The sequence below is a fragment of the Pelobates fuscus genome, chromosome 10 (genome assembly GCF_036172605.1).
Source record: "Pelobates fuscus isolate aPelFus1 chromosome 10, aPelFus1.pri, whole genome shotgun sequence".
In the NCBI taxonomy this organism is placed as follows: domain Eukaryota; kingdom Metazoa; phylum Chordata; class Amphibia; order Anura; family Pelobatidae; genus Pelobates; species Pelobates fuscus.
Window position 1 is genome coordinate 142,237,429 of NC_086326.1, and position 144,179 is coordinate 142,381,607.

Consider the following 144,179-nt stretch of genomic DNA (forward strand, 5'->3'; position numbering starts at 1 on the left):
TCTGCGTTTGTCTACTGTCAAATGATACTAGTGCTACTGTAAGGCATTTGTTGAAACCCAATGGCAGTATTTAACTGGAGAGACAGGCAGGTGCAGTTAAATATTTAGGGCCCATTCTACTAGAATCCTGCGATATGGTTTCTAGGTGCTCAGGGGGGAGTCAGGGGGGAGTCAGTGGACACTGATCTAACGTGGTGATGATGTTTGATATTTTTTCTTTAACTTTTTTTTTCACAATTTAGGGTTTTCACTGTATGGTCGAGTTCATAGTTTCCCCTAGGAGCACGGGACTTTTCCTTCTTTTCTAAATTTTGATTCAATAAGTAATTTTTCTTAGCATAATCTTTTCTGTTGTTGACTGTTTGTTTTGTTATTTCACAGAGTGCATAGTCCTTTCTTTTAAAGTTTGTGAATAATGACCCGTTACAGATGAAGAAATTACTGTATATGTAGATTTGCCTTCCACTAACTGTGACACGGCTTTAATCGCACAGTAGTGGTTACCACATTCGCCTTTACTTGTTAGAATTAAACAAACATCACACAACACAATAAAAGCAAGACGACAGGCCAGAACAAAGTGGAGGCTAATAGAGCAGTGATCCTTCTATAGCAGTGATTGGATTACTCCCACTATACTCAGCCAGCCAATGGTGGCCATACAGGTGTAAGTACTATTCAGGATGTGAACAAGATGTCAATCAATGGCACCATGTTTGTGTGATGTACATTAGGACATCAAACACATACTGGGTGGTTATTATTCTATCCATCTGTTGGCAATCATGCATCATGTCTACAAACATTTCAAATGGATATCAGGGGGTGTGATTAGGGGTGGAGCTGTCCTGAATAAGTTTATGTGACTTACTAATAACAATTTATGCAACTAACATGTAATTTATAACATGAACACTGTTTCTTCTTTACACAGACTGATTTCTAAACACAATTATTGCATTAAAGACACATTACTGGGAGTATTATTATGTTGTGGAGCTCTGATATACACTCAGACACACCAAGATAGAAAATAATGATATAGGGGCGGGGCCTGACAGCCAAGATGGCCGGTCGCACACTCTAAGAGACCCTGCAGCTACGGACAAAAGTGTGCTGCTACTGAGCGACCCAACAGTGTTAGCGACAAACGGTGACCGGAACCGAACACAGGACAACATGAGCAATAAACTGGTACCTGTCCGGCACTGGAGCGCCATGGAAAAACCTGCACCGTCCATGCGGCCTAAACCAGAGCGGGATCTGAGGTCCGGGGAGGCGGACGATCTCCCAGCCTGGGACGCGCTCACAAGCGAGAGCACACTACAGCCCTGCTGCTCCCCCCCCCCTCTGGACCGGCGGCAGGGCCAGATTAAGAGCCCAGAGGGCCTGGAGCTGACAATTATGATGGGCCTAATTACAGAATCTTATTGACCAAAAACACTAAAACAGTCATACCTCCCAAGCGTCATGTATCTGATGGAGATGGTGTTGGAGGGAAACTCAAAGGATGCAGCTATACGAAAACACATACTCTATGCTAATCTCTCTCTAATTTATGCTTTCATCTTTCAAGTAAATCCATAACCCCTAACAGCAGTGTCCAGTGAAGCAGGAAGTCAAAGGGAAGGGTAAAAGGGTGTGCCACTGACGCAAATCACATGACCAGACCTGCTAAAAGGGGGTGAACATGCCCAAAAAGGGGGCATGTCTGTCCAAAGAATTGGAAGGCCAGCCTGGCATGAATGCTGTCCAACTAAGGGCATACTATGCAGGCAGCACCCAGAGCTTGACATAAGTGCATCAAATTATGCGCCTTCTCCACACTTTCTAAGGCAGGGGTAGGCAACCTTTTAGCAGCACTGTGCCGAAATATGATTGTGATGTCCTGTAGCATGTCGGTCCTATTTCTTTAAATTGAGGTGTGCATGTTGCCATATTCTGCTTGTGTTATTTATACTGCAGTTGGTTTGTATCGTTGTATTTGTGCGTATATGAGCTATTGTATTGTATATTTTAATAGTTTGTGGTATGTATAACACCTATGAATGTGGGCTGTGTATGGGGGCTGCTTGTGGAATTGTGTGTGGATGGATATGTCACATTGTGTATTTGGTAGTGCATGTGTGGGGCTGTTTGGGAAATTGCATGTGAGAGGCTGCATGTGGGGTTGTGTGCATGTATGTGGATTGTTGGTGGTGTTGTGTTTGTGCGGACTGTGTGTGTGTTTGCATTATTTGTATGAGGGGAGGGTTATTCTCAAGCCCTGTGTGTATCTAGCAGTGTGGGAGGCTTCCCTGGGTTTTAGTGGGGACCAGGCTGTCCAGGTACAGCTCAAGGACAGAAGCTGCAACAGCAGCTGTGGGCTGCCCTACTCCAGTGTGGATTCCCATTCACAAGTGCTGTGAGGAAGTGATCTGAGATCACTTCCTCTACGTGCTGCAATGCATAAATGGAGGATTGTCCTTCACCACTGTGACGAGAGCAATCACATTGCACACAATCGCCACATTGTATTGGAGAAGCCTGGTTGCCCACCTGCTGCCTTTGGACTATGGACCAGACTTTAAATTACTTATTTTCCCTGCAGAAAGGCTTATTCGTGCCTTTCTGCCGGGGTGTTCGGTAGATTTTTTCTGCCGAACAAACTGCCGAAGGAGCGACCACCTGGGAGCTGGAGTGTGCCGCCAATTTACATCCCTGAAGCTGCGGTTAACCGCAGCTTAATTGACGAATGCAGGGTGGTCTTTGTTCGTTTACCGAACACGTGGCGGCGGCCATTTTAAAAGTTCCGAGCGGCCAGCGGTGTTCAGCGCTTACACCATGGATCTAAAAACGGACACTTAGTTGCACTAACACCGCTGAGCCGTCCGCCTCCTGGTTCTTCTTCGTGCAGTTTAAACCGAACACATGTTCATTCGGTACTTGTGTTATGTGAATGTGTTAACCCAGATAGCTATGCCATGGAGCCTATTCGTGTAATTAAAGACTTTGGCTCCATGGCAATTGAACTGTGTGAATAGGATCTGAGCGCTATTCGGTAGTTTTGTGCGCTCAGATCCCAGCTATCTGGACATATGTGAAATGTTTTATGTATAAAAGGTGAATTTATGTATTTTAAGGTGTTTTACTGTCTTTGTGTCCCCACGTGTATAATGGAGTCTTGCCTCTGTCCTGGGAGATAATTGGATTACTTCTCAATTATCCCCAGGATAGAGAGAGGGAATTAGGATGCATTGTGGGGATGTTTTACCTCTGTGTGTCTGAAATGTGATACAAGTCTGTCTGTGATACAGTCTTCCATCTGGTCCCCTAGGGGAGTGTCCACCAGGTGGGAGACCTGCATAAATACTGGGCAGGTAGCCCTAAATAAACCAGACCACTGATTGACCCTCAACACGGAGCTCTGTCTCATCTTTGGGGGGATTTACTGTATGCTGTTAGAGACTGATTGCCAGGAGTGTAAGCCGCTTGGGAGCTTTTCCTGTTCGTCTGCTAGCAGCTATTCGTGAGGTTCCAGTTCGGGAGTTTGGAGTGCTACCTTATTCCCTTGTATGCTGTTCGGGAGTTTGGTGCATTCCCTTGTATCCAGTTCGGGAGTTTGGTGTTCTGCAGTAGCTGTGCCTGTATCTCTGGAAGGGGAAGATCTCCTAAACGGCGGTTTAACACCTTTATGCCTGGGGGTGCCGTTACAACCACCTTTTTGTATTAGCAGATATCTGAAGTTTCACTGGGACTCCTGACAGACCAGAGCCTGTTTGGCTCTTGTTGCCTTGAGTGCCGTGCAAAGGCACCTCGAGTGCCGTGCATGGCACTAGTGCCGTAGGTTGCCTACCCCTGTTCTAAGGACTGACCCCTAGCACTCACATGTTCACTTGTCTCCTTACCTTCTTACTAGCAGGCAGAAGTTCCTGGTATATAGTCTGGGACAGAGTAAAGGTGTATGTAGTGAGTGTAGAAGAAAGGGTACATGCCACAGTCTTAGAGAAACCAAAGTCTGCATTACCTAATTACCTAATTTTATTGTCAGCCAGTCCACACAAGTTTTATTGCCATACATCCCTCTTAAACTTCCAAACTTAAAGGGACACTATAGTCACCAGAACAACTACAGATTATTGTATTTCTTCTGGTAAGTAGAATCATTCCCTTTAGGCTTTTTGCAGTAAACACTGTCTTTTCAGAGAAAATAACTCCACTGGCCACTCCTTGGATGGCTGCTAGAGGTGCTTCCTGGGGCAGTACTGCCTAGTGTGCAGCACTGCCATTCAGTGTCTCCACCCTCTGCATGCAGACACTGAACTTTCCTCATAGAGATGCATTGATTCAATTTATCTTTATGAGGAGATGCTGATTGGCCAGGGCTATGTTTGACTTGTGCTGGCTCTGCCCCTGATCTGCCTAGTTGACAGTCTCAGCCAATCCTACGGGGAAGCATTGCAATTTGCTCAGACCACCACTTCTGATGATGTCAGCAGACAGAGTCAGTTCAGAGGCAGAGCCAGCAGCTGCAGACTACAGAATACAAGTAAGATTTTACTATATTTAGGGAGGCAAGAAGGGGCCAGGGGGGGCTAGATGGTGTTTTTTACATTATAGGGTCAGAAATACATGATTGTGTTCCTGACCCTATAGTGTTCCTTTAAGCAAGAGTATGTGAAGAGTAGTTAGGGTTGCCACCTTTCTTGGAAAAAAAAATACTAGCCTTAATCATTTGTATAATTAATTAGTTATGCGTGACCTCACATGATGTAAATCACAAGGAGTGACATAAGAGAAAATTCTGTAAAATCACCAACAAACTACTCACAGTTTGATTCTGGTGTATAGAGGAATTGCTCCCAGTGTCTCCCTGTCTCCCAGTCTCGCAAGTCACCCAGTGTCTCAGTGTCCCTATGTATCACAGTGTCAATGTCCCCATGTCGCCCAGTACCCTAGTCTCCCAGTGTCTCAGTGTCCCCATTTCTGCCAGTGTCCCCATGTCTCAGTGTGTCACTAGGATACTAGGGGACACAGTGAGACATGGGGACACAGAGACCTCGGTACACTTGGGGCCACAGGGAGACATGGGGGCACATGTGAATACAGACATGGGGACACTGGGAGTCATGTGGACACTGAGACACAAGGGACACAGAGACATGGGGACACAGACACTGGGAGACATGGGGACATTGAAACATTTGGGGAAACTAAGACACTAGGGACACAGAGACATGGGAACACAGACAGTGGGAGACTAGGGGACACTGGGAGACTAGGGGATACTGAGACACTATGGACACTGGCTGGGAGACACACACTTGGGACACTAGGGGACATGGGGACACTTGTGGACATAGACATTGGAGACATGGGGACACTGGAAGACATGGGGACACAGACACTGGGAGACTTGTGGACACTGGGAGACATGGGGACACTGAGGACACTGGCTGGGAGACATGGGGACACTGGGAGACATAGGGACTCTGAGTCAATAGGGACACAGATAACTGGGGACACAGACACTGGGAGACTAGGGGAAACAGAGCCATGGGGACACTGAGCCACTAGGGACACTGGCTGGGGGACATGGGGACACTGTGTCCCTAGTGTCTCCATGTCCCAATGTCTCAGTTTCTCACAATGTCCCTATGTCTCACAGTGCCCCCTAGTGTCTCAGTGTCCCCATGTTTTCCAGTGTCCCCAGGTCTCCCAGTGTCCCCTAGTTTCTCCCTGCAGCCTTTCACACCATCCCTCACTTACCTGAGCTGTAGAGCTGCTGTCTGGACTCACTGTGCTGTGTAGCTGCTCCCACATGGATCAATGAGTAGTAGAGAGAGGCAGGCAGGGATATGCTGTAACTTCCTACCCCTGCCTCTCTCCACACACAGTGACCCCTACTGGCCGGTGCTGGTATTGCAGAGTAATGTCCGTTTATACTGATAAAATTACCTGCATTTATATTGCCGGTATTACTGCAATACCGGCACGGCCAGGCAGCCTCAATACCGTCTGTGCCAGTAAAATACCAGCCAGGTGGCAAACCTAAGAGTAGTGTGTAAAAAAAAAATAAAAAATAAAAAAATCTTTTTTTTTTTTTTTTTTTTTTAAATGGGCCTATTCCATGGGCCTGGGCCTGGAGCTGCAGCTCCATCAGCCCCTATGTTAATCCGGCCCTGACCGGCGGGGGACATCCCGGTCCTCACTGGGGACGAATACCCCCGCATTGCTGACAGCCCAAGCGACAAAACCCATAGCCACTCGGGACTGTCAGGGCCTAGCCAAGATGGCGGCACAGACGCAGCCTGTGACAAGGCGCACACTCACCAAACCACCCAAGAACACACGGGAATTCTACGACTGGCTCTGCACTTACCTCTGCACGAAGCTTAATGCCAGGAGACAGCTCTTCAGGCTGGCTATGAGACAAGTGGCGGCGTGGGTCCTGCGGGGGAATCCCCCTCATGCCTACAGAGCAGCATCCCGACGGAAACAAAGCCGAGGAGCAGCGGGGCGGGACACGGCGCCATGCTCCTCAGACAAAAACACTCACGCTCCCAGGCTTCAGAGCAGGACCCGCCAGCGCACACGACCTGCCTACTACTCAGCGGTCCCAGCAACAGTCAACTGGCAAAGCGAAAACGCGCAAAGAGGAATACACAAAGCCTGCTGAGACACTGTCCATGATGCAGCAGGGTCGTTGACCGGCGGAAGAAACCGGCAAAGAGCCCATCCACAGCCAACCGGGGAGGGAACCCCGAGGGACCCTTTGCCATTACCGACTACAGGAGTCGGCTGACTTTCACTGCCGCATTGGGATTTGGACGGCTGCCACGTCACCACGTCCATGCAGCTATAGAGGACTATATCTCACATCATTATCCAGCTAGTTGAAATTAGCACACTTAGCTATGCAAGCTCACACTCCTGCTTATTATCCTGGGGAAATGTTATGTTAATGTTAAACTCATTATAAGTGTGCCTGTTAGCAATGCTTTGCCATCAGATAACACCTGTATGCCTAGCATGTCTCGTACCATAGACAGTTGAGGAACTCACATATTAACCAGCATAAATGAGGATACACACCTGAGTAGTTTATTGTTTTCACATGCTTGCTTGTTACGCGAGGGAAATGCTTGCGGATTGCTTTCGGGGCACCTCGAACCTCAATGTACCACTTCTATGCACTGCAAAAAAAAAAAAATTTAAAAAAAAAGAAAAGAAAATAATGATATAGAGATTTGGGCTGAACATAGGGACTGTCTTCCAAAATAGGAAAATAGGGACACTTGGCAGGTATGCTGCTCTCTCCATCCTGACAATACAGCTCATACCAGCCATTTATCGGACATATAAACTCATTACCCTGGCTATCTGCTCCCCAGCCCTATCGCTTCTATAAACCTTAATGTACCATCACAACTGTACGGAGAGTAAGTATGTTTTGGACCTGATGTACACCAGGAGCGGCAGGGGATGGTCACAGACCAGCTGAAACGCAAACAGGAAGAGAATGGAACGCATGTGTGTTGGGCTGTGAGATCCACAGCTTGTGGCTCTGTATGGTGCGGACAGTGTGACTTACCTCGGTCAGTGCTGCTAACCTCGGGCTCCTTGATAAAACATGGATATAAATGTCCAATTACATTCATTTATTTGTTTTATTTATTACTGCTATTTATAAAGCGTCAACAGATTCCGCAGAGCTGTACAATTAATGGAGAAACATACAATATATACAGACAAATACAATAGGTAAAGAGAGCCCTGCCCGTAAGCTGATATCTAGCCATTGGAGCTCTTTATACAAAGTGCTTGGCTAGATGGCCCGTGAGCTTACAATCTAAAGGATACCATGGGGATTTGAGACAAGAGGTAGCAGGGGAAGTTTGGAGGCGATGGCTGAAAGAGTTAACAGAGAAGCAGCTATTGGTAAAAGGTAAAGGGAATGAAGAGGTAATTGAGTGAGAATCTCAAGCAGCTGGAGGAGCATGCTATATATTTAGGGGGAGCCTGGGTGGAAAAAAAAATGCAGTCTTCACTGAGTTGAGTGTGAAGTGAGGCCTGAGAGTGGTAGGTGTTTCACTGCAGGATGAAAAATGCAGTCTTCACTGAGTTGAGGTGTTACATAGAAAACTGCAGGCAGTGGACGAACATGACTGTATTGCTCGTGGTGGCTGGCCATATCCCTGACAGAATACACTGGGAGAGGTAGGGGCACTGGGAGAGGTAGTACACACAGGATAGGGGCACTGGGAGAGGTAGTTCACACAGGGCAGGGGTACTGGGAGAGGTAGTACACACTGGGCAGGGGACTGGGAGAGGTAGCACACACAGAGCAGGGGCACTGGGAGAGGTAGTACACACAGGGCAGGGGTACTGGGAGAGGCAGTACACACAGGGCAGGGGTAATGGGAGAGGTAGCACACACAGAGCAGAGTCACTGGGAGAGGTAGTACACACAGGGCAGGGGTAATGGGAGAGGTAGTACACACAGGGCAGGGGTAATGGGAGAGGTAGTACACACAGGGCAGAGTCACTGGGAGAGGTAGTACACACAGGGCAGGGGCAATGGGAGAAGTAGGACACACAGGGCAGGGGTACTGGGAGAAGAAGTACACACAGGATAGGGGCACTGGGAGATGTTGTACACACAGGGTAGGAGTACTGGGAGATGTAGTTCCCACAGGGTAGGGGCGTTGGGAGAGGTGGTACACACAGGGCAGGGGCACTGGGAGAGGTGGTACACACAGGATAGGGGTACTGGCAGAGGTGGTACACACAGGGCAGGGGCATTGGGAGAGGCAGTACACACAGGGCAGGGGTACTGGGAGAAGTAGTACACACAGGATAGGGGCACTGGGAGATGTTGTACACACAGGGTAGGGGTACTGGGAGATGTAGTTCCCACAGGGTAGGGGCGCTGAGAGAGGTGGTACACACAGGGTAGGGGCGCTGGGAGAGGTGGTACACACAGGGCAGGGGCGCTGGGAGAGGTGGTACACACAGGGTAGGGGCGCTGGGAGAGGTGGTACACACAGGGCAGGGGCGCTGGGAGAGGTGGTACACACAGGGTAGGGGCGCTGGGAGAGGTGGTACACACAGGGCAGGGGCGCTGGGAGATGTTGTACACACAGGGTAGGGGTACTGGGAGATGTAGTTCCCACAGGGTAGGGGCGCTGAGAGAGGTGGTACACACAGGGTAGGGGCGCTGGGAGAGGTGGTACACACAGGGTAGGGGCGCTGGGAGAGGTGGTACACACAGGGTAGGGGCGCTGGGAGAGGTGGTACACACAGGGTAGGGGCGCTGGGAGAGGTGGTACACACAGGGCAGGGGCGCTGGGAGAGGTGGTACACACAGGGTAGGGGCGCTGGGAGAGGTAGGTAATGTATGTAAGGGCTCCTCCTTATTAAAGTTATGCATTGCTTTATGTATACTGCTTATATTTATACAGTGTCAGCCATTTAGAACCACAGACCAAGAGAAACATTTGTACTTTCCTGGCAGAGTCTGCAGCTTTCCCTATAATGTTTAGACTGCTTTCTAAGATACAGGTATTTATGTGATAACTTGTGTGATCTTGACATTTTCTTACACACATACGGTCCAGTTAGCAACAATCCATTCTCCTTGACAAGCATGCATCTTGCAATTCTAAGCGTATTTCCTATAACTGAGGGCCATTTGGGTTGTATGACTAAAGTCTTATTCTCAATGAGATTGAAGGTGTTAAGGTGGCCCGACTCATAGTCACTCTCATCACACCGTTTCACTGTATTATGACACAAACAAGAGGTAGTGCTGGCTTGAAATAAGTGACTTCCGTAGTTGATTTAGAGGAATATACACATTTTTATCTATGTTAATACTGAGTTAAAATGTCTCCTGTCTAATTACAGGACTGATGTGGTCACTTTAGTACAAGCCCTTCCAGAAGGACAAGAGCCCATTCCTAGAGCGTCTTATTAACAATATAATGATGATAAAGGGTGAGAATAAGATCCCGGAGAGGATCCTGGATCTCACATTGGAGATCATCTACCACCTGCTGACTGGAGAGGTGAGGGATTCTGGGTAATGTCACCATGGAGATCATCTACCTGCTGACTGGAGAGGTGAGGGATTCTGGGTAATGTCACTACGGAGATCATCTACCTGCTGACTGGAGAGGTGAGGGATTCTGGGTAATGTCACCATGGAGATCATCTACCTGCTGACTGGAGAGGTGAGGAATTCTGGGTAATGTCACCACGGAGATCATCTACCTGCTGACTGGAGAGGTGAGGGATTCTGGGTAATGTCACTATGGAGATCATCTACCTGCTGACTGGAGAGGTGAGGGATTCTGGGTAATGTCATTATGGAGATCATCTAGCTGCTGGCTGGAGAGGTGAGGGATTCTGGGTAATGTCATTATGGAGATCATCTACCTGCTGACTGGAGAGGTGAGGGATTCTGGGTAATGTCATTATGGAGATCATCTACCTGCTGGCTGGAGAGGTGAGGGATTCTGGGTAATGTCATTATGGAGATCATCTACCTGCTGACTGGAGAGGTGAGGGATTCTGGGTAATGTCACCATGGAGATCATCTACCTGCTGACTGGAGAGGTGAGGAATTCTGGGTAATGTCATTATGGAGAGGTGAGGGATTCTGGGTAATGTCACCTTGGAGATCATCTACCTGCTGACTGGAGAGGTGAGGGATTCTGGGTAATGTCATTATGGAGATCATCTACCTGCTGGCTGGAGAGGTGAGGGATTCTGGGTAATGTCAGTCTGGAGATCATCTACCTGCTGACTGGAGAGGTGAGGGATTCTGGGTAATGTCAGTATGGAGATCATCTACCTGCTGACTGGAGAGGTGAGGGATTCTGGGTAATGTCACCATGGAGATCATCTACCTGCTGACTGGAGAGGTGAGGGATTCTGGGTAATGTCATTATGGAGATCATCTGCCTGCTGACTGGAGAGGTGAGGGATTCTGGGTAATGTCATTATGGAGATCATCTACCTGCTGACTGGAGAGGTGAGGGATTCTGGGTAATGTCAGTATGGAGATCATCTACCTGCTGGCTGGAGAGGTGAGGGATTCTGGGTAATGTCACCATGGAGATCATCTACCTGCTGACTGGAGAGGTGAGGGATTCTGGGTAATGTCATTATGGAGATCATCTGCCTGCTGACTGGAGAGGTGAGGGATTCTGGGTAATGTCATTATGGAGATCATCTACCTGCTGACTGGAGAGGTGAGGGATTCTGGGTAATGTCATTATGGAGATCATCTACCTGCTGACTGGAGAGGTGAGAGATTCTGGGTAATGTCACCATGGAGATCATCTACCTGCTGACTGGAGAGGTGAGGGATTCTGGGTAATGTCATTATGGAGATCATCTACCTGCTGGCTGGAGAGGTGAGGGATTCTGGGTAATGTCACTATGGAGATCATCTACCTGCTGGCTGGAGAGGTGAGGGATTCTGGGTAATGTCAGTATGGAGATCATCTACCTGCTGACTGGAGAGGTGAGGGATTCTGGGTAATGTCAGTATGGAGATCATCTACCTGCTGACTGGAGAGGTGAGGGATTCTGGGTAATGTCACTATGGAGATCATCTACCTGCTGGCTGGAGAGGTGAGGGATTCTGGGTAATGTCAGTATGGAGATCATCTACCTGCTGACTGGAGAGGTGAGGGATTCTGGGTAATGTTACCATGGAGATCATCTACCTGCTGACTGGAGAGGTGAGGGATTCTGGGTAATGTTACCATGGAGATCATCTACCTGCTGACTGGAGAGGTGAGGAATTCTGGGTAATGTCATTATGGAGATCGTCTACCTGCTGACTGGAGAGGTGAGGGATTCTGGGTAATGTCATTATGGAGATCATCTACCTGCTGGCTGGAGAGGTGAGGGATTCTGGGTAATGTCACCATGGAGATCATCTACCTGCTGACTGGAGAGGTGAGGGATTCTGGGTAATGTCAGTATGGAGATCATCTACCTGCTGACTGGAGAGGTGAGGGATTCTGGGTAATGTCATTATGGAGATCGTCTACCTGCTGACTGGAGAGGTGAGGGATTCTGGGTAATGTCAGTATGGAGATCATCTGCCTGCTGACTGGAGAGGTGAGGGATTCTGGGTAATGGTACCATGGAGATCATCTACCTGCTGACTGGAGAGGTGAGGGATTCTGGGTAATGTCAGTATGGAGATCATCTACCTGCTGGCTGGAGAGGTGAGGGATTCTGGGTAATGTCATTATGTATTGGATTATCCACTTTTTGCATGCTATTTTAGAAAAATTGTAATTGAAATTTTTTTTACTAATAATCTGTCACAAATTTGTATATCCTTTATAAGAATCTATTTTTATATTGACTGCATTTTTCGCTCTATTTTTTTTTTTATCTGAGTAAAACTCACTGACTCACTGACTGGTATGTTATAGACTCGTTAAAAGACCATTTTCTGCAACAGATTCTTGATAGTTTTTGATGGTAAATATATTTGAATGGATTGCTAAATTTTGATACTTTTTAATCAATGTTCCTTCCCTAGCCACTAGATGGTGCTAAAAACCTAAAGGATAATGTGTTTTATTGTATATTTGAAAGGTTGATAGGTTCCCCTAATTTTTCACCAGTATCCCCTCAACCAAACTTTCTTATTACTAAATACTACGATAATCAGAAAGTGATCCTGGGATAATAGTCACTGCTAGGGGGAGGGGGTAATTAGTCACTGCTGGGTATGAATCAGACAATACTGGGTATGAATCAGACACTGATGAGTAATAATTAGACAATGCTGACTGAGGAAGCTCTTTTGAGAGTGAAACGCGTATTGGCCATTTTTAAAAGGACTTTTTAAGTACTATCTACATACGGTAATTTTTTATTGTTATTGTACACCAATAAATTTTGTTATTTTATCCAAGACATTTTTCTCAAGTCCTTTTTTGGAGCCTCCAGGAATCTTCACAGGGATATTGCCATCCCCACCTAATTTGTCACAATACCTGCACACCTCAGAGCAGTGGCGTACACACGACCCATGGGGCCCTGGTGCGAAAATTGATCCGTGGGCCCCCTCCCGCGCAGACCGCGGTATGTACTCCAGTGCATGCAGATACACATACACTTAAAGGACCACTATAGACACCCAGATCACTTCAGCTCAATGAAGTGGTCTGGGTGCCAGGTCCTTCTAGTTTTAACCCTGCAGCTGAAAACATAGCAGTTTCAGAGAATCTGCTATGTTTCACTGAGGGTTAATCCAGCCTCTAGTGGCTGTCTCACTGACAGCCACTAGAGGCGCTTCCGTGATTCTCACTGTGAAATTCACAGTGAGAAGACGCTGGACGTCCATAGGAAAGCATGCATTAAGTAATGCTTTCCTAAGGGCGGTTTGAATGCGCGCGCGGCTCTTGCTGCGCATGCGGAGCTGAGACGCGGATCAGGGCGGAAGGATCCCCAGCGCCAAGGGAGTCCGGCGCTGGAGAAAGGTAAGTGCTGAAGAGGTTTTAAACACACGCACACACACTCTCACGAACAGACACATACACACTAGCTAACAGACACACACATTTACTGACAGAGACATACTCAGTTACAGACATACATACACACTGACTGACAGACAGACACACATACACACTCACTTACAAAACATACACACTCACTAACAGACACCAAACAGACTCACTAACAGACACACACTAACAGACACACACAAACTAACACTCAGTAACACACAGTCACTGACACACAAACTAACACACACACTGACACTCACTAGTAGACACACTCAATAGCAGACATACACTCAATAACAGACACACACAAACTAACACACACAGTAACACACACACAAAAACTAACACACTCACTGACACTCACTAGCAGACACACACAGTAACACACACACTGACACACAAAAACTAACACACACTCTAACATGAACACACACACGTTTCCTTAAAATTTAATCCCCCAGCCTCCTTACCTTTGGGAGAGCTGAGGGGATTCCCTGGGGTCCAGTGGTGCTGCTGGGCAGCCGGTCACTGGGCGGGCTGGCTGGCGGGCGCGCGAGGGAGCACTCTCTCCTGAGTGCTCCCTGCCCAGCTCCCTCGCGCACCGCGCACTGATGCCGGAGCCGGAATGACGTCATATTCCGGCTCCGGCATCAGTGCGGTGCACAAGGGAGCTGGGCAGAGAGCACTCAGGGCAGAGTGCTCCATCGTGTGCCCGCCAGCCAGCCCTCCCGGTGAAACCAGGGCCAGCCTCGGGGGGCCCTGAGGTGGCCAACTCCTGGGCCCCCCAGGAGAAGAGGCTGGCCACACTGGCGTACATGCCGGGTCGCAGGGCGGCCGGGCCCCCTGGTGGGTAGGGCCCGATTGCAGCCGCGACCCCTGCGATCGCAGTATGTACGCCAGTGCCTGAGAGCCGGGACCAATAGGCTTAGAACTAGGTGAGCACCCCATTTATTATTTCACACTTTCACCCTCCAGTGTTACAGGCTACACATTGGTTTGTTTTTCTCTTATGTTTTGTCCACGAGAAACACTCCATAACGAAGCGGAAGGGTGCTGCTACCATATAAGCACATAAGCCTGATTACGGAGCCAGTACCTATACACAGGCTCCTTTAAATATGAGTGTTCTGTCTGCTATATTATATACTGGATTCCACTTTTAAGTACCATCTGCAAGATTTTGTACCCTTTGTTTTTGTTCTTTTACATGTACTCCACACCAAACTTTTAACCAAGTAACATGTGGTAAGTTTTGGATTTGTTTTAGCGCTCCACTTACAGGTGTAGATTTTCTCACTTACACCGCCTTTAGACATTTCTAATGCTGGGTAATAATCAGACTATACTGGGTAATAATCAGACTATACTGGGTAATAAGCAGATTATACTGGGTAACAATCAGACTATACTGGGTAACAATCAGATTATACTGGGTAACAATCAGATTATACTGGGTAACAATCAGATTATACTGGGTAATAATCAGATTATACTGGGTAACAATCAGACTATACTGGGTAACAATCAGACAATACTGGGTAATAATCAGACAATGCTGGGTAATAATCAGAGTATACTGGGTAATAATCAGAGTATACTGGGTAATAATCAGACAATACTGAGTAATAATCAGACTATACTGCGTAATAATCAGACAATGCTGGGTAATAATCAGATTATACTGGGTAATAATCAAAGTATACTGGGTAATAATTAGACTATACTGGGTAATAATTAGACTATACTGGGTACTAATTAGACAATGCTGGGTAATAATCAAGCACTGATGGGTAATAATCAGACAATGCTGGGTAACAATCAGACTATACTGGGTAACAATCAGACAATACTGGGTAATAATCAGACTATACTGGGTAATAATCAGACTATACTGGGTAATAATCAGACAATGCTGGGTAATAATTAGACTATACTGGGTAATAATCAGACTATACTGGGTAACAATCAGACTATACTGGGTAATAATCAGATTATACTGGGTAACAATCAGATTATACTGGGTAATAATCAGAGTATACTGGGTAATAATCAGACTATACTGGGTAAAAATCAGACTATACTGGGTAATAATCAGACTATACTGGGTAATACTCAGACTATACTGGGTAACAATCAGACAATACTGGGTAATAATCAGACAATACTGGGTAATAATCAGACAATGCTGGGTAATAATCAGAGTATACTGGGTAATAATCAGAGTATACTGGGTAATAATCAGAGTATACTGGGTAATAATCAGACAATACTGAGTAATAATCAGACTATACTGCGTAATAATCAGACAATGCTGGGTAATAATCAGATTATACTGGGTAATAATCAAAGTATACTGGGTAATAATTAGACTATACTGGGTAATAATTAGACTATACTGGGTACTAATTAGACAATGCTGGGTAATAATCAAGCACTGATGGGTAATAATCAGACAATGCTGGGTAACAATCAGACTATACTGGGTAACAATCAGACAATACTGGGTAATAATCAGACTATACTGGGTAATAATCAGACAATACTGGGTAATAATCAGACAATGCTGGGTAATAATTAGACTATACTGGGTAATAATCAGACTATACTGGGTAACAATCAGACTATACTGGGTAATAATCAGATTATACTGGGTAACAATCAGATTATACTGGGTAATAATCAGAGTATACTGGGTAATAATCAGACTATACTGGGTAAAAATCAGACTATACTGGGTAATAATCAGACTATACTGGGTAATACTCAGACTATACTGGGTAATAATCAGACTATACTGAGTAATAATCAGATTATACTGAGTAACAATCAGACTATACTGGGTAACAATCAGATTATACTGGGTAACAATCAGAGTATACTGGGTAAGAATCAGATTATACTGGGTAACAATCAGACTATACCGGGTAATAATCAGACTATACTGGGTAATAATTAGACTATACTGGGTAATAATCAGACTATACTGGGTTATAATTAGACTATACTGGGTAATTATCAGACTATACTCGGTAATAATTAGACTATACTGGGTAATTATCAGACTATACTGGGTAATAATTAGACTATACTGGGTAATAATCAGACTATACTGGGTAATAATCAGACAATGCTGGGTAATAATCAGACAATGCTGGGTAATAATTAGAGTATACTGGGTAATAATCAGACAATGCTGGGTAATAATCAGACAATGCTGGGTAATAATTAGACTATACTGGGTAATAATCAGACAATGCTGGGTAATAATTAGACTATACTGGGTAATAATCAGACAATGCTGGGTAATAATCAGATTATACTGGGTAATAATCAGACAATGCTGGGCAATAATCGGATTATACTGGGTAATAATCAGAGTATACTGGGTAATAATCAGAGAATGCTGGGTAATAATCAGAGAATGCTGGGTAATAATCAGATTATACTGGGTAATAATCAGTCACTGCTGTCAAGCTCTGCCCTTACTGTCCAGACAGATATGCCCTTAAACAAGATGGCGGCCCAGAACTCACTTCTGGTTACAGTCACAGACGATTATCATATCACTATGACGACACAATCACGGCGCACGCGCACACAGTGACGGTGTGCGGCCTTACCGCTCCATAGACAGATCCAGATGGGAAGCCGCTGCCCTGGGTAAGGAGGGAGATAGCAGTACTAACCTCGGCCAGTGGGGGCGGTATATACACTGAGAGCACTGTGACCGCGCAGGAGGCATTCTATCCAGCTCTCTACCAGCCCTGCTCAATGATCACTAACATCCATTGACATCCATTAACATCAATTAACATCCATTGACAGCCATTGACAGCCATTAACATCACTAAACATCAATTAACATCCATTAACATCCATTGACAGCCATTAACATCACTAAACATCAATTAACATCCATTGACATCCATTGACAGCCATTGACAGCCATTGACATCCATTGACAGCCATTGACATCACTAAACATCAATTAACATCCATTAACTTCAATTAACATGGCTGTCTGTCTGTCCTGGGTGACAGTGACCCACTCAGACTATTATACACAGCATCTATAGATTGTAATAACATATTGTTACTGAATATATACACAGTCAGGGCCGGTGCAATGATTTTTGCCGCCCTAGGCAAAAGTAAAGTTTGCCGCCCACCCATATGACCTGCCATGTTAACTAACGCTAGTGCTGCAGTGCCGCCGTGTTTACATTAAAAGGCCTGCAGGGACAGGCTATAGACACCAGAACCACTACATTAAGCTGCAGTGGTTCTGGGGACTAAAGTGTCCCTTTAATGTGAGGTTAATTAGAGATTAGTGCCACGAATGATATACTAGATTGCCTACTTGCAACCAGATGAGGATGATGATGGGCTCTAGCTGCAGTCTGGCACCACTGGTCTGGTGTAAAACAGGATCTCTGGAGGCTGTGTAACTGTGGTCACAAAAATCAATGTTCTGGGAGAACGGGAAGCAGCTCCATTTTTTGGGGGCCCTTTACACAGCTCAGGGTCCACCTTCATGTTCCACCAATGAGTTTGTTTACGGGGTGAAGTGTGTAGGGGATGTCCTGATATGTGTGTAAGGAATGCATTGTGTGAATCTGTGTTTGTATGTGTAAGGGCTGCAAGGTGTGTTTCTGTGTATGTACGGGATGCAGTGTGTGCATCTGTAAGGGGTGCATTGAGTGCGTGTAAGGAATGCATTGTGTGTTTCTGTGTGTGTAAGGGTTGCATGATTGTGTGTGTGTGTGATGGATGTCAATCTCTTTCCCCCCTCCCTCCCTTGTCATTCTCTTTCCCCCCTCCCTCCCTTGTCACTCTCTCCCCCATCCCTCCCTTGTCACTCTCTTTCACCCCCATCCCTCCCTTGTCACTCTCTTTCTCCCCCCTCCCTCCCTTGTCACTCTCTTTCTCCCCCCTCCCTCCCTTGTCACTCTCTTTCTCCCCCCTCCCCACTCTCTTTCTCACCCTCCCTCCCTTGTCACTCTCTTACTCCCCCCTCCCCACTCTCTTTCTCCCCCTCCCTCCCTTGTCACTCTCTTTCTCCCCCTCCCAACTCTCTTTCTCCCCCCTCCCTTCCTTGTCACTCTCTTTCTCCCCCTCCCCAGTCACTCTCTTTCTCCCCCTCCCCACTCTCTTTCTCCCCACTCTACCACTCTCTTTCTCCCCCTCCCCACTCTCTTTCTCCACCCTCCCCATTCTCCACTCTCTTTCTCCCCCTCCCCACTCTCTTTCTCCCCCTCCCCACTCTCTACTCTCTTTCTCCCCCTCCCCACTCTCTTTCTCCCCCCTCCCCACTCTATTTCTCCCTCCCTCCCTCCCCACTCCCCACTCTCTTTCTCCCCCTCCCCACTCTCTTTCTCCCCCCTCCCCACTCTCTTTCTCCCCCTTCCCTACCTCCCCACTCTCTTTCTCCCCCTCCCCATTCTCTTTCTCCCCCCTCCCCCCCTCCCCACTCTCTTTCTCCCCCTCCCCACTCTCTTTCTCCCCCCACCTCTATTGTAGCGTGGCCGAGCTCTGTATGGTCCGCGGGTACAGGGAGCTTTTGTTTCCTGTACCTGGCCGGACTAACAGGAAGTGCACACTCAGTGTGCACTTCCTGTTAGTCCGGCTGGGTACAGGAGACAGATGCTCCCTGTACCCGCGGACCATACAGCGCTCGGCCACGCTACAGTGAGGGAGTGACAGGAGGGAGCGCTGAGCGCTTACCTTCTGTCAGCCCCTCTCCTCATGCTGTGTCCGGGCGGTGCGCCCTGGGCAGTCTGGGCAAAACTGCAGCTGCCTGAGGCTCTCTACAGAGCGCTCGGGCGGCTGCAGCATGAGGGGGGCCGGCGCTCCTGGCGGCACCCCTTCCCAACGGGCGCCCTAGGCGCCTGCCTAGTCCGCCTAACAGGTAGCGCCGGCCCTGTACACAGTATCTATAGAGTGTAATAACATATTGTTACTGATTATATACACAGCATCTATAGAGTGTAATAACTTATTGTTACTGATTATATACACAGCATCTATAGAGTGTAATAACATATTGTTACTGATTATATACACAGTATCTATAGAGTGTAATAACATATTGTTACTGATTATATACACAGTATCTATAGAGTGTAATAACTTCTTGTTACTGATTATATACACAGTATCTATAGAGTGTAATAACATATTGTTACTAATTATATACACAGCATCTATAGAGTGTAATAACTTATTGTTACTGATTATATACACAGCATCTATAGAGTGTAATAACATATTGTTACTGATTATATACACAGTATCTATAGAGTGTAATAACATATTGTTACTGATTATATACACAGTATCTATAGAGTGTAATAACTTCTTGTTACTGATTATATACACAGTATCTATAGAGTGTAATAACATATTGTTACTGATTATATGCACAGCATCTATAGTGTGTAATAACATATTGTTACTGATTATATACACAGCATCTATAGAGTGTAATAACATATTGTTACTGATTATATACACAGTATCTAGAGTGTAATAACTTATTGTTACTGATAATATACACAGTATCTATAGATTGTAATAACGTATTGTTACTGATTATATACACAGTATCTATAGAGTGTAATAACGTATTCTTACTGATTATATACACAGCATCTATAGATTGTAATAACGTATTGTTACTGATTATATACACAGCATCTATAGATTGTAATAACGTATTGTTACTGATTATATACACAGCATCTATAGTGTGTAATAACATATTGTTACTGATTATATACACAGCATCTATAGAGTGTAATAACTTATTGTTACTGATTATATACACAGCATCTATAGATTGTAATAACGTATTGTTACTGATTATATACACAGCATCTATAGATTGTAATAACGTATTGTTACTGATTATATACACAGCATCTATAGTGTGTAATAACATATTGTTACTGATTATATACACATCATCTATAGAGTGTAATAACATATTGTTACTGATTATATACACAGCATCTATAGAGTGTAAATATAAGAAAAGGAAGACGACAGAGTAAGAGCAAACTAACCCTGAAGTCAGAAGGACTTAATGGGCAGCAGACATGGGCATGACCCAGAGCAAAAATACACAGAAAGAAAAAATCCCAAATGTTAGGGTAATTGGAAGGGAGGGCAAGGGTCCAGCTTACAAAAACCACTAGCAAAGGGTGTGCCCATATAGGAGAGTAAATAACTCGAGTCCCATGGCTGAAATGATGAAATAAAAATAAAAATCTTTATTAGGAAAATAATGTACTAAAAACCAATATGGTAACCCATGAAAGTACAAACAAAACTGTGCAAAAAAGGGGGGGTGGTGAGAAAACGTACCACACACACTTGGTCTCGGTCTTTGCTACGGTCCCAAGGGTGTACCCCTCAGGTATAATATACTCTATGTAAAGTATATAGTAAAGGAACCATGCAAATGCCTAGAGACTAGTTATAGCAAAATCAGAGTTAGCGGGGGCTAGTATATGTACAAACAGGAAAGGATGCCCATGTACGTAAATAGGGCTCCTCCTGGTTAGCACAACCAAAGTCACCTATGTAGAAAAATAGGGGGGGGGGGGCAGACCAGAGGTATGAACTGCCCTCCTAATATGGATAAAAATAAAGGTAACACATATATAGTTGTCTGGAAAAAACGGCCAGTAGGTAACTCCTACTGTCAGGTATATATGTATAGGTGAAAATCAGGATAGAAGCGCCTCTTAAATATCCCCCAAGTTAGAGTTCAGGTAGATAAAGGGGCTCTGCTTATGCAAAAAGCAAGAGCAGCTCCTCTCTTATTGGAGTATGGGAGGTAGTTTAGCTAATCTCCTAACTGCATCATGGTATCAAAAAAGCCATATCTAGAGAGAGAGGTACTCAGTTGCAGACTAATATAGGGTAATTCCTAAGACTTACACTGGGAGCTGACAGAGGGAGCTGCACAGACCGCGCGGAGGAGGAGAGAGCTGACAGGAGCTGCAGGACAGGTAAGTTACAGCTCTGCCTGCCCCCTCTCCCCCCCACTGAACTACCAATGACACTGGACCACCAGGGAAGGAGCCCCCCTCCCTGCTATGTATCAAGCAGGGAGGGGGGACGAAAAAAAAAAATAATACAAAGAAAAAAAATAATATAAAAAAAATAATAATTAATAATATATTAAATGCCCACCCCCACCAACACATACACAAACACACACTGCATCACACACACTCACACTTCATCCATATACACACACTGCACTCACACACACACTGCACTCACACACACTGCATTCATACACACACTGCATCACACACACTCACACTTCATTCATATACACACACTGCATTCATACACACACTGCACTCACACACACACTGCACTCACACACACACTGCACTCACACACACACACACTGCATTCATACACACACTGCACTCACACACACTCACACTGCATTCATACACACACTCCACTCACACACACTGCATCACACACACTCACACTTCATTCATATACACACACTGCACTCACCCACACTGCATTCATACACACACTGCACTCACACACACTGCATCACACACACTCACACTTCATTCATATACACACACTGCATTCATACACACACTGCACTCACACACACACTGCACTCACACACACACTGCACTCACACACACACACACTGCATTCATACACACACTGCACTCACACACACTCACACTGCATTCATACACACACTCCACTCACACACACTGCATCACACACACTCACACTTCATTCATATACACACACTGCATTCATACACACACTGCACTCACACACACACACTGCACTCACACACACACTGCACTCACACACACACACACTGCATTCATACACACACTGCACTCACACACACTCACACTGCATTCATACACACACTCCACTCACACACACTGCATCACACACACTCACACTTCATTCATATACACACACTGCACTCACACACACTGCATTCATACACACACTGCACTCACACACACTCACACTTCATTCATATACACACACTGCACTCACACACACTGCATTCATGCACACACTGCATTCATGCACACACTGCACTCATGCACACACTGCACTCATGCACACACTGCACTCATGCACACACTGCATTCACACACACTGCACTCACACACACACTGCACTCACACACACACACACTGCACTCACACACACACTTCATTCATATACACACACTGCACTCACAGACACTGCACTCACAGACACTGCACTCACAGACACTGCACTCACACACACACACACTGCATTCATTATATACACACACTGGAAATAAATATTCAATTAATATATACGCACACACACTGCACTCATACACACACACACACACACTGCACTCATACACGCACTGCACTCATACACGCACTGCATTCATTATATACACACACTGTAAATAAATATTCAATTAATATAATTTTTTTAGGATCTAATTTTATTTAGAAATTTACCAGTAGCTGCTGCATTTCCCACCCTAGTCTTATACTCGAGTCAATAAGTTTTCCCAGTTTTTTGGGGTAAAATTAGGGGCCTCGGCTTATATTCGGGTCGGCTTATACTCGAGTATATACGGTAAGTTAATGTAGAATTTTGCACATAGATACTTATTCTAACAAAAAGAACAATACAAGCACAGAGTACGACAATATAAGACAGATCGGACTACTGGCTAATGGAGATTGAAAAAAAGAATCCTCCTATACTGCTGTATAGGGACACATGAAGGGCTGAAGGGGGGTATAGGGACAAATGAAGAGCTGAAGGGGGGGTATCAGGACACATGAAGGGCTGGGGGGGATAGTGGGACACATGGAGGGCTAATAGAGAGGGCTAATAGGACCCATGGAGGGCTGGGTGCTAATGGGACACATGGGGGGCTCATGGGACACGTGGGGATGCTGCTGAGACACATAGGAGGGCTAATAAGACATACAGGGCTGGGAGGGGAATAATGGGCTGGGAGGGGTATACATGGAGGACTGGGAGAGAGGGCAAATAGGACACATGGAGGGCTGGGGGGCTAATGGAGCACGTGGGGGGGCTACTGAGACACATGGGAGGGCTAATGAGACACATACGAGGCTGGGAGGGAGCTAATGGGACAAATGGGGGGCTAATGAGATGCATGGAGGACCTCGGGGGCTAATTAGACACATGGAACGGCTGGGGGGGTAATGAGACACATCAAGGGGCAGGGGAGTAAAAAGACTCACAGAGAGTCTGTGGAGAAGAAAGACACAGAGGGGTCTGGGGAGAAAGAGACAGAGGGGCTGAGAAAGATGAACAAAAGACACACAGAAGGACTGGGGAAGGGGAGAATGAGACACACACAGGAGCTGTGGAGAAAGAGACACACAGAGGTGCTGGGGAAGTGGAGAATTAAACAAACAGAGGAGCTGTGGGGGAAAGAGACACACAGAGGTGCTGCTGCCAGGGAAAGAGACTAACAGAGGGTTGGGGAAGGGGAGAAAGAGACAAAGGGGCTAGGGCTAAGAGACACATGAAAGGAGCTTGGGGGACAAAGACACAAACAAAGTGCATCTTCACTTGTGTCTCATGCTCTCCCTGTAATTTAGAGTTCACTGGTGAGAGAAAGACGTCGTATTAAAGGGACACTCAGAGAAAAGGCAGTGTCTACATTGCTGCCTAGGCACATCTCTAGTGACAGTCACTCAGACGACCACTAGAGATGCTTCCTAGTCCAGTGCTGCACAGTGTGCACCACCTATGTTGAGCATCTCTACATTCTGCATGGAGGCTGGTCGCTCCCCATAGAGAGATGTATTGATGCAATGCATCTCTATGAGGAGATGCTGATTGGTGCGGTGAAGCACAGCGTTTTGCCACACATATGCAATAGCCTCGCAATGCTTTCCTATGGGAATTGAGATCATGCAGTTGTCAGCCAAAATGAAGAGCACACTCATGTTACTTCAAAATGAGCAAGATAACATAATTTTTTTACTGCTGTGCAAAAGCATACATTCACAATTTACAAAACTTTTCTTAAAGGGACACTCCAGGCACCCATACCACTTCTGCCCATTGGAGTGGTCTGGGTGCCAACTCCCACTACCCTTAACACTGCAAGTGTAATTATTGCAGGTTTTCACCCCTTCAGTACCTGGGGATTGGTGGGTGGGAGGGACCCTCCAGTGCCAGGAAAACAAATCATTTTCCTGGCACTGGAGATTCCCTTTAATACAGAATATCAAGGTAGTTGTACTGAAACATTGATTATATGCAAATGTACATCTGCTTACAACAAATCCGCTCTTTTGTTTATTTTGAAGCCCTGTGAGTGATTTCTTTCACGTTCAAGTGATAGCTTTCAGTTTTAAGTTGTTTTTTTTCCCCACTTCCATATCTGCACGCTATGCTGGCGCAATGCATTATGGGGCTGGTACAGAATTTTTTTCCAGGGCTGCTTTTCATTCACAGTCCGGCCCTGGTTAAGACTGCCCCTATTATCCAAATTCACGGAGGGATGCACACGTCAGAAATGCCATCACCTAAGGTGCAACTCGGCTGGAGAGACCCAAAAGCAGAGTTTCAATATAAAGAAAAGAAAAATGCCTGGGCACTCAAAGAACTATTAGTAAGCAGGATTCACTCAAAGCAACATTTTGGCTCCCTGCTGGAGAGAGCATAGTGTGAGCATCAAACATACAATTATTTATAGGGTAAACAATTAAACATCACTTCATTTGGCAGCAGTCAATAGGGAGTATTCCATATGCAGCCAAAGTGGAATTGCCGTCATCATTAACGGCGTCGCCTTCCTAAACCAAGATGTTTATCTAACGAATGCTCCTACAAGTTATAGAATTCTTCAAGTATGAGACCACGAAAACAGAACCAGGTCTATCGAAGATAGGTGATTCCCGAGTGCGCTGCCCAGGATTTTACCTGTCACGCTCAGCCAAACGCAGCCATAGGAATTGGACTCTACACCCAACTCCATACTGTATCTACACACAGGAGCTAAAGATGCAGTTTCCTTTTCTATATATTTTTTTATATACCTCCTGTGCACATAAAATAATAATATTTTTTTTGCCGTATAGGGAGATATTCCCTGTTTGTTCTCGTTTTTTGCTACATGGAATTCTTGTGCTACAAACATTTTTTACTACAGTGTACAGTACGACCAATGTATGTTACATCAAATATGATCACTGCTTACATTAATTCCTTTTTGAATTACTTTTTCCTGATGGAATGAACTATACACAAAGCAACTAGTGAACTACAAATGAGATTATTTCCCTGCAGGAATTACTTTATACTGGATGAGATTTCCATGGGAATATTCACTTATTATCTTGTGATTCATCTTGCTGTATACAGATTTGTACATATAGGAATGTTGATAGTGTATTTTATTAATATTAGCACTTTAAGCACATATTAAGCACTTGGTAATTTTGTCACTTGTCACTTTAAGATTATATATCTTCACTCTCGTGATATAGAAATTGGAGCTGTATTTAGGTATATGGCAACGTTCTGCTAATAAATCTTATGTTTTCTTCATGTTGAGTGCAGTATGAATTTTTGTATTTTGTATATTCAAGAGAACAGTAAAGCCGCTAGAAACACACGACATATGCAACAGTGTTGTGTCAAAATCGCCAAATAGTCTAAATAAATATTGTATAGACCCCTTTCACTTTACATCACTTCTGGTAGTCAGGTCGAGGCCATGTGATTAGTTTCATCAATATAGTCTCAATCTGACTACCAGAAGTACTTAGTTAAAGCACTTTTGTCAGGGATTTGGGGTATGGCGTGACAAGCTTTGTACACCTGGATTTCAGTAGTTCCTGCCATTCATCTATATAAATCAATCTATATTTATGGAATGTTTTCTAAAAATAATCTACTTGTCCAAGAGACTAAAGCAGTAGCCCAGTTTACTTGCCTGCCATGACTACTCGTCCTGAAACAAAATAATTTCAATTACAAAGATTAGGACTCCTGCCCAGACCTCCCGACATTGACAGGCCTATTCGCTACTCTGACTTTTTACAAGTTAAATTTGAATGAAATATAGAAGTAAATTAGCTCATTTGGAACAATATTATTAGATTGTGTGTCCCCTTTAAAAATGAAAACACTGCAAAACCATTTAAATTGTAATCCCGTTCTGGGACAGTCTCCTCTCAGCAGCCGCCTCCCCCCTGAGATCATCAACCTTGATGACCTTGGTCCAGCCCAGTCATAAAGAAGCATTGGGGATCTACGACGCATGCACAGCAAACAATTGCTAGTCCTATTGTTCCCACAGAATGGCAGTGAATCCACTGTGTCACTGTTGCTAAGGTCTTACCTGCTTCCTCTGACCTTCTCCAGGACAATCCATGCTCTAAAAGCGCGTGCTTGTAATTACGTTCACATTTTTGTCCAAATTCATGTCCGAATGATGCATTCGCTGAACCAATTCTGGGGAGCTTCAATGATGTCACAAATCGGACTGATATGGTTGTACCTCCCACAAGTCATTTGGAACTCTAAAATTATGTTTTGCAATAGGAAACCAGCCATACCTATTTAAACAATCATAGTTGCCCTTGCGTGGTTTTAGAAAGTCCAATAGTGTGTTCTTGCATTCTCTGCTTATTTGGTATTTGACTCTTGGCTTGTTTAATGTTTATCCTGACCTCTGTGTACTCCTTTGACTTGGCTTGTATCCATTTATCATGTTCTCTTCTATCTTAGACCTAATCTATTATTCTGTTCTCCACTACCCTGGCCATTTTAAGGACTGGTACATAGATAGTATCTCCCTTGTTGTGTTCTGGGTTTGTGTTTTGGTTCCTACCCCAATCCTTACAAGCTGGTACTCTATAAAAAAAAATACAAAGAGGCAACCCACACTCGTCCAGATAGTAGACAAGGTGGATCCCCACCACTCTGTAGTTCCATATCCAAAAAAGGGAATCACAATTTAATACTGCAATAAATGGATGGTCTCTCAAAAGTGTTCAAAAAACTTTGTGCCCACAGATAATGTTGCATTCAATTATTTGGCCTTAATTATGCATGCACATGACTAATAGGATTATTCCAATCCTCATAACCCCTACAGCTCAGTGTAGTGGATAAGATGCCAGAAGTACCCTGGCTATAGGGCAAAATGGAACAGAGCGTGCACTTACTTCGGTCCTTGCTGGACTTTGAGGCTCCCTAGTGGTCTGCCGACATGCCTCTGGCTTCTGCAGATGCAGAAACTGAGGCAGTTGCCATGCATTGGCTGAAAGTGTCATCTCACTGCTCTGAGCCAATAACTAAAATTTGCACAGAATGTACTTTAGCAAGCCTGGAATGTGTCTGATGACACCCCAATGATGCTGCCGGAGTTGTAGTTACAGCCAAGGTGTGCGATTCAAAGTGAAACGCTGCACATACAGATGATTCAGGCACCATGACCACTTAAAATCGCTAAAGTGGTCATGGTGCTTGGACTAATGTTTTAAGGCTGTGTAGCCAACATTTGTGTATTTCACCTTGTTATGTGGCCAGTAGGGGAGTGTCCTCTGGCTAATATTTATCAGAAATGGCGTTTTTTACATTCGTTAAGAAAAGGGGCAGCATCTATGTGCCCAAAACCACTATATTAAGATGTAGTGCATTTGTTGCTTAGAGTTTACTACAACATGACAGTATTTTATTAAATTGTATCTTTATAGAATGCATTATTTTGATACATTAATATATATTTCCGTTAGCTGATCAATTAGTATAAAAATATGTATTTTTCTCTTCATCAGATATTTTAAAGGAAGACATTTTATCAAGTCTGAGGAAGTCTGGAAATTATGGAAGAGGATTCAAAAGTAAAAAAAGAAATGTTGAATGACAACTGTATACATGCACCCAGAGAAGAGCTAGGAGTTGAAGGCTCAATTGATCAAGAAAGTCAAACCATCCATAAAGTTCGGGAGATATCAGATAGATGTATTATTAAAAGCACCATGAACAAAACTATAAAGACAAACCACAAAGAAACTCCTTGCACAACAAGATCATTCAAGTGTTTTAAATGTAAAAAAGGCTTTACTTGCAAGTTAAATCTGGTTAAACATCAGATTGCTCATAAACAAAAGGATATTCAAATTGTTTCTGATCGGGGGAATATTTCATTTCCTAAATCCACACTTATCAAACATGAACAAATCTGTGAGTTAAAGAAACCATTTTCATGTTCAGAGTGTGAGAAATGTTATACTACCTATCAAAGTCTTGTTATTCACGAGAGAATTCACAGAGGAGAAAAAACATTTACTTGTTCTCATTGTGGTAAATGTTTTAGTACAAAAGCTAAACGTAACAAACATGAAAGAATACACACAGGAGAAAAGCCTTATTCATGTTCCGTATGTGGAAAATGCTTTACTTCAAAATCACATCTTAATCAACATAGGAGAACTCACACAGGAGAAAAACCACATGCATGTCTAACTTGTGGGAAATGTTTTAGTACAAAGGCAGAACTCCGTCAACATGAGAGAACACACACAGGAGAAAAACCTTTTGCATGTTCGGCATGTGGGAAATGTTTTACCACCAAAGCCCAAGTTAGTGAACATAAGAGAATTCACACAGGGGAGAAGCCATTTGCTTGTTCCAAATGTAGTAAATGCTTTGTCACAAAATCACAGCTTAGCCAACATGAAAGAACTCACACAGGAGAGAAACCATTTGCATGTTCAGAATGTGGGAAATGTTTTACCAGAAAAGCAAATCTCAGTGGACATGAAAGGGTACACAAAGGAGAAAAACCATTTGCTTGTTCTGAATGTGGTAAATGTTTTACCAGAAAAGCAAATCTCAGTGAGCATAAGAGAATTCACAAAGGAGAAAAACCGTTTGCTTGTTATGAATGTGGGAAATGTTTTATCACTAAGTCAGATCTAACTAGGCATGAGAGAATTCATACAGGAGATAAGCCATATGCATGTTCTGACTGTGGGAAATGTTTTACCACAAAATCAGAACAAACCAGACATGAGCGAATTCACACTGGAGAAAAGCCATTTTCATGTGCTGTATGTGGAAAGTGTTTCAAAACAAAGTCAGATCTGAAACGACATAAAGGAATCCACACTGGAGAGAAACCATTCTCATGTTCTGAGTGTGGGAAATGTTTTACAGCAAAATCAAATCTTCTTACTCATGAGAAAATTCACACAAGGTGAAAATCATTAGCATTTTGTAAACAAACGAGGGAAAGTTTGATGCCTTATGGTACTATAAATGGTTTCCCTAAATATTTAACTTTGTTACTCTTAAAGAGAATCATTTTTTAGAAGAATTAATTTACTTATGTATGTTCCAAATGTGGGGATTTGGGTCCTTGAAATCAAGGATACTTAAAATCTAAAGGCTGGATTCTCTTAGCACAGAAAGTGTACTCTGAATAGCAACTTTCCATTAGACTTCGATGAAGGAGCTGCTATTCATTAAGTGGTGTAAACATTCAGTCCTAAATGTATTAATAATAATTTAAAGGAAATCTGTGGGAATAGATAGACTTGATTGTGTTATTAGTATCTCATTTGCTAATATATGTATGTTTACATATCATTTGTTTAAATTCTTATTTTGCATAGGTTTTTGTTTTCCTAACCTTCTCATAAAATTGATTAGTTATGTCAGTGTGTCAATATACACGTTTGATTTTTATTATCAACATTCTTAGTTTATTATTGCCACCAAAGGTTAGATGGGCTAATGAGGAAGTTAACTCCCCCATTAGCTGAGTGACTGGTAAGGCACTGCACTGTAGAATCCAATGGAAAGCACATTTTGTTTGCCAAAGCAATTGAAAATCATCTTAAACTGGAGAATGGTGTCTGCAGGCTCATGTTATAACAAATTGTAGCAGATATGGTTCTTAGAGTGCAATTAAAGGACCACAGTTCAATGAAGTGGTCTGGGTGCCAGGTCCCTCTAGTTTTAACCCTGCAGCTGTAAAGATAGCAGTTTTAGAGAAACTGCTCTGCTTACAATAGGGTTAATCCAGCCTCTAGTGGCTGTCTTACTGACAGCCGCTAGAGGCGCTTCAGCGCTTTTCACTGTGAAAATCACAGTGAGAAGACGCTGACATCAATAGGAAAGCATTGAGAAATGCTTTCCTATCGACTGATTGTATGCGCGCGCGTCGGAAGAGGGAGGAGAGTTCCCCAGTGCTGAGGGAGCCCGGCATTGGAGAAAGGTAAGAGTTTAACCCCTTCAGCCCGGCGGTAGGGGGGCCATAAGAGTGGCGGGGACCCAAAGACCCTATAGTGCCAGGAAAACGAGTTTGTTTTCCTGGCACTAGAGTGGTCCTTTAATAAATTCAGTGTCATCTTTTATTAGTAATGTTCACTAATCCTTTGATTATTACCAAGACTCTGAGCTATTAAATCACAGCAGAACTGAGGGCCAGTATTTTCTACCTCGAACCTCACCGCATTTAAAACAAATCCAGATGTTGAAAAAAGCAGATGTGGTGCCTATATTTAAAATGGTTCAAAAGTTCAATCCAGAAACTATAGCCCTGTAAGCTTAAGATCTGTTGTTGGCAAATTATTTCAAGAGCTGTTAAGGGATCACATTCCAGAATTCATCTTAAACAATAAAATCATTAGCAGGAAACAACATGGTTTTATGAAGAAGTTAGTAGAACTATAATTCAGGGTGGTCCAGCAGATGTGAAGTACTTGGATTTTGCTAAGACATATTATACGGTTTGACTCAAAAGGTTATTATTAAAACTGAATTGCGTTCTTGGATAGAACACGGGCTTAAAGATAAAGTGCAGACAGTTGTAAATGGACATTTTTCAAATTGGACAAAAGTGGTCGGTGTAGTGATCGAGGGTCCTTTCCTGGGAGCACCTCTCTTTAATCTGTTTATAAATAATCTTGTAGTTGGCATTGAAAGTCAATTGTCAGTGTTTGCATGTGACAATAACCTAGGTAAGATAATACACTCTGAACAAGATATAACTTTTTTTATGAAGGGAGTTGGATCAGTTAGGGGACTGGGCAGGCAATTGGCAGATGAGACTCAATAGAAATATATGCAAAGTCACTCATTATGGAATAAGGGACCTACAACCAACTTATACATTAAATACGGTAGAGTTAGGGATAACATTAAATGAAAAGGACTTGAGAACAATTAAAGATAACAATCAGAAGAACAGTATGCAAGGATAGTCTGCCATTGCAAAAGCTACTGGAGTACTTTTATGTATAAAAAGGGATATTAATTCACATCAATGTAATTGTGTCTCTTTATAAACCAATGATAAGACCTTACCATGACTATGTGGTGGGATTTGGGGCACCAGTTTTAAAGGGGGATATTGCAGAGCTAGAAACAAATGCAGGAGCAAGCTACACAATTAGTAAAACGTGAGTTATGAAGAGACTAGAAAAACTGCATTTATTTTCTTTAGAGGAAATTCTCTTCGTAGGAGAAATGACAGCAATAACACAATATTCAAGAATATGATTTATATGTATGGGAACAAGTTGTTGATCCAAAGAGAAATCAGATTGCCAGTATGGGGTCAAGAAGGATTTCTCCTTTTTTTGTGGAATAGTTGGAAATGGCTACAATTGATTTAAAGTTTTTTTTTTGTGTTTTCTTTTCGATCAACAGCTTAAAATGGGTTTCAAGGTTGAACCTGATGGGCTTTCAAACTAGAATACTCTGTAACTATGAATATAGGCAAACCGAAGACGGAAACAGTGCAATTATCAGCAGAATAAGCTCTGATCCTACTTCAAGTATTGACCTTTTAGTAGTGCATAACACAGGTGTCGAAGCGTAGACTAACTGGAGGATCACAGCGGGGTATTTTTCCATTTGCCTGTCTGTAAGCATATAGAATTGCATGTGTTTATAGATTTCCATTCTCCGTGACTTACAGTCTGCAGTCTTGGCGAGTTCTGAAAGATAATTCTTCACCGGTGCTAGTATCTATTGTCAGCCTAAAACATCTGTGATGGTATGATACCATAATTTTAGTGTAAAATTCTTACTTTTTTTTTAATTTTATTTAGAAATTGTGTTTTGGATTGTTTTGTTAGTTGCTATTATTTGTAACTATATTCACATTAGGAGTCCTTTACATTTATTTGCTGTATATCATAACATTCTACATAATTTATCACTGTTACAAATTAAAGTCATTGTGATTTACTTGTGATTTCTATTTCAATACAAATAATTAAAAATGGTAAGTTATTATTAAAGGCGTTCTTATTTGGAAAACTGTTGTACTTTTAAAAATTATTTTATGAGTGTCGCTATGTAAGTAAAATGTAAACAAATTAAAACTGTAATGGCAAACTGTAATGGCAAACTTAAGCAAAGTGAGTTTGGGCTGTGTATGTTCTAATGAACCAATCCCCTCAGAAAGAGTTCAAGTAGACATTAAAAAAGCCCAATAAAGTCCACACTCCTAAGCTATGCCTCTTACTGGAAAGTAGTGTGTTAGATAAATCAGTCTCTGGAGTGGTTGGACACACCAGGGAAATTGGGGTAATGCTAAAAACATAACACTAATCAGACAGCTCGTCATCACACCCAAATGGTTGTATTTTTGATACATTCTGAAAAAAATGTAAATGTATTTTTGTATGCCTCTGTGTGTCAGATCACCAGAGTATCACCGCCCGAGATTCCCTTTCCTTCAGTGTTTATATCTCTCCAGAGTAGCTTTAATTAATGATTATAGCTGTTGTAGTATAGACTCTCCCATGCCCATACATTAGACAATTCTTAATGCTGCGAGTATAACTAGTTTATTGGACCACAGTACACATATATATAGGAGTATTCACAGCAGGGGGTCATCAAAACAGCAATAAAAGTCACTCAATTGTGCAATGTGTCTTGGTGTCTTTGACATAATCAGATTAAGACTTTGTAATTGAATTACCTGCCTGATACCAAGACACATCACACAATAGCTGTTATAATCTAATTACCTTCCCTTCAGTTTTACATTGAAACAATACTCAACAATAACATAGTAAAATAACAATAAATAATAACTTAATAAAATATGTTCAGCAAACAAAGGGGGTCTCTAGGACCAGGCTCACGGTTACAGTAAACATGCTCTGTTGGGGGTGAGGTGAAGGGCTACAACACTGGTACAGTTCCAGGGTGACCGAGTGGTCTGTCACACGCTGAATAGATTCAGCTCCTAGGAATTGTCTTATGTTTCAGTCTGTAATATATATTTACAAGAAATATCTCCTTTTCACATTAATACATATAATGTTTTAATTTCAATACATTTATTACATTCTAGTTCTATCGGAACAAGCAGATTTCCAGATTCTGAGTTTTCTAACAGAAAATTAGTGCAAATAATGTATAATAAAATCTTGCAGATTTAACTGGTTTCTATAGAAATTTAGATTGATTTCTTAAGTATTAAGGCTGTTTGGCCTGTAATTGTGGGAGGGGCTTAAATTAATTCACTCCCCTATATAAGGGACACCCCCTACCTGACTTCATATCGCTTGAGGTCAGCATCAGAATGATTTCCACTTCCGGGTCATCCAGACGCCATTTTACCTGGTTACTCCATGAGGTTTTCTAACCTGAGCTTTGTCAGGAATCCAGCGACAGGCTTTTCCGTCCGACCAGCTTCTCTCTTCAATTTATCGCTGTGGATGGTGTCCAAGTGACTCACAAACCGTAAGTCGACCTACCCGTTACGCCAGGCATCAGTCCCGCGGCAACATGCACGGGTCACATCCTCGCTTTACGGCTGCATTCGTCTAAGTCTGTTCTAGAACCATTGCATGTTCGTGCATATCGTTCATTTAAACTCACTTGTTTATATTTGTCTCTGGCTCATTTCGAGCATTAGCATACTCCCGAACGGGAACACGTTCTGTTTCATTGCCTAACATACTAGGCTTGTTTCATTTTGTTTCCCTGACATACCAGGCTCACGGTTCGTGCAATTTCTACCGAACAGGAACTAGTTGATGCATTTACTATGGTACAAAACACACGTTTCGTGTTTTAAAACCCACGAACAGAACACTGGTTTGTTACAATGACTGTTATTAGGCTATTATGTTCACATATGGTATATTGTCGAACAGGCACTGTTAGTTTCCCTGTCATCATACATCCATTACACTGGGGCATAGCTCACGAACAATTGTTCACATAACCACACTGACCCCTACAGGTCACTTAAAATCTCAGATTAACCTTGCATTTTGGATTAAGGGGAATTTCACCATACAATCAGCATTTCTGACCCCTACTGGTCAAAAACAACAGCTGTCTTCACATGTTATATACAATTTTACAGCCAATATAAAATTACACACAAGATTGTTTTAAACATAACCGTATACCATACATTAAACTCCCGCACGGCCTCAACTTCATGTTAATTCACTATAATTGACAGTTCACATCAAGAACAACAGTGGTTCTACCAACACTGCCACCTACAGGTCTGTCAAATACATTGACAATTTTTATGGGGTTTTACAAACACCAAAACACTGACCCCTATAGGTCAACAGATAAACAAAAATGTTCACATACCAATCAGTATCTAACTACACTGCCACCTACAGGGCACTCGGCAGATCTCAAGTGCACTTACATTTTGCAACACCATGATTCACTGACCCCTACCGGTCAATAAGACACACAGCAATTCACATAGCAAGTAGTATATCAACATCTGGTATAAATACACCCCGCCTCACACTCTGAGGCATACACCCCTCGGGCCATTCGTGAGCTAGCCGCCTCGCATTATATCATAGAGAGGACCTCACCTGTCGCTCCCCTTTCTATTTTCTGGTTACTGTCACAGAGAGGCCTACATCCTGCCACAACGTTCAGCGGCCACAAAATATCCCCTCGCGCCAACGCATAGATAGAGCCTCTCAAGTCACTTGCCAACTAGCAGGGCCTCACCAGTCACCAAAAAACACCTAATAGTTTTGCCTTATGGCTTAGCTAGCAAGCCAGTACAAGACCCCTGGGTACAAATAATAATTGCCATCTTTATTGTTATTTAAGTATGTCTCAAGAAGGTGGCGAAGAATTACCTCTTCCTAGCATCCCGGCTACAAACGATACATAATTTGTAAAATACAGGAGAGCGCACCTTTTAAAAAGTAAATATAAACAAGATACAAGTAGTAAATAATAAAAATTGTGGTATAGACGTTAGCAGCTAGACATAAAGCAAAACTCCTTAATGATCATGCCCTAGTATATAGAATTCAAAAATGTCAGCGCTATATATGGTAGCCTATACAATGAGGCAACCTATAACAATGTGCAAAAAAATCGTCAAACAAAAATCTGTGAGTTTAGTAGTAAATGGATAGAAACACTTAAATCCCACAGTAGTCTAGATTTGTGCACAAAAAATATATAAAAACTTGCTTAAGAGTCCATATAGTCTTATAAGGGAGTCTTGAAGGGGTAATCCTGTGTTGAGATGGGAGATACACTGTAGCTTTTACTTGAGCAAGTTGTGATATTTGTTTCCAATATATCACGAAATACACATTTGTAAAATCAGAGGCTGTGTAGCCGTTTACCGTCCGCTGCTCTCAGTAGTTTCAAAATTCCCGCCCGATCTCAGCGCTGATACGGTGGGTTCTCTCCTGCAGCATGGGAGCGTCAGTGTGTGGACGATTTTAAGCCGGCTATGAACATCAGACCTCTGCACCCGATATCACATCAACGCGTTTCGCCCTCTACACCGGGCTTTGTCAAGATAGTGTATCGGATAAGAACAGCATCTTTAAATACATTTTCTCTTGATCAGCTAGTCAACAACTGCTGATCAATTAATAGTCTAAAACATATTCAAGGTGGAGGATAAACAGTATCCTGTCATTATTTAACAATTTAGAAATGTGAATAACATACACGTACTTCATATTAATTGAAAATATTAAGTCACATCTAAAATCATTGCGGAGGAAACACTATAGTGGAAAAAATTGTGCTAATGTCAAGAGCAATAAAATATATTATAAAACATGAGGTAGAGAATTTAAGTCTTCTAGACATTACTGCACTTATAGTGATTACTGGGCTTCCTTCTTACATAGCATACATAAATAAAATCAAAGGAGGAAAAGCAAACACCTAATAAAGTATCAATTTCGAAAATACTGTTAATGAAGGTGTATTGAATCTAAAAATGGAGTAGTGACATCTAATGCCTATATCGCTATTTCGGAGGTGTACAACTAGTGAAACAATATCTCTGTACCCTAAAGAACAATAATGATCAGGAAAAAGTATATCTATTATAATAAAATTACCTATATGCAAATGAAGGAAACACAACTTTCCGTATAGTGATAAATCGTTATTAATTCTATCCAAAAAAATGAATGAAGGGGTCTTGAAAATGAGAAAGTGGAAACCAGAAATAATTTCTCAGAATATAGTGAATTCCCTTTATGGACAATTATTCAAAAATGACTCGCCTTAAGTTAAAAGATTCCAAGTCTATGTGCCTTATATAGAGGTTGGTTACAAAATATTTACAAGTTCTAGGTCCACATTTAAGCCCAGAGGGGCCAGAGATTTCAAGTTAAAAATCCACAGCATTTCCTGATATATCAATCTCTTGGCCAGTTCTCCCCCTCTCCATGGAACATTGACCCTTTGTATTCCACAGAAAGTAAGACCGCCTGGGTCACCCCCATGGTGTTCCATGAAGTGCCTAGATACAGAATGTTTATCGAATTTCCTCTTTATATTGTATATATGCTCATTGATTCTCGTCTTTAACATTCTCTTAGTTTGTCCTACGTATTGTAGTCCGCACGGGCAACTTAAAAGGTATATCACTTGTTTGGAATGACACGTAATACACTCTTTAATGCTATACGTCTTCTTGGTAACTGAGGACTCAAAGGCAGAAATTCCTCTATACGGGGGACCTGTGGTTTTGCATACATTGCAGATCCCACACTTGAAAAAACCTTTCTCCGTATTCAAAAAATGTGTTATAGGTTTTGTCTGTCTATAACTATGCACCAGCTGATTTCTAATCGTGGGTGCCCCCCTAAAAATAATTGTTGGTTTCTGAGGTAAAAGTGGGGCTAGAATAGGGTCTTTATGTAAAAAGTGCCAGTGCTTATTGATTGTTCTCCTTAGAAGGTGTGCGTGACTACTGTAGTTAAAAATAATGGGACACTTAAAATTCTGTAGATTCTCCTTGTCTTTCTTAGATGGGTTTATAAGAGTGGTTCTCTCCAGAGCCTTCACTCTGTTAAGTGATAGCTCTAGAAGTTCAGGTTCATAGGCTTTTTCTATAAATTGTTGTTTAACTTGTTCTAACTGTTGTTCGCATGTTACAGGATCCGTGCAATTTTTCTTTATTCTTTGAAACTGTCCATATGGGACATTGGTCAACCATGGTGGGTGATGGCAGCTTGTTCTTAGGATAAAGCTGTTAACGTCAAACATCTTGAAGAAGGTTTTTGATTTTAAGATTCCTTCCTCCACGTAGAGGACTAGATCTAAGAAATCCACGCAAGTGGCACTATATTTAGAAGTGAAAACTAAGTTGGATCCATTGTTGTTCATGTGATCCAAAAACGCGGAGAGTTCAAGTTCGTCCCCTTCCCAAATAAAAAAGCAGTCGTCGATATACCTCCTATAGAGGACCAGGTTCGTCACCCATGGATGGCCGCCCCATACGTTCATGTCCTCCCAGTCTGCCATGAACATATTGGCATAACTGGGTGCGAACCAAGAAGACGTATAGCATTAAAGAGTGTATTACGTGTCATTCCAAACAAGTGATATACCTTTTAAGTTGCCCGTGCGGACTACAATACGTAGGACAAACTAAGAGAATGTTAAAGACGAGAATCAATGAGCATATATACAATATAAAGAGGAAATTCGATAAACATTCTGTATCTAGGCACTTCATGGAACACCATGGGGGTGACCCAGGCGGTCTTACTTTCTGTGGAATACAAAGGGTCAATGTTCCATGGAGAGGGGGAGAACTGGCCAAGAGATTGATATATCAGGAAATGCTGTGGATTTTTAACTTGAAATCTCTGGCCCCTCTGGGCTTAAATGTGGACCTAGAACTTGTAAATATTTTGTAACCAACCTCTATATAAGGCACATAGACTTGGAATCTTTTAACTTAAGGCGAGTCATTTTTGAATAATTGTCCATAAAGGGAATTCACTATATTCTGAGAAATTATTTCTGGTTTCCACTTTCTCATTTTCAAGACCCCTTCATTCATTTTTTTGGATAGAATTAATAACGATTTATCACTATACGGAAAGTTGTGTTTCCTTCATTTGCATATAGGTAATTTTATTATAATAGATATACTTTTTCCTGATCATTATTGTTCTTTAGGGTACAGAGATATTGTTTCACTAGTTGTACACCTCCGAAATAGCGATATAGGCATTAGATGTCACTACTCCATTTTTAGATTCAATACACCTTCATTAACAGTATTTTCGAAATTGATACTTTATTAGGTGTTTGCTTTTCCTCCTTTGATTTTATTTATGTATGCTATGTAAGAAGGAAGCCCAGTAATCACTATAAGTGCAGTAATGTCTAGAAGACTTAAATTCTCTACCTCATGTTTTATAATATATTTTATTGCTCTTGACATTAGCACAATTTTTTGCACTATAGTGTTTCCTCCGCAATGATTTTAGATGTGACTTAATATTTTCAATTAATATGAAGTACGTGTATGTTATTCACATTTCTAAATTGTTAAATAATGACAGGATACTGTTTATCCTCCACCTTGAATATGTTTTAGACTATTAATTGATCAGCAGTTGTTGACTAGCTGATCAAGAGAAAATGTATTTAAAGATGCTGTTCTTATCCGATACACTATCTTGACAAAGCCCGGTGTAGAGGGCGAAACGCGTTGATGTGATATCGGGTGCAGAGGTCTGATGTTCATAGCCGGCTTACAATCGTCCACACACTGACGCTCCCATGCTGCAGGAGAGAACCCACCGTATCAGCGCTGAGATCGGGCGGGAATTTTGAAACTACTGAGAGCAGCGGACGGTAAACGGCTACACAGCCTCTGATTTTACAAATGTGTATTTCGTGATATATTGGAAACAAATATCACAACTTGCTCAAGTAAAAGCTACAGTGTATCTCCCATCTCAACACAGGATTACCCCTTCAAGACTCCCTTATAAGACTATATGGACTCTTAAGCAAGTTTTTATATATTTTTTGTGCACAAATCTAGACAACTGTGGGATTTAAGTGTTTCTATCCATTTACTACTAAACTCACAGATTTTTGTTTGACGATTTTTTTGCACATTGTTATAGGTTGCCTCATTGTATAGGCTACCATATATAGCGCTGACATTTTTGAATTTTACAAACGATACACCTTCAAGCGGAGGAGATGTTGCTATTCCAGCATCAATCAGATCCTGGACGATCCCACACATTACCACCGACCTAAGGAGGCGACAAATCCCCTACCCTGCCACAGCAAGGAAAGCAGAGTTATTTAAACTCCTCCGCACATCAACGGACAACACGGAGGTGAGGGAAGGGCCCAGCAACACCAACTCAGGTGACACCCAGGCCATGCTAGCCTCACTCATGAACTCATGATCAAAAAAATTAACGACAGACTGGCAATCGAGTCAGTCACCACAGCCCTCACATGGCTGGGCCTCACCTACTGTACAACCAGCACCAACCGAAACTCGGTTACCTCGTACAATCAACTCTCCTGACACTCAGCATGTTAACCCTGCACATCTTTCTGCTGCCTTTGACACTGTTGATCATCAACAACTTCTTCACATTCTTCGTAACTTTGGTCTTCGGGATACTGCTCTCTCCTGGTGCTCCTCCTTCCTCTCCCAGCGCTCTTTCAGTGTTTCTTTCTCTGGTTCTGCCTCTTCTCCCAACCCCTCTCTGTCGGCATCCCCCAAGGTTCTGTCCTCGGCCCCCTACTGTTCTCTATCTATACTGCCTCCCTTGGTAAACTCATCAGCTCCTTTGGCTTCCAATATAATTTATATGCAGATGACACGCAAATCTACCTGTCCTCCCCTGATCTCTCTCCGCCCACCGTGACTCGTGTTTCTGACTGCCTCTCTGCTATTTCCAACTGGATGGCTGCTCACTTCCTCAACCTGTCCAAAACAGAACTTCTAGTTTTTCCTCCCTCAAGTGCTGCTACTCCTGTGTCTGTCTCCATCCAAGTCAACGGCGCTACTATAACCTCTACCTCGCAGGCTCGCTGCCTAGGGGTTCTTTTTGATTCTGACCTCTCTTTTACTCCCCATGTCCAATCGATAGTCAAATCCTGTCTCTTCCAACTCAAGAACATAGCGCGCATCCGCCCATATCTAACGCCGGACGCGGCTAAGATACTGGTTCATGCTGTTGTTCTCTCTCGCCTTGACTACTGCAATCCCCTTCTCACCGGTCTTACGTGTTCCCAGATTGCACCGCTGCAATCTATAATGAATGCGGCTGCGAGGCTTATTTTCCTGTCCGGTCGCACCTCCCACGCCTCCACGCTCTGTCAGTCCCTGCATTGGCTTCCAGTTAGATATAGGGCCCAATTCAAAATTCTGGCGCTTGCTTACAAATCCCTACATAATGCTGCTCCAACATACCTATCCTCCCTCATACACAAGTATGTCCCGTCGAGACCCCTGCGCTCAGCCCAAGACCTACGCCTATCCTCTGCACGGATCCCCACCTCTGACGCTCGCCTTCAAGACTTCTCCAGGGCTGCACCTATTCAGACTTTCACCCAGCCTCCACTCCTTCAAAAAATCTTTGAAAACTCACTTCTTCATTAAAGCGTATCAATTAAACTGTCAGCAGGTCTCTCATCCCCCACCCCATGACTCCTTTCCTGCAACTGTCAAAAATGACCTACCAAGCACTCAATAAACCCTTCTCTAACAAACTATTTAATTCCCCTACTTTAACCCTTTGTGTCACTATACCCCACTCCCTCTAGCATTTAAGCTCATCGAGCAGGGCCCTCAACCCCCTCTGTTCCTGTACGTCCAGTGGTCTGATCTCAATTATGTGTCTGTTAGTCCACCCATTGTACAGCGCTACGGAATTTGTTGGCGCTATATAAATAATAAAATAATAATAATAATAATAATAATAATAATATGATCCCAGCACACAGCAACAGAGATATCCTGGCAGGTATATGATGTCAACTTAACATCTCTACCAATGGCCATCCTAGGCCATGATAGCCTCACTCATGAACTCCATGAGAAAATTAACGTCAGACTGGCAAAATCTCGAATGAGTCACCTCAGCACTCACAAAGGCTTGGCCTCCCTCGACCATACAACCAGCACCAATCGAAACTCGGTTACCTGGTACAATCAATTCTTTTGACACTCAAGACATTAACCCTGCACATATGATCCCAGCACATTGGGAAACAAAGCATATATATGTATGTCAGATCCAGGGATTCCAGGTAAATCGATAACTGACCATACCTGAGTTGTGTTGGCATTTGGCATATGTTTATTTGTGCAGGTACCCTAACAGAAGGGATTTTGTCCCAACCAAATGGACGAGCACTCTCAGGCTCCAGGTACCAGCACCTCTGGTAGAACAGAGCAAACTACCAGAGACAATCAGTATGTGTAGTTGCAGTGCATATAGACTGTTACGTATATGTTCAAATGGTTCAGGGCACATGACAAACCATGTGTCCTAATACAACTTACAAAAAACTTACCATCTGTAAACATCAATGCACTTTCAACACTACTGACTCATCACTAGTGATGTCGCGAACATTAAATTTTCCGTTCGCGAACAGCGAACGCAAACTTCCGCAAATGTTCGCGAACGGGCGAACCAGGCGAACCGCCAGAGACTTCAATAGGCAGGCGAATTTTAAAACCCACAGGGACTCTTTCTGGCCACAATGGTGATGGAAAAGTTGTTTCAAGGGGACTAACACCTGGACTGTGGCATGCCGGAGGGGGATCCATGGCAAAACTCCCATGGAAAATTACATAGTTGATGCAGAATCTGGTTTTAATCCATAAAGGGCATAAATCACCTAACATTCCTAAATTGTTTGGAATAACGTGCTTTAAAACATCAGGTATGATGTTGTATCGATCAGATAGTGTAAGGGTTATGCCCGCTTCACAGTGACAGACCAAACTCCCCGTTTAACGCACCGCTAACAACCGCAAACAGTCCATTTGCACAACCGCAAACTCCCCATTTGCACAAGGTTGGATACCAAGCTAGCCATGTCCCGTTCCTTGTCCTCACTGATGTCATTGAAGGTCTCTTCCTCCACCCAGCCACGTACAACACCAAGGGTACCCGAAAGGTGACAACAAGCCCCTGTATTTTTTTTAAAATGTACACTACTGTTACACCAGATATGAGTTGCACTGGTGTAACACTGTGCCCTGGCAGGCCCTGAAACGCACACGTGTGAAGGAAACTGACTGCTATTATATTACAGTCAAAAAAGTTTTTGTTTTTTTTAAATGCAAGCAATTGTGACACCAGATATGAGTGGTGGCACTGGGACCACCTTAAAAATATTGGATATCGCTACAAATCATGATCACTATATACTAGACATGTGCAGTTCGTTTCGGTCCGAATGAAAATTCGGCCGAATTTCAGATAATTCGGACATTCGGGTGCTTCCGAATGTCCGAATAGTTGAATTGCCGAAGTGCCGAATTGCTGAAGTCCCGAAGTGCCGAAATTACCGAATTTCCGAAGTGTAGTAGTGCCGAAGTGCCAAAGTGCCGAAGTGCGGAATTGCTGAAGTGCCAAAGTTCCGAAGTTCCCGAAGTTCCGAGGTGTCAAAGTGCCGAAGTTCCGAAGCACAGTATTGCCTAAGTACGAATATACTTACCCAGTGAAAGAAGAAGAATGTTACACGGTATACAATTTCAAATAAAAAGTATACAAACATAGACAGGATTCAGCTGTAAGCATTTGCAACATTTACAACAATCAAGTAACACACATTCATATAAAATGTAAGTTACTAAGCCAGTCAGTGTAATGATAGGAATTAATAAGTAGATAACTCCCTAATTCCCACGTTATTAGGGAGCTATCTACTAAAAGGCTGAAAGACCTAAATTGGTCTTTCAGACAAATTTACTTATACTAAGTAAAAATTACTTAGTATTAGTAAATTATGCCCCTACTCACTATACCGCGAGTAGGGGCATGTCTATTAAACAGTGAGCAGTCTGTGGCTGCTCACTGTTAAAAAAAAATAACAAATAAAAAAAGGGTCCCCCCTCCCTGAGCGGGTGGGGGCCCTAAAGTAAAAAAAAGGGGGGAGGACCTATTGTCCTCCCCACCGGCCCCCACCCCTGAGCGGTGGGTGGGGGTCCTAAACAAAAGTAAGTGGGGGAGGACCTAATGTCCTCCCCCCTGACCACCACCCCTGAGCGGTGGGTGGGGGCCCTAAGCACAAATTGGGGGGGACCTAATGTCCTCCCCCCTGGCCCCCACCCCTGAGCGGTGGGTATGGGCCCTAAACAAAATTAAGGGGGGGACCTAATGTCCTCCCCCTGGCCCCCACCCCTGAGCGGCGGGCGGGGGCCCTACATACATATTTAACCCCCCTCCCCCTCGGTGACTAGGGGTCCCCAAACGACTAGTCACCACCTCCCCCCAAAAAATAAACTCCTACCTACCCCCCTCATCCTAAAAATAATGAGGGGGGGGCATTTAACTAAGTACCTTTAAAAATAAAAATACACTTACCATTCAATGTTTTCTTTCTTCTAAAATCTTCTTTTTTTCAGCCCCCAAAAAGGCCAAATAAAAATCCATAATAACCGACGCAATAAAAAAAAAAAACCAAAAAAAAAAACCAATCCATCTTCACCCAGCGAGGGCTCCGCGCAGACTGAGCTCTGCAGGGCAAGCCTTGCCCCGCCCTGCAATTAGGCTCAGAGCACTCTGATTGGTGGGTTTAAGCCATCCAATCAGAATGCTCTGACAGGTAAATGAAGAGACTGACAGGTAAGTCTCTACATTTACCTGTCACAGCACAGGTTTGAAATCCACCAATCAGAGTGCTCTGTGTCATTTTACACAGCATGGGAAAGTTCTGTGGAATTTTCCCACGCTGTGTAATTTGACTCATAACAATCTGATTGGTGGATTAAGGCCCCCACCCGCTTAGGGAAGGGGGACCCTTATTTTTTATTTTTTTGAACAGTGAGCAGCCACAGACTGCTCACTGTTTAATAGACATGCCCTACTCGCGGTATTGCGAGTAGGGGCACAATTTACTAATACTAAGTAATTTTTACTTAGTATTAGTAAAATTGGCTGAAATACCAATTTAGGTCTTTCAGCCTTTTGGTAGATAACTCCCTAATACCGTGGGAATTAGGGAGTTATCTACCAAGCGGCTGCAACAAAAGTCCCGAAAAGTCTGGAAATGCGTGAGGGATAATGTATAATAAACACAGGTTACTGGCAATGGGAGGATAATGTTTAATAAACACAGGCTACTGGCTATCGGAGGGATAATGTATAATAAACACAGGTTACTGGCTATGGGGGGATAGTGTATAATAAACACAGGTTACTGGCTATGGGAGGATAATGTATAATAAACACAGGTTACTGGCTATGGGGAGGATAATGTATAATAAACACAGGTTACTGGTTGTGGGGGGATAATGTATAATAAACACAGGTGACTGGTTGTGGGGGGATAATGTATAATAAACACAGGTTACTGGCTATGGGGGAGATAATGTATAATAAGCACAGGTTACTGGCTATGGGGGGGATAATGTATAATAAACACAGGTTACTGGCTATGGGAGGATAATGTATAATAAACACAGGTTACTGGCTATGGGGGGATATTGTATAATAAACACAGGTTACTGGCAATGGGGGGATAATGTATAATAAACACAGGTTACTGGCTATGGGGGGATAATGTATAATAAACACAGGTTACTGGCTATGGGGGGATAATGTATAATAAACACAGGTTACTGGCTATGGAGGATAATTAATCTAAATTGTATGCTGTCTAGGAGGTGGGAGGGTCTGGGAGGGAGGGTCTGCTGCTGATTGGCTGGAATGTGTCTGCTGACTGTGAGGTACAGAATCAAAGTTTACTCAACAATGATGAATAGGGGGCGGACCGAACATCGCATATGTTCGCCATCCGTGGCGAACGTGAACACGCTATGTTCGCCAGGAACTATTCGCCAGCGAACCGTTCGGGACATCACTACTCATCACCCTTCCAGACTTGTAGTAGATTTACTAAAGCTCTGGAGTTTCAGAAGGTTCCCATACAGGTATCGTAAATATACCTTCAGGGAATATAGCATGCCCTCACTTGCAGTCAGCACAACAGAAACATGGGCTGTAAACACACTCATAGCCAAGATTTGCACAGGGGTTTTACTTGGGCTTTCCCAATCTCCACTATTTACAGCATGGCGCACAAACACATTGGTATTGTCACAGGGAAATCTTCCCTTAAACAAAGACTAACCATAGACTCATAGGCACCACACACCTCTGTTACCCCAAGTCTCAACTCCCTCATACCCTCCGAGGAGTTTCCTCCACTCAAGCATGGGTTGAAGCTTGGTTAAATAAGACCAATATCATCAACACATTCAACGGCTACCATCTACCCTACACACTGGCACTTACATGGCATAAAATGGGCAGGCAGTTACTAATCCTTTTCCCGCTCAACTTTCGGGCTACAAATTAGCCAACTATCAATATTCACAGATACTCTGTGCTGGTTATGATAACATATCCAGAGGCCTTACAGTCATGCACTATCTAGATGACTTCTTGTTGATCGTAGATAACACCTTTTTCACTAGAAACCTCACGGAAGCTTAGTCTGGTTGACAACTTGGGCGTCCCAGTACCCCATAAGAAACCGAAGGCCCAGACAATATCATCACATTACTGGGTGTTACGGCTCCCCCGGTAGGAGAGGGGTTCCTTCCGTATAGGACGTTCCCTTACCGAATACAGAGGTAGCCACTGAGCGCTCCAAACTGCCGAACAAGCGTCATACGGTTCAATTATTCTCATAAGCAGTTGAACAGCAAACATACGAATCAGTTATTCTCCCAAACAGCCGAACAAGCGTACTCCATACGAATAATCCCCCCAATGACAAGACAAAGCTCCGTATTGAGGCTCAGCAGGAATCTGGTTTAATAAGGGCTACATGCCCGGCTTTTATGCAGGTCTCCCACCTGGTGGACACTCTCCTAGGGGACCAGATGGGAGACTGTGACAAGGACATTGTAGTAGCCAATCACAGGGTACACAGGGCCTTCCCTTTTATTACCCAGGACCCTCTGCTCTGCCCGGGGAGATAATTGTGAAGTTATTCAATTATCTCCCAGGACAGAGCCTAAACGCCATTTTAGATGACAATAACAAAAAGGAATAAAAATACTTAACTGTGACATGTTACATCATATTACAGGCATTCAACAGGTCCCCAGATAGCTAGGATCTGAGCGCACAAAAGTACCGAATAGCAGATTCTATTCACTCACCTCTATCTTATACTCAGCTAATTGACTCTGTAGGTCTAACCTACCCAGGTTTTTATTGGTGTTGGTATTTACTGTATCACTACTTACACACACTTTTTTGGTGTATTTAGTATATGTATTTTTTCTAATAAAGGTTTTTTTACCCTACTTATGTGACGGTTTACTTTGGGAGGTATTTCTAGTGGGTTGGACTTTTCCACCTGTTTACGTAGGTGGATTCTCTACCCCACTCCCTCTGTTCATCTCTATGTATGTGATTTCTGCAAATGTTTTTTGATTAGCCTCGCCACGTTCATCTTCTCTTTTGTTCTACATCTCTCCTGTGTCTGTTGCCCAGAGCTGTGTTAGTCACCCACGCTCGCCCGCTCCGGTCTGTGACCACCACCTCGGGTGGGCGGACCTCCGTGACTAGTCTACGTTTAGGGAAGACGCACGGGACTCAGGTCCTCGTGGCAGTCGAGCACTATAGACTCTCCTCCTTTTTTTGTCTCCCTCTGTCTCTGTCACGTGGAACATTTCGTTTGGTTAAAATGGGGAACATGCTAGACCTGCTAAGGGTTACTTGGCTTGTGACATTGTTAAAGAGAGGGCAGGGGAAGACGCTATGCTGAAAATTAAGAAGATAGCTAAGACTTGTGGGTTCCAGATTTCACCCAGTGGTAGTTTGCAGCCAGAATTTTGGAGGAAATTGCTTGTCGATAAGGAGGGTTTATTACTGGATAATGGGTTGACAAAATCTGTAGAAGCTTGGTATCAGGTTGCTAGAGGACTGAAGTGGGAGGGTTGGACAGAGGAATAGTTAGATTTAAATTCCCAAGGGGGGAGTGCCTCACTACTGGTACAGCTTGGACATTAATTCTGACGTCCGAATGGAATTTCAAATACTTGCTCCTACAGTTCCACATGATGAGCAGCCTGAGAACCTTCTACACTGTACCCTGTGGTTCAAAGACACTCCAGGCCCTGACTCATATTACGAAGAAGAGCTGTTCCGTCTAGTGGAAATATGCATCACCTTGACAGATTTATTCTGTGATTCCAAAGGCAACATGGTTCTATTAGTTTATCTACCAATGGAAGTATCACATCTCTATCATCAGTGGGAAGTGGCTGTTCCCCATGTTTCATTCACTAAGTCTCCTGATCTCTCATGGAAGGATCTAGGCCCAATGGGCGAGTCATGGAGTACTGCATCCCAAGAACAACTTGCATTGGCGGGAATCATTAAGAAGGTCATAAACTGCAATACGGTCAGTTACCCCAAGTACCATACAGTGGCGGATCCAGGGGGGGGGGCAACGGGGCAATTGCCCCCCCCCGAGAAAACCGACGGTCTCCCTCTCCCCTGCCAGCACATGCAGGTGCTAGCCCTGCAATGTGCCTGTGGACCGGAGGGGAGAGATCTCTCCCTCCCCGGTCCGCAGTCACTATGCTGACAGCCGGCAGGGGAAGAAGGGACAGAGAGAGGACCCGGGAGCTCAGCCTGCAGCTCCTCCGGGTCCTCATCTCGCGAGCATGGAGCGTTGCCGCGGTAACCACGGCAACGCTCCAAATCTCGCGAGAGTGAACTCTAGCCCTGGAGCGCGGGCTAGAGTTCACTCCACACTGGGACCACCAGGGAATCCCCACCTGACCACCAGGGAATCCCACTGGGACCACCTGGGAAATGTCCCCCCTCCTCCTCAATACGGGTAAGAAGGGAGGGGGGAACATCAATATTTATTTTAATTAAATAAAAAAAAATATATATATTATAAAAAAAAAGCCCCCCTACCCTTATCAAACACACACACTCTACACACATATACTGCCCCCCCATACACACATTGCCCCCATACTGCCCCCATACACACACATTTCCCCCCATACTGCCCCCATACACACACATTGCCCCCCATACTGCCCCCATACACACACATTGCCCCCCATACTGCCCCATACACACATACTGCCCCCCATACATACACTGCCCCCATACTGCCCCATTCACAAACACTGCCCCCCATACTGCCCTCATACACACACACACTTCCCCACATACACACACTGCCCCCACACTGCCCCCCTTACGCATACTGCCCCCCTACACACATACTGCCCCCCTACACACATACTGCCCCCATACATACACACTGCCCCCATACACACACACTGCCCCCATACACACATACTGCCCCATACACACACACTGCCCCCATACACATACTGCCCCTATACACATACTGCCCCCTATTCACACACTGCCCCCATACACACATACTGCCCCATACACACACACTGCCCCCATACACATACTGCCCCTATACACACACATTGCCCCCCATACACACACACTTCCCCCCATACTGCCCCCATACACACACACTGCCCCCATACACACACACTGCCCCCCATACTGCCCCCCCATACACATACACTGCTCCCCATACACATACACTGCCCCCCATACACATACACTGCCCCCATACACACACACTGCCCCCATACTGCCCCCCATACACACATACTGCCCCCCCATACACACATACTGCCCCCATACACACACTGCCCCCCATACACACACTGCCCCCCATACACACACTGCCCCCATACACACACACTGCCCCCATACACACACACTGCCCCCCATACACACACTGCCCCCCATACACACACTGCCCCATACACACATACTGCCCCCCATACACTCATACTGCTCCCCATACACACACACTCTACATACATACACTACCCCCATACACACACACTGCCCATACACTGCAGCCCCATACACACACATTGCCCACACTGCAATATTCACACACACTGCAACTGTTACACACACATACTGTCCCACACATACACTGCATCCCTGACATACACTGCCGCCCTCACTCACACACTACAACCTTCACACACACACACACACTGCTCACACACTGTCCCCCTCACACACACACACACACACACACACACATTGCACCCCTTACACATTGCACCACTCACACACACCACTGCTCCTATACCCTACTACAGCCCCATTTCCCAGCAGACCTCAGGTAAGTTGTCAAACTGTTCTTAAACAGTTTGACTACTTATTCTGGGAGGGGGTCCCGGCACTATTGACACCATAACCACTACACTGAGCTGTAGTGGTTATTGTGTCTGGATTATTTCTTTAAATAATCTACAAGTGCCCCTCCCGAGATCAGGCTCTGGATCCGCCACTGGTACCATACCGAGATATGGGAGGATCTTCCTTCCACAGGGCAAGACCCAGAGGCAACACATGATTGTTTCAAACAAATGAAGATGGAAACCACTCACTTACCAACCGTGCATGAGGCCGTCCTGCCCAATCTAGATTGCACCTTGTTTGTGGACGGTTCTAGGTTTGCTGATGAACAAGGACAATACCATACTGGCTATGCAGTTACTACAGAAAGCCAAGTACTTCAGGCCTCTGCACTCCCACCGTCAAAGTCAGCTCAAGAGGTCGAACTAACCGCTCTCACGGTGGCATGTAAGCTGTAGGTTGAACTCAGAAGAAGCCAAGGGCAACCACCTAGCTGACCAGGCTGCTAAGGATGCGTCACGCCAAGGCTGGGAAGTGGACAGAAGTGTGGCCATCGAAGAGACCCCTATTTACACCATGCAAACCTTACCTACGGATCTCAAACTTCTGAGAGAACACCAAGCGGCAGCAACCCCTCAAGAGAAACAGAGCTGGAAGGACAAAGGGGCAATCCTTCAAAACGATGTATACTCTATCAACCTCAAGTTCTGTTTATCCAGAAACATGTACCCAGCTGTTGTTCAGTGGGCCCACGGACCAGCCCATTTGTCCAAGCATTTGATGAACTCCTTGATTGACAAATACTTTGAAGCACCCGGTATTACCACTCTGACACAGAACTATTGCAGATCTTGTACTATCTGTGCCAAATGCAACCCCAGGAAGGTTATTAAAGCTGCTCCTAACCACCTGGCCAAACCGCATTATCCCTTCCAGAGGATCCAGATTGATAATATCCAAATGCCAAAGAGTGGACGGTATGAGTACGCACTAGTCATAGTGGATATGTTTTCAGGATGGCCAGAAGCCTTTCCAGTTGCTAACCTCACAGCCAAAACCACAGCAAAGCATCTCCTCACAGAAATTGTCTGCCGATATGGAGTCCCGGAAGTGATTGAAAGTGATCAAGGAACCTCCTTCACTGCTCTGTTAACCAGGGAAGTCTGGGCTGCACTGGGGGTGACCCTCGCCTTTCACACACCCTATCACCCACAAAGTAGTGGTAAGGTAGAACGCATGAATGGCACACTGAAAGCCAGAATGCTTAAAATGTCCCAGGAAACTAACATGCCCTGGCCAGAGAGTCTCCCTTTAGCATTGTTCAGTGTACGGTATACCCCAATGGGGAAGTTCAGTCTATCTCCCTATGAGATTTTGTTCGGTACAGCACCCAGGTTAGGCTGTTATTTTCCCCAGCAGCTTCAGATTCAGTCAGACGCGATGGTAGATTATGTAACTGCACTCTCTCATGCCTTGACCAAAATCCATGCCCAAGTGTTTTCTTCTATTCCAGATCCAGAGTCAAACACAGGCACTCACAAGTTACTTCCTGGTGATTGGGTTATGGTCAAGAAATTCCACAGGAAGCATGCTCTTGAACCAAGGTTTGATGGTCCATACCAAGTAGTACTGACTACAGCTACCTCGGTAAAGTTGGCCGGGAAGAGTACCTGGATACACGCCTCGCATTGTAAGAAAGTTCCAGATCCAGAGGAAGCAGCCTCCGTTTAGTCATGAGCTTCCTGTGCTTAATTTTGCTGCTAGGCCTAATAAAGGCCCAACAAGTTGCTATTACAAAAGACAATCATATTTACACATTTTGGTATAATTCTTCAAACACACGTGGCTACATTTACTTTTGATTATTGTGATATTGTTTCTTGTACTTTTCCACAGACACAACACTCTGCTATATACAATGACATGCCTAACAAAAAGGACCCATATATCTGTGTAACAGGGGGACACTGGGGGCATCACTGTAGTTCCTGGAAAGCTGCGGGATGGAACACTGGTAGGCCATGGGGTTATAAACCCCAATGTGCCCTGGACCGAGTTGACAGAAATGGGAAGCCCCTGTTATACAGAATGACCCTGTGTAAGCCCGCAGGGTCAACCCCAATGAAACTTACCTTAAATATAGAACATCCCAGCCCAGGGGATGCTGGGGAATATGTAATGGGTATGTATTGGAAGGGGGGTGGTTCACATAATCAGTTGGGAACCTTCTACTTACAAGACATGCTCACATCACCTGACTGGGTAGGCTCTACTCACATGACTGTTAATCTTTTAAAACCTCACATCAAGACTTTGAAAGACATGGTTGCCATTGCCAATCCCACATTTGAAGACACAATGGCAGTAGAGACCGGGTTCCTAGACACTAACCTGTGGCTTGAATGGATGAGGTATAATGCCAATTCACACAACAAAACTAACTGTTATGTTTGTGGTGGGGCTAGACCCCAGTTGGGTACGGTTCCCTTTAATCTACCTCCCGATGTTGAGTTGTGTTTCTTAAGTCTCTATACGCAATCACCCACTAACTCATCCATATGTGAATCATAGAAGAAGGTGTATCCAATCACCCAGGGAAACGTCAGGCCACCTGATGGAGTAACTGTATACCCAGGTAATTACACCTGTTACGCAGTACAAAAAAAATACTGGTAAGTTTGTAGGCAAATTCCCATCTGGCTATTGCGCCACATATCATGACCCTCCTATGACATTATTAGTAAATCATGCCAAATCTGTTGGAGACATTTATTGGTTATGTGGAGATATGCAACTAAGGTCCCAATTAGCAGGCCTATGGTGGGGAGAATGTACTTTGACCAAAGCCATAATGCACATCCATATTATTTCCGATGACCGCCAAGGGCCACACGATTCCCCGCACACATACTTCCGAGTAAAAAGAGAAATCCCCATCCGAGGGAGTTTTGGCCCACATATTTATATTGATGCCATAGGAGTGCCAAGGGGGGTACCAAATGAATTCAAGGCCAGAGATGAGGTGGCGGCAGGATTTGAATCCTTGATTCTGCTAATCACTGCTAACAAGAATGTTAATTGGATTAACTATATTTACTATAACCAACAGCGGTTTGTTAATTAACTAGAGACGCCCTTCAAGGCTTGGCAAAACAACTGCAAGCTACCTCCCAGATGACATTTCAGAACAGGATGGCCTGGACATGATCTTAGCAGAAAAAGGGGGCGTATGTAAAATACTCCCTGATACCATGACATGCTGTACCTTTATTCCAGATAATACCGGACCCAACGGTAAGGTAACAATGGCCATAGAGAAATTAGACAGCCTCTCTGACGAGTTACAAAGGAACTCTGGGGTCCCTAATACATGGGACAGATGGTTTGTGTGGATGAATGGTTGGCAGAAAACCCTATTCCAGGTTGGAATGGCGGTCCTTACTGTGACAATTCTCTTCCTCTTCCTGACTTGTTGTGTACTGCCCTGCATACAGAAATAATTGCAGAAGACTGTAGGACAAACCATTGATCACGCAACCCCTACATTTTTACACCAAGACATCGATAACACAGAATGTGACACACCACACACACCTCTCCAATCCCACCAGTTGAAACAGACAACTGCATTTCTCTAGGGATAGTGTAGGGATAGCGTCTGTCTCTACGGGCAAAAGTCTGTTGTGGGAGAAGTAGTGGGTTAGCCAATGCGGGATACCCACGGAGTGAAGCGTTCGAGGCCTGTTAAGACAGATGAGCTGCAGCCAGTTAGGGACATTTTAGGGACTGTTGTAGTTGTCTTTTTAGTAAATAGTCATTTTAAGGGGGGACTGTTGTGGACATGAAATATTACCCTAATTCAAGTTAGTAAAATATCTATTTACTTTATATAGTTTCAGTCAGTATTTATATCAATTCATATGTGATTTACCTAAAATGGCCTCTAGTTTCCCTTTGAATTTGACTAACACCCTCACTAACAAGATGGCGCCGGAATCTGGGGGAGACCTGCAAGATGCCAGTGACATCACACCCGGTATAATGACACTCTGTGAGTAATGTTTATTATAATAATGACAGACAGTGACAGATATTATGACACTCTGTGAGTAATGTTTATTATAATAATGACAGACAGTGACAGATATTATGACACTCTGTGAGTAATGTTTATTATAATAATGACACAGAGTGACAGATATAATGACACTCTGTGAGTAATGTTTATTATAATAATGACACAGTGACAGATATAATGACACTCTGTGAGTAATGTTTATTATAATGACAGACAGTGACAGATATTATGACACTCTGTGAGTAATGTTTATTATAATAATGACAGACAGTGACAGATATTATGACACTCTGTGAGTAATGTTTATTATAATAATGACACACAGTGACAGATATAATGACACTCTGTGAGTAATGTTTATTATAATAATGACACAGTGACAGATATAATGACACCCTGTGAGTAATGTTTATTATAATAATGACACAGTGACAGATATAATGACACACTGTGAGTAATGTTTATTATAATAATGACACAGTGACAGATATAATGACACTCTGTGAGTAATGTTTATTATAATAATGATACACAGTGACAGATATAATGACACTCTGGGAGTAATGTTTATTATAATAATGACACACAGTGACAGATATAATGACACTCTGTGAGTAATGTTTATTATAATAATGACACAGTGACAGATATAATGACACCCTGTGAGTAATGTTTATTATAATAATGACACAGTGACAGATATAATGACACACTGTGAGTAATGTTTATTATAATAATGACACAGTGACAGATATAATGACACTCTGTGAGTAATGTTTATTATAATAATGACACACAGTGACAGATATAATGACACTCTGGGAGTAATGTTTATTATAATAATGACACACAGTGACAGATATAATGACATTTTAGGGACTGTTGTAGTTGTCTTTTTAGTAAATAGTCATTTTAAGGGGGGACTGTTGTGGACATGAAATATTACCCTAATTCAAGTTAGTAAAATATCTATTTACTTTATATAGTTTCAGTCAGTATTTATATCAATTCATATGTGATTTAACTAAAATGGCCTCTAGTTTCCCTTTGAATTTGACTAACACCCTCACTAACAAGATGGCGCCGGAATCTGGGGGAGACCTGCAAGATGCCAGTGACATCACACCCGGTATAATGACACTCTGTGAGTAATGTTTATTATAATAATGACAGACAGTGACAGATATTATGACACTCTGTGAGTAATGTTTATTATAATAATGACAGACAGTGACAGATATTATGACACTCTGTGAGTAATGTTTATTATAATAATGACACAGAGTGACAGATATAATGACACTCTGTGAGTAATGTTTATTATAATAATGACACAGTGACAGATATAATGACACTCTGTGAGTAATGTTTATTATAATGACAGACAGTGACAGATATTATGACACTCTGTGAGTAATGTTTATTATAATAATGACAGACAGTGACAGATATTATGACACTCTGTGAGTAATGTTTATTATAATAATGACACACAGTGACAGATATAATGACACTCTGTGAGTAATGTTTATTATAATAATGACACAGTGACAGATATAATGACACCCTGTGAGTAATGTTTATTATAATAATGACACAGTGACAGATATAATGACACACTGTGAGTAATGTTTATTATAATAATGACACAGTGACAGATATAATGACACTCTGTGAGTAATGTTTATTATAATAATGACACACAGTGACAGATATAATGACACTCTGGGAGTAATGTTTATTATAATAATGACACACAGTGACAGATATAATGACACTCTGTGAGTAATGTTTATTATAATAATGACACAGTGACAGATATAATGACACCCTGTGAGTAATGTTTATTATAATAATGACACAGTGACAGATATAATGACACACTGTGAGTAATGTTTATTATAATAATGACACAGTGACAGATATAATGACACTCTGTGAGTAATGTTTATTATAATAATGACACACAGTGACAGATATAATGACACTCTGGGAGTAATGTTTATTATAATAATGACACACAGTGACAGATATAATGACACTCTGTGAGTAATGTTTATTATAATAATGACACAGTGACAGATATAATGACACCCTGTGAGTAATGTTTATTATAATAATGACACAGTGACAGATATAATGACACACTGTGAGTAATGTTTATTATAATAATGACACAGTGACAGATATAATGACACTCTGTGAGTAATGTTTATTATAATAATGACACACAGTGACAGATATAATGACACTCTGGGAGTAATGTTTATTATAATAATGACACACAGTGACAGATATAATGACACTCTGTGAGTAATGCTTATTATAATAATGACACAGTGACAGATATAATGACACTCTGTGAGTAATGTTTATTATAATAATGACACAGAGTGACAGATATAATGACACTCTGTGAGTAATGTTTATTATAATAATGACACAGTGACAGATATAATGACACTCTGTGAGTAATGTTTATTATAATGACAGACAGTGACAGATATTATGACACTCTGTGAGTAATGTTTATTATAATAATGACAGACAGTGACAGATATTATGACACTCTGTGAGTAATGTTTATTATAATAATGACACACAGTGACAGATATAATGACACTCTGTGAGTAATGTTTATTATAATAATGACACAGTGACAGATATAATGACACCCTGTGAGTAATATTTATTATAATAATGACACAGTGACAGATATAATGACACACTGTGAGTAATGTTTATTATAATAATGACACAGTGACAGATATAATGACACTCTGTGAGTAATGTTTATTATAATAATGACACACAGTGACAGATATAATGACACTCTGGGAGTAATGTTTATTATAATAATGACACACAGTGACAGATATAATGACACTCTGTGAGTAATGCTTATTATAATAATGACACAGTGACAGATATAATGACACTCTGTGAGTAATGTTTATTATAATAATGACACACAGTGACAGATATAATGACACTCTGTGAGTAATGTTTATTATAATAATGACACAGTGACAGATATAATGACACTCTGTGAGTAATGTTTATTATAATAATGACAGACAGTGACAGATATAATGACACTCTGTGAGTAATGTTTATTATAATAATGACACGGTGGCAGATATAATGACACTCTGTGAGTAATGTTTATTATAATAATGACACAGTGACAGATATAATGACACTCTGTGAGTAATGTTTATTATAATAATGACAGACAGTGACAGATATTATGACACTCTGTGAGTAATGTTTATTATAATGACAGACAGTGACAGATATTATGACACTCTGTGAGTAATGTTTATTATAATAATGACAGACAGTGACAGATATTATGACACTCTGTGAGTAATGTTTATTATAATAATGACACACAGTGACAGATATAATGACACTCTGTGAGTAATGTTTATTATAATAATGACACAGTGACAGATATAGTGACACCCTGTGAGTAATGTTTATTATAATAATGACACAGTGACAGATATAATGACACACTGTGAGTAATGTTTATTATAATAATGACACAGTGACAGATATAATGACACTTTGTGAGTAATGTTTATTATAATAATGACACACAGTGACAGATATAATGACACTCTGCGAGTAATGTTTATTATAATAATGACACACAGTGACAGATATAATGACACTCTGTGAGTAATGCTTATTATAATAATGACACAGTGACAGATATAATGACACTCTGTGAGTAATGTTTATTATAATAATGACACACAGTGACAGATATAATGACACTCTGTGAGTAATGTTTATTATAATAATGACACAGTGACAGATATAATGACACTCTGTGAGTAATGTTTATTATAATAATGACAGACAGTGACAGATATAATGACACTCTGTGAGTAATGTTTATTATAATAATGACAGACAGTGACAGATATAATGACACTCTGTGAGTAATGTTTATTATAATAATGACAGAGAGTGACAGATATAATGACACTCTGTGAGTAATGTTTATTATAATAATGACACAGTGGCAGATATAATGACACTCTGTGAGTAATGTTTATTATAATAATGACACAGTGACAGATATAATGACACTCTGTGAGTAATGTTTATTATAATAATGACAGACAGTGACAGATATAATGACACTCTGTGAGTAATGTTTATTATAATAATGACACAGTGACAGATATAATGACACTGTGAGTAATGTTTATCATAATAATGACACACAGTGACAGATATAATGACATTCTGTGAGTATTGTTTATTATAATAATGACAGACAGTGACAGATATAATGACACCCTGTGAGTAATGTTTATTATAATAATGACACAGTGACAGATATAATGACACTCTGTGAGTAATGTTTATTATAATAATGACAGACAGTGACAGATATAATGACACTCTGTGAGTAATGTTTATTATAATAATGACACAGTGACAGATATAATGACACTCTGTGAGTAATGTTTATTATAATAATGACACAGTGACAGATATAATGACACTCTGTGAGTAATATTTATTATAATAATGACACAGTGACAGATATAATGACACTCTGTGAGTAATGTTTATTATAATAATGACACACAGTGACAGATATAATGACACTCTGTGAGTAATGTTTATTATAATAATGACACAGTGACAGATATAATGACACTCTGTGAGTAATGTTTATTATAATAATGACACAGTGACAGATATAACGACACTCTGAGTAATGTTTATTATAATAATGACACAGTGACAGATATAATGACACTCTGTGAGTAATGTTTAATATAATAATGACACACAGTGACAGATATAATGACACTTTGTGAGTAATGTTTATTATAATAATGACACAGTGACAGATATAATGACACTCTGTGAGTAATGTTTATTATAATAATGACACACAGTGACAGATATAATGATACTCTGTGAGTAATGTTTAATATAATAATGACACACAGTGACAGATATAATGACACTCTGTGAGTAATGTTTATTATAATAATGACACAGTGACAGATATAATGACACTCTGTGAGTAATGTTTATTATAATAATGACACACAGTGACAGATATAATGACACTCTGTGAGTAATGTTTATTATAATAATGACACAGTGACAGATATAATGACACTCTGTGAGTAATGTTTATTATAATAATGACACAGTGACAGATATAATGACAGTCTGTGAGTAATGTTTATTATAATAATGACACAGTGACAGATATAATGACACACTGTGAGTAATGTTTATTATAATAATGACACACAGTGACAGATATAATGACACTCTGTGAGTAATGTTTATTATAATAATGACACACAGTGACAGATATAATGACACACTGTGAGTAATGTTTATTATAATAATGACAGACAGTGACAGATATAATGACACTCAGTGAGTAATGTTTATTATAATAATGACACAGTGACAGATATAATGACACCCTGTGAGTAATGTTTATTATAATAATGACAGACAGTGACAGATATAATGACACACTGTGAGTAATGTTTATTATAATAATGACACAGTGACAGATATAATGACACTCTGTGAGTAATGTTTATTATAATAATGACACAGTGACAGATATAATGACACTCTGTGAGTAATGTTTATTATAATAATGACAGACAGTGACAGATATAATGACACTCTGTGAGTAATGTTTATTATAATAATGACACAGTGACAGATATAATGACACTCTGTGAGTAATGTTTATTATAATAATGACAGACAGTGACAGATATAATGACACTCTGTGAGTAATGTTTATTATAATAATGACAGACAGTGACAGATATAATGACACTCTGTGAGTAATGTTTATTATAATAATGACAGACAGTGACAGATATAATGACACTCTGTGAGTAATGTTTATTATAATAATGACAGACAGTGACAGATATAATGACACTCTGTGAGTAATTTTTATTATAATAATGACACACAGTGACAGATATAATGACACTCAGTGAGTAATGTTTATTAGAATAATGACACAGTGACAGATATAATGACACTCTGTGAGTAATGTTTATTATAATAATGACAGACAGTGACAGATATAATGACAGTCTGTGAGTAATGTTTATTATAATAATGACACAGTGACAGATATAATGACACTCAGTGAGTAATGTTTATTATAATAATGACACAGTGACAGATATAATGACACTCTGTGAGTAATGTTTATTATAATAATGACACACAGTGACAGATATAATGACAGTCTGTGAGTAATGTTTATTATAATAATGACACAGTGACAGATATAATGACACTCTGTGAGTAATGTTTATTATAATAATGACACAGTGACAGATATAATGACACTCTGTGAGTAATGTTTATTATAATAATGACACACAGTGACAGATATAATGACAGTCTGTGAGTAATGTTTATTATAATAATGACACAGTGACAGATATAATGACACTCTGTGAGTAATGTTTATTATAATAATGACAGACAGTGACAGATATAATGACACTCTGTGAGTAATGTTTATTATAATAATGACACACAGTGACAGATATAATGACACTCTGTGAGTAATGTTTATTATAATAATGACAGACAGTGACAGATATAATGACACTCTGTGAGTAATGTTTATTATAATAATGACACAGTGACAGATATAATGACACACTGTGAGTAATGTTTATTATAATAATGACAGACAGTGACAGATATAATGACACTCTGTGAGTAATGTTTATTATAATAATGACACACAGTGACAGATATAATGACACTCTGTGAGTAATGTTTATTATAATAATGACACAGTGACAGATATAATAACACTCTGTGAGTAATGTTTATTATAATAATGACAGACAGTGACAGATATAACGACACTCTGAGTAATGTTTATTATAATAATGACACAGTGACAGATATAATGACACACTGTGAGTAATGTTTATTATAATAATGACACAGTGACAGATATAATGACACTCTGTGAGTAATGTTTATTATAATAATGACACACAGTGACAGATATAATGACATTCTGTGAGTAATGTTTATTATAATAATGACAGACAGTGACAGATATAATGACACTCTGTGAGTAATGTTTATTATAATAATGACGCACAGTGACAGATATAATGACACTCTGTGAGTAATGTTTATTATAATAATGACAGACAGTGACAGATATAATGACACTCTGTGAGTAATGTTTATTATAATAATGACACACAGTGACAGATATAATGACACTCTGTGAGTAATGTTTATTATAATAATGACAGACAGTGACAGATATAATGACACTCTGTGAGTAATGTTTATTATAATAATGACACAGTGACAGATATAATGACACACTGTGAGTAATGTTTATTATAATAATGACAGACAGTGACAGATATAATGACACTCTGTGAGTAATGTTTATTATAATAATGACACACAGTGACAGATATAATGACACTCTGTGAGTAATGTTTATTATAATAATGACACAGTGACAGATATAATAACACTCTGTGAGTAATGTTTATTATAATAATGACAGACAGTGACAGATATAACGACACTCTGAGTAATGTTTATTATAATAATGACACAGTGACAGATATAATGACACACTGTGAGTAATGTTTATTATAATAATGACACAGTGACAGATATAATGACACTCTGTGAGTAATGTTTATTATAATAATGACACACAGTGACAGATATAATGACATTCTGTGAGTAATGTTTATTATAATAATGACAGACAGTGACAGATATAATGACACTCTGTGAGTAATGTTTATTATAATAATGACACACAGTGACAGATATAATGACACTCTGTGAGTAATGTTTATTATAATAATGACACAGTGACAGATATAATGACACTCTGTGAGTAATGTTTATTATAATAATGACAGACAGTGACAGATATAATGACACTCTGTGAGTAATGTTTATTATAATAATGACACAGTGACAGATATAATGACACTCTGTGAGTAATGTTTATTATAATAATGACAGACAGTGACAGATATTATGACACTCTGTGAGTAATGTTTATTATAATAATGACACACAGTGACAGATATAATGACACTCTGTGAGTAATGTTTATTATAATAATGACACAGTGACAGATATAATGACACTCTGTGAGTAATGTTTATTATAATAATGACAGACAGTGACAGATATAATGACACTCTGTGAGTAATGTTTATTATAATAATGACAGACAGTGACAGATATAATGACACTCTGTGAGTAATGTTTATTATAATAATGACAGACAGTGACAGATATAATGACACTCTGTGAGTAATGTTCATTAAGGTTTATTAAGGTTTATGATGATAATAACAGTAACTGTGTAGTTGGCTGCAGCCTGTGTTGGTGGATGACATCCCACGTGACTCTGGGCCGCGGGGGGTGTCGGGAGCTGTAGTTCTCGGCGGCCATGATGGTGTCGGGGAGGATGCGCAAAGTAGACGTAGTCACGTGATCGGCAGCGGTAAGTATGGTAAATACCTGCTACACACTTTTACTTCCGGCACTCAAAGAGTTAATCCCGCAGCCCCCACTACACCATCAGCAGTGAAAGGGTTAATATATAGTTTGTCCCCCACCATAACCCCCCAGCCAGGATAGGGTTAACCCTAACTCTCTGAATGTAAAAAGTTTATAATAATCTCCCCCCCCCCCCCAGCATAGACACTGACTGAACAGCTCATTAACCTCACAGACCCTCTACTACCGTCTGTATTACCCTCTATTACACTATATCACCCTCTATTACACTATATTACCTTCTAATATCCTCTATTACACTATATTACCCTCTATTACACTATATTACCCTCTATTACACTATATTACCCTCTATTGCCTTCTAATATCCTCTATTACACTATATTACCCTCTATTACCTTCTAATATCCTCTATTACACTATATTACCCTCTATTACACTATATTACCTTCTAAAATCCTCTATTACACTATATCACCCTCTATTACACTATATTACCCTCTATTACCTTCTAAAATCCTCTATTACACTATATCACCCTCTATTACACTATATTACCCTCTATTACACTATATTACCCTTTATTACACTATATTACCTTCTAATATCCTCTATTACACTATATTACCCTCTATTACACTATATTACCCTCTATTACACTATATCACCCTCTATTACACTATATTACCTTCTAATATCCTCTATTACACTATATTACCCTCTATTACACTATATCACCCTCTATTACACTATATTACCTTCTAATATCCTCTATTACACTATATCACCCTCTATTACACTATATTACCCTCTATTACACTATATTACCCTCTATTACACTATATTACCCTCTATTACACTATTACCTTCTAATATCCTCTATTACACTATATTACCCTCTATTACCTTCTAAAATCCTCTATTACACTATATTACCCTCTATTACACTATATTACCCTCTATTACCTTCTAATATCCTCTATTACACTAAATTACCCTCTATTACACTATATTACCCTCTATTACACTATATTACCCTCTATTACCTTCTAAAATCCTCTATTACACTATATTACCCTCTATTACACTATATTACCCTCTATTACCTTCTAAAATCCTCTATTACACTATATCACCCTCTATTACACTATATTACCCTCTATTACCTTCTAAAATCCTCTATTACACTATATCACCCTCTATTACACTATATTACCCTCTATTACACTATATTACCCTCTATTACACTATATTACCTTCTAATATCCTCTATTACACTATATTACCCTCTATTACACTATATTACCCTCTATTACACTATATCACCCTCTATTACACTATATTACCTTCTAATATCCTCTATTACACTATATTACCCTCTATTACACTATATTACCCTCTATTACACTATATTACCTTCTAATATCCTCTATTACACTATATCACCCTCTATTACACTATATTACCTTCTAATATCCTCTATTACACTATATTACCCTCTATTACACTATATTACCCTCTATTACACTATATCACCCTCTATTACACTATATTACCTTCTAATATCCTCTATTACACTATATTACCCTCTATTACACTATATTACCCTCTATTACACTATATCACCCTCTATTACACTATATTACCTTCTAATATCCTCTATTACACTATATTACCCTCTATTACACTATATTACCCTCTATTACACTATATTACCTTCTAATATCCTCTATTACACTATATTACCCTCTATTACACTATATTACCCTCTATTACACTATATTACCTTCTAATACCCTCTATTACCCTCTATTACCTTCTAGAATCCTCTATTACACTATATCACCCTCTATTACACTATATTACCCTCTATTACACTATATTACCCTCTATTACACTATATTACCTTCTAATATCCTCTATTACACTATATTACCCTCTATTACACTATATTACCCTCTATTACACTATATCACCCTCTATTACACTATATTACCTTCTAATATCCTCTATTACACTATATTACCCTCTATTACACTATATTACCCTCTATTACACTATATTACCTTCTAATATCCTCTATTACACTATATTACCCTCTATTACACTATATTACCTTCTAATATCCTCTATTACACTATATTACCCTCTATTACACTATATTACCCTCTATTACACTATATCACCCTCTATTACACTATATTACCTTCTAATATCCTCTATTACACTATATTACCCTCTATTACACTACATTACCTTCTAATATCCTCTATTACACTATATTACCCTCTATTACACTATATTACCCTCTATTACACTATATTACCTTCTAATATCCTCTATTACACTATATTACCCTCTATTACACTATATTACCCTCTATTACCTTCTAATATCCTCTATTACACTAAATTACCCTCTATTACACTATATTACCCTCTATTACACTATATTACCTTCTAAAATCCTCTATTACACTATATCACCCTCTATTACACTATATTACCCTCTATTACACTATATTACCCTCTATTACCTTCTAATATCCTCTATTACACTATATTACCCTCTATTACCTTCTAATATCCTCTATTACACTAAATTACCCTCTATTACACTATATTACCCTCTATTACACTATATTACCCTCTATTACACTATATTACCTTCTAATATCCTCTATTACACTATATTACCCTCTATTACACTAAATTACCCTCTATTACCTTCTAATATCCTCTATTACACTATATTACCCTCTATTACCTTCTAATATCCTCTATTACACTATATTACCCTCTATTACCTTCTAATATCCTCTATTACACTATATTACCCTCTATTACCTTCTAATATCCTCTATTACACTATATTACCCTCTATTACACTATATTACCCTCTATTGCCTTCTAATATCCTCTATTACACTATATTACCCTCTATTGCCTTCTAATATCCTCTATTACACTATATTACCCTCTATTACACTATATTACCTTCTAATATCCTCTATTACCCTCTATCGCCCTCTATTACCCTCCAATATCCTCTATTTCCCTCTATTACCCTCCAATATCCTCTATTACCCTCCAATATCCTCTATTTCCCTCTATTACCCTCTATCGCCCTCCAATATCCTCTATTTCCCTCTGTTACCCTCCAATATCCTCTATTTCCCTCTATTACCCTCCAATATCCTCTATTTCCCTCCAATATCCTCTATTTCCCTCCAATATCCTCTATTTCCCTCTATTACCCTCCAATATCCTCTATTTCCCTCTATTACCCTCCAATATCCTCTATCGCCCTGTATTACCCTGTATTATCCTCTATTACCCTCCGATATCCTCTATTATCCTCCAATATCCTCTATTACCCTGTATTATCCTCTATTACCCTCCGATATCCTCTATTACCCTCCGATATCCTCTATTACCCTCCGATATCCTCTAGTATCCTCCAATATCCTCTATTACCCTCTATCACCCTGTATTATCCTCTATTACCCTCCGATATCCTCTATTATCCTCCAATATCCTCTATTACCCTCTATCACCCTGTATTATCCTCTATTACCCTCCAATATCCTCTATTATCCTCCAATATCCCCTATTACCCTCTATCACCCTGTATTATCCTCTATTACCCTCCGATATCCTCTATTACCCTCCGATATCCTCTATTACCCTCCGATATCCTCTATTATCCTCCAATATCCTCTATTACCCTCTATCACCCTGTATTATCCTCTATTACCCTCCGATATCCTCTATTATCCTCCAATATCCTCTATTACCCTCTATCACCCTGTATTATCCTCTATTACCCTCCGATATCCTCTATTACCCTCCGATATCCTCTATTACCCTCCGATATCCTCTATTATCCTCCAATATCCTCTATTACCCTCTATCACCCTGTATTATCCTCTATTACCCTCCGATATCCTCTATTATCCTCCAATATCCTCTATTACCCTGTATTAGCCTCTATTACCCTGTATTATCCTCTATTACCCTCTATCACCCTGTATTATCCTCTATTACCCTGTATTATCCTCTATTACCCTGTATTATCCTCTATTACCCTCCAATATCCTCTATTACCATCTACTACCCTCTATCACCCTCTATACTCTCTATTACCCTCTGTTACACTCTCATTACTATATTATTCACTATACTCTCTATTACCCTGTTATACTCCATTACCCTTTATCCTGTATTACTCTCTATTACCCTCTTCTATCCCAGACACAGGTCAGCAGGACGTTATAATAACAGTAACAGACCATCACTGGCTCACAGAAACTTTACAGCACTCACCATGGCAGCCTATGGGAAGGTCATAGAGAAATCACCTGAAAGAAGTATAAACACACACACACCAATGGTTAACATGAGCCCCTCTGTGTCAGGTATTGATAGAGGTCACATGTGCCCAAGTTATACTATTATTTAATGATGAATGAGCTACACATGTAAAGACTAACTTTGTAACGTTATAAAGAATGGCAATGGGTGTACTATCTCCTCCTCTGTATTTACAGAAAAACCGAGGGCCTCTGTGCAGCATTTAACACCAAATATCAAAACAATGAATAGCTAATGGTGATTGGCCATCAATAAAGCCCCCCCAGTGCCATTGGCTGCAGCACAGATTGGTGAATAGTTTGTTACTGTGTATAGAATACCATGTATTACCTGTCGCCAGGTCCTAACCTCTCACCTGCACTGAAAATGGCTTATTTCAGTCTGAATTTCCATTTGTTGTACATAAAGCCATATTCGACCTGTCCACACCTTATAGAGTGTGTCATAGCAGTGCTTGAGATATAGCCCTGCATTTATTTTAGCACAACAGATGTTGCAGACTACGTCTCCCACAATGCTCTCTCCGTAAAGCTGTCAAAGCATCAGGGGAGATGTAGTTATTATTTTTATTATGTTATTATTTATTATATATTATTTAGTTAACAACATCTAGAGAGCTGAATGTTGCCTACCTCTGAAATTGCAACTCAGCCAAAAGTAGGAACTCCTTTGTCTCAATATCTTTCCAACGCTTGACAAGCGTGACACTAGGAGGAGTTACCTGTTGTCAAGCCTGCCATTTCCCCTAGCCGTTACTAGTACTGACTGTACGGAAAAAACAATCTCTGTCTATGAGGATCCTTCTGTCCTGCAGAATTCGCCATAGATCTCAGTACTGTATTTGTATTATGTGAAGACTTCAGACATTGACAGAGTTACTTCCAAGTTTATAGTGCTCGAGAGTCTTTAGGCTTTTGCTGGAGGGAGGGGAATTATTGTGAATAAGTAAAGATAAAGTTTACGGGTTATTTTATGATTACAAATTAGTTGACCCAGAGGTTGCTAAATTTCCTTACAGAACGTAGGAGCCATGGCAAACGTTGCAGTGTATATATAATAACAAAATAACAGGATCACATGTCCTAAGACTAAGTTAATGCAAAATGTATACAAATATGTGTAGTGAACATGGTGCATTGTGTGGCGTTTGTTACATATTAAACACACTTTGCATCATTTGTAGCTTCTGAGTGCACTTTGCGGCGTGTTTAGCTTATTAAATGCAGCCTGCCCACTGGAAGTCTTCAGATTATAAGCAGGACCTTCACTATCTCTTGTTTCTGTAAGTAAAACCTATGTAGTTGAATTTACATTTATGTCTCGATCAGGGCCGGCCCAAGACATTGTGCTTCCTGGGTCGAAGGATGAAATGCTGCCCCGCTCCACTCCACAAACCTCACGCACATCCAGGAGATGCAGTGTGCGCATAGTGAATGCATTGTATAGTGGATACAGAGAGTGTGTGTGTGTAGTGGAGATAGTGTATGTGTGAATGCAGTTTCTTTGTAGCAGATGTTGTGTAGTGGGTGCAGTGTCAGTGTTTGTGCAGTGTCTGTATTTGTGTAGTTGAAGCAGTGTAGTGTGTGCAGTGTCTGTGTTTGTGTATTGTGTAAAGTGTAGTGGATGTATGTAGTGGGTGCAGTATCTGTGTGTTATGCATGTTGTGTGTAGTGGATCCAGTGTCTGCGTATAGTGCATGTAGTGTGCGTAGTGGATGCAGTGTCGGTATGTAATGTGTGTAGTGTATGCAGTGTCTGTGTGTAGTGCATGTAGTGGATGCAGTGTCTGTATGTAGCGTGTGTAGTGGATGCAGTGTCTGTGTGTACTCTGTAGTGGATATAGTGGATGCAGTATCTGTGTGTAGTGTATGCAGTGTCTGTATGTAGCGTGTGTAGTGGATGCAGTGTCTGTGTGTACTCTGTAGTGGATGCAGTATCTGTGTGTAGTGGATGCAGTGTCTGTATGTAGCATGTGTAGTGGATGCAGTGTCTGTATGTACTGGATGCAGTATCTGTGTGTAGTGCATGTAGTGGATTCAGTGTCTTGTGAGGGGTGATCATTTTTTTAATGTATGATTAAGTGTATTACCCCCTTCCTGCCTCTCACCTGTGGTTATGGAATGGGGACACTGGTGTCCATGGTGGTCCAATGGCACATTTTGCTGTGTCCTGTGGAGAGGAGGCCCAGAAGTCTGATGTTTCCCTCCTACAGCTTCCTGTCATCTCTTCTCGCGAGCCGAGTGAGCGTTGCTGCGGTTTGCTATGGAAACGTTCCACGCGGCAAGTAATGCACACCTGAGTGTTGCCATGGCAACCCGCAGCATCGCTCTCGCAGTGTTACAAAAGGAGAAGACAGGAAGCTGCAGGAGGGAAACATCAGACTTCTGGGCCCTCTCTCCACAGGACAAGGTAGCGTGGGCCAAGAACTGCATATACAAATATCGCGGTAATCACTATATATATGCATAGGGCCGGCTTTAGGCGCCGTGTGCAAAGAAAAATCTTAACAGCGCCCCTCGCTGGTCATACTTTTTCATTCATGTATAGTGTGTAAAGGGTTGTAATGTTTGTATAGGATATTTATTAAATATGTGTGAGAGGCGTTATGGCTCTTTGTGATTTGTATGCTATGTGCTGCCTGTGTGTGAGATTTGTAATGGGTGTATTGGCTGTGTGTGATATATGTATGCATATATTTAACTTGCTCTATGTGATATTTGTGCTGGGTTTATTGGATTTGTGTTAATTCAGATAAAAATATGCATGTAGGCCCATGTGTGAATGCAGGTGTGTATTTTTGCAGATTCACATGCACACAGTACCACAGTCATATGCACACAGTTCTACACATATACTGTCAAATACAGCCACATACTCACTGTCCCAGGCACATAGTCACACACAGTTGCATGTATATAGTCAAACACACAGTTACAGGCAGACAGTGACACACAGTTAAAGGAAGCCACATTAATACACACACTGCTACAGGTATATTGTCAAACACAGTTACAGGCAGTCACATACATGTACAGGCAGTCAGTGACACATGTACACAGGTACAGGCAGCCACACACAGTTAAAGGTAGCCACAAATACACACACCGTTACAGGTAGTCAGTCACACACCGGTGCAGGCAGTCATACACAGTCACAGACAGACCGTTATACACAACGTTACAAGTAGAGATTCACACACACACAGTTACAGGCAGACAGTCATATACACACAGTTACATGCAGACACACACACAGACAGACACAGTTATAGGCAGTCTCTCTGACACACCCACACACATACAGACAGATACACACAGTTACTGACAGACACACACAGTTACATATAGTCTCTCTCTCTCACACAGACACAGAGGTACCTGTTTCCATTATGGTCTGGCTGGAGAAGCAGGGGCACTGCAGTCCCTGGTGTTTAGGTGTCTGGGGAGCATGGATTCAGTTCTGGCTGAATGTAGCTCCGCCCCCCGCCCCATTTAGCCCTGCGCCCGCCGCTCGCGAAGCGCTGTCCCCTGCCTTATCCGATACACCTAAGTGGAGGATAATTAAATCCTCCCCAGGTGCAGCGTGGCCACGGTCCTTATAGCACTCCTGCATTATAAGAAAGCTCCCTGCCCTCCCTGCTCACCTATCACCCAGGAAGTGTGTGAGCTGTGCCAGCAGGCACAGCAGGCACTTTACAGTGTACATGGGCGGCAAAATGCCGACTCTCGAGAACCCTTTGCACAAAGCTAATATATAGGCACTTTATTAATATTAATCATAATGTATACTATGCCACATGTGAAATTGTGTGTAATCACGTTGTATAAATTCCATGAAAAGCGTTCCACATTGTATTAACATGAGAACTGTTTGTAACTTTAATTGTGAGTTTTCTATATTTTGTAAAGTTGCATTCCACATATTGTGTTACCAAAGAGGTTATTTAAATCAGAGTATATTTCTCTAATTACAGAACTATTGCTGCTGCTTCAGTCCTTACCCTTCACAAGAACCAGACGCCCTTCCAGGATATTCCAATAAACAGGGATAATGTTCAAGGACAGGGATCAGATGATTGAGGAGATCTTGGACCTAACCATGGAGATTATCTGCCTCCTGACTGGAGAGGTGAGGGATCTGTAGCACAGTGATTTCACACTGACATCATACATTATGAAATTAATCTAAAAGTATTTGCTATGTGATGTTAGGGGCAGATTAACCTAATAAACAATGAAGCTGTTAAAGTAAATAAAAAATTCCTTGTAACAAGGTATCTTCTTAGAAGGCAGGCTTTTAGCAGGATCCCTTTAACCCCTTAAGGACACATGACGTGTGTGACATGTCATGATTCCCTTTTATTCCAGAAGTTTGGTCCTTAAGGGGTTAAGCAAGAATCAAGCTCTAATGCCTATTCCCCATAAAAACTAAACTATGTTTGGCTGTGAGAATGACTACTTGTTTAATAAAGTGAACACATGGTTTATATACAGTACAATGTTTACACATCAGAGTGGGAGCTGACAACCACAGTAGAGAGTGAATCTGATGCAGAGCTGTGAAGAGAGACATAAGCTCAGGTAAGTAACCTTTGGCACTCCAGATGTTGTGGTCTTCATCTCCCAGAATGCATCATGGGATATGTAGTCTACAATATCTGAAGTACCAAAGGTTTTCCACCCCGGCATTAGAGCACAAAAAAAACTTTAATGGAGCAGTGCTGGTGTATGGGTCCATGGCACGATCTCACTGCTCAGTTCTAAGCTATTTAGGAGATGAATTACTTTTGTTTCTGTTTATGCTGCTATAACCACACCGCCCCTGGCTGTGACTGACACACCCTCCATGAAAACAAATACAATCTGCACAGTGTGTTTACTTTAGAAGTACTTATCTCCTGCTCTGTTCATTGAACTTTAATTACACACGGGTAGCTGCTGCAAGCTTTACAAGATAATTAACAGAGCAAGAGATAAAACATTTTAATTAAACGCACTGTGCAATAAGTGTAGCTAAATAAATGTAGACTCTTTTTCACAAATTGGGTAGGCAGGCTCTCTGAGTCTCAGGCGGGGGGGCGTGGCTAGGGCTACATAAACAAAGTGATTTAACTCCTATATGGCGGGCAATTCGGTAGTTAGACTGCAGGGACATGATCTATACACCAAAACTGCTTCATTAACCTAAAGTTGTTTTGGTGCTTAGAGTATCCCTTTAATCAGTAAGAATTAAAGGAAATAGAATATGTACCATCATAACTTTAAAAATAAGTTGTTATGCTCATCATACACTGTGATATCCAGAATGCTATGTTATTGATTAATATATATTAACTCAGGGATAGTGCATGACATGAGAAGAAATGTCCCTATTAGCTAACTACTAATAAAGCGAAGGAAAGTGCCACCATACTGTCGTCATGCCCAACAGAGTGCAGAAAGGTGGAGTGAAGATAAGCCTAGTAAGACCTACCTTATAGATGATAGACCCTCTCACATATAAAGGAGCCAGAGATCCACAAGGAATCGGGTTACCGTAGGTGAGTATGTGATTTCTCCAGGGATCTCCCTCTTCTGTCAGCTGAAGCTCCTGACATGTCGCTTGTCTTATGAAATGACCTATAAAGCTTTGTTAGTCCTCCACGTCCCCATTTATTACATTTGACCTTATTGTTGCATATATTGATTTAATAATTGACTGCTTGTGAACATTATTTAGGACCATATGGTCATAAAGAAGCCCTGCACAGATATTCCTAGAGGCAGAAGCCCACTTCTGTCAAAAAGCACCAGCAGAATCCAGAGTCCCATTACAGTGTCTCCATCTCAAACACTGATCTATGAGAGAAAGAAGAAGATCCTGGAACTGACCAATCAGATCATCCAGCTGCTGACTGGAGAGGTGAGGCTGCTGGGAATGGGACATCATAGAGTAAAACCAAGGGCTGTGTCTGGATGGTGACTGTATCATTGTGTGTGTCAGGTTCCTATAAGGTGTGAGGATGTCACTGTCTATTTCTCCATGGAGGAGTGGGAGTATCTAGAAGGACACAAGGATCTCTACAAGGACCTGATAAAGGAGAATCACCAGACCCTCAGCTCACTGGGTAAGAGGAGGTTTAATCAAAATAATCGGATAAAGCGTATCCAAGTAAATGTTTACAAACTGTGATATATATTGATGATGTACTTATAATGGATGAGCTATTAATGTACATTTAATTCCAACAGCTAAATATTTATCTAGTGGATTTACCAACCCTGAGTCCTGGAGCAATGATGAAACTGTAAATAACAGTAATGGAGAAACATTTCCGAAAATCAAAGACTCATGGACAAAGCATTTTAAAGCTGCAACATCAATATCACAAGAACCTCTTCCTTGTGAAGACAGAAATATCCCATACATGGACATGAATATATCTATGGAACATATGCAAATGGAAAATTCTCTCACTCTTATTAAGGAGGAATTTGCTTTTTGTGAAAATGGAAATCCCACGAATAATGAAATGTATACACCCACAGAACATAAAGAAACCAAGAATACATTGACTTATATTGAAAGTTCACGAAAAAGGAAGAAAAATATACCATCTATGCTGTCCTTCGTTGAATCTAGAAAACATGATAATATCATTAGTCATGAATCTGGTGTATCTCCCCAGTGTATTCAGAATTCAGAGACAATAATTCATTGTCCAAAAACAGAGAAAGCCATCTCCAACTCTAATGTTATACGTAAGAGGAATCGTGGTGGAGAGAGACGATATTCATGCTCTGAATGTGGGAAGAATTTTACTCATGCGTCCTATGTTGTTGTACATCAGAGGATTCACACCGGAGAGAGGCCATTTGTGTGCTCTGTCTGTGGAAAATGCTTTAACCAGAAGCCCAGTCTAACTAGGCACCAGAAGATTCACACACGCCAGAATCTATATAAATGCACGGAGTGTGAGGAATGCTTTCCTCGAGCCACACAGCTTGCTTCACATAAATGGACACACACAGATGAAAAACCGTTTAAATGTCCTGACTGTGGGAAATTATTTTGCCAAAAGCACAAACTTATTAGGCATCAGAAGCTCCATGCAGCAGGGAAACTGTATTCATGCAATGAATGTGGGAAATGTTTCACCTGGGAAAAACGGCTTGCCTTACATAAAAGGATTCACACAGGAGAAAAACCATTTAATTGCACGGATTGTGGAAAATGTTTTACCCAAAAGCACCATCTCGTTCTACATAAGAGGATTCACACAGGAGAAAAACCATATAAATGCAACGAATGCGGGAAATGTTTTACTCGAGCCGCACACCTTTTGCCACATAAAATGATTCACACAGGAGAAAAGCCATTTAAATGCAACGAGTGTGGGAAATGTTTTATCCGAGCCGCACAGCTTGTGCCACATAAAAGGATACATACAGGAGAGTACCCGTTCAAATGCAATGAATGTGGGAAACTTTTTAACCTAAAGCATCATCTTACTACGCATAGAATGATTCACACAGGAGAGAAACCTTTTAAATGCAGTGAGTGTGGGAAATGTTTCCATGTAAAGCATCACCTTACTAAACACAGAAGGGTTCATTTAAGTGAAAAAAATATTTAACTGTTCTTAATGTGGGTAGTGTTTTACCCAGTCAATATTACTTGTTCCAAAGCAAAGGATTCACAAAGGAGGAAAGTCTGTTATTCTGAATGTGGGGAAACTTCCACAAGTTACTTCTATGATGTCGAGGAAATGAAAATTCACACAAGTTGGAAAATAATTCACGTGGATTGACCCTTTTGCAAAAGTGGACCAGCATAGGTTGCTTGAGTATTTTTAATTTACCTTATATTTTGAGTGACTACCTCTATGCATTGTTATTGCAAAATCACCATTTATTTATTGGTTAAGGATGGTCCTAGCTCCTGGGACCAAACACTAACCTCATTACAAGGGGTTAGTACATTGTACATTACAAGTTGCTGAAAGTTCCACTATCAGGGTCAGCTACTCCAGTCTATGATGAGGTCACATTTTGTTCCCGTAGACTTCTTTAAATTTAGGTATTTATCTTTCACATTGGACACTAATAAATCAACCGCAGTATGTAAAAGGCCATGATTGGTTTCAATTTTTTGCAAGAGGTATCTGAATGCACTTACTGTAGCGGAGAGCTAATATTCCACAGGCTATCTCCACTTAAGATCCCAGTGAGGCTCAGGAACAAATATTATAAATCCATAAGGCAATACTTCCAGCAGGCAAAACAATCCAACAATATTCAAACATCAATCCCAATGAGATGACACACAGCATCAGGAGCAAAACTGAACTTTTAATCACACAACCGTCTTTTAAAGCATTCTCCCATGCAAGGGAGGGATTTACAGTAATTACACAATACACCAATCATACACGAGTTGCCCCTCCCCTTAGTGTGACACATAATCCCATTATACAGGACACAAATTCCCTGGGTTTCTGGATGTACCCCTAAACATAAAAGACCGACCACGCTGGGTTCAACAGCCGAAAAGGGTTCCATGTATTTTGGCCCTGCGGTCGGTCACAGAAAAGGGAATGAAACACACAAATGGCTTAGGTTATGAGAGCTGAGGAGGATTCGGGTAAATCCCCTTGTTCGTGGGGTTCTTTCTACTGAACAGGGGGGCCGTTCAGTAGTTTTTACACAAATTGGCAGCAGTGTGGAGGTCTCAGCGGTGTTTGCCTATCCGAGTGTCCAATTTGGGTTCCAGACACTCGACGGCAAAACACCGCTGTTCGGGAGTTTAAAATGTCTGCGGCCATCCAGAGAACAAAGAACACAGGACACGAATTGCCAATTAACCGTTTGCAACATTGTTGCGAACGGTAATTGGAGACGCACTTACTCCTGGGGTGGTCTGATTGTTCGGTAGTTTCACTTGCATAATAACTGGAGTTATTTTACAGAACAATCAGACGAATGCTGCATACACTTCACATACACATGTCAAAATTCAACCGAACACATAGGAATAAATGCAATTTTTAGGACAGCCCAATGCCATCCGCTACACTTACATAGGGGTACTAGTGTTTATTTTGCTGAGAGTTCCTTTAAACTGGCAAATGTCCATATCGTGCTATCAGTCAGTGCCTGTGTAATATATTTTATATGATGTACAAGGGTGACATTAGTCAAACAATTAATTGCAGTGACCGACAAATTTAGAAATTAAATGCTTATTAGTAAATAATGAAAAACAGACAGGGTTATGTTTGTTTTGGTTGTTTCAAATTTACTTGTTCAAGGGACTAAAGTGGAAACTATTTGTCCATCTTGTCAATCTTCTTGTCCTAGCGCAAAATAATTTGAGTCACATAGGTTGGGACCACTGCCTAGTGCCATGGACAATTACTATTTGCTGAACTCTGAATTGTCACAGATTAAATCTAAACCTAGGTAAATATATAATATATAATATATAAATGTAAAAATATAAATATATAACTGATCCAGAAGCAATTCTCTACTTACACTGTAGTCACAGCATGGCTATTTTTTCCATAGTTTTGCCATTTGGATTTAAATTGCAAAAAATCATAGTTTTGTGAATCGCCCTGAGTGTCTCACCCTCTGCCCTCCCTTCCCTTTGTCATTGTGTGCGTGTGTGCTTGCTGTGTTTGCTGGCTGTATATCATGCGTGTGTGGTAAGTGATGGCTTTGAAAAGTGTATGTAGTGTGTACTAGCTACATGCAATGTGTGGTGTGCTGGCTGTATGTAATATGCAGTTTATATAGTCCGTATGTAATGCATCTGAGTGGTGTGTGCTGGTTATATGTAATGTGTGTTTTGTACTGGCTGTATGTGTGATGTGTGCTCTGTTTAGTCCCCCCTCCAGATAGGCTTTTGGAGGTAGGGGGCTATGATTCCTGGTAGTCTAGCAAGAGTCCTGGATCTTTGATGGTCCGATAAGGGGTCATACACTGCCTGGTGGTCCAGTGAGGGAGTATAAGGTCTGCAAATCCAGCAGGTGCAGATTTAAAGGACCACTATAGGCACCCGAGCTGAAATGGTCTGAGTGCCAAGTCCCCCTAGTTTTAAAGCGGCACTGTCATGCCGAATTCCGGTTTTTTTTTTTAACCCCCCTCCCGCCTCAACTACATCCAATCGACCCCCTAGTTACCCCCAAATGCCCCTAAGCCCCCCACATTACCTATTTTTTATTCTTTATTTTCTGCCCCGATCTATATTCAGGGCGCCGCCATCTTTGTGTGGGTAGGTGAAGTCCCTGTGGGACACGTCATCTGCCCACACTAGACAGACTGTGAGATTCCCGCACATGCCCAGTGAAACACCTGGACATGCGAACGGGAATTTCACCTATTCATTCATTCATCAGACAGACGAATGGATGAATAGAAAAAATCAGATGAACAAACTAACACTGAGTATCAGTGTTTGTTTGTTTGTTCGGTTTATTACAAGGAGGGAGCTACCGGCGTGCAGCTCCCTCCTTGTAATATGTAACTATAGAAGCGGCAGGGAGCAGTGCTCCCCACCACTTCATAAGCCCCCCAGGTCCCCCCCTCACTCTATGGGGGTCAATATGACCCCCATAATAGCACAAGGGAGATTAAAATCTCCCCAATGCCCCTACTCGCTATACCTACTGTCCTCCCCCCCCGGCCCCCACCCCTGGGCGGCGGCCATAATGGTAATAAAGGGGGGGACGGGACCTGCTGTCCTCCCCCCCGGCCCCCACCCCTGGGCGGCGGGTGGGGGCCATAATGGTAATAAAGGGGGGGGGACCTACTGTCCTCCCCCCCCCGGCCCCCACCCCTGGGCGGCGGGTGGGGGCCATAATAGTAGTAGGGGGGGGACCTACTGTCCTCCCCCCCGGCCCCCACCCCTGGCTGGCGGGTGGGGGCCATAATGGTAATAAAGAGGGGGGGGGCCTACTGTCCTCCCCCCCGGCCCCCACCCCTGGGCGGCGGGTGGGGGCCATCATAGTAATAAGGGGGGGGACCTACCGTCCTCCCCCCCGGCCCCCACCCCTGGGCGGCGGGTGGGGGCCATAATAGTAATAAGGGGGGGGGACCTACTGTCCTCCCCCCCCGGCCCCCACCACTGGGCGGCGGGTGGGGGCCATCATAGTAATAAGGGGGGGGGACCTACTGCCCCCCCCCCGGCCCCCACCCCTGGGCGGCTGGTGGGGGCCATAATAGTAATAAGGGGGGGGGGACCTACTGTCCTCCCCTCCCCCGGCCCCCACCCCGGCGGGTGGGGGCACTAAGTAAATTCCCCCCCCATCAAGGTGACTAGGGGTCCCCAAGCCCCTAGTAACCCACCCCCCACCCAAATAAAAAATGCCCCTACCTACCCCCCTCACCCTAAAAAATAGTGAGGGGGGGAATAAAATTGCTAACCTGTAAAGTAAAATTAAACTTACCATTCGACGTCTTCTTTTTTCTAAAATCTTCATTTTTCAGCCCCAAAAAAGGGCAAATAAAAAACCATGATAGCCGCTGAACTAAAAATAAAATAAAAAACCCGAGCGCAAAAAAAAACCAGACGAAAAAGAAAAAACTCGAGCGCACAAAAAAATAATCCATCTTCACCCATGGAGGGCTCTGCGCAGACTGAGCTCTGCAGGGCGGGGCAAGGCTTATAAATTTTACAAGTGTGGGAAAGTTCTTTGGAATTTTCCCACGCTTGTAAAATTACACAGAGCACTGTGATTGGATGGATTTCAAGCCGTCCAATCACAGTGCTCTGTGTCATTTTACAAGCGTGGGAAAGTTCCAAAGAACTTTCCCACGCTTGTAAAATGACACAGAGCACTGTGATTGGATGGATTTCAAGCCGTCCAATCACAGTGCTCTGTGTCATTTTACAAGCGTGGGAAAGTTCTTTGGAACTTTCCCACGCTTGTAAAATTACACAGAGCACTGTGATTGGATGGATTTCAAGCCGTCCAATCACAGTGCTCTGTGTCATTTTACAAGCGTGGGAAAGTTCTTTGGAATTTTCCCACGCTTGTAAAATGACACAGAGCACTGTGATTGGATAGATTTCAAGCCATCCAATCACAGTGCTCTGTGTTATTTTACAAGCGTGGGAAAATTCCAAAGAACTTTCCCACGCTTGTAAAATGACACAGAGCACTCTGATTGGCTTAAACCAACCAATCAGAGTGTTCTTAGGCTAGTTGCAGGGCGGGGCAAGGCTTTATAAGCCTTGCCCCGCCCTGCGGAGCTCAGTCTGCGCGGAGCCCTCCATGGGTGAAGATGGATTATTTTTTTGTGCGCTCGGGTTTTTTCTTTTTCGTCTGTTTTTTTTTTTTGCGCTCGGGTTTTTTATTTTATTTTTAGTTCGACGGCTATCATGGTTTTTTATTTGGCCTTTTTTGCGGCTGAAAAATGAAGATTTTAGAAAAAAGAAGACGTCGAATGGTAAGTTTAATTTTACTTTACAGGTTAGCAATTTTATTCCCCCCCTCACTATTTTTTAGGGTGAGGGGGGTAGGTAGGGGCATTTTTTATTTGGGTGGGGGGTGGGTGACTAGGGGCTTGGGGACCCCTAGTCACCTTGATGGGGGGGGGGGAATTTACTTAGTGCCCCCACCCGCCGCCCAGGGGTGGGGGCCGGGGGAGGGGAGGACAGTAGGTTCCCCCCCCCTTATTACTATGATGGCCGCCGCCCAGGGGTGGGGGCCGGGGGGGAGGACAGTAGGCCCCCCCCCCCTTATTACTATGATGGCCCCCACCCGCCGCCCAGGGGTGGGGGCCGGGGGGGGAGGACAGTAGGTCCCCCCCCTTATTACTATTATGGCCCCCACACGCCGCCCAGGGGTGGGGGCCGGGGGGGAGGACAGTAGGTCCCCCCCCCCCTTCTACTATTAGGCCCCCACCCGCCGCCCAGGGGTGGGGGCCGGGGGGGGGAGGACAGTAGGTCCCCCCCCCTCTTATTTCCATTATGGCCCCCACCCGCCGGCCAGGGGTGGGGGCCGGGGGGGAGGACAGTAGGTCCCCCCCCCTTATTACCATTATGGCCCCCACCCGCCGCCCAGGGGTGGGGGCGGGGGGGGAGGACAGTAGGTCCCCCCCCCTTTATTACCATTATGGCCACCACCCGCCGCCCAGGGGTGGGGGCCGGGGGGGGAGGACAGTAGGTCCCCCCCCCTTATTACCATTATGGCCCCCACCCGCCGCCCAGGGGTGGGGGCCGGGGGGGAGGACAGTAGGTCCCCCCCCTCATTATCTTTATGGCCCCCACCCACCGCTCAGGGGTGGGGGGGGGGGACAATAGGTCTCCCTCCCTTGTTTTACTTTACGGCCCGGCCCCCACCCGTCGTTTAGGGGTGGGGGGCAATATTTTATTTTATTTTATTTTTTACACAGGCCACAGGCTGCTCACTGCTTACTAGACATGCCCCTACTCGCGGTATAGCGAGTAGGGGCATATTATTTACTAATACCAAGTCATTTTTACTTAGTGTTAGTAAATTTGGCTGAAAGACCTGAATTGGTCTTTCAGCCTTTTAGTAGATAGCTCCCTGATACCGTGGGAATTAGGGAGTTATCTACTAAGCGGCTGCAAGATGCAGCCGCGGCAATGAATAGGATCGGAGTTTCATTCATTAGAATGAAATTCCGATCCGAACAAAGTACCGAATTGCATCCTAACACCAATGGAGAAACTCTTCTCATTCTGTTAGGATGCAATTCGGCAGTTTTGCCGGCGTTCTGTCTAAGTGACAGGACGTTCGGCAATACTGACAGGAAGCATTGTGGGAACAGGGAGGAAAGCTAGGGATCATGGGAAAATTGCTCTGACCAGCGGAAATGAAGCACACTTTGCTCCTCTGCTGGTCAGAGCTGGTCAAGCGGAGGAATCCTCCATAAGACAGAGTCCCTACTTTGTCTTATGATTTTAAAGAAAACTAAAGAAGACAGGAAGAAAAGAATAACAGATCCCGAGAGAGGGGGAGGAGAGGAAGAGATTGAGGAAAGGTAAGTTCGGCATGACAGTGCCGCTTTAACTCTGCAGCTGAAAACATAGCAGCTTCAGAGAAACTGCTATGTTTACATTGCAGGGTTAATCGAGCCTCTAGTCGCTGTCTCACTGACAGCCACTAGAGGCCGCTTCTGCGATTTTCAGTGATAAAATCGCAGTGAGATGACCTTGGACGTCCTCACGGAGTCCAGCGTCAAATAAATGCGATTTGAATGCGTGCGCGGCTCTGGCCCTGCATGCGGATTCGGCTCCGCTAGGGAGCTGACGTCGGCAGGGGAAGTAGAGGTCACTAGCTCCGAGGGAGCCTGGCGCTGGTTTAAGGTAAGTGGCTGAAGGGGGGGGACCTATTAACCCTATAGTGCCAGGAAAACGGGTTTGTTTTTCTGGCACTATTGTGTTCCTTTAAGTAAATGCTCCTATGTGGTGTGGTATTCTGTGAGTCAGAGTGCATGCTGGGAGTATTTGGCAGCTACTCTTTGACTCACTAAAATGCATCGGACCATGAGGTACTGATTACTGTGATTTGCACCCACTGGAGGGTACCTTTCCTGGTGCCAATTTTCCCACAGGCAGCCCTGTCCCTTGCACTCTGCAGAGCTGAAATAATTTTAAATAAATCATACAATTGAGGGAGCTGCACTTATCAGATATCTCACATCTCTCCCAACATGATATGGAGCAGAAAACAAATAACCCATATATTTAATGGGTTACTCCAACCCTATGCTCTACTTCAGGGCTGCCCAAAAGGTAGCTCGCCAGATGTAGAAAATGCACCTCCCATGATGCTTTGTGATTCTAAAGGCATTATTAAGGAATGCAAAGCACTGTGGAAGCTGAGGTTCTAAAACACCTGGTGATTTACCTTTGGGCACCCCTGCTCTACTGGTCATTATGAATTAAGGTCCCTGCTTCAATTTCCACTTAAACCTGAAAAAAATTATATATGTATTTTACTTACCTGGGATGACTTCCACAGGCCCTCCTGACATCACAGGGGGCCTTATGAGGTTCACTCCCATTGGACCATTGAGGGGATGGAAGGGTATTTTAATTTCTTAACAAAAATCAATTGAATTAGGCGAAGAAGGTGGGAGGGAGGGGAAAACTATCTACCCCTTGCAGCTGCTCTGCTTGCAATGGAGAATATTATTACATTGGTCACTAGTGCGCAGACAAGTGATGCAAAATATAGAGAATTTACATTAGGCATTTCTGTAAATAGAGGTCTGGGCTGCTAGCCCCAGTACACAATCAAAGATAACTCCGCAGTGATTCAAACAGAACCTGCACATACTGAAGTTTACCACCATCACCACTTCAAACCCCAGGGATCGTGGTCATGGTGGTTGGAGTAACACTTTTACCAATATACACTTTGTAATATGCAATATGTTTTCTCTGAGCCTTAGAAAAACATATATAATGAATCAATAAATATTCATAATAAAGTTTATTGATAAAATAAAATGTCTGCCCCCAGGCTCCTGGTTTGGAGACACATTGTGTTTCAGGCTATAAATGGGATTTTCCTGCTACTGACAGAGAGCATTGCCCTCCATACATGATATGAGCTGTAACCAGCTTTATTGACAGTTACACTCCATCTCCCAGCAACACGCTGCTTCCGTTTCCGGTCTAGAACACAACGAACAAACGGAAACTACAACTCCCGACAGGCTTTGCACCTCCGTGTGACGTAAACAGGAAGCTGTCGGCTGGTGGTGATTCTTTTGGAACGCAAACTCGGTCCACGCTAGTTTTCACTTCCGGTCTGGTTCCAGGTCAGTTTGTGTTTGATGTCAGAGCTCAGTGTTTGTATAATACACAATAATATAACATGGCTCTGACGTCATCACTGCATGACGTCACTGTGTCTAGATGGAATATATCCAGCTCTGTGCTTTATTGGGTCATAAGATCTCAGTCTGCCATGATTTACTCACTGTCAGTCAATCAGTGGGAACAGATAGGAGATAAATATCTCCTTATTGTAAATATCTCTTTATTATAAATATCTCCTTATTGTAAATATCTCCTTATTGTAAATATCTCCTTATTGTAAATATCTCCTTATTGTAAATATCTCCTTATTGTAAATATCTCTTTATTATAAATATCTCCTTATTGTAAATATCTCTTTATTATAAATATCTCCTTATTGTAAATATCTCCTTATTGTAAATATCTCCTTATTGTAAATATCTCCCTATTGTAAATATCTCCTTATTGTAAATATCTCCTTATTGTAATTATCTCCCTATTGTAAATATCTCCTTATTGTAAATATCTCCCTATTGTAAATATCTCCTTATTGTAAATATCTCCTTATTGTAAATATCTCCCTATTGTAAATATCTCCTTATTGTAAATATCTCCTTATTGTAAATATCTCTTTATTGTAAATATCTCCTTTTTGTAAATATCTCCTTATTGTAAATATCTCCTTATTGTAAATATCTCTTTATTGTAAATATCTCCTTTTTGTAAATATCTCCTTATTGTAAATATCTCCTTATTGTAAATATCTCCTTATTATAAATATATCTTTATTGTAAATATCTCCTTGTTGTAAATATCTCCTTATTGTAAATATCTCCTTATTGTAAATATCTCTAAATAATTTAATAACTTACATATAGGCATAAAATAGTCCACTACATTTTATTTTGCATATTTTTTTCTCCTGAGTTACACATTCCAACCTACTGATGGGAGTGTGAAGATGAGCAAATACATTGGAGATTGAAGGAAAGATTTCACTTAAGGCTGTTTTCCATCTTAAAGCTTGTGAGTGGCCAATTGTAATTTCCATATTGTCACTTACTCTCACACAGTTAAACGCTATGTTTTTTTACTTTATCTGTATTTAACAGATTATCCCCTATTCTATTGTATATATTTGTTTAAGACAAGAGGAAGTGTTAGGGGACCCATCTGGATACTTCGCCTAACACAGGGAAGCTCCGGTCTGCTTTTATTATACACATTTTTTTCATTGGGGTTGTGTTCACATATTTTGTTTTTGTATATCCATTACCCCACTCTGCAAACTCAGGCTGTATGTAACACCCCCCTCACCCCCTGCAGGGTGAAGGTAGATATTTTTTTTTTCATCGTGGATATTGTTGTGAACAGGTCCTTTTTTATTTTAATCAGACAAAAATATATGTCTCAGCCATTAAAGTCAATTTCTTCCACCAGGAACAAGAACCCTTTGTCAGAACATTGGAGTTACCCTGTGCTGATGAACATGGACTGGAATGAGATTGCTGAGAAGATCTTAGATCTCACCCTGGGAATCATCTGTTTACTTACTGGAGAGGTGAGAGATTGTAGGAGTTCAGACTTACAAGATATATTAGAAAACAAACATTATCGTATCAATGGCAACTGGTTAATCAAGATTACCCAGAAATTAAACCCGCCACATTTTCTCTCCCTAGAATGGAGAAGTGTATTCTGCTAGAATTGCTGGATGAGTATATAGTACACACACATGCACATATTGTGACTGTTCTGCAACACTTGTATAACTCAAGTTGGACCTTGAGAACTTACCCTGGGGCACACAAATCACGTCTCCATAGCTATCCCAGAGTTGACATGGAAATGAGCACAGACATGACAGCCACTGCTTTTCTGCAGATAACCTTAGTAATGGATGCTGTTTTAACCCCTTAATGACACAACTTCTGGAATAAAAGGGAATCATGATGGAATATATACGTCGTCTGTCCTTAAGGGGTTAAACAAAGCTTTTTTATAAACTAAAGCATGGGCTGTGGTCCAAAAGGATCAGTTACTAGAAAGCAGGCATGGTTTGTACCGTTTCAACCTTCTGGTCTCATCAGTGTGTGTGTGTCTAAATATGTATGGGTATCAAATCAGATACCTCTGCATGCGGCAATGTGGTATAATGGTGGTTTTATTCAGGAAACGCTGCCACATCCTGTTTGATGGTCGAATAAAACCACCATTATACCAGATTGTCGCATGCTGAGGTCTCTGTCTTCGTGATATTGGAATTTGTTCTGCTGAACAGAAGATCATTCCCTACGCACAGGCACCAACAATTTGGAGTTTGTGTGCCACACACACATATTTTAGAGGTAAGTGATTTGCATACTTGCCTGGATTTGTCTAGACAAGAATGTAAATGAAGATAAACAATCGGATATAACCTATACCTAACTTTTAATAAGTTATTAGGCTGGGATAATAATAAGGAATTCACAGATGTTCTTTAATAATTGTAAGTTTAGTTAGTTTTTCCAGATCAGATATTTCTGCATTTTTTTTTTCCCATCAGTATTTTGCAAAAATTGAGAGTTTATTGAGTAACTCTGTAAATGTCCAGCACTCTAGTTAGGGAACCCAATCTTTTTATTCAAATTCTTTGTGTCCGGTTAAGCAGATTGTCATCGTATACAAATAGGTTGGACTAATACTTTAGTCACTTTGATGAGTAGATTTTTGTTTCCCTCATGTATAGTGGCAGTACCTGAGGGATGTTCTCCTTACCAGGGTTTTTTCAGACCTTTGCGGTCTCCCTGACACTGGGAGGGGAATAGTGATAAGCTGGGGGTGGACAATTACATTTTTAAATGTACCATGGCAGCACAGCCACCATGATAATTAATTTAAAGGGCTATTAGCAGCGCTCATTTTGAAGATACCTGGAGTTCCTTGGTACAAGAATGGACTTCGCTTGTACTTTAACTGCATGACAATGCCATCATGGAGCATGAAAGCCTTGCACTGCATGACAACATAGACTGTCATGTGGTCCTTAAAGGAACACTTTAGTGTCAGTATTATAAAACTGTTTTCCTGACATAGTTCTAAAAGTGCTGTTTAGGGGTCTAGTATCCCTTGCCCCCTCCCCCCCTCACTCCCCATTAAAGAGGTATTTTTACTCACTTTATTTACAGCACCGTGCTGGTACTGATATCATAAATGTAATGATCCCAGCCAATCCAATGCTTTCCCATAGGAAAGCAATGGGAGGCCATTGCGTATGTGCAGCAAAACACTGTGCTGTGCCAATCAGCATCTCCTCATAGAAATGCATCTATTGTGAGCGTTTAGCGTCTCTGCTGAATGTCACTGTGCAGCACTGACCCAGGAAGCACCTCTAGTAGTAGTCTGAGTGGTGTTACTAGGTACTAATTTATACACTGCATTTTCTATGATAAGGCAGTGTTTACATTAAAAAGCCTGCAGGGACAGACTGTAGATATCAGTACAACTACCTTAAGGTTTAGTTGTTCTGGTGACTATAGTGTCTCTTTAAAGTGGTTAAGGTCCTAGGGTCACATAAAAGTAGCAAGCATTGCACTGTAAAAGCTGAGGCAAATAGACAAGTGCCCAGGTAGTTTGAATGCTTGTGTCCCAGAAATGAAACATCTGCATTTAATTTATGCTTATTATTTAGGATCAGATGGTTGTAAATAAGCTCTGTGAGTGTGTTAATCACAAGAGCAGTCACCACTTGACAGAAGGATCTTGTAGAACCCAGAGCCCCAGCAATGTGACTCCACTTTCCTCACTCATACAAGAGAGAAATGATAGCAAGAAGATCCTGGAACTAACTAATAAGATCATCCAGCTGCTGACTGGAGAGGTGAGGCTGCTGGGAATGGGACATCGTACAGTAAAACCAAGGGATGTGTCTGGATGGTGACTGTATCATTGTGTGTGTCAGGTTCCTATAAGATGTGAGGATGTCACTGTCTATTTCTCCATGGAGGAGTGGGAGTATCTAGAAGGACACAAGGATTTCTACAAGGACATGATAAAGGAGAATCACCAGACCCTCAGCTCACCGGGTAAGAGGAGATTTAATCACTGATCTTTGTATAAGATTCCAGAGGAAATGTTCCCCTGAAATACACATGAACCATAATGTTTTGTTTTTTTAAATTTGATCTTTTCTTACAATAATTTCTCTACAATAAACATTTTCTCCATTACATAAATCTTTACCAGGTGTATATCATACTCCCGATTTTGGAAACAATGAGGAAAGCGTAAATAAACCCAGTAATGGAGCAAACTATCTGCAAACTAGCAAAGTGAAGAAAAGACGGATGAAAAATGTGCCGTACATATCAGAAGAGTCTCCACCGCGTATAGAAGAAAATCACAAACACATGGACATTTACAAACAGACAGAATATCCATCTTCTGATAGTAAGAAGGAATCGGCATTACATGAAGAAGGAAATCTCACAGAGTCTAACATTTGTGCAAACACAGATAATAGACAGACATCTACTCTTTTTAGGAACAAATTAACCAAGTATGAAGAAGTCAATCTCAGAGTTGTCGACACTTATAAACTCAGTCATAACCATACTCTAGCAGAACATACAAATATAGAAGATACATGTGTAGATCCTCCAAATTTGAATTTTAATAAGCCGTTAACTGAGTTAAATAAACTTAATAAAAATGTTATCCATAAATCTGATAAATCTTCCCAAAGCAATGACCGCAAAGAGACAATATTCCTTTTTTCTGGCTGTCCGGAACATGTCAGTAGTGACGACCAGCATGTCAAACAGCAACCAACTCATACAGGAAAGCGTGTGACATCTTCTATAACTAGGAAAGACGTATTATCCATGCAAGATCTACACGAGCTGGATCACAAAGGAGTACATCAGATTATATCTGGGTCTGATTTTATTCAGGTGTCAAATCTTGTCAGGCAGGAAAGAGATCGGACTTTACAGAAACCATTTAAATGCTCTGAGTGTGGGAAATATTTTACCCAGGCTGCACAGTTTGCGTCACATAAAAAGTTTCACAATAAGGAAAGACCATACAAATGTACTGAATGTTCGAAGAGTTTTAAAAAAAAGCATCATCTTGTTGGTCATCAGAAAATTCACACAGGAGTAAAACCATTTAAATGCACTGAATGTGGGAAATGTTTTATCGACTCTTTGCACCTTGCTTCACATAAAATGATTCACAGTGGAGAAAAGCCATTTAATTGTCCAAACTGTGACAAATGCTTTCACCTAAAGCAGAGTCTTATTAGACATCAGATGATACACACAGACGAAAGGCCATTTTCATGCTTAGAATGTGGGAAACGGTTTAACTTCAAACATGTTCTTGATTTGCATCACAGGGTACACACAAGTGAGAAACCACACACGTGTCCTGAATGCGGGAAGAGTTTTAACCGGTTAACAAGTCTTGTTTCACATAAAAGGACACATAAAGATGAAAGGCCATTTTCATGCTCAGAATGTGGGAAACAATTTAAATTAAAGCATGCTCTTAATAGACATCACAGAGTTCACACAGGAGAGAAACCATATAGATGCCCTGAATGTGGGAAGAGTTTTACACGATTAACAAGTCTTGCTTCACATAAATTGATTCACACAGGAGAAAAGCCATTTAAATGCTCTGAATGTGGGAAAGATTTTAACTGTGCGACAAATGCTATTAGACATAAAAGAATTCATAAGTGATTGAAGCAATTTTTCTGTTCTCAATGTGGAGAATGCTTTGAAGGTCACTTTTCTAGTCAAATAGTTGACTTTATTGAACTTGAATAAAACATCTAAGGGAAAGGGTACATAAGAGAAAATGGGGGGAAATCCTCCTTACACAACCATATACATACGTAAGGAAACATGAAATATGATGGAGAATATGTTTATATTAGCATTCTATGCATTGCTAAACACTATAGAAAATTTTCTCCATACTTACCGTAATTTTCTTTTCCTGGCTATAATTCATGGCAGCATCACTAATGGGTAAGCTCCGCCCCTAACATGAACAGGACAGGAAACAATCAATTAATAAACCAGACTATAGGTATAAAAGGTCCCTCCTCCTTCCACCCCACAGTCTAGTATAAAGCTTAAAAAATTATTGGGAGGGTCGCTGATGCTGCCATGAATTATAGCCAGGAAAAGAAAATTACGGTAAGTATGGAGAAAATTTTCTATATTCCTGGCCATTCATGGCAGCATCACTAATGGGTAATACCCAAGCTCCGTAATCAAGGGAGGGTAAATAAAAGACGAGACTGCAAAATCATGCTGCAAAGGAGAATTTATTCACGATAGATTCACTGAGGACAAAACCCCTCTACCGAAGGATGATGAGGAAGGGACCACATCCAGTTTGTAATGTTTAATGAAAGTTACCGGTGACGACCAGGTGGCTGCCCTGCATATGTCATCAGAAGGAACCTCTGCCAAATTAGCCCAGGAGGAGGCCAATGCTCTCGTAGAGTGCGTCTTTATCTTTTCCGGAGGAGATATTTTCTTTAGTTTATATGCCATAATGATGGTATTAGAAACCCAACGCCTTAAAGTAGCTGTTGATGCCGCCTCCCCTTGTCTGTATCCTGACGGGATAATAAACAATTGCTCCGATTTTCTAAACTTGTTTGAGACCTCAATATATTTCATGACACACTCCCTCACATCCAACTGATGGAGCTTAGCTTCTTCCTCAGAAGAGGGGTTCTGGTAAAAGGAAGGAAGAACCACTTGTTGAGCCAAATGAAAACTAGAAACCACCTTTGGTAGGAATTCCATTTTAGGTCTTAGGATAATTCTATCATGAATGACCTGAACGTGGTCAGAATCACTGGAGAAGGCTTGAATCTCCGACATTCTTTTCGCTGTCGTGATTGCCACCAAGAACAAAGTCTTGTACGTCAGATTAATAATACCCAACTCATCCAACGGAGCAAAGGGGGTTTCTGACAACACATCCAGTACCAAAGAAAGATCCCAAGGAGGAGCATAGTTTCTAGAAGGAGGTCTTATGCGTATAGCTGCCTTAAAGAACCTCGCAATGATGGGGTCTAATGCCCAGGAGGTGTTACACAGGGCTGATAGGGCTGATGACTGCACTTTCAGCGTGCTTAAGCTTAAGCCCTTTTCTAGACCTTCGTTGAGGAACTCTAAAACATCCAAATTCGAAGGCTGTAGGAAATTCTTGGACTTATTATTCGCCCATTCACGAAACACATCCCATATCCTGTGGTAACATGCAGATGTAGAACTTTTTCTGGATTTCAGTAAAGTATTCACCACAGGCTCTGGCACTCCTTGCTCTAAAAGTCTCTGCTTTTCAAGAGCCATGCCGCCAAGTTCCATTGGTTCGGATTGGGATGCACCGCTGGACCTTGTATCAACAGGTCCATTCTTAGAGGAAGAGGCCATGGAGGACCCACGCACATCTTGTTCAAGAGGGGGAACCATGGTCTTCTCGGCCAACTCGGAAGTATAGCAATCACTGTCTTCTTTTCCTTCCGAATTTTCCTCAATAACCTGTGAATCATAGGCAGGGGAGGGAATGCATACCCCAGATCGAAGTCCCAATGATGGAAAAAGGCATCTTGTCCTGCTGACTGATATTCTGCCTTCAGAGAAAAAAACTTCGGGACTTGAGCATTCCGATACGAAGCCATCAAATCGACCTGGGGTGTGCCCCACCTTGATGCTATCTGTTGAAAAACCTCTGGGTTTAATTGCCATTCTCCCGAAAGAATTTTTGTTCTGCTCAAATAGTCTGCCAGAACATTTTCTTTCCCAGGTAGATATACTGCTTTCAGGCCCTGCAATTTGTCTTGAGCGAATTCCATCAATGGAGCTATTTCTCGTAACAGCGCCTTGCTTTTGGTTCCGCCTTGTCTGTTTACATATGAGGCCACTGCTCTGTTGTCCGTCTGGACCTTCACCCAAGAATTCGATATTACGTGTTGAAACCCTTGCAGGGCATAAAATTGCTCTCAGTTTCCTTAGGTTTGAGTGCAGCTTGCTCTCTCTCTGAGTCCAGGATCCTTGAATCCAATCCCTTTCTAAGTGTGCACCCCAACCACATATACTTGCGTCTGTCGTTACCGTGATCCAGGTTGGATCCTACAGGGGAAACCCCACAGAACGGTTTTTGGTATTCTCCCACCAAGTCAGGTCGTCTAATGTTCTTCTGGAAATAGGAATGTTTCGATCCCAGTTTTCCTCTTGCGTCATGAATTCTTGCAGAAACTGCGACTGGATCGGGCGCATCTTCCACTGAGCCCATTTCACCAGGCCTATAGTTGATGTAAGGGAACCTATAAGGCTCATAAATTCCCGTGCCGTAATGTAACTCTTGTAGTGAAGATTTCTTATCTTTGTCTGAATCCTCTCCATTCTTTCCACTGATAGATTCACTTGCCCGATTACTGTATCTATGGTAGCCCCCAGGAATATAATCTTCTGAGAGGGAACCATCATACTCTTCTCCAAGTTTAGTTTCCACCCATGTTCTACGAGTATATTCACGACCCACTTGGTGTGGAGTGCTACCGTCTGGCTGGATGGTCCTATAATCAGGAAATCGTCCAAGTAATGGTATCCTGATTACTGCGACTAATGCGATAAGCACCTTCGAGAATGTTCTCGGAGCCAGGCTTAATCCGAATGGGAGACCCCGGAACTGGTAGTGAGTTCCAAAAACACAAAACCTGAGGAACTTCCGATGCTCCATGTTGATTGGGATCTGGTGGTACGCATCTTTTAGGTCGATTGAAGTCATCCAATCCCCCGCACTGATGTTTGGAATAATCGTTGCAATAGATTCCATCTTGAATGATTTTCTTTTTAGTGTTAAATTCAACTTCTTTAAGTCCAGGATAAGCCTCCACTTCTTTTGAGGTTTTGGGGCTAGAAAAACAGTAGAATAGTGACCCTTCTTCTTTTCTCTTTTTGGGACGCATTCTATTACTTGATCTTTCAGGAGTTTTGAGATGCAATCTTTCATGGCTTTCTCCTTTTCTCCTTTTGCTACCCGAGACTGGGTAAAGACATTTTTTGTTGGCATGGTCTCGAACTCTAACCTGTATCCTTTTTCCAAAATTGAAAGTACCCAGGCGTCCGTCACACTTCTGTAATGGTATTTATTAATTAATGACTTTTTGTCATAAAAAAGCATAATGAGTTTAATGCTTTAGACGCACCACTAGATGTCAGTAAAGCATAATGAGCTTAATGCTTTAGAGGCACCACTAGGGGTCAGTGTGCCAACTCATGTGCTTCTGGAAGTGACATCACAGGCAAGCCTACTTACTGGATAAAACCAAATAGTAGGAGGAACTCTTTCTTTTTTTCCTTTGCTTGCATTTGAAAATGTAGCTGACTGTATAGCTCCAGCCAAACAGGCTGGAGCCGTGTAAGTAATCTATTATAACAGCTAGCAACTGTTATAGCCTTTTGTAAGTAATGTTATGTAGTTTTGTATTGTGTAATTATTGTGGTAAATTGACATTCTGCTAGCATTTGTTTAATTGTTATTATAATTATATTAAATATACATTTAATACTACAATGTTTTGTGTATTTCCTATTATATATTCGACCATAATACCGAACTCTAAAAATATTACATTTGTTATTTGTTACTTAATTATTATATATATTAATTATTAAATTAATATTCATATTTAAGTCACGACCATAACAACTTCTGACCCAGACAGGATAGAAAAGATGTAGTCTTCCCCCTGTAATCCCTGGCTGGGCCGGCACACGTTCAGAAATTTTTACCTTGTCTATTTCCCCTTCCTCTGGAAGATTTCTGCTGGGTGTTTCTCCAGTTTGGTCTGGAATATTCTTTCCCTGGTTTATATGCTCTACTTTCTCGAAAGGCCCGGTCTTTATATCGCCTATCTTTCCATGTTGTAGAGCCGTATTTTCTGACTTGAGGAAGAAACGCTTTCTTCCCATCTGCAGCCTTATGTATTGCTTCATCCAACACCTTCCCAAACAGGAGATCCCCTTGAAAAGGAAGTGCGCACAGGGATGCTTTTGAAGCGTAGTCTGCCCCCCAAGAATGTAGCCATAAAGCTCTTCTTGCTGCTACAGAGAGGCCCATGCTCTTTGCCACCATTCTGGTAACATCCAGCGATGCTTCTGAGCAAAATTCAGTTGCCAGCTTCATATCTCTCATTCCTTCCAGTAGATGCTCTCTGCGAACTCCTTTAGAGATATCTTCTTCTAGCTTCTAGTTGTCTAGCCATACCTTAAAAGCTCTTGTTAACGATGTTAATGCAACTGCTGGATGTAGTGCTGATCCTAAAGCCAGGTACGACTTTATCAGGCTGGCATCTAGCCTTTTTTCCATAGGTTCTTTCAAATAAGCCATGGAGTCAATAGGAAGGGTTGTCTTTTTTGCCATATGAATGACTGCGGCATCAATCTTGGGTACAGAATTCCAGGTTTTGCAGTCTTCCTTAGCGTAAGGATACAATCTGAACACCTTAATTTTCAGTGTTGCTTTTCTTTCTGGTTTTTGCCATTCTTGAGAAATTATCTCTTTTATGGTAGCGTGTACTGGGAAAGTAGGTCTATTGGCTCTCAAATCCTCAAAGTATCTATCAGATTCCTTTATTTCAGCTTCTTCCTCTGGGAATCTCAGGGTCTCTCTGATTATGTTGATCAATTTGTCAACTGCTCTAGAATCCAGACTTCTTGAAGCATTATCAGCTTCTTCTTCGTCTGACATATCCTCCATCTCCATATTATCACTGGACTCCGAGGAGATTTCTTCTCTTCTCAGGCGTTTAGATGAGGACATCTTGCTTGTGGTTTTAAACCCTTCTGCGATCGCCTCTGCAGTCCATTTTTTCAATTCTGTCTGGAGACTTTCTTCTCTCCCTTCCTTCAGCGGCTTCAGTCAGACAATCTAGACATAAGTTACGTCCACTAGGTGCAACTTGATTGCAGTTCACACACCTATTCGTTTTCTCTTTATGTTTTCTAGGTGAATCCTCTTGTGGATTGCTCGGGCTGTAAAAACAAGAGCCATATTTATAATCGTATATTTTTGGCCCATAGTGGCACTCTTTTAACCCCCTCCCATACGGGATAACTTATATATATGAGGCTCACCTATGTTTTCTAGACACAGATCTTGAGGCAGAGTGAGAAGCCATCTATTTAACAAAAAAAAAATATTTTTTGTTATCCTAATATACTTGACAACTAAGTCACCAAAGAAAAAACGTATATTTTCAAGAAAAAGAATCTTTTACCTTGCTTCAGCGGAATTCAGTCTAGGGCAGCCTTAAACACACCAAAACAGTTCCCAAACATCAGCCAGGGCCTTGTGAACATTCAAAAAATGCTTATTTATGATTTCCCGGCTTTTTGAATTTTGGCGCGATATCGCTTTAAGAGCCCCGGCAGATCGCGCATGCGCAATAGTAATTTCCCGACGCTAGCCTTCCGAACCCAGAAGTGGGTGCAGATCTAGCTCCCCTGAGCGAGCTGCCATAGAAGCAACTAACTACTCCAGGGGAACACAAGCCACACAGATATTGATCCCAGGCACCAGCCTGAGACAGGAGAATAAGTTTAACAGACCCAACACTACACAGAAAATCCCTGTATTTAGGGTAAGATTAATTCGGTCACTTACCCAGCTTCTCCTCTGTCACAATTCTGAGGGGGGGTTATTGATGCTTAATGGGGAATTTTTAAGGATACACCGACCCCACATCATTTAATCTTTATACAGCCCTTCCATTTAAAGAGGTACATATACTAAAATGTACCCTAACTCAGTTAGTCCTGCTCTTGCAGGCTGATTACTGAGTTCTTCAGATAAAGAGAGGCTGAACTTTATCTGGAAGGAACCCATGGTAAACATGGGGAGGTGGCCTCAAAAATAAAAATGTAAAGGTATAATTCCTGTTTGTCCTGCTAAGGACAGAAAAAAAGACTGTGGGGTGGAAGGAGGAGGGACCTTTTATACCTATAGTCTGGTTGATTAATTGATTGATTGTTTCATGTCCTGTTCATGTTAGGGGCGGAGCTAACCCATTAGTGATGCTGCCATGAATGGCCAGGAAATTTAGATTTTCACTTTTGTATATTAGACACTAAATAATATTATTATGATCATCTTTAAATCCAAGTTGTTGATATAGTTAAAATCCAGCCCTGCCCCAATGAGCTTAGAGGGCTTCCAGCATTCTGAAGGCTGACAGAGAGAGCAAGCACTGCCAGGCAGACCCCCGATAGGAAGACAAACCTCAAAACTACAGTATGCTTAAGTGATTGTCTTGTTTGGAATGTTCCATCTACCCTCAGTCCAAATTCTTATTTTACTCCTATTTTTCTCTATCTTGAATACAGTTTCTTATTAGTTACAAAAGAAAAAATTATATGTGTTCTAACATTGCACTTGAAATATGTTGAATGAATGGTTCAGTATTTGTTCAGTATCTTTTTATTCTTGATTTTATGTGACCATGTGTAAATATTCCAGCCCATGTTGTGCATCAGTGTTCAGTATTATTTGTGGTAATTGGAAAAGAGGTTTCCATTATTTTCTGTACACTAGTGTTCGTGTGTACATGTCTTTATGTATTGTATTAAACGGATAAATAAATAAGCAAAGTTCAATAAAGCATTGATATGATCCATTTCAGGATATACACTGCAATAGGACTGTTTAGGAATTTCAAATCTTCATAACATACTATCTCAATTTTAACCCCTTAAGACCGCAGCCAAATGTACAAGTTGTGATCCAAAAAAAATGTAAACAAACCACAGAATTTTACTATATGTCTGTTCAACAATAATTTACCTCTTTCATACTAAGTGCACCCACACTTATTATATATCATTTTGTTCAGGGGAAACAGGGCTTTCATTTAATATCAAACATTCATGTATGGAACTCCATTTTATATGAATAAAATCTAAAAAACTTGAAATAATTATGAAATCTTGTTATTTTTCAATTTCAGCATGGCAATTTAACTGTTAATGTCAGAATACTATTCGGTTTTCCTGCAATAAAACATACATATTTGTATTCAGAAATGTCTCACGAGTAAAACAGTACCCCCCATGTATAGGTTTTATGGGGTTTTGGAAAGTTACAGGGTCAAATATACGACTTGTCCATTATTTTATTTTCTGCATAGAAATTTGACAGATTGGTTTGAGTGACCTAGGTTGCCTTTTAGACCGTATGGCAGCCCAGAAATGAAAATTACCCCCATCATGGCATACCATTTGAAAAAGTAGACATCCCAGGGTATTCAAAATGGGGTATGGCCAGTCTTTTGTAGTAGCCACTTGGGCACAAACCCTAGCCAAAGTTAGCGTTTTTTTTTGTGTTTTCTTTTTTTTACATAAAATCTGTACTTTCACTGATAATATTATTGTTAGTATATAGTTTACTGCCCTGAAACACTCCTAGTTCTGCTCAGTGATGTCTCACGAGCGCCATGGTACCCCCCATGTATAGGTTTTATGGGGTTTTGGAAAGTTTCAGGGTCATATATACGGCTTATCCATTTATGCTTTTTCACCTTGAAATTTGTCAGATTAGTTTGCAGTGTCCAGGCTGCCTTTGAGACCGTATGGCAGCCAAGAAATGAAAATTACCCCCATCATGGCATACCATTTGAAAAAGTAGACATCCCAGGGTATTCAAAATGGGGTATGCCCAGTCTTTTCTAGTAGCCACTTGGGCACAAACCCTAGCCAAATTTAGTGTTTGTTTGTTTTTTTTGCATTTTTCACATAAAATCTGTACTTTCACTGATAATATTATTGTTAGTATATAGTTTACTGCCCTGAAACACTCCTAGTTCTGCTCAGTGAGGTCTCACGAGCGCCATGGTACCCCCCATGTATAGGTTTTATGGGGTTTTGAAAAGTTTCAGGGTCATATATACGGCTTATCCATTTATGCTTTTTCACCTTGAAATTTGTCAGATTAGTTTGCAGTGTCCAGGCTGCCTTTGAGACCGTATGGCAGCCAAGAAATCAAAATTACCCCCATCATGGCATACCATTTGAAAAAGTAGACATCCCAGGGTATTCAAAATGGGGTATGCCCAGTCTTTTGTAGTAGCCACTTGAGCACAAACCCTAGCCAAATTTAGTGTTTGGTTTTTTTTTTTGCATTTTTCACATAAAATCTGTACTTTCACTGATAATATTATTGTTAGTATATAGTTTACTGCCCTGAAACACTCCTAGTTCTGCTCAGTGAGGTCTCACGAGCACCATGGTACCCCCCATGTATAGGTTTTATGGGGTTTTGGAAAGTTTCAGGGTCATATATACGGCTTATCCATTTATGCTTTTTCACCTTGAAATTTGTCAGATTAGTTTGCAGTGTCCAGGCTGCCTTTGAGACCGTATGGCAGCCAAGAAATGAAAATTACCCCCATCATGGCATACCATTTGAAAAAGTAGACATCCCAGGGTATTCAAAATGGGGTATGCCCAGTCTTTTCTAGTAGCCACTTGGGCACAAACCCTAGCCAAATTTAGTGTTTGTTTGTTTTTTTTGCATTTTTCACATAAAATCTGTACTTTCACTGATAATATTATTGTTAGTATATAGTTTACTGCCCTGAAACACTCCTAGTTCTGCTCAGTGAGGTCTCACGAGCGCCATGGTACCCCCCATGTATAGGTTTTATGGGGTTTTGAAAAGTTTCAGGGTCATATATACGGCTTATCCATTTATGCTTTTTCACCTTGAAATTTGTCAGATTAGTTTGCAGTGTCCAGGCTGCCTTTGAGACCGTATGGCAGCCAAGAAATGAAAATTACCCCCATCATGGCATACCATTTGAAAAAGTAGACATCCCAGGGTATTCAAAATGGGGTATGCCCAGTCTTTTCTAGTAGCCACTTGGGCACAAACCCTAGCCAAATTTAGTGTTTGTTTGTTTTTTTTGCATTTTTCACATAAAATCTGTACTTTCACTGATAATATTATTGTTAGTATATAGTTTACTGCCCTGAAACACTCCTAGTTCTGCTCAGTGAGGTCTCACGAGCGCCATGGTACCCCCCATGTATAGGTTTTATGGGGTTTTGGAAAGTTTCAGGGTCATATATACGGCTTATCCATTTATGCTTTTTCACCTTGAAATTTGTCAGATTAGTTTGCAGTGTCCAGGCTGCCTTTGAGACCGTATGGCAGCCAAGAAATGAAAATTACCCCCATCATGGCATACCATTTGAAAAAGTAGACATCCCAGGGTATTCAAAATGGGGTATGCCCAGTCTTTTCTAGTAGCCACTTGGGCACAAACCCTAGCCAAATTTAGTGTTTGTTTGTTTTTTTTGCATTTTTCACATAAAATCTGTACTTTCACTGATAATATTATTGTTAGTATATAGTTTACTGCCCTGAAACACTCCTAGTTCTGCTCAGTGAGGTCTCACGAGCGCCATGGTACCCCCCATGTATAGGTTTTATGGGGTTTTGGAAAGTTTCAGGGTCATATATACGGCTTATCCATTTATGCTTTTTCACCTTGAAATTTGTCAGATTAGTTTGCAGTGTCCAGGCTGCCTTTGAGACCGTATGGCAGCCAAGAAATGAAAATTACCCCCATCATGGCATACCATTTGAAAAAGTAGACATCCCAGGGTATTCAAAATGGGGTATGCCCAGTCTTTTCTAGTAGCCACTTGGGCACAAACCCTAGCCAAATTTAGTGTTTGTTTGTTTTTTTTGCATTTTTCACATAAAATCTGTACTTCCACTGATAATATTATTGTTAGTATATAGTTTACTGCCCTGAAACACTCCTAGTTCTGCTCAGTGAGGTCTCACGAGCGCCATGGTACCCCCCATGTATAGGTTTTATGGTGTTTTGGAAAGTTACACGGTCATATATACGGCTTATCCATTTAGGCTTTATTACATTGAAATTTGGCAAAGTGATTTTCTGGGCCTATATCGCATTTGAGAGAGCATGGCAGCCTGGGTAATAACATTTCCACTATTATGGCATACCATTTTCAAAAGTAGGCAACCCAGAGTATAAGAAATGGTGCATTGCAAGATGTTTGGTCTAACCACTTTATCAGAAATGAAGGGCCCACATAGGGGTTATAGCTTTATTTGTGCTTTTTCACGCACATGAACTCCATTTTCACAGGACATTTCATATTCCTGATATGAGTTATTGCAACAAAGCCTCACTATTTGTATTTAACATTGTCTCCTGAATGTAACAGTACCCCCATGTACTAGATTCTCTGTTTTGGGGGGGAAGTCATGGGGACAAAAATATTAGATGTCCTTTTCAAAGTTGGCAATTTAACAAAGTGATTTTCGGGGTCTATCTCGCCTTTGAGAGAGCATGGCAGCCTGGGTAATAACATTCCCACCGTTATGGCAAACCATTTTCAAAAGTAGGCACCCCAGAGTATAACAAATGGCATAATTTGAGATGTTAGGTCTAGCCATTTTAACAGAAATGCTGGGCCCATGTAGCGATTTCTACTTTGATTTTTGTCTTTTTAATCAGATAAATAGCATTTTCACTGGAAATGTCATAATACAGATATTAGTTAGTGCACTAGAGACTTGGTATTTTGATTTAACACTGTCTTCTGAATATACGGTACCCCCACGTACTATTATTTCAGATTTTACTGATAAGTCACAGGGCGAAATATATTAGATGCCCTTTCAGCTTGTAAGTTTGCCAATATTATTTTCTGGGCCTATGTAGCTTTTCAAAGAGTATGGCAGCCTGGGTAATAACATTCCCACCGTTATGGCAAACCATTTTCAAAAGTAGGCACCCCAGAGTATAACAAATGGCATAATTTGAGATGTTAGGTCTAGCCATTTTAACAGAAATGCTGGGCCCATGTAGTGATTTCTACTTTGATTTTTGTCTTTTTAATCAGATAAATAGCATTTTCACTGGAAATGTCATAATCCTGATATTAGTTAGTGCACTAGAGACTTAGTATTTTGATTTAACACTGTCTTTTGAATATAACAGTACCTACATGTACCATGTTTCCAGGTTTTTATTATATCACATGAATAGAACAGTACCCCACATACACTTTGATCTGAAGGCAGAGAGAGGCAGATAGATCTTTGATATCACATAGAGAGTCACTGTGCGAAAAGTTTGAGAAGTAAAAAAAACGAAAAAAAAAAACTATTTTTTGTAACCCTTTCAGTGCTAATCACAGCATTAACCCTGTGATCAGTTTTTTATTGGGAAGTCACATTTCAAGTACTACAAATGTAGTATTTTGAGTTGTTTGGTGTAGCCACTTTAGAATGGCTAGCGTAAACAGGGACAGGCCAAGGTCAGGAGAATCCAGAATTCAGAGTAGTCGGTAAAACAAGCCAATGGGTCGGTACAGGCAGCTAACAAAGCGTAGTCAGGACAAGCCGAGGTCAGAAATCCAGGTAAATCAAGCAAACAAACTGCCAAAGTCCCATACAGAGTGATTCAGAAATTCAGCTCTGTATGGTAGACTTTGAAACAGTCTGTTATGCAGAGGGCGGGTAGAGATGGGCAGGTTGGACAATAAAAACTGGAGTCCTTTCGGACTCCTTTCTTGTAGCAAACACGGCACTTTTTTTGGGGAGCTTTTTTACTAGGGGTGGATGGGATTCGGGAAGGGAAGTGTTTGCCACAAAGTCTTTGGAGATCTCCTGATTCCAAAGTGGGATTGGGGGGCTGGGTAAATAACATACGGGACAAAATGCTTAATGTGAATTCGAGGAAAGGGCAGGGCCTACCTATGACCTCTTTTGTATAGAGGACATAGGCATTGAAAATTGCAATCTGGCTCACGTAGATTGCAATTTTCTTGTACCAGGTCCTAGTTTTTCGGTTCACCAGATAGGGCTGTATGCATTGGTCAGCCAAGTCTACTCCCCCCATAAACTTGCTGTAGTCTACAATGCACTTCGGCTTTTCCAGATGCTCAGTGCTACCTCTCACAGACACTGGCACTGTACTTTCGTCATGCATCGTAGACAGCATGTATACATCTTTCCTATCTCTGAAGCGAAGAGCAAGCAACTCATCCTGGCGGAGAGCTGAAGAGGAACCTCTACTGCTTCTGCCACTTGCCAGGGCTTGGGGGAAACCCCTGCGATTCTTCCTCACTGTGCCACAGGCTAGGGTTTCAAAACAATATAAATTTATAAATAATTCTATACTGGTATAATAATTGTCAACCCATAGCCTATATCCCTTATTCAACAAGGGAAGGATTAGATCCCAAACAATCTTGCCACTTGTACCCACAGAATCAGGGCATCCTGGTGGGTCAAGATGGCTATCCTTCCCCTGGTAAATGCGAAACGCCCATGTGTAACCAGTACAGGATTCACATAATTTATAAAATTTAACGCCATATCGGGACCGCTTCGATGGAATATATTGCTTAAATAGCAGTCGACCTTTAAATTTCATAAGGGACTCGTCAATTGAAATATCTTTATCGGGGACATAATTTTCAGAAAATTTGTCTGACAGGAGTTGAATAAAGGGCCGAATTTTATATAGCCTGTCAAACAGTGGGTCGTTTCTAGGGGGACACAGCGAGTTATCATTAAAATGAAGGAATCGCAGCAGTTGCAGGTAGCGATCCCTCAACATAACCTCAGGGAAAAGAGGTGTAGCCAGGATACGTTGCTTGCTCCAGTAGGACCTGATACTGGGCTTTTTTACAATACCCATCATTAGGGTTAAAGCCCAAAACCGCTTCATCTCTGCGACATCCGTGGGTCTCCACATATTCCTGCGACCATGATGGGACCCCGGATGTGCAGAGAGATACTGCATAGCAAACAAATTCGTTTGCTGAGCCATGAGCTCAAATATATCGTCTGACATAAAGAGCTCAAAAAAACGAATTGGCTCGCAGTCGTCCACTGTTACAGTGATGCCAGGTGTAACAGTGAACGGCGGTATTTCTGGGGCCATCATATTTGGAGGCACCCAGTCTCCGCCTGGCATTGGGCTTGCTGAGCGTCCTCTTGTGAGTGGTGGTGGGGCACCATCACTTGAGGTCTCACTCAGAGGCTCAATGTCAGAGGCAGTGATAGTGTCACTGTCTTGCAGAGTGTCACTATCACTGCCTGCCAGAATGGCATACGCCTCCTCGGCTGAGTAGCGACGTGCCATTCTAGGGGGACAAATTAATTAATTTATATACTAAAGTGGGTAATTAATTATCTACCTGCCTAACACCTACTACCCGCCCTCAAAAAATAATATAAATGTACTGATCACAGTATAGGCAGCTGCAATCAGTACACTGAAAGGGTTATTTTTTGATCTGTAAAAATAACCCTAAAAAAGGTCAGTCTGATCAGAGAGCCCTCTGATCACAGTGATCACTGATACAGTACTGTACAGCAGATATACTGTACAGTATAGTGATCACGGCAGCGGGGAAAGGGTAATGGAGATTTGGGTTGCTGCGACTGACACAAAGGGTAAAAAAAAATTAGAAATAATTTTTTTGACCCAAAAAAGTTTTTAAAACTGAAAGGGTTATTTTTTGATATGTAAAAATAACCCTAAAAAAGGTCAGTCTGATCAGAGAGCCCTCTGATCACAGTGATCACTGATACAGTACTGTACAGCAGATATACTGTACAGTATAGTGATCACGGCAGCGGGGAAAGGGTAATGGAGATTTGGGTTGCTGCGACTGACACAAAGGATCAAAAAAAATTAGAAATAATTTTTTTTTGATCCAAAAAAATAATAATAAATAAATACCCTAATCAGGTTGATCACAGTAATATGCTGTGATCAGCACTGAAAGGGTTAAATAAAATATAAATTTTAAAACTTTGAAAAAAAAATTAAACTTTCTTTTTCCACAGGAGCTGCAAAAACCACGATCTCTCTGCCTCTCTCTCTCAGATCGAAGTGAGGTGAGGAGAGGGGCAGAGACAATGTGTCAGCCAGTGATCTGAGATCATTGGCTGACACATACTAACAGTGATCACAGTGACTGGCTGTCACTGTGATCACCTCCTACAGATCGCGGTAATTGGCCACAGGGGGATGCCTGGGAGGTACAGGCATGCCCCCACCGCGATCTGTAGGGGGCTAATGGCTGCAGTTACATGTGTCAGCCAATGGGCTGACACATAGTAACACTGATCGCACTGACAGGCTATGGCAGCCTGTCAGTGTGATCAGACTGCAGCCTGACAGTTCAGATCGCGGTCACTGACCCCAGGGGGGCTGCCTGGGGGGCCAGGCATGTCCCCCGACCGCGATCTGCTGCAGAAGAATGCGGCCGGCTCCATGTGTCAGCCGATTTCAAATCGGCTGACACATGGTAAATACCGATCGCAGTGACAGCCTGTCACTGCGATCGGAAGCTGCAGACCGCGGTCCCCAGGCACAGGGGGGCTGCCTGGGGGGCCAGGCATGCCCCCCGACCGCGATCTGCAGCGGCCATGTTCCGCCGGCCACGTGGGGCTGAAGACCGCCCAGGACGTACTATGCCGTCCTGCGGCGTTTAGAGCCACCAAAATAAGGACGGCATAGTACGTCCTGCGGTCTTAAGGGGTTAAAGTAATTTGATGCTCAGTATTCGGTGAAAGCTAAAGATTTGTAGAGTAGAGCATTCACAATCTTTTAGAGGGGGATACTTTAATGTGACCTCAGACGGCAGTATCATTTTTTTTTTCAAATGTATTTTTCTTTATTTCAATTATTAACAAACAATTACAAGCATCCTCTTTAAAAACAGACAAGACATTAAAAAAGTACATAAGAAGAGAAAAAAAAAAACCCCACACCCTGCGAGAGTTCACATCCTGCCGTTTGACCTTAATCCATTGCAATATTACTTTTGATTTAACAGAATCCCTAATTTTCTTTCCCAGTTTTCACATAGATTGGAGTTGTTACTCAAGCATTTACAGTTATCTTTTTCCATCTTAATTTGATATAACAGTTGTGAAATTATTTGTTCCCTAGTAAAAATGTTTTCACCCTTCCAATTTCTTGCTATCACTATCTTACACGCCATTAAGCAGTGAATGATCAAAAATGTTCTGTTGCTTTTAATTTTGCCCAATTAGTATGTAATAACATTATTTCTGGTATTTAGATTAAAGCACTCTCCTTGGTTTTGTGTTTTGCTTACTTTCCCCCTCTTTTTTTTAGTTACTCGATATTACTCAATATTTCACTCTCTCCTCCTCATTTTTAAATCTCCTTAATCTTAATCTTTATCTTTATTGTTCCTTTCTTTTATTTTGCCTCCATCAACAGTGATCAACTTCCATCAGCAAAATAACCTCTTTTCAATTGCCGTTTAATGGCTATTAGTGATTGTTCATGCCGAAAAAAAAGAGTTTTGGAGGTGTACTTAGCTTATGCTGGCTCGTTTCAGCTTATTGGAGAGATTTTGATGTACGTTGTTTGCTTTCCAGATTTCCTCGGTTCAAGCATAAAAAGGCAAGTCTCACTGCACCGTCCTTTCACCTCTTTAGCCGCCCTCTGTCTCGGTGTCGGCTATATCCACTCCAATTGTGCCGCTGTTGAGTTTGCAGGTTTCGCGGTCATTTTCCCCGACCGGGCTCAGTCTCCCCACCTCAGGATGCATGCGTGCCCCTCCTTCTTCTACGTCATCACGCAACCGAACGGCAGTATCATGCATGAATTCTGTAACAGGAACTGGGTTAACTGATTCTCCATCTTGAATCAATTGCTGTCCCATTACGCCATTCATATCACTGATATGGTCGTGGTGCTGATACTCCACTGCCAAATACAAAATAAATAAAAAGGACTGTTTAGTTTATATACGCAAAATGAAACGTGCATGCATTTATTTATGCATGCTTTCATTGGGGATATATAAAAAACGGCTCGCAAAACCTGCGGTTTTCCTGTCTGCTGGCTTTTCAAACTCTCACCTTCTAAGACTTTCTGTGGCTGTCCAATCACAGACATTCCCATGCAGCTCAATGAAAACTGTTTGCAAGGCAGGTGCGACAGACATTTCTGATGCCCAGCGTCATTTTCACATTTGCAGCTATAAAGACACCAGCTGTTCCATAGCTACATCTTTCATTTTGATGCCAGTATTCACATCTATCAGGTGTCCAAGTCAAATCTGTGATCACACATAACACCAATTTGACGCAGTGCTCTTCTCCTATTTAAGCATTTTGCTTGCATATAATCATTGCCCCTTTTTTGGTCCTTGGCTATTCAGCGCATTTTTTTTTTCAATTCTTTATTTATCAAGTCATGCTTATCAGTTTGTACAGAAAGAGAAGCAGCGTACAGAAGATCTTGTGTAAATCACATAGCGCCTTGCAGCATACATACATGGGTATTTTTGAATCACATATTACTGTGCCTCAGAAGGTATAGTCGTTATTACAAGCCTTCAATTTGTAGTTACTTTGCTAGCATTGTTTCCATGCCATAACAACATTCCTTGTGTATTCACTGGTAGAGCATAGAGTTACTCTGCATTTGAGTATCGCTCCTCTGTACCCTCGGCTTCGTTTTGGGTCTTTGATTATATGCATGAGTTTTCAGTTTTTAAAGGAAAAGGAGAAAACGAGAGAGAATAGTAGATATGATAGAGGGAAAGGGAGAGGGGAGGCAAGGGAGGGGTTACATCCGTGGTGAGGGGAGCTGTCGCTGTCGGCCAGGGCTTACGTCATTTTCTAGTCAAGTACAGTTAGAACTTTTGTGTAGTGCTTGTGTGGTTCTGTGTTTTTCAGCGGTTTGTGTAGTCTTCCCATGGCTCCCATGTTTTTAAGAATAGCGGATAGGTATCCCTGAGTTGTGCAGTGAGTTTGTCCATAAGGTGGGCTTCTGTTATGTTATGTGTCACTCTATCCATTTGTGGCATGTCAACGTGTAACCATGTCTGTGCCATGGCCCTTCTGGCAGCCAGGTTAATTTTGTTGAATAATTTTTGTTCTTTGTGTGTTAGGTCATCTAGTGGTCTTGCTATGAGGAATGCCCATGGGTCCGGTCGGATAGTTTTGTTTAGTACTGCTGTCAAGAGCATGGCAATATTTTCCCAGAAGCCTTTCGCTTTAGGGCACGTCCACCACATGTGGAGATAGGTTCCTTTGTCCCCACATCCCCTCCAGCAAATGTCCGTAGTTGTTTTACCCATTCTGTATTGTTTGACTGGTGTGGTGTACCACCTCATGAGTGTTTTGTAGCATTGTTCCTGGTGCAGTACACAGATGGAGGTCTTTGCCGTTGCCTACCAGATGTCCTGCCATTCCCCGCTCTCCAAGGGGTGTTGCAGTTCTGTTTCCCACTGTGCCATGTATGCGGGTGTTTGTGTTTCGTTTGATAGTGTGATGAGGCCGGTCCGTGGTGCTTCTCTGGTGCACATAGTTTTGTAGAAGGTCGGTCTGGCCATGGCTGCTGTGCGGATGTGTGGTTTTCTGGCGAAGTCTCTAAGTTGGATATACCTAAAGTAGTCTTTCATGGTTAGCGGGGCCAATGTTTTTAAGTTGTCAAAGGATCGGAGGGTGCCTGCCTGATAAAGCTGATGGTACCGCTGTATGCCCTTGTTTTCAATGGTTCGGAAGTCCCTAGCGGTGAGACCTGGTGTAAATGCTTTGTTATGGAGGTATGGGGTTAGGGGAGAGATTGGGTGGGACAATGCATATTTGTGTGTTGTGGCGTCCCATATCCTGATCGAGTTCCGGATGGCCAGGCAGGTTGTGCTAAGCTCTGGTCTATCGGTTCGGGGTACCCATATCCAGAATTGTGGGAGGTCTGTATTCATGAGTATGGTTTCTAGGTCCACCCATCTGTGTGTGTCTGGCGGTGAGTGCCATTCTATGATTTGTGCTAATTGGGCTGAGAGGTAGTAAAGATAGAAGTTGGGCTACTGCTCTGCACCCATACTCATGGGGTATGTTGCTGTATAATGATGCAACGTCACATGTGACTAGCAAAAAGTTTTCTTCCCATACACAATTATTAAGCATATTCAATACCGCTATAGTGTCTTTAATATATGATTTTGTATTCTGTACCATAGGTTGAAGTTGTAAATCTATGTAATGGGAAAGTCTGCTAGATCGCATCTATCCCAGCCACTATTGGCCTACCCGAGGGATTGGTATTGCTCTTATGCACTTTAGGTAAAAAGTAAAAGACCGGGACCTTCGTATGTAAAATATTTATAAAATCAAATTCTTTTTGACTAAGCACTCCTATATCCAAGCCCTATGAGGTTGGTATCTTTCTCTATCCTTCCTATATCTTGGTCTAACTTGGTAGGGAGACTCATAGGTAGGATTCCTATCTCTCTCTCCATGGAATCTAATACCTCTTCTCTCCTCATTTTCATCACTTCGTTTGTCCCTAAAACTTTCTCTCCGCGATCTAAAGTTGGGCCTATATTCATAGCTATTTTTCTGTTCTTTTCTTTCATATCCATTATATGCCTTCCTATAGGTCTGTCTTTTCTCAAAAACCTCTTTATATGTTCTTTGAGGTATAGGTTTTCTCTTATATCTAGATTCGTATAGAGTGGGTTGGCATAATTGTTGTCTTGGATTTTTATATCTTTCTATCTCTCTGTAATTACTGTCTCTAGGTTGTCCTTGATGTTTAGAGAAGGATCTCACTTGTTTATTTTTATAATCCCTTATATCTCTCAAATATTTGTTTCTCTTTATCTCTACTACCCCTCTCTCTACCTTATCTAGATTGTCCTTAATCTCTTGTCAAATTCTTCCTGGTTCAAAGCATTAAGTATTGCGTCTTGGCATTTATTTATTTCCACATCCAACTCTTTAAGGTTTTCTCTCCTCCTCCTAATAATAAGCTGCACAGTGGTAAAAGAGAAACCTTCCAACATACTGTGCCATTCTTCCATAAAACCCATATGATATGTTCCTGATCAAATGTGGGCATTTTAAAATATCGTAAGCAATTGTTTTGTATCAACTAAAGGTGTCTGTTTACTGGAGTATAAAAGTCTTTAAGTCTGGGTATTTATCTTTTACATCATCTTTAATAAATAGCATAAAATTGCATTTTTTTTTTAATAAAATGATGTAAAAAACTTATTTGATTTGATTGTTTTAAATTCTTTGAAAAAGCCATCTCAAAGCAGTTTAAGAGTTTATCTATGAAACAAACCCTTTACTTTGAGCTAAGTGAATATGTAAATAGTCTCATCTCCCACAAAAAAAAGTTAAAGGAACATAAACTCTTCAGTGGTTATAGTTTCAGGAGTGCCCCCCATTGTAAAGAGTCAAATTGTTTTAGAATGTTTTGACTTCTTAGCTGGGGTCTCTGTCCAAGGTATCTGAGGCTGGGATTGGCACCCACAGACCCCTGGCAAGTCAAACCATTCTACAACGCCAAGGCACTCGCAACACCGTAACCATTAAAGTGCACTGTAAAGGTAATAATGCTTGGCGTGCTATTTTAAATAGGCAAATGCCCATACCATGTGCTTGCATACAGTGTCTGAGTAATATATTGTGTACGAGGGTGACATTTGTCAAACATTCCATTCCTGTGACCCTTGGGCTTAGCAATGAAATGTTCATTAGTATATAAGTAATAACAGTAAATAAACTAAAAAATATACACAATGCTGAACTGAGGTTAGAAATAGTCACAAAAGGCATAAAATAATGTTTCATTGAATTAATACACTTTGTAATGTGCCTTATATGGGTTTTAGGAAGAGATTGAAGTTCTAAGTATAAAACACAGGAGGAGAAGTAATAAATAATAAACCCAGTGGAATGCTGGGTAATATAATAAAGTTTATTGATAAAATAAAATGTCTGCCCCCAGGCTCCTGGTTTGGAGACACATTATGTTTCAGGCTATAAATGGGATTTTCCTGCTACTGACAGAGAGCATTGCCCTCCATACATGATATGAGCTGTAACCAGCTTTATTGACAGTTACACTCCATCTCCCAGCAACACGCTGCTTCCGTTTCCGGTCTAGAACACAACGAACAAACGGAAACTACAACTCCCGACAGGCTTTGCACCTCCGTGTGACGTAAACAGGAAGCTGTCGGCAGCTGGCAATTACAGTGTTTTCAAACTCGGTCCACGCTAGTTTTCACTTCCGGTCTGGTTCCAGGTCAGTTTGTGTTTGATGTCAGAGCTCAGTGTTTGTATAATACACAATAATATAACATGGCTCTGACGTCATCACTGCATGACGTCACTGGGTCTAGATGGAATATATCCAGCTCTGTGCTTTATTGGGTCATAAGATCTCAGTCTGCCATGATTTACTCACTGTCAGTCAATCAGTGGGAACAGATAGGAGATAAATATCTCCTTATTGTAAATATCTCCTTATTATAAATATCTCCTTATTGTAAATATCTCCTTATTGTAAATATCTCCCTATTGTAAATATCTCTTTATTGTAAATATCTCCTTATTGTAAATATCTCCTTATTGTAAATATCTCCTTATTATAAATATCTCCTTATTGTAAATATCTCCTTATTATAAATATCTCCTTATTGTAAATATCTCCTTATTATAAATATCTCCTTATTGTAAATATCTCCTTATTATAAATATCTCCTTATTGTAAATATCTCCCTATTGTAAATATCTCCTTATTGTAAATATCTCCTTATTGTAAATATCTCCTTATTATAAATATCTCCTTATTGTAAATATCTCCTTATTATAAATATCTCCTTATTGTAAATATCTCCCTATTGTAAATATCTCCTTATTGTAAATATCTCCTTATTATAAATATCTCCTTATTGTAAATATCTCCTTATTGTAAATATCTCCTCATTGTAAATATCTCCTTATTGTAAATATCTCCTTATTGTAAATATCTCCCTATTGTAAATATCTCCTTATTATAAATATCTCCTTATTGTAAATATCTCCTTATTGTAAATATCTCCTTATTGTAAATATCTCCTCATTGTAAATATCTCCTTATTGTAAATATCTCCTTATTGTAAATATCTCCCTATTGTAAATATCTCCTCATTGTAAATATCTCCTTATTGTAAATATCTCCTTATTGTAAATATCTCCCTATTGTAAATATCTCTTTATTGTAAATATCTCCTTATTGCAAATATCTCCTTATTGTAAATATCTCTTTATTATAAATATCTCCTTATTGTAAATATCTCCTTATTGTAAATATCTCCTTATTGTAAATATCTCCTTATTGTAAATATCTCTTTATTGTAAATATCTCCTTATTGTAAATATCTCCTTATTGTAAATATCTCCTTATTGCAAATATCTCCTTATTGTAAATATCTCTTTATTATAAATATCTCCTTATTGTAAATATCTCTTTATTGTAAATAGCTCCTTATTGTAAATAGCTCTTTATTGTAAATATCTGCTTATTATAAATATCTCTCTGTCAGTGTGTGCTGGTTATGTGGTGGAATCTCGGTAAAAATAAAGTTAGTAGGCCGAGATTACCACGTGGCATGTGTACGTGCATATGCTGACGTATCGATCAGTTGGTTGCACGAGGCAAGATACGATCAGTAGTGTACGGAGCATGTGCAAGAATACAGGATGTAGTATTCCCCTCCTCCATTGTGCTGGACAGGCCATGCGGTCAAGCAGGAAGTTAATTCTTATTTGTATTGATTGGTCAAGAGAATGTGCGGGTGGAGCTTAATATGAGAGGAGTTAGGTGCCTATATAAGGAGCCTGCACTATTGTCCGGGGCTCAGAACTTGTTGTATTTTGGTGACATTAGTCCCTCTGAGTCCCGATCGGTGAACCGAATAAAGAATCTCTTCCTTCCTGAAGAAACCTGTGTCCATCTCTCTGTGCTTGGCTTCCGTCAGTTTCTCCGGTATCAGTTAGTGTGCAGAGATTGCAGTGTTTGTTGTAGTATGAAATACTCAGTATTTCTCTGCCATAGTATGTCCAGCTATGGATAGAATGGAGGTTTAGTAATATGAGATTGGGGTTGCCAGTGCCCCCTTACTCCCTGTTCTGGGAGCAAAGCTGTCTCTAAGGAGGTAGTGAGTACTGGTTACTGTGAGAACCACCATCACTGCTGAGCTGTCACTCTGTAAATGGTACATACCGGTAAGTGTACGCATAAAAAAAAAAGCCTGGAGCCAGCAAAGTCCCTGGTACTGCAATACACGGTTATGGTGACAGAGTTAAGATCAGCAGATTACAGATCCAGAGGGAGGGCTGGGGGCTGTATCATTGTGTGGATGGAGTTGTGGTTACTGCTCTCAGAGCTGCATAGAATGGGAGAATCATAAAGGAAAGTGTAATGTTTACTATGTCTTACACGTTTATCTCCCCGTTCATGTCCGTCACTTCCTCCTAATGTTTCCCTCTGTTTTAGAGTATTACAGTGAGTGTGTACCTACACACAATGCATACCTGTATGTGTTTCTGTGTGAGTATGGCTGTGTGTTTTTGTCTGTGAATGCGTACCCATATGGTTACAGGTATGTGTGTCTGAGCTTCACCTCTATCAGGGTTAATTACTAAAGTGAGAATTAAAGGTGAATTTCAAATTGAAGGCCAGAGTAGCCGAGCTGAAAGCGCAGCTAACTTAGAGAATGTTTCCAGTTTGGTTATTATGAACATAACAAAGTCAAACTGTTCTAAAAGGCCAGGGTACTGGTGACACCACAACCACCACAATAAACTGTAGTGGTGTTGGTGCTTGGATTGTTTATTTAAATTGTAAAAAAATGTCCATATCATGTCACATATCACACCATAATCTCTCTAGCGCTCTGTAGTGGTTATGGTGCCTAGACTACACCTTAAATGTATCTGTGGGGTCTTCATAAATGGATATTATTTCCATATGTCTATTTTAATCTTCAAACACAGTTCTTGCAGACCTGAATATATCTCTTCGTCAATAATGTCTATCTCTTCCACAAGGACCAGAACCCTTTGTCAGAACATTGGAGTTACCCTGTGCTGATGAACATGGACTGGACTCAGATTGATGAGACGATCTTGGATCTCACCCTGGGAATCATCTGTTTGCTTGCAGGAGAGGTGAGAGATTCTGGGGTTTTACACTAACCAAGATATATTAGAAAACCAACATTATCAAATCTATGGCAACAGGTTCCTCAAGATAACCCAGAAATGGAACCCAGCACATTATTTATCTCCATAGTATAGAGGAGTATATTCTGAGTTCTAGGATTCATGGATGAAAATAACTTTGATGACCGGCAACGGAGCTGGCTGCATGTGTGTGCCTCCACTCCAGAGACATCTATAACCTCTCTTCTAGTACTCCTGTGTATTTATACATATCTTAAAAGTTCAACTGCTTTGCTACTAGCAAGGCTTCACTCCATTGGTGAATTTCTGCCTACCAGGGCTATATTCTGTTGTTCTCCAGTGCTAGCTAAGCTGCATACTGGATTTGTCCACCATATTATATGAAAATAAAGAAAAATCAGTACTGTCTATCTCTGACTTTTAGTTAGCTATCAAGTTGTGCTAATATTGAGTAGGTGACTGTTGCCCAATAACAATTGTATGTTTAGTTATATTACACATCAAAATGAAAGCCAGGAAAATAAAACATTTCTGCCTCCAAAATTTTTGCCATGGCTCTTGGATTCTAGATATTTTTTGTTTTCGGTCCTGATGTCACAGGAACCTAATGACATTTCATATGGAGACAGAGTTGTGGAATTCCTATCATACTTGACAACTAGGACATATAGTTCCAGGTCCTGGGCATTCTTTCTTTATTTTATGACCAATGGCAGAGTTGTTAGGGTGGGGTCAGGACCAGGGTAGGAAGTGTATGGTCTACATCTCTAAGTGTGAAGACCAATCACTCCCTCGCATTCTCAATAGTCACTAATAATTCAGAGCAGAGCACTGGGATAAGAACGTACTGTTACTATGGTCTTCTCCTGCTTCTCTACTGAACCATCAGGAAATTTAACAACCACTGGACAATGAGGGATCGAGAACCCCTGCTATATCACCCGGGAGTTTAACCCCCATTGGAAAATCAGAGATCATAGTCACCCTCCCTACAGAAAGCTAAGCAGGAGAAGGCAAAACACATTGCTTCTACAAACATGCCATACACAGTCATAACTTACCACACACATTATACACAGCCAGCACATAAACACTATGGACCCAGGAATAAACATCTGTATTTAACAAATGCTTATTATTTAGGATCAGGTGGTTGCAAAAAAAGTCTGTGAGTATTTTAATCACAACAGCAGTCACAACGTGACCGAAGGATCCTATAGAACCCAGAGCCCCAGCAAGGTGAATCCACGTTCCTCACTGATACGTGAGAGAAAGAATAACAAGAAGATCCTGGAACTGACCAATCAGATCATCCAGCTGCTGACTGGAGAGGTGAGGCTGCTGGGAATGGGACATTATACAGTAAAACCAAGGGATGTGTCTGGATGTTGACTGTATCATTGTGTGTGTCAGGTTCCAATTAGGTGTGAGGATGTCACTGTCTATTTCTCCATGGAAGAGTGGGAGTATCTAGAAGGACACAAGGATCTCTACAAGGATGTAATGATGGAGAATCACCAGACCCTAAGCTCAAGTAAGAGAAGGCTAAACACTGTGCATGTCAGAGATGATTTACAGAAATGTATATGAAATGTAATGTTTAATTTACCTCTTATTGCCATATATTGTCTACTAATAATAAACATTTTCTCCATTAGATAAACCTTCACCAACTGAATATCACACTCCAGATTGTGTGCCTGATTTCCGAAACAATGAGGAAAGTGCAAATAAACCCAGCAATGGAGCAAACTATCTGCAAACTAGCAAAGTGAGGAAATTACATATGAAAAATATTCCGTACATCTGGGAAGAGTCTCCACCCCGTATAGAGGAAAATCACAGAAACATGGAATGTCCATCTACTGATATTAAGAAGGAATCGGCATTACATGGAGAAGGAAATCTCACAGGGTTTGACATCCATGCATGCACAGATAATACACAGACAGAATATTCATCTATTCTTATTAAGGAGGAATCAGCCTCGGATGAAGAAGGGAATCGCCCAGGAGTCGACATTTATAAATCCAGTCACAATTCTACTCTTGCAGATAATGAAGATAATAGAACTTGTTCAAACATACATTCTATCAAGCCTTGTATTGAATTAAATACACCACATCATATTGATGGTAATGCTACTCAGAGCAAAGACAACATAGAGGAAATATTCCCGATTTCTGATTGTCCACAAGGCTTCAGTAGTGACACGCAGGATGTTAAACATCAGCCAACTCATACAGGTAAATCCCTATTATCCACGCCAGACCTTGTTATACATGAGATGAATCCTACAGGAGAAAATCAGATTTCATCTTCTCAATCTGGGTCAGATTTTATTCAGGTGTCCAATCTTGTCAAGCAGGAAATGGATTGGAATGAACAGACACCATATATGTGCTCTGAATGTGGGAAAAGTTTTACCCAGGCTGCAGAGCTTGCGTCACATAAAATGGTTCATAATAGGGAAACACCTTACAAATGTACTGAATGTTCAAAGTGTTTTAACAAAAAGATGTATCTTTTTCGACATCAGAAGGTTCACAGAGGAGAAAAGCTATATAAATGCTCTGAATGTGGGAAGCGGTTTAACTTAAAGCATGCTCTTATTAGACACAACAGAGTTCACACAGGAGAGAAACCATATAGGTGCCTTGAATGCGGGAAAGATTTTACCCGGACCACATATCTTGCATCACATAAAAGGATTCACTCTGGAGAAAAAACATTTTCATGCTCAGAGTGTGGGAAACGGTTTAACTTAAAGCATGATCTTAATAGGCACCAAAGAGTTCACACAGGAGAGAAACCATATAGGTGTCTTGAATGCGGGAAAGATTTTACCCAGGCCTCAAATCTTGCATCACATAAAAGGATTCACTCAGGAGAAAAACCATTTTCATGCTCAGAGTGTGGGAAACGGTTTAACTTAAAGCATGGTCTTAATAGGCACCACAGAGTTCACACAGGAGAGAAACATATAGGTGTCTTGAATGCGGGAAAATTTTTACCTGGTTAACAAGTCTTGTTTCACATAAAAGGACTCACTTAGGAGAAAAAACATTGTCATGCTCTGAATGTGGGAAAGGTTTTACCCGGCGCTCATCTCTTAGCAGACATAATAGAGTTCACAGATGATTAAAGCCATTTTTTTGTCCTAAATGTTGAGAAAGCTTTGCAGGTCTTTTTTCTAATATTAGATATTAAGGCCTATTATAGATTAGAACCCATTTGCATGTACCAATTATTTGTTACCAGAGTCTTGTTACATATTCAATAAATTAGATTTGTATAGTTTTTTTTGTCTCTGCACTCCAGCATTCATTTCTGACAGCGACTCCCTCCCTCTCCCAGTCACGTGTGGTGTTCCCCAAGGTTCCATTCTCGGCCCCCTACTATTTTCATTATTTATAAATGATCTGCCTAATTTCTGCAAATCCTCAAATGTACACATGTACGCAGATGACACGGTAATATATGCGAGCAATTCCGATGTACCGTAGCTTGAGGCTGTGCTCCAAGACCAGTTTACAGAGGTAGAAAAGTGGATCGCAAAAAACAAACTGTTCCTGAACACTGACAAAACTGTCACAATGATCTTTGGAACAGTACCTAAATTACACAAATTACACAATTCCCACCTATCCATCAAAACAATTTCAAATGGCACACTGACCGCAGTCCACTCTTTCAAATACTTGGGTATGATGTTAGACCCCAATCTATCTTTTGGCCTGCACATAGAAAAGCTTGCATCTAAACTTTATCCAAAACTAGGTGCCCTGTACAGAAACAAATTATGCCTAAGCCCTTCAGTAAAGGAAAAGATTGTACAGCAAATGCTGATGCCAATCATTAATTATGGGGATGTAGTATATGCATCTACATCGCAATCCCACATTAATAAACTCAACACATTGTATAACTCGTTCTGCCGATTTGTGCTACAATGTAATTACAGGACCCACCATTGTGACATGCTAAAAGAACTAAACTGGCTGTCGCTGGAATCCAGACGCACCTTTCATCTTTCCAGCCTTGTGTCTAAGAGCTTTTCTGGGAAACTCCCACCCTACCTGAACGCAATGCTTTCCCTGGCTGTTCCCACTTCCTATAACCTCCGATCCAGTACCAGCACTTTACTTAGTCCACCTCAATACAAAAAGAAAGCAGCCCGATCCTCCTTCTCCTACAGAGCACCGCATTTGTGGAACGACCACCCGCTCCAATTAAAATCTTCCCTAAGCTTAAAGTCCTTTAACCCCTTAGCCCGACCAATCCTTGACAAAGAGTCTGCAGTCTGGATATATTTGACCAGGACCTGTTAAACATTTGCCAATTCACCACTTTCAACTATTAGAGGAGAAACGATCTACAATCTACAATATACAGCAGGACAACATCACCTGGAATTGGATCTTTCCCCCTTTTTTTTCAGCAGGACAATTTGGTGAGATCGACCCATATACAATAGTGTGTACACACTGGTGACTGTAAATACATGTTTTCTTTACTCCCTATTTTTCTTTTCTTTTTTGGATTTTTTCTCTCCTTTTTTGGGATTTTTTTCATTTTTTCTACCTTTTTTCTCATTATTGTATATACTGTATATATTTTGGCCAATACTCCAGATTGGGAATTCCTTATGCGACTATAATGTCCATTATACATATATGAATTTAACTCTTGTAAGGATTTTGTGTTTTTTACATGATATTTCATTTGGTTGCTATGGGATATATGCTATCTACAGTATCTGTTTTTTCACGTTTTTTGTACATATTTAAATATCTATGAAATTGATTCTCAATAATTATTGATTATCAATAATTAAATTCAACACTATTTTTCTACTTTATTTTGAGCGCAGTATCTATTTTGTATTATATTACTTTAAGAGATCCCTCTCTACATACCTCAAAACAGAATGCACCTGTCATGGTTGATTATATATTTCCTACCTGTTCTATGTTAAATTTTGTATATATTGTATATTAATATTGTTTTTGTATTTTATTGTACACTAACTGTAACAATGCAATGATTTGTGGACCCAGGACATACTTGAAAACGAGAGAAATCTCAATGTATCTTTCCTGGTAAATTATTTTATAAATAAATAATTTGGGGTTTAAATTAAGAGAGGGGTAACGTACTAAATATGAGGTACCTTTTTTATGAATGGGGAGCCACTGATTGGCTTAGAGCGTCAGCTGACCGCTGTAGATAGTCAGTGGCGCCCCTTCCTGGCGGCATTCCACGATTCCTGTAACAAATTTTCAGAAGCTGGATGCCTACAATATGGAAGATTTACATCCTAACTTGCAATACTTATAGCTTAAACTGCTTCCAAAGACTCCTCAATGTATGCTTCTCTGTGGTCCCCTCCAAATGGGCCTCCACATTTTGGAGGTGACCATAGGAAAGCATAAATTGAGGAGACTTGGGAAGCAGATACGTGGAGACAAGGGGTGAGCACCTGAGATGCTTGGGGAGGGGGGTTTACGGGCCGGGGGATGCCCAGCCTGGCTAACTGGTCTGAGACTCTGCTTAGCTCCTGCACACAGTGTGGCCTAGCCTTGAAAATTCCACATGTGCACGAGAACGGAGGCCGCCAGGTGACTTTGAGACACCTTAGAGAACTGTACAGCCGGGGTCTAATGCCTACGCACTAGACGGGGCTTTACTCTGGGTCACTTCACATTGTATGTCTAAGCTGGACCTTTGGGTGGGGAGAGGGGACTCAACAGGGCCTGTGCGCCTCAGAGGGCGGCCGTATTGGGATCTGCTGGGCTATTCGAGAATCCCAGTAACGGACCCCGACACACGGGGTGTTAGCCTTATTTTTTGGCACTGATGTCATTCGGTAACCTCACTAACGCTTTGCCTACCTGTTTACATGATATGCCGGTGACGATGATCTGGTATGACAGGGGCTCCGTGGTGGTGATATTGGGTGGTGACGGTAGGGGTTTAGGAACATGGGCCTGAGATCCCGGGACTGTGCATGTCTGCTGATAGTACCCATAGTAGGTGACATTAGCTTGGTTGACACACACTCCTGCATGCTGGGGGAAAGAGGAACAGGGGATACGGACCCGGCCCGGGGCAGGAGACGACACTACCCTGGGTAGGGTGGCCCGAACGCTCCGAAAGGTTTCACACTTTACACCCTGCTAGAGATCCACACCCATAGGTGTTGCCCCGACCCTGCCCACACTAAGACGGGCTGCCACCGGCCCACTGGGGGGTGACTGCAGACCAACTGTGACCGACTGAGAACAGACCCCCCCTCCCCACCAGGCCAATGCGGGGGACCAAATGTTGCTGAGACCATAATCACTCTCTGACCCCAAGCAGACAGGTGTAATCCTCCAAACATAAGTGACCCCAGGCGAGGCAGACTGCTCCCCCAGCCGGCCACAAGTGTCCGCATACGGTTCCCGTGATGACTGACTGAGCTCGACAACCATTACGCCTCCCGACCTGCCTTTACGCCCTCGGCCAGGGGGGTAGACGACAAGTGGTTTTGACTCACTCACACCCGCCCAACACCCTCGGAGGGTTTTGACTGCTGCGAGTTGACAAGCCCACTCTCCCTGGTACGGGAATACCAATACTAGGCACGTGGGTTACACTGCATTCTAGCCACCCAGACTAGGCACTGTGCTGGTGCTCGCTTGGACTAGTGCCCCGCGACAGACACCACGCCCAAATTGGGAGGGGGTTGTGGACCGCGCGACTCATCCACCTCCAGTGTCGAGTCACTGTGACCCCAGAAGGGTCCTAGCTTGGACCTTTTCTTCTTTCCTACTCTCTCACCCGCTACCTTCCCCGCAACCCCTCCCGCCCCTTTCCCTCCTCGGGACTATGGGAACGGGATTTACTCATGCGCCTCTCCACATCTGGTCAAATAACACCCGGGGCCTCAATGTACCGGAGTGGAAATCGCATCTCCTGCGCTCCCTGTGGAACGAGAAGGTGTCAATAGCGTTCCTCCAGGAGACCCATTTCCTGGGGGACAAGGGCCCACCGCTATGCGATTCACGATTCCCGCTGGGCTACTTTGCGAATCATCCGACGACGAAAAGAGCGGGAGTGGCGATCTTGCTAGCTCGCACAGTCCCGTCCGTTTGCACGGGGACAATGCCGGACCCGATGGGACGCTTCCTCTTCATCAAAGGCACTATAGCTGAATGCACATACACCTTTGCTTGCGTATATGCCCCGAACTTACAACAACACAAATTCCTCAGACGGACACTGAACAAGCTGGAGAGGTTCCGGGAGGGCTTTCGGATAGTGGCCGGGGACCTGAATGTCACCCTGGAACCGAGATCTGACACATCCAGAGGCGCAAGTTCGTTTCCACCACATGGACTGCGGTCCATCAGAGATGGGCTGCGGGACGCCGGCCTTGTGGATGCCTGAGGGCGCTTCACCCCTGCGACAAAGATTTTACTTACTACTCCACGGTCCACAAACGATACAGCAGACTGGATTATGTGTTCTTGGCCCGTGAGCTTCTGCCCATGCTCCTCTCGGCGGACATACACCCCTTGGGGTGGTTTGACCACTCACCTGTGTCGGTTCGGATTCGATCCCCCCTGTACCGCCCGACAGACCGCCAATGGTGAATGAACGAATCCATCCTCGCCGACACGCCTATCGCGGACATCCGTGCGGCGCTAACCAATTTTTTCGAAGACAATGAATCCCCGGACATCCCGGCACTCTCGGTCTGGGAAACGCATAAGTGCGTTATTCGGGGACTGCTTATTAAAATATGCTCGCACCAGAATAGGACACAGAAACAGCGTATAAAGGATCTGACTGCGCAGATCACACAATTGGAAAATGACCACAAGACCACCCAGACGGACGATAACTATAGAGCCCTCTTGGACGCCAGGAAGTCCTTAAGGGATATCCTGCACAGGAAGCTACAGTACACCATCCGTAAATCCCAACGCTTCTTCTACGAGTATTCCAACAAGTGTGGCCGCCTCCTTGCCCGAACGCTTCAAAAGAGGCGCCAGATGTGCAAAATGACAAAAATCAAGACTAGAGACCAGACGATCTCGCAGTTCGCGGATTCTACGAAGAGCTCTATAACTTACCTACAGACCACTCTGCGGACGCCGACCGCCGAAGAGACGCCGGGATAGAGGCATACCTCCAACAACACGTTACGAATACTGTAAGCCACGAGCTGACGGAGGAGCTGGAAGCCCCCCTAACTTTAGAAGAACTCCAATCAGCGTTGAAGGGCGCCAAAATGAACAAGGCCCCGGGCCCGGATGGTTTCCCGGTGCGATATCTTAAGGAATTTGGAGATGTCCTGCTACCTAAATTGCTCACTGGCCTTAACTCCCTTTTTGGAGGGCGAAACCCTACCAAGGGACCTGCTAACGGCCACTATCACAGTTATACTTAAGGAAGGAAAAGACCCGACCAACTGTGCGAGTTATAGACCGATATCCCTCCTGAACGCTGACCTGAAGCTTTTCGCGAAGGTCATCGCCACACGCATTGGACGGATATTGCCAGAGCTGGTCCACCCTGACCAAGTTGGTTTCATCCCGAGAAGAGAAGCCAGGGACAACACCATATGTGCCCTGAATGTCATCCAGGCAGCACGACAGTCCTCGCAAAAAATCCTGCTCCTCTCAACAGATGCCGAGAAAGCTTTTGACATGGTCGACTGGCGCTACATGAAGGCTACGCTGAGGGCCATGGGCTTTGAACCGCACATGCTGGTATGGTTCTCCTCCCTGTACGTGGATCCGACCGCACGTATCCGGATCAATGGCGCTCTCTCTGAGCCTATCCACATTCGGAACGGAACGCGACAGGGCTGCCCGCTTTCACCCCTTCTGTTTGCCCTCTCCCTAGAGCCATTTCTGGGGGCGGTCAGGCGGGACGGGGGAATTGGGGGACTCAATGCCTATGGTCAGACGCATAAGGTTGCGGCCTATGCCGATGATATGCTGTTCTTCGTTGACAACCAGCTGGTATCCCTGCCGAACATACTGAAGGCTTTTGCGGAATATGGTAGTGTGTCCAACATGAAGCTAAATATGGATAAGTCGGAAGCGCTCCCCATCACCATCGACAAGGAACTGACCGAACACTTGAAAACCCAATTCGCCTTTATGTGGTGTTGCCACAAAATCAAATACCTGGGGATATGGCTCTCTGCGGATTTAACCCAACTTTACGCCCACAACTTCGCACCGATGCTCCACACACTGAAAACGGACCTGACACGCTAGGCGAGCCTCTGTGTCTCCTGGTTCGGGAGAATAAATGCAATAAAGATGAACCTCTTACCCCGCCTTCTTTATTTATTCCAAACCATCCCTATCAACCCTCCTACCTCCTTCCGAGCCGTCGAGGCAGCCATCACCCAGTTTATATGGCGCTCTAAGACCCCCAGGTTGAAGAGAATACACCTCCACCAACCGAAAGATCGAGGAGGAACTGGCCTCCCTTCCATCAGAGACTACCACAAGACACACCTCCTCAGAGTGGTGGACTGGCATGTGCCCAAGACCGACAAAGCGTGGATCCACCTGGAGCGGGCACAACTGGGGGGCGCTCTCCCGGCGGCTGCTTGGCTCGGCGGCCCGCTGACTAGCTCGCGGACTCGGAACCACCCTCTCATAGGGGCGACGCTGCGGACCTGGTATTCTATCAGGACGAAGCTCCAGCTGTCCACGACACCGGGACCGCTCACCCCGATCACACACAACCCAGAACTTGCGGGGAGCCTCTCTCCCCGAGATATCAAGGCGTTCGGGGAGGCTGAATGGATGCACATGCACCAATGGTGTACAGGGGACGCACTGAAGCAACTCCCGGACCTGATTCGGGAGGCAATACCGTCGGGCCTCGACAGGTTCCGATACTTCCAAGTTAAGACCTACTATCAGTCGCACGCTGTACGCCACCTGTTCCATAGACCGACCATGGAATTTGAGGACCTGTGCGTCCGACGAGCCCATATGATTCGCTGTGTCTCTACCCTTTACAAAATGATCCTAACCGCATCCACCGGGGAACCCATGAAACACATGGCACGCTGGGAAGAGGCCACGGGCGTCACGCTTTCGGCCCCCCAGTGGACGAAAATCCACATTCTGTTCCACCAAAGCGCCTTGAGCTCCAAACATCAAGAACTTAACTATAAACTACTGACTGGCTGGTATAAAACACCAGAGCGGCTACACAGGATGATGCCTGAAATCTCCGAGGTCTGCTGGAGGTGTGGCACGGCGACGGGTACTGACTTACATATTTGGTGGTCGTGCCGGAAGTTAGGCACGTACTGGCGACAAGTCCACGCGAAGATTAAGGACATTCTGGATGTGGAGCTCCCCTTCCAACCGCTGCAGATGCTCCTTCATCACACACCCCTATCCCTTTCACGCTATAAAAAATCACTGACCAAACACCTCTTAAATGCGGCCAAACTCCTTATCCCGGTGAGATGGCGGTCCCCCCAGGTGCCCACTCTCGTACAATGGATGGACAAAGTGGAGGAGATCCATGGCATGGAACAACTCACGGCTTCCCTCCGGAACACCACAGAACGCTACCTACAGATCTGGACTCCGTGGCTCATGTTTATCTCTGAAAGCCGCACTGACAGAACACAACTAACGCCCGACGCCACCCTCAACGCGGGAGGGGAGGTTAAATAGGTCATTCGAGGGCTTCGAGAGACCTTAGGCCAGACGGGGGCATCCCGTGATGACCATATTGTCCTCCACTACCCTTCCCTCATGCCTTCAAGCATTCCTACTCCCCCCTCTTTTTCTTCCAAATCTCCGCTCACTTTGCTCTACCTGCTTTCACTCCTCCAGGCCTCTCATTCTGACCATGCCCGGTAATCGCTGTGAGCGGTTTAGACGAAACGGGTTACTACCAGACCAACTGAGTAACCAGCACCAATGCCACCCCGCACATCGACCAAAACATTACCAGGGAAAATTGAAAAAAACAACCATGGGTTTGAGAGTAGATGGGTAACACAAGGAGGGCATATAGATACGGAGGCTCCAATTTTTTTTAATTTATGGAGTTTCATATTAAACGTCTATATCAATCTGGTTTTTTTTTTTGTTTTTTTCCTGTTCTCGTTCTCTTTCCCTCGTCTCCCTTCATTTGTTTTGTACTGCCTAACTTTTATTAGCCGTCTGTATTAATGAGGCTATTTTGCTTATTTCTTTCCCCTTATTTTCTTTTAATTTCCTCTCATTTCATTTCCACCTCACCCAAATTTTTTCATAAATGTGTTGTTTGCCTTTTAGCCTATATGCCATTTCCTCGTAGATTTTGGTAGTAGAGATCTTTTCTCTTATTATACTTACTGATGGCACCTGTTTTGTTTTCCATAAACTAGCTATAGCATTTTTTGTAGCCATCAAAATATGTATAATTAACACTTTTTCTTGTGGCAATATTCTCTCTGGCATAATGTGTAGTAGGAATATTTCTGGTTGCAGGGGTATCAATGTGTTTGTAACTCTAAAAATTAATTGTTGAATGTGTTTCCATACATCAATAATTTTTTTACACTGCCAAAATATATGGGTCATAGATCCTTCCATTTCCCCACATCTCCAACATGTCCCCATGTTCTCTGGGTATATTTGCGCCAATTTTTGTGGTGTCATGTACCACCGTAGCCACATTTTGTATGTTGCTTCTATGTGTTGTATATTATGTGTGGCAGCCTTAGTTGATCTCATAGCCCTATACCATTGAAAGGGCTCCCACTCATTATTTAGCTCCTTCTCCCACTTTAACATAAAAGGCAGTTTATCTGGTTTTGCTAGATTTAATATTCCTCTGTAGCTTATTGATAGAGGTTTATCTTGGAGTCGTCTCCCCAAACATAGCTTTCCAAAGTCATTCACCCTAGAATTTTCCACCTCCTTCACTTGAAGTTTCATTAAAATATGTTTCACTCTGAGATATGTATAGAGTTCCCTGTTATGAAGATCGTATTTAATTTGTATATCTGGGAATTGATGTATAGCTGAGCCTGCTATTAGATGTCGCGTTTTTGTTAATCCTTTCTTTCTCCATGTTGTTATATTTAAATCTTTTGTATAATAAGTTAAGCTTTGCAGAGTTCCATAGTAAAAATAATTGCCTTTCCCCAGAAGTTTAGGGGCCCAGTAACTCCACAACCTCAGAGCTATTTGTGTTGTGGATAGGAAATTATAGTTTCGAAGATGAGCGCGATGTGTTGTCCAAATGAGATCCAATATCTCATATTGTGGGACAATGGATTGTTCTAATATATGCCATAGGGGTATACTAGATGTATCTATTAGTGCTGCTGTTTGTGCCAGTATGGAAGCTATATAATATTTTTGAATATTCGGTACTCCCATTCCACCCTCTGTCATTTTGCAGCTCATTGTATTCAGTGATATTCTTGGGGGTTTGCGTTTCCAAATATGAGCATTTATTGTTTTCTGAAAATTTGTTATAATTGATTTGGGGATCATTATTGGTATAGATCTAAAAAGAAATAAAATCTGTGGTACTATGCACATTTTAATAGAATTAATCCGTCCTACCCATGATCTGGTGCTCTTGTCCCAGTGTTTTAGTGTATCTTGTACTTCTCTTAGTAATTTGCTATGGTTATTTTTTATCATTTCCTGTTTCGAAACTGAAAGATGAATACCAAGATATTTTATAGATTTATTTCTCCATTCGAATGGGTATTCATCTTTCAGCTTTCGAATAGTTGATTCTTGCATATTAATAGGTAAGGCTTGAGTTTTAATAATATTATTTTTATAATACGACACTGTGCCATATTCCTTCAATAAATCCATCAGTGGCATTATTGTTTTGTCTGGATTTGTTAGTATTATCAGGACATCGTCCGCAAATAAAGCCACTTTTTGAGGTCCTATGTGAGTATTTAGCCCTGTTATTTGTTCTTGTTTATTTATCTTATATACTAGAGGTTCAAGGGTCATAATAAAAATCAATGGAGAGAGGGGACAGCCCTGTCTTGTTCCATTAGAAAGGCGCAATTTACGAGACACAAAACCTGAATTGATAACTCTAGCCGTTGGGTTTGTATATAATGAGAGCATACCTTGTTTAAATTTGTTTGGGAGTTGAAATTTGTCTAGCACCTTCTCCATGTATTGCCAATGTAGGCGATCAAACGCCTTTTCCGCGTCAAGTGCCAACAATAATCCCTCAGTTTTCTGTCTTTTCATTATTTCCAGTACATCTATAAATCTACGGGTATTATCCCCCACCTGTCTACCTGGCACAAAGCCTGCTTGTTCTGCCCCTATCAATTTGGGCAGTAGTGGTTTCAGTCTTAGTGCCATTACTTGTGCAAACAATTTTATATCTACATTAAGTAGGGATATAGGTCTTAGATTGACACAGCTGGTCGGTGGCTTTCCTGGTTTTGGTAATGTTATTATAATAGCTTCCAACATTTCCGGGTGTACCTCACCTGAATCTAAAATGCTGTTAAAAAGTATTGTTAGGGGGGGCGTGGCTTGACCGTCGATGGGAATAGACGTGCCTTGCTAGTGCTCCGCAGCCCTATAGCCCAAAAGCTAAAAAAAGCGACCTATTTCTTCGATTTTTTCCCCCCGAGGTGCTAAGGATGGACAAGAAAGCCCTAAAGAAGCAACCGAGGCGGGCTACCGAGTCCGGGAGCACCGTCCTCGACCTCTTAACGACCAACAGGCCACCCAGGGCCGGGACCCAAGATGGCGGCGGAACTTCTCCACGGGGCTCGCCTCGTGCAGTCCCGGGGACACCCCCTGCAGACCAGGACCTTGTGCTAGCGAAACTCGCGGAGGTCAAGTCATACCTGGCAGGGGAGATCGCACGGGCGGTCACTGTCCTCCAGACCGACATCGGGGCTCTGGGCGAGCGCACGGCACGCTTAGAAGAGCGCATGGATGCCTCGTCCCAGGCCTATAACGACCTAGCCGACAGGGTGAACCATGTCACCAGACATATGGTGGACTCTGAATTGGCGATGGAGGATATGGAGAACCGCTCAAGGAGGAACAACCTCCGGATTCGGGGCATGCCGGAGGAGAAGGGCGAAGACCTGCAGGAGCTCCTTGTAGGCCTTTTCAAGCCACTTATACCGGGGATTCCGGCGGAACACTGGGCCCTAGAACGGGCACACAGAGCGTTGAGAAGACTGAGGCCCGACGCCAATACTCCGAGAGATGTCATAGTCCGCTTTCTTTATTTCACCACCAAAGAAGCGGTCATGAAGAGGAGCCGAGATTGCCCACTTAAATATAGGGGCTCTGTCTTGTCACTTTACCAAGACTTGGCGCCCTCTACCCTACAGAGAAGACGGGACTGGAAGCCTATCACGGGGGCCCTGCGGGATGCTGGCCTCAGATACTCCTGGGGATACCCTTTTAAGTTAAATGTCTTTCGAGGCGACCGGCTACATTCCCTACTACCTGGCGGTGATCCTCTTTGTTTCCTCCAGGGCCTGGACGTGCAACCTCCTTCGGATGTTCCAACGGTATCCCCTTATCCGGATGATATATCCCAGCTGAGTCTCGACTGGCAGGTAGCAGGCACCGCTGCCCACCGATGACGTCCTCTGGAGCCGTAAGTTGATGTACCCGCTACAACGGAAGGGCCTCCGGGTTGGAGGGGTGAAATCCCTGTCCTAGTTTTTTTTTTGGGTGAGGGGAGAGGGGAGAGGGTACACGTTTAGTGCAGGACGATATTTTGATCCCTTTGGACTGATACGGCCACTTTCGGGGAGTTTTTTTTTCTCCCCCGTTTTCTTGTTTTTCTCTTTTTTCTTTTTTGCTGGCCTTTTGTCCCCCCCTTTTTATTTTTATTTTTGTCGCAGGACAGGAGTCACCCCCTCCTTCTATTGTTTCCCCGTGCCCGGGAGACATACAGGGCCCTGAACCCCCTACGTAATTTTTCTTTATTTACCTTGCTACGCTCCCCTTCCCCCCCAGCATTGTTGAGCTCCAACTCCCCTGCGCCATCGGGGGGATCCCCCCACTCCCACGGCATTTGGGAGGGTTTTTTTTCTGGAGGGCGGGGGTGTTGTGTGGGATAACCTTGGCGGACCCTCTTGATTTGGGGCACTGTATGGATAAGCAACTTGGTCAACGGACTGCCCATCTCACCCGGTGAACTGGGGGATATATACAAATGTATAAACTTATGGGACATGTCCCTGATTGTTCGAGTAATTAATGGGGATATGCATGTATATGACGCTTGTATTTAGGATGGGGTATGGCTGTATCTACGTGCACTTATGATATGCTAATACCACCCTCGGAGTGGGACAGGCTAATTTCGAATGTAGGGGAGGAGCTTAGTATAAAGTTTGGAATGACCGGACATTACGGTACTGAAGCCACTGTACCACCCTCTTTTCCCTCGAAGCCATTCACACCTGGGCACCACCATTCTGACCTCCAGGGAAGGGGAGCCTCATGTCCCACGGATCTCCCCCCGCCAGACTGAAACCTGGGTTATGGGGATTCATATAGGGAGGGTAGATATCATTAAGCGCGAACTTCGGGTGTTATCCACACTGTTAGAGGCCCTCACCGCCCCACTAGACTTTCCTGAGGGGGGGGGGGGGGGGTGGGTTGACACATCCCTACCCATATGACCGGACACTGCGGCCTTCTAGTCTTATAGATCTATGAGGGCACTGCCTGATTTTAGAGGTTGCCCACTCCTCCTCCCCAAACTCGACACTCACAACCATTGAACCTACCGTACGCGACCAGATATGGGACATGTTGATTAATGACTCAGCAGCACTGACATGGCACAAGCGTAGTTATTTGTAACACAGGGTATTAATACATTAGGTAGGATATCTTTGCCTGCTATATTTTGTATGTTTATATCTTGGTTCCGTATACGCATGGGGGGTTGTGGGAGGGGAGATCCGGGCTACAGGGGGTCCAGGGAGGGGTCATCAGCTTGCAGTGGCCTGCGCTCAGGGCTGGGGATGACCCTTAGAAGCTTCCCCACAACCCCCCACCACAAAGTGGGAAAAAAGAAAGGAGAGAAAAACATGAAAACGAAAAATACAAAAAATACAACAACAAAAAAAAAGAAAACAACAAACCAACACACTATATCCAATCTCTCCTGCCAAACAGTGCAATTTAATATTAAGGATGCGCAACAGAGTGAGAGATCTCCTGTTATGTCCCTACCCAAGTGTGGGGGGTTCTATTATTTACATTCCGTTGTTTAAGTTCTGCTATTTGAGTTCCACTTTTTAGTTCTCGCTATTTCTGAGAGGCCAGATGGCCCCCGGTGTTACCGACGTAACACTAGGATTTAACCCGAAGATCTATGGTCCAATAGGTAGTTAACTGGGCATAAGGGTGTAGGAGCCTGGGTTCCACTGTTCCTTCCGACGTTGACCGTGGCTGGGAAGTGGTCTCGTAGCCCCCACCCTGTTCTGGCAGGCGGTAAGTCCAGAATCCTATGGCAATGGACTCGGTCCAGATGCCACCTCTTACTTATTTTCATTCCCACTCTTTTTCTTCTACTTTTCTTTCCTTTTACTTTTCTCCTTCTATACCTCACTCTGAGGGGATGGGGGGGATGGAATTGGGGCCCCACTGAGACATTGGGAGTGCGAAAGAAGGGGTACCGGACGCATACCCCAAATGCCATCTCTGTCTCCACTTTCGTAACACGCATAGATATTACCTTTCGCGATGGGGATTAAGATAATCTCTCTGAACGCTAAAGGCCTAAACGCCCCTAAGAAACGCCGCCTCCTCTTTAAGGAATTGAAAAGAATGAACGCGGACATAGCTTTCATACAAGAGACCCATCTTCCCAAGCAGGCGCGGTTTCAATTGCGGGACCAAACGTACTTTGGCACATATGAAGCTCGAACACAACGAAAACGTAATGGTGTAGCTATTCTGATCAGACGCAGCTGCCCCTTTCACGTTACAGCCCACGAAGTAGACCCAGAAGGCCGCTATGTTGCGGTCTCCGGCACTTTACACTCCCACACTGTGCATCTTCTGAATATTTATGCTCCAAATACGCCGGATGTCGACTACTGGACAGAACTACGAGATAAGATACTGGGTTTGCCGCATGGCATGATTTACGTAGGGGGAGACTTTAACGCTACTCCTTGCCCAGCTGCTGACAGGAGCTCGAGAGAAGGAGGACCACGTTCACAAGGACGCGGCGGTCAGGACCGCCTTCTTAAGCAATTCATGGATGATACCAGCCTAATAGATGTGTGGCTAGCCCACCACCCAGATACTAAGGGCTACTCGTTCTACTCCGCTCCTCACGGCACTTATTCTCGGATAGATCTCTTTCTGACCAATGGGAGCGGAATGGCACGCGTTGTTGAGTCAACAGTGGGGGATATTTCGTGGTCTGACCACGCCGACGTATCTATAAGTCTGGGGAACCTGTGTATAGCCTCGCCGTGGACGTGGAAACTGAACGCATCCCTCCTGAGGGACCCCTTAATCGCGGAACAGATAAGGACGGAGCTCATGACATATTTTGCCACGAATGACACCCCTGACGTAAGCCCCAGCACGGTATGGGCTGCACATAAAGCGGTAATACGAGGTATCCTAATTAAACTGGCCACAAGGAAGAAACGGCTGAAACACCAACAGTTGGAAACTCTGTTGAACCAATTACGCACATTAGAACAGAAACACCAGTCCGCGCCTGACGAAGACTCACTCGCACGGCTCACCTCGGTACGAAGGTCTATCCGAACGTTATTGCTAGATGACACGGCTAAATCCATGACCTGGACCAGACGCACATATTTTGAAAGCGCGAACAAGATGGACACTTTCCTGGCCAGAACGCTACGACCTAGGACCCACAGGCCACATATAGCGTCTATTAGATGCTTGGACGGTAAGACGACGTCCAAACCCAGCGAAATAGCCGGAGTCTTCAAGGACTTCTACAAACAACTTTACAACCACACACCTGAGAATGACTCGTCAGAGCTTGAAGAGGAACGGAACATCCTTGCTTACCTCAACGGCTTAGGGATGACCAAGCTGAGCAGGGAAGCGGCGTCTGGCCTGGCCGCAGAGATTACGGAGGAAGAGGTGAACAGGGCCATTTCCAGCCTGAAAAGCAATAAGGCACCTGGACCCGATGGCTTTGATGGGACCTACTACAAAGCCTTTCGGGAGGAATTGACCCCATATCTGGTTCGCCTATTCGCAGATTTGCGGGGCGGAGGACACTTGACCTCTGACATGACCCTGGCCACGATAATTCTATTGCCCAAACCGAACAAAGACCCCCTCTGTCCTGAAAATTTTAGACCCATATCACTGATCAACCATGACCTGAAAATTTTGGCTAGGGTACAAGCTGACAGGTTACACCCACTCCTAACCTCACTTATACATGCGGACCAGGTAGGCTTCATACGGGGCAGGCAGTTGTTTGAAAACACCAGAAGGAACATCGACTTAATATGGAAACAAGCTACTGCAGCTGCCCCGACGTTGGTAGTATCTATTGACGCGGAGAAAGCCTTCGACAGAGTTCGTTGGCAATTCTTATTTACGGTTATGAAACACTTGGGATTCCCTAGCGAGTATATAGCGATGACAAAAGCGATGTATCACAACGTGAGAGCCCAGATACAGATAACGGGTGCCCCCTTGTCTCCGTTCCGACTATTCAACGGGACGAGGCAGGGATGTCCTCTATCTCCCCTGCTGTTTACGTTGGCTCTGGAGCCTCTGCTGCAGGCCATTCGCAGTAATTCAGGGATCCGTGGGGTGAAAGTAGGCGGCGAGGAATACACCGTCTCAGCATATGCAGACGATATCCTCTTGACGCTAACGAACCCGGAGGACTCGATATCATCCTTGAGGACCGTGTTGACGGATTATGGGAATTATTCGGGTTATAAGGCCAATATGCAGAAGTCCAGCGCCTTACCAATAGGTATACCAGAGGACACAGTGAGAAGGATACGGGACACACATGAAATCCGGATCGAAAATGGGTCACTGACCTACTTAGGGATCCATCTGACAGCGGACGTTGGACGGCTATACACTGCCAATTATACCCCCTTGATCCGATCGCTGATCGGCGACCTGGAGAGGTGGGTCGACAAACCAATTTCTTGGATAGGTAGGATAAACGCGGTAAAAATGAACATCCTTCCGCGTATCCTTTTCCTGTTCCAGGCCCTACCAATCCAGGTTGCTAAATCTCAGCTGGCACAGCTACAAAAATCAATTGGAGATTTCATTTGGCATAACAAGAGGCACAGAATATCCAGGCAGGTGCTTTACAGGCGCAAAGATAGAGGCGGACTCGGCCTCCCGAATTTATACTTTTATTACCTGGCTGCACAACTGACGCAGATTGCAATGTGGCACTCACCACCCGCCGAGAGGAGGTGGGTGGACATTGAATCTCTGATGGCTGGATCAGATGTTCCCCAATTTACTATGTGGGCCTCCGCTGACTGCAGACCTATAATACGGACGACATCCCGGCTGTTCTAAACTCCATCCACATCTGGGACCGTAGTAGATCCAGATATGATCTCGCATCCACACCGTCCCCTCTCACTCCAATATTGCGGAACCGTGATTTTCCCCCGGGAATGGCACCGAGAGATTTTAAACACATAGAGAGGACGGGGTTACAAAGGATCCACCAGTTGTACCCGAATGGAACCATAATTCAGTTCGCAGACCTTCAACAGGGGGCCCATTTGACCCCCGCAGATTTCTTCCGATTCCTTCAAATTCGTGATTATGCCAGGCGGGCCCACGTCAAAGCTGCAGCTATGAAACGGATGACATTCTACGAGACGATGTGCTTGCACGGAGTAACTCCCAAGGGATCGATCACGCTCCTCTACGCCCACCTAAGCGAAAAGAACAAGGAATGGGGAAACTTGCCGTATACAGATAAATGGGAATCTGATCTGGGTGAGGTACTGGAAGGAGTCGAGTGGCAAGAAATCTGGGAAGCAAACACAAAAGCTTCCATTTGCACCACTTTTCAGGAACAGTCGTGGAAGACCATGCTGCGCTGGTATACTACGCCCATACAACTTTACCATATGCACAAAACGGAAACAGACGATTGCTGGAGAGGCTGTGGTGAGCGTGGCACATATCTACATATGTGGTGGGAATGCCCGAAAGTCCGGGCCCTTTGGACGACAGTCAAAGACATACTGATGCAGATCTTCGGCAGGCCGTTGCTCCTGGATCCTTGGACATATTTACTTAACCGATCTGCTGAGGGATGGACCAGGAGAGAACAGACGTTAATACACAAAGTGACCCTAAGTGCTCGCAGAGCGATTGCTACAGCATGGTTGTCACCAGAGGGCCCTGATATACAAACAGTGATCCCAAAAATAAAAGATTGCAGATTGATGGATGACCTGACGGCTAGGGTAAAAGGCTCAGTGGAGAAGTTCAAGAAACTCTGGGAACCTTGGGACAATTGCGTTCTAGGTTCAAATAGAGAGGGGGATGGATAGGTCCCTGACCTATGGCCAGGTGCGGGCGGAAGTGGAAGCGGCGTATGGATTGTCGTGCGGTGGGCTCCCCCTTTTCTTTCCCTCCTCCTCCTCCCCTCCATCCTTTACTACTCCCTCTATGCATTCCTCGTAGCTAGAATTCGATCCGTCCTCTTTCCTCTGCTCAGGGGAGGGGTACTCCCACCCCCCCCCCCCCCCCCCACTCACTCTCCTCTCTCTCTTTCCTTTTTTCTCTATCCCTACTCTCCATATGTCTCGTCTTTTTTCCTTTTTCTCCCTAGCCTGATTGACGGGCCGGAAGGTGCAGCGGAGCCATTTGACTTACTTAATTAGCTGTCACGGGGCTCCGACGACCCTGTTATCGGGCTTATATAAAATGAAAAACTTTCCTCGATAGAGGGGCGACCCATGAGAGACCCGGGACCGGGTAGTGAAGGGATCTGCCATTATGCCGGACCACGCCTAAGTTTCAACTATATAATGATCGCACACATTGAGATAACCCCTACATAAGCAACACTGGTCAGGAAGCATTTACACTGCTAGAGGAACACGTAGGGCAATTGATAGCCCGAGATCATTGATTTGGGGTAGATTCCTTACAAAGCTGAGAGCAGATGTATTACTCGGACCGATGTTATTACTTGTATTTCCTATTTTGATTTATATTGAGTCTGGCTTCTGCACAAGCCCTATGTCTATGTTAACCTTGCCTTCAATGTCGAGTATAAAAATAAAGAATTTAAAAAAATAAAAAGTATTGTTAGATTTGGGATCAGTTCCTTTTGCAAATTTAAAATAATAATAATTAGAAAACCCGTCTGGGCCTGGTGCTTTATGTTTTGAAAGCTTCCCAGACCTCCTCCTCTGTAAAAGGTTTGTTCAAGATCTCCGCCTCTTCCCGAGTCACACAGGGTAGTTCAACATCTCTTAGAAAAGTGGAAATCATATTTAATGTGGGTTGGGTTGTATTTGAATCCTCCTTCAAATTATATAAATATTCATAATATAATGCTAACTCATTAACAATTTGATTTGGATCTATCAATTTTGCACCTTTTGGGTTTACCAAGTATGGAGTTTTTGATTGTGTTAACTTCTGTTTAATTTGAGACGCCAATAGTTTGCTCGCTTTATTACCCTGTGTATAATATTTAAATTTGGATTTTCTCAAATTACGTTCCGTTACCTTCAATTCAAAATTTTCTACTTGTTTTTTAAGTTTAAAAAGTTGGGGGCGGGGCCGGGCCGCCGAGCCAAGCGGTCGCAGGCAAGCACAGCTCCCGCACAAGCTACCCAATTTCACCTAAAAATCGACAATAAATCAGAAATCAACTACTACCAACCTCGACCCGCAAGGCACACGGGCTACCGGAGCCGGGGAGAGGCTTGCTCGCGGAGTTTTAGCCCCCCGGAGGAGGGGTACCCTGCAGCAACCAGCGGGTGCCTGCCTGGCGGTGAGTGGAGTGGACGGCCGCCGCTCCACTATCCTGCCCAACGGAGCCCGGAACGCACTGAGCGCAACGGCGGACCCGGTCCTGTTTCCCCCCCCCACCGGACCGGGGGGGTGATCCCGGTCCATGCTTTAAGCAACAAGCGGAGGAGCTAGCAGTACATCATACAGGCCTCAGACACGCGGCAAAGATGGCGGAGGCCGCGAGAGCGGTGATCGCATGGGGCCGACAGCAGAAACGATCTGGCATGGTACACAGAGTCGCCTGAATCCCAAGACCCACATTCTCCAGCAGCATTACAGTCCAGAGAATTACTGTTGCAGGACACACGCTTACCAGCCCCACACACGTGCACTAACATGCAACCTAGACTCGTGCACAAGATGGCGGAGACCAGCAGGACGACCTGCAGCCACCACCCGCTCTGGCACCCGAGGCATTTTCAGGTACGGGTACAGACACCCAGAAATACCCCTGACACATATACCGCTACGTTGCTGAGAGGTCCGCACACGCTTCATCTGAGCTGGGTGCTCATCGGGAGGAATCCCCCCCCCACAGCCTGCCATACACCCAGGGAGAAGCTAGGGGCCCGGCGGAACCCTGGGCCCACGGTCCTGAAGATGGGTCCAATGGCACACAGGCGCGAGTGCCCATCAAGGCCTCAGGCGGAAGACGAGCGACCCTCGGAAACAGCATAGCCAACACAGAGACTCTGGTCAGCAGCTTAACGGCACCGAAAGCAAGCGGGACTCTGGGTCCTGATCTGGCCCCCTGTCACTGGACATGATGAGGACTAGCCCGAGTGGCAGACCACTGGTGGTATTTTCCCCTTCTCATGCTACCAATAGAGACCCCCTTGTGCCTGGCTTAGCATTTTACATATTTTTGCTCTAGCAGGAGATGTCGGGGCAGTGTTTTTGTCTTAGCCCAGAATCAGCGTGTCCTGTTTCTGTTAAATATGTTATGTTTTAGCAGTGTATTACCCTAGTCCAGATGACTGGAATGATTACCACAGAAACTAACCTATGCTACTTAATCGAAAAACATATACCTGTGTACTACCTGGTAGACCCCTCGGGTAGCCTAACATAATGTAACTTACCACCAAATGCTGTACTAGGCCACATGCAATCTCGCTATACGTGCTCTTAACCTGTTATTAGCATTATCTGAGGTATTGCACCCATTTCTAGCTTGCTTAAAATCGTCTTCACCGAACAAACCATAAGCGTAATTATCTTGTAACTCTTTTATTTGCTTAGTCTGTGTAACCTATACGGATAACTCTACTGTTAAACTTTCAAAAAAAAAAAAAAAAAAAGAGGCTGATACTCTTGGGAATACATGCAACTATTGTGTACACTTATGCAAACTGTATGTTTTACATGCATTAACCCATCACTTTATTTTCTGTACTGTACCATCATATGCCTCAATAAAAACAAAGATTGACAAAAAAAAAAAAAAGTTTATTTCGTAGGCAATTATTTAGAGTTTGTTTATATTGTTTCTCTATTTCTCCTATAGATTTAAGGAGTTTTTCCTTTTCCTCTTCAAATTTACGTTTTGCCCTTGCGCCTTGTTTTATAAGTATTCCCCTCACTGTGGCCTTATGAGCTAACCATGTAACTGCTATAGATGCATCATGATTAGTGTTTTCTTTGAAAAACTGATTAATTGTATTCCTAATCACTATTTCTCCCATTTTATTATCTAATAATGCTTCATTCAGACGCCATGAGCCCTTGGCTCTTGCCTGATATGCAGTATCAAATGTGGAACATACTGGGCCATGGTCTGACCATGTTATTGGATCTATAGTTACCTTTATACAAAAATATGAATACCGCACTCAATAAATGATGTTAAGTAATAATTAAACCTATGCTCAAATTCATAGTATTTATTGAAAAGCTTATAAGAATAATTCATAAAGTTAATGGTATTTCATCAAAGTAACACATAATTCATCTTATATACACCAACTATGTACAAATATCTATCTAGACACAGTATCCTCCTATGTGTAATGAATAGTTCAATAAGCTCAAAAAAATGAAAAATAATAAAACGAAATGAACAAAAGAGAAAAAATGAAAAAATATATTTGAAAAAATATAGAAAATCTATATTGAAAAAATGAGAAAAAGAAGAAAAAAGGAAAAAAATGAAAAAATGAAAAAATATGAAACAAAATACAAAAAATGTGAGAAATGGAAAAAATGAAAAAATATACAGAATGCTAAAGTCCTGATAAATAAGAGTCCAGTATATAGTGCACTATATGTTTGCCCACTATCTGTGGGTTGGTCTCACCAATGTCGTCTACTTCTTTATGTAGTATCCTGTAGGAAGATGCTGTAGTCTGTGAGAGATGGTCTGAATGGAAGGGATGGAACGAATTCCTGATAGTAGGAAGAGTGATCGCCACCCTGTATCCGCTGGTGGCTGGTCAAACCTGTTTCGATGAATGAAGTTAATCAGCAGTATCAGGCTCTGTTAGAAACGAATTGAAGTCACTCGTAGGGCTTTCCTTGTAAATGGGCATGGGCTGCATGGGCTGCGCGCTCGGGACATATGCGTCCCTTCGATGGCCCCAGCACGGACACTGGGGCCATCGAAGGGACGCATATGTCCCGAGCGCGCAGCCCATGCAGCCCATGCCCATTTACAAGGAAAGCCCTACGAGTGACTTCAATTCGTTTCTAACAGAGCCTGATACTGCTGATTAACTTCATTCATCGAAACAGGTTTGACCAGCCACCAGCGGATACAGGGTGGCGATCACTCTTCCTACTATCAGGAATTCGTTCCATCCCTTCCATTCAGACCATCTCTCACAGACTACAGCATCTTCCTACAGGATACTACATAAAGAAGTAGACGACATTGGTGAGACCAACCCACAGATAGTGGGCAAACATATAGTGCACTATATACTGGACTCTTATTTATCAGGACTTTAGCATTCTGTATATTTTTTCATTTTTTCCATTTCTCACATTTTTTGTATTTTGTTTCATATTTTTTCATTTTTTTCCTTTTTTCTTCTTTTTTTTCTTCTTTTTCTCATTTTTTCAATATAGATTTTCTATATTTTTTCAAATATATTTTTTCATTTTTTCTCTTTTGTTCATTTCGTTTTATTATTTTTCATTTTTTTGAGCTTATTGAACTATTCATTACACATAGGAGGATACTGTGTCTAGATAGATATTTGTACATAGTTGGTGTATATAAGATGAATTATGTGTTACTTTGATGAAATACCATTAACTTTATGAATTATTCTTATAAGCTTTTCAATAAATACTATGAATTTGAGCATAGGTTTAATTATTACTTAACATCATTTATTGAGTGCGGTATTCATATTTTTGTATGATATTTATTGGAGGTTATTTGTGGGGTTATACCTCGAATACCGGCACCTAACACTTAATTGAGTGCCAGCACACATTGGTTTTTTTGTATATAGTTACCTTTACTAGAGATTGGAGTGTAGATGCATCTGTCAAACACATATCTATCCTTGAGTACTTTAAATATACCGCTGAATAAAACATATAATCTCTAAGTTGAGGGTATTTAGCCCTCCAAGTATCATATAGACTGTGAGTTAGCATTAATTTTGCTAATCTGGCACTTAAAGCAGCCTTTCTCGTGGTTGGTGTCTCATCTCCTGAAACATCAAACTCTGGATCCAACGTGCAGTTATAGTCACCGCACATATATAATTTGCCTTGTTTATATTTCTCGATGTGTTTTATTGCTTTCTGTAAAAAGCTTATTTGATTTCTATTTGGTGTGTATATGTTTGCTATTGTTACTTTTTCCTCACCATACAGACTCATAAAAGAAAGAATTACTATAATTGTACTTTTTTTTTTTATCTATATATTTTTGTCTAATGTAAAAAAGAATTCAGTGTAAAGATGTATAAATAGAAAGGAAAAAAAGTGTTACTGAAGCTAAAAATAAGTTAGAAGAGATTGTAAAATGTATAAAAGTAAAAGATGGTAATAGAATATTTTGTATTGTGAATGGTATCTCTCTCTTTCCGTATATTATTTATTTATTTATTTGATTTATTTACGTCTTTTATTTTTTTTTCACTGATGCACAGTGTTGTTTTTTCTGTAATTTGAAAAAGTAAAATAAAGATTTAAACATGAAAAAAAAAAAGATACGGAGGCTCCCTACCCTTGACGACGCAACCTAACGATGGCGACACAAACATTGTAGAGGCCCACGTTCGGCACATGACAGGGAAGCAGCACACCCACGAGAGACCGACGCTGGCTGAGACAAGGGGAATCTGGAATACCCATGACTACTTCACAATTCATGACAATTAGGTCTATGACCCCCGACTGATGGATGGCCCTTGGCAACTAGCGATCCATTGGGGGAGCCACCCCGGTGATTACCATGTATGCTTCCACACGGTATAGGCTGAATGCCCGCAAATTACCCGAGTGCTCAGATCAGTGCTATGCTTAAACATGATCACAGCTCAGAATTACATGTGTTAAATCATACTCTCTAGCACTCATTAACCCTGCTGATGCCTGCAAGGAAATCCCAAACTAACTTACCGCTAAAAACAAGGATTAGCAATAGCAAGCATGTATGTAGAGCGCCTAGGCAAAGCGTAAGGTTTAAACTTCATTGCTCGCTCGTAAGGCGCAGGAGCGAGTGCCCCTCTGTACTTCATTTTCTTTTACCTCAGTCCCCTGTAAACTCCTAAGACTTGACTATCCCCGGTAACTATGTTTAAAATATACCTATTTGATTAGCCTATCTAGTGGCACTGATGGTATAGTGCTGCTGGATATCTCTCTTAAGTCTCACCCCTTACATTACTACTACGCTACACTTACCAGAACTACTCTTCTTAAAATAAAAGGAGGCTCACAGTTACTCAGAGATGACATAAATTGCATTGTATTAAACCTGTTATGTATGGAACTTTATCGTCTCCCTTTTTTCATTCTGTACCCCATTTAACTTTATGCCTTAATAAAAAAAGAGATTGAGGAAAAAAAAAAAAAAATTAGTTAAGGACCCACCGATACTGTGGTAATGTGATGTAGTGGTGGGCTTAACACAATATTATTCTTTTGTGCATGCTCTGCTCATTTAACTGTATTTCGGAACCTTCTAACTAAGCAGAAGCTTGCATTAGCCTCCAATGAACTAAGCTGCGGACAGCTTGGCTTAGCTCAGACAGAGAGTCAGAATTTTTTTGTCTGAGGTAGTAGAGGCGGGGAGTGATTTCCAGCAAGTCTCCAGCTAAGAAATAAAATCATTCTAAAACAATTTGATTACAATCATTGGAAATTTAGATGGGGGCAGATTGCTAGACATTACCTGGCACCAGAACCACTATAGTGTGCTCTAATGATTATGGTGCTCGCAGTGTTCCTTTGAGGGTTTGAAACATTGATATTGTACTACTTCAGTTTTAAAGAACCAAAAGTAATCTGCAGCTAAATAGTTTGGATGGTCCCTAGGCATGAGATCACCCAACAGACAGATGGAATAAGTGTACAGAAACATACTATCTGCTCAGATCCCAGTCATGTCACCTTGCAACAAGACAATTCTTCCAAACATGCTGCTGAAAGAGTGCAAAAACACATTGTTTTGTTGTATGCTACTAGGGCTGTATGCTCCTGAAATATAACAAGTGTGTCCTTGATTGCGTAACAGGCATGTGCATGGGGAAAATTTTCGGTTCGGCATTCCGAAATTCGGGATTTTCGAAAATCGGAACTTCGGCACTTCGACACTTTGGAAATTCGGCAACTTTGGCATTTCGGGGTCTTTGGCACCGCGGGACTTCTCTTGCAGCCGCTTGGTAGACAACTCCCTAATTCCCATGGTATTAGGGAGTTATCTACCAAAAGGCTGAAAGACCTAAATTGGTCTTTCAGACAAATTTACTAATACTAAGTAAAAATTACTTAGTATTAGTCAATTTTGCCCCTACTCGCTATACCGCGAGTAGGGACATGTCTAGGGGCCCTAAATACTAATAAGGGGGGGGGACCTAATGTCCTCCCCCCTGGCCCCCACCCCTGAGCGGCAGGTGGGGGCCCTAAATACTAATAAGGGGGGACCTCATGTCCTCCCCCCTGGCACCCACCCATGATCGGTGGGTGGGGGCCCTAAACAAGAATAAGGGGGGGACCTAATGTCCTCCCCCATGGCCCCCACCCCTGAGTGGTGGGTGGGGGCCCTAAACTAGAATAAGGGGGGGACTTTATGTCCTCCCCCTGGCCCCCACCCCTCAGCGGCGGGTGGGGGCCCTAAATACTAATAAGGGGGGGACCTAATGTCCTCCCCCCTGGCCCCCACCCCTGAGCGGCGGGTGGGGGCCCTAAATTGTAATAAGGGGGGGACCTAATGTCCTCCCCCATGGCCCCCACCCCTGAGTGGTGGGTGGGGGCCCTAAACTAGAATAAGGGGGGGACTTTATGTCCTCCCCCTGGCCCCCACCCCTCAGCGGCGGGTGGGGGCCCTAAATACTAATAAGGGGGGGACCTAATGTCCTCCCCCCTGGCCCCCACCCCTGAGCGGCGGGTGGGGGCCCTAAATTGTAATAAGGGGGGGACCTAATGTTTTTTTTGCGCTCGTTTTTTTTTTAATAATTGCGTCGGTTATTATGCTTTTTTATTTGGCCTTTTTGGGGGCTGAAAAAAGATTATTTTTTTTTTTAATTCTTTATTTTGTTGTGCTGATGATAACAAACAGGTTTACTTCGCCATGACAGCTGAAGCAAGCAATGCAGTAGCAATCATTTACATGGCATGTCAAACCAGCACATTTTTATATTATAGGGAAAAAACACGAACAACAGTTTATATCTTAAGACCTGCTTTCAACAGTAAGTTAAGGCAAGTAGATTTATGTCTAAGAAGGTCAAAGGCAATTTAATAGGAACGGTAAGTAACGATTGAATACAAGAGTAAGCCCCCAGGGAGCTCCCAGGTTGGCGACATTCAGAACGCGGGACAACAATATAAGGATATGTAGGGTCTAGCAGTGGCAGCACGGGGGGGGGGGGTCTACTTTAAGACACTAGGCAGCGTGTCTAATGGTACAAGTGTTTTGCTACTGAGTAGGTTGCCCTTTGTTATAAAACCTGTAAGGAGACAATCAAGCAAGCCATGTACGCCCCTGCTTGTAACTACACAGCACCATTTTCCTGCATAGTGGCTAAACCGTGTATGATGTCGATGGTCAGTGTGTACTTGTTTTAGTTAAGCATCTGTGTCTACATTCCGGAAAGAGACAATTCCAATATGCATGAAGTACTTTACATATGGAGAACTGCATTATATAGTATATGAGACGGAGAACAGGCTATGTGTAAAGCTTAGAGTTCATCTCGTCACTGGTCCCTGCACAATGATAGCTGAAAAAGATTAGTAAAGGAATGATAACATAAACACAAGAGCATGGCATATAAGAGAGGAGTAGCATTAATCAGAGCTAATGGTGGCTATCTAAACACTTTTGAGGCTTAAATATTCGACAGCAGGCCTATGCCCATCAGAAAGTCCCCAGTCAGCCGATTCCTAGGCTCGGGAAAAGCCAGGAGTGTGTTGGTGGGAAGTAAAGCAGGTCTGAGAGGCCAATTGATAACTGAGGCAGCCTCCGAAGTGCTCGCTGAGACAGGCCTGCTGCTCCTCTCATCCTCCTCTCCCGGCCTCTTGATGTCACGTCTAAACATTTGTTATGAAGGAACACAACTGCAGATTTCTTATAGTTTGAACATTTATTATAAAAAGTAAAAGGTATTGACTTTAATTCCAATTTACAGGTACTGTAGCTTTAAGTAGTAAACGATAACTGAAGTCCACAATTATATGCACTGTAGCTTTAAGTAGTAAACGATAACTGAAGTCCACAATTATATGCACTGTAGCTTTAAGTAGTAAACGGTGACTGAATCAGAAAGTGTCCTTTAGTAGTATTAGTTAATTAGGTGATAAGAAGTTACAATAGCTGTTCTATAGACTTTAACTGAAGTAAGACAGATGCAGCTAACTGAGACAAAGTATGAGTTGAAGTTAGCTGTAACGGGTTTGTTTTAACGAAGGACTTTGGAGACAGGAAATAACAGCTTTGAGATGCAACGCTTATCACAGAGGTTTTACTTAGCTTCCGGCACATAGAATACTGGTTCCCGAGTTCTCCTCAGAGGCGGTTTATCCTGAATGGTGAGAGTTCAGCTTTAGTCGTGGATGAGGAAAGGTGAAGGGAACTTGAAGGCTTCCAGTCCGGTCCGGTAACAGAGGCTTTCACAACGATGTTGCAGCCGGTTCGTGAGTACGGAACGTAGTTCATTAATCCAGCCTCGATCAGCTGGTGCGGTCAGATTAAATAGGGAGACCGTGTCATAAAGAGGTGTGGCTAAGCTCCGTGGAACCAGGAAGTAAGAGGATATTATAATTAAGGCATGACAGTATCCCCTCCTTAATGAGCAACCTCTGGGTGCTATTGACTTGGCTTGGAAGGGTAACGTTTATGAAATTTGGAAATTAATTTGTCAGCATGAACGACAGAGGAGTTTTCCCATGTATCTTCATCAATTCCATATCCTTTCCATCTGATGAGGTATTGTAAGGAGCCACGATGGATCCTTGAATCCATTATACTTTGAATTTCGTATTCTTCTTCACCCTGGACCAAAATGGGATCAGGAGAAGTAGTGACATTTCTTTGGAAAGGGTCAGGATGATGAGGCTTCAACAATGACACATGAAAAACAGGATGTAGCTTTAAAGTTGGTGGAAGTTTCAATTTAACAACATTACGGTTGATAACCGATATTATTGGAAAAGGACCAAGAAAAAGAGAACTTAACTTCTTTGATGGATGATTTGTAGAGATGTTCTTTGAGGAAAGCCAGACAAGATCACCGATTTGATAAGAAGGTGAAGGTTGTCTTTTTGTATCAAAAAACTTCTTTTGATTGGAGGAGGCCAATTCTAGATTCTCATGCAATTTCTTGAATAAAGAGGACATATGAGAGATTTGATTCGAATCGGAGAGATTAGATGATGAAACTGCCTGAGCAGGAAATGAGGAAGGATGAAATCCATAATTGGATAGAGATGGAGTCATTTTGCTGCTGGTATGATGATGAGAAGGAGGTACGTAAATCCGGTCTTTAAAATAGTAGAGACCGTTTTTCTTGGATAATTTAATTGATTTAGGAAGTTCGAGAGCATCTTCACTGAGATCTTTAATGTCATCAATAAGAGAAGATAAGATTCCAATGACTTTAGGCGAAGGAGGTTCAATTTTAGTGTCTTTATGGATCCTGGAGAGGGCATCAGCCTTTTTGTTTCTAGACCCAGGTCTAAAGACGATTTGGAAGTTGAACCGGGAAAAAAAGAGATTCCATCTTACTTGTCGAGCAGACAGTGTTTTATTGGAGTGAAGATATTCGAGATTTTTATGGTCAGTATAAATGATTAAAGAGTTCTGAGCGCCTTCAAGAAGGTGTCTCCAGGTTTCTAAAGCCACTTTGATGCTTAATAATTCTTTTTCTCCTGTATGATAATTCTTTTCAGCAGGAGACAATGATCGTGAGAAGAAGGCGACAGGATGAAGAGGTTCTTGAGGAGTTTTGTGTTGAGAAAGGACAGCTCCAATTGCAAATTCCGAAGCATCCGTTTCAAGGACATAAAGATATGAAGGATTTGGAAGTTGAAGAATAGGAGCTGTTGTAAACTTTCTCTTTAATTCAGTGAAGGCAGTTTGAGCCTTCTCGTTCCAATTGAAGGGATGTTTTTTACTGTTAAGTTGATTGAGTGGGTGAGCTATCTCAGAGTAGTTTTTAATAAATTTTCTGTAGAAGTTGGCGAACCCTAGAAATCGCTGTAATTCTTTTACTGTAGAGGGAACAGGCCAGTTGATGATACAATCGACTTTTGCATTATCCATACCTATTGAATGAGGGGAGATGACATAACCTAAGAAGGTTATTTCTTTGACGTGAAAAATACATT

General features: G+C 42.3%; 2 protein-coding genes across 2 annotated transcripts; both read left to right on the top strand.

Moving 5' to 3' along the window:
• The first annotated feature begins 28,366 nt into the window (after window positions 1-28,366).
• Window positions 28,367-88,991, top strand: LOC134574830 (zinc finger protein 91-like). Its single transcript, XM_063433892.1, has 12 exons — window positions 28,367-29,787; window positions 32,247-32,374; window positions 48,112-48,478; window positions 50,728-51,389; window positions 71,330-71,412; window positions 73,003-73,185; window positions 73,267-73,390; window positions 73,515-74,896; window positions 84,461-84,607; window positions 86,720-86,908; window positions 86,990-87,113; window positions 87,274-88,991. Exons 1-12 carry the CDS (start codon window positions 28,412-28,414, stop codon window positions 88,773-88,775), a joined length of 6,267 nt encoding a protein of 2,088 aa, XP_063289962.1. The 5' UTR covers window positions 28,367-28,411; the 3' UTR covers window positions 88,776-88,991.
• A 20,189-nt stretch (window positions 88,992-109,180) lies between these two features.
• On the top strand, window positions 109,181-115,383 carry LOC134574564 (zinc finger protein 436-like). The gene is made up of 5 exons (XM_063433688.1): window positions 109,181-109,204; window positions 111,994-112,113; window positions 113,272-113,460; window positions 113,542-113,662; window positions 113,787-115,383. The coding sequence occupies exons 2-5, from the start codon at window positions 112,036-112,038 to the stop codon at window positions 115,148-115,150; spliced, it is 1,752 nt and encodes a 583-aa protein (XP_063289758.1). The 5' UTR covers window positions 109,181-109,204; window positions 111,994-112,035; the 3' UTR covers window positions 115,151-115,383.
• The last annotated feature ends 28,796 nt before the right edge of the window (window positions 115,384-144,179 follow it).

Excerpts from the sequence above, each read along its gene's own strand:
- LOC134574830 (XM_063433892.1), top strand. The coding sequence starts at position 28,412 with ATGGAAGAGGATTCAAAAGTAAAAAAAGAAATGTTGAATGACAACTGT. Across the intron at positions 29,788-32,246 it reads CATGAGAAAATTCACACAAG|CTTAAAATGGGTTTCAAGGT; the intron begins GTGAAAATCATT and ends TTCGATCAACAG. Across the intron at positions 32,375-48,111 it reads AAGCTCTGATCCTACTTCAA|TTCCACATGATGAGCAGCCT; the intron begins GTATTGACCTTT and ends TTGCTCCTACAG.
- LOC134574564 (XM_063433688.1), top strand. The coding sequence starts at position 112,036 with ATGAACATGGACTGGACTCAGATTGATGAGACGATCTTGGATCTCACC. Across the intron at positions 113,461-113,541 it reads TCCAGCTGCTGACTGGAGAG|GTTCCAATTAGGTGTGAGGA; the intron begins GTGAGGCTGCTG and ends TGTGTGTGTCAG. Across the intron at positions 113,663-113,786 it reads TCACCAGACCCTAAGCTCAA|ATAAACCTTCACCAACTGAA; the intron begins GTAAGAGAAGGC and ends TTTCTCCATTAG.